Here is a 144,179-nt window from a genome sequence, read left to right as displayed (position 1 = left end):
TATCTACAATCTTATTGGCTAATGTGTGTTATACTTGTGTGTCATTTCTGAATTTTTGTTGAGAGAAATAAAATATTACATTGAAAGCATTCCACTATTGTGAAAATGACAAGATAACATTTAAATAAATATGTACCAACCAACCATCTTACACTATCTTTGAATATCATGTACAAGTTCTTTAATAAAAATTGATATTCAATTAAATATATAGAACTTTCCATTCTTTTTAATTAGCTAAACTTTGTTGGAGAACTTTCTAGTGTCTTCACCAATGCTCAAATTTAATGCAGTTTTCATAACCTTCAAATTGTATAAAATGATAGTGGTTAAATGAAGTTAAAATTAAGACAATCAATATGAGACTTTTTCATAGTTTAACACGCTTTTGATGAAGTATGTGGTAGCAATTAGGTAAGTGTTGCTACCTTTGAATTAAAAGTTGGAAAAATTATTCCATTTTCCTTTATTTTCACACTCTTGTCATCATTTCCAACTTGTATTACTCTAGCGATTGCATTTTCCTGGATAACACTATGGATAATTTTAGAAAAGTGTATCCACGTGGGATTCCTTTCTATCATATGTGGAGTTTCATGAAATTTAAGAGAAAAACATTGGAATGAAAGGGGGGTTTGAATTTATGTGGTCCTATTCAAACTTGGCAGATTTATTTTTTTCCTTTTGGCTCCAGGCATAGTTGAGGTAAGAGTTGATTATGTTTAGCTTCATCTTATCCACACATTTGCTAAATGTTGAAGTTACTAGATCACATTCGTTGAGGGTTGTATTAAGTCTCTATGTCTTGTATACTTCTTCTTCTTACCATTGTTAAACTCATGGACTTTGCAATTAGTTTAAAAAAAAGAAGATATTTAACTATGAACAAACAAGGCTATTTGGTTGACATTGGAGGAATAAAGGTGTTGTTGATACTTCTATTGATGCCATGTATCATGAACATGAATTTAAAATGGATATTGATAGTCTTTTTAACCTCCTTATCTCTTGTAACACTGATAGTGAATACTTCTCTGATTATATAGTGGATGTCCCATATGGGCTATTTTACTAAAGTTCACTCATTGATGTAATTTTTAATCTAAACTTTTAGATATCTTCAACATAAACTATATATTGTAACAATTTCAATGATATAGGCTAGGTATAAGTTTATATCTGCTCTAACATTGTAATGTGCTTATTTTGTTTAATTAATGATAATTAATAGAAAAAAAAATTACCAAAAGACTTATTTTACTTATTATCCATGAGATGCTCAAAGAAATGCCTTATATTTTCAAACTCTCTCCAAAAAATTTCCCCATCCTCTTGATATGAAATTTTGCACCAAGAAGAGATTGTTTTAGTTTATTTGTTGTATTAGTTTATTTTTTGTGCACATTGCCTTAGTTGTCTTCAATACTTAAAAGAGCAAATTGAGCTCCATTTACTTTTCTTTATCCAACCTGCTTTGATTCCTTGTGTGTTTTTTACAGAAGAAGAGGAAGCTTGGTAAACTCTATGGACTTTGTGGGACTTGAACCACATTGGTCCAACTTGAATCTTTTTGTGTCGAAGGGGGGAAATGGGTATGGAGTGGGTCACTAATTTGTATCTTGGGTTGAAGCGGGTACTGCATTTTCTTTGTTGTATAGTTGTTTTTTGAATTGCATTGAAACTTGGTGACAAGCCTTGTTGGGAAGCTCTATTTTTATTCGTGTGGTGAAATAAGGGCATTCTAATATGGGTATTGAAGTGCGTGGGTAGATTGTGTCTTGTACTGAAGTGGGTATTGGCTCTTCTGTAATATAGGCTACATTGGTTTTGTTTTGGGTTTGGATTCGAAGTAGGTTGGACATTTTTAATTGTGTTTAAACCTTATACTAAGATGGGTTTTCATTGCAATGGGGGGAGCGGGTTTGGTGAAGATTCTTTTGTTGCTCTTTTGCCATTATAGTAGTGGTACAAGAGCATTTGGTTTGCATTCTTATTAGTATTGCAATCTTTTAGGTCACTCTATTCACACTTGGAAAAATGGGGAGGGCATGCTCCTCTGCTCTTTTGAGATCTGAAATCTGGATTTTATGTTATCCCACTTAATTCAGAGGCTTTGACAATTAAGCAATTGAATGAACTAGAAATTTTGAAAACCAAAATCTAGTCAAAATGAAGATTTGGAAAAAAATTGGCTTGTATGAAGCTGGGATCCAGACTGATGGTTTCCAAGGACAAGGACATTCCTAGTATAGTAACTTTTTCTTTTTCCATTTCTAAGTTTTCCTTCTTCTTCTTCTTCCATTTTCAAATAAAGAGTTTCAATGCCATTAGAACTAATAGAAATTAGGTATAGGAAAACTCAATGCATTGTTTGAATAATTCTTTTAGAAAAATCTTTTTGCTTGTTGCTGAAGATAAATGATTAACAAGTACTTCATCGTAGTTAAGGTTTATTGAGTGTAATATATGTAACCCTCAAGGACGAGGGCAAAATTTTCCTTGATTCTTAACTTTAACAACATGATTATTTGTACATAAGTTGCAAAAATGAAGGGTTGTCATAGATACTCCAAGGGTTTAATCCTTTGGAATATTGTCACATTGTTTCTCTTGAGCTTACTTCAAAGATTTTAATGGGTGCAACCTGACCCTGAACCTCCCTTTTTTTGTGCGTGCTCCAGACGATAATAAATCCCATTCTCCCAACCTTGTTATACTCTCGATTATTGTGATTCTTTCTCTTTTCTTCAACTTTTTTTTTAGGCTATTACTTAGCTCTCTGTGAATTTCCTTTATACCTTACTTGTCATGACTAATTTTGATAATTCTAATTTCTGAAACTTCTGGCAAGGGCAATGTCAAAGATTCATAGCAAAGATAAAAGGAGAAACGAGGATTACCAAATCATCAAATAATTTTTTTGACTGCCCGGAATAGGAATGTAGTAAAAATAAAATAAAATTAAGAATAAAATGTACATGCATGAATCATATATCTAACATGTATCATATTTTTCATTCTCTGTAGTCTTCTTCATAAAACAATTGAATAATAGTTTGTTATTGAGGCTTGAATGAAGCGTGGACATTAAAAACAATATGCAAAATTGTCAACAGGTTTGAATTAGGTTTCTCACCTGCATTTGGAAAGGAAACAAATTGGTCTTGGACTATAGAAGAAACATAAATTTTCTGGCAAAAAATATTTTAGTTAGCAGGATAGATCAGTTTGGTTACAGGTTGCAAGCTACTAGTATGAAAAGAATACTTTCTTGTTGTGATGAAAAATCATTGCATTCTTAGTAAGCCTGACCCATTTTTGCTTTTAATAATTTGCATTCTGCATATTGATGCCACAACATTATCCCTCTTGCCGAGAACTTAAAACTAAAAAGCTATTTAGTAATACAGTGACCCAGAAGCATCCTATGTTGTTTTAATTGACACTCATTTGTGTATTATTTCATAAATGACTCTAATTATTATGTATAGAATTTTTCCATCATGGCAATTTTAAAAAATTCTAAACCATATATTGTTCCTCTGGGCCTACCTTATTCACCTATGTATGCAAGATAGAGTGGGAAGAAATAAGAGATTTGATTCAAGATCATATGATTTTATGGGATAAAATCTAAAAACCTACACATGTACTATTTCAAGGCTTACATCCCTATCATGTTTCTAATCGACAAAGCAAATGGATAGAAAAAAGACACAATAAAAAAAAATCAAGTTATGGATCTCTTGGTAGCCTCTTTGACTGCATTCACTATTATTTGTCAAGCTTTATCTTTGATATTCCTTGATTCCTACTTGAAAATAATCTTAAAATATATAATGTGAATCTCTCTCCCACCTTCCACTTGTTTGAATAGTGAAATTGTATTTTGGTTCTAATATAAGTTTATAATTGTAGCCTGAGTTACATGATACTCTGCATTTCATTCACGAAGTTTGAATTTTAGTGAATTTTAATTTTATTAGAACTCATTTGAATTTTATGGTATTTACTTTTATTTTTACAATAATATTATTTTATTTTAAAATAATATTCTTATTTATGAAGGAATTTTTGTTTGAAAATTTTTCAAGTTCTTTTGTTAGTTTGCTTAGGAATATTTGTATTGATTCTAAAAAGTTAGTAGTTCTAACTTGGATAATTTATTCTCAATTCAAAACAAGAATCATCTATAATACTTGATCTATTTTTATTTACAATTTAATTATGATCTAATTTTAATAGTTTTATTATATTTTATTAACATACTCTTAAAGTTAATCTAAAATTTTAATTTCAATTAATGAAAGTCAATAGAAATATGAAGAATCATTCTCTCAAAAATAATTCTCACACACTTTCTCTCACTCAAAAATTAGCATATACTTAAACATGTTAATAAAAAATGTCATTTTTTCATATAAATGTATTATTAAAAAGTAGTTTTGTTTTTTTATATATTAGTAAAAAATAGTTTTGTTAACATTTACTATAATTTATTTTAAATATTTTGTTATAATTTTTTTTCCATTTCATAATACCTAGTAAACACTCCCTGTTTTCCTTTGGATAACCTACTCTAATGTCATTCATGATAAATGTACAAATATACCAATTCCAACACTTCATTATGTTTGTGGTCATTTGAATTGGACGCCCATTGAACCCTTCCCTCACTATGTTAACAACCAATGAAATCTTATTTTTTTAATAAAAGATTGGATACAAACATTTTGTCACTCTACCTTTCTGAGCCTACATTATTTATGTCATTTCCCCTTTAAAATGAGAAACTTTATGTACTAGTTTGGTATGTTTGTTAAGGATAATCTAATAATTAACCTAGCCTACAATATTATGTTTCATAATCTTTTACTATCTACTTTTATCATATCTACTTTTACCATATCAAAAGTAATACACATCCATGTATCATCATTATCATTTCATCAATGGTAGTTATGATTCACATAAACATATGACAATTAATTTATTTATAAATATTTTTAATTTATTATATTTAAATATTTAAAACGAATATACAATGACAAAATCCATAATAACCATTTCACTATTGCAATTGTAAATAAAATTTAATCTCTTTTTACACAAAATTTTTAAAAGTCAATTCATAGTCTATGTGTACACCTCATCCAATAATAACAATAGGCGTCCTTGTCTAAATTAGTTTGCCTACAAAGTTTTCTCTTTGGAAAAATTGTGCGAAATTTGAAGGTCACCTCTCTGTGTCATATGATTTTTTTATGACGGCTAAATTTTTTTCATGCCTTTCATTTTACATTTTGATAAATAAATTGACTGTCAATTTTCATTTTAAATTTAAATATTTTATAAATTAAAAAATAATAATATTAATTAGTAATATATGCAAAATTCTCTATGAATAACTTGTAATTATAAATTAGTACTATATACAATATTATGAAAGAAGCAAGTTTCTAAGTTATGTATGTTACATTAAGAGATTTTTTAATTTTATTGATTTTTTTTTATTTTTAAAATTTTGTCGATAAGAGGCTGAAGGCAAGATTAATTATTATGTATTATTAGTAATTACTATTTTATTAAGCACGGGTATATTCTAACCCAAGACCTCTTCGATAAGAGGCTCACAATTTACCGTTGAGTTGTAAGCTCTTGCCTTAAATTTTTTGGTTTTAAAAATAAGTTTTAAAATTTATTATATTGTATTTCAATAAGATTCTAAATTAATATAAATATACATTCACCAAAATATAAACATAACTAGGGAGGAAGAAAAAAATAGAAACATCTATAATATTAAATAGTATATATTTAAGTTGATAGGCTTATATGTTTAAGCCAATAGGCTTGTATGTTGGAGCTTTGCTCCTAGATTTTACAAAATTTAATCGAAAAATTGTCAGCCCCATACCTAAAAATTTATTTCCGATTAACTGTTTTTCAATTATTTTAGAATCTTTTATATTTCCAACCCTTTCTATTCTATTTCCAACTCACAATTCTAAAATTAAGAAAAACTGAAAAGAAAGCTTGAAGAAATAGGCTTAAATTAGATTCAACAATGTTGTTTGGATGTAAATACATATGAAAATTGGAAGACAAAATGATACATTTCAATCATTCTCAAATGTCATTGCTAAATTCAAATGGACATCAGAAAGGTGAGATACATTTGCATGAAACATTCTCAAACTAGCCTAATGAGATACGTCTATTCATTTTGCATGAAGGATTGCATTTGAATGTTTGATTTTTTCTACAATGCTCTGAAATTTTGAAAGATTGGTGAGCTAAGATTGATAGTAGATTCAAGATCTTTGATTTTCTAAGAAACTTTCTTTATATGATTTATTTTGTGGCCTATATTGAATAGTTAGTTCTCTAATTGAATCGGTTATCTGAAATGTGGTTGTCTAAAATGCAGGATGCATGCATAGATTGTGATCAAATATTTTGAGTATTAATAATCTAAGCCGTTAATAATTCCTAGATTGCTACAATTATTGATGGTGATCTATTTTTAATGTCAGAGAATTTTAAAACTTTGTGATGATTCTTTTGGTCTTATTCTTATCTAGCTTAGATTTGGAATATGATGGTATGTGGCCTATTTTTATTATATTTTAGTTATAAACATTTTTCAAGAGACTCAGAAAGCCATTTAAAAATATGTTTATGTTAAAAAAAAAATTCTATGTGCTTTATCCTTCTTTGTTTTGCATGCATGAAAAACATTGTACTTGCTTTGAGCTTCTTTGTTTTGCATGCATGTTGACAACATTTGTAGCTATAATATTTGATGAAAATCCTTAGGTAATGTTATTTTTGAAACAATTCATGTCCCATTAAAAGCTTTCATTTAGACTCAATTAAGAAGAATGAGCCAAAAGAAAATATTTTTAAATTGATGACATGTTCTACATATTTTTTTATATACAAATTTTACAATCATTGCATGCCATTGTAGCCATATTTCAGAGAGATTGGAAAATGGAATGTGCCAAATAAATTGGACATACAAACAAGTTTGACGTGATTATAGTAGCTTGCATAAAATTTAGAAAGAATTAGTTTATTAATAGATTTTTTCATTAGAATAAAATGAAGTCCATCATTAAGAAACATATTTTTATTCTTATTTTTTGTCTTTACATTCTATTATATAATTATTTGACATAAATTTAATCCTTTTATATTTATAAATATTAAGATTTCTTCATTGAAAAACCTATAAAATTTATACAATAACAAGATAATTTGAAAATAAGGGTCGTACTACTAATACAATAAAAATGCAATTAGAAACATATTATTTTTCTTATTAAAAATAGACATGTTTCTATATTCTCTTAATTTTTTTTTGTATAGATGCCATTTTGTACTTTTTAGTTATAAGTATCTTTATTCTAAGCTAGAAAAGAAAAATATTAAAAGAATAGAAAGAAAATATCATAGATTTTAGAAAATTATTTTTACATATTTTTAAATATCATTTAGAAACTTTTTTTTTTTCTATTTGATGTCTTTAATTCTATTTATTAATTATTTGACATAAATTAAATCATTTCATATTTATAAATATTAAGATTTCTTCTTTGAAAATTTACATAATAATAAGAAGATAATTTGAAAACAAAGATGCATACTAATAATACAATAATTAGAAATATTTTATTTTTCTTATTAAAAATTGACATGTTTCTGTTTGTCTATTAGTTTTTTGTAATTAGATGTTTCTATATTCATTTTAGACTTTTCAATTAGAAATATCTTTATTCTCTTTAGAAATGAGAATATATTAAAGAAGTTGAAAGAGAATATCAAAATATCTTACTTTATTTTTCAATGAAATTATTAGAATAGTATATTTTCATATCTATTAATATAAATATAATAACATAATATTTCTCTTATATCTATAAATTATTTTAAGATGTTTCTAATTTTTTTGAAATGTTTTTAAAATGCAACTATATGAATAGTTTTTTTACATTTATATAATAATTAATAAAAATATAATTTTTCAAATATTTATTTTTAAAAAATTATTGAAGAGTTCTTATTTACTATTATTAATAATCTCTTATGATTTAAATTTGAAAAGTGAATCATGCATATACACACAATTAATTTATATTACTATTTGAAACAAGTAATCTTAGGTGAATAGAAAGTAATACAAATTCAATAAAAAGGTTTGATCAAATTAGAATTAATATTAACGATATACATATTTAAATATAAATATAATTAGAAAGAAATAAGTTCAAATGTATGACATTTAGAAAAATAATATAATCTTTTAAAAAGTAATTAGAAAATTAGTCAAATTTTGAAACTAAATAATAATGCTAAAGAATTGTTTCAATTTATACATTATTTCTTTTTTTAAAATAAATTTAATTAGAATGTATTGGACATTATTAAATGCTTATATGATAAGACCAATATTTAGTAAAAATCAAACAATATGAAATAAAAAATAAGATTCACATGATGGATAAAGAAGTGTATAATTTAATTAATTTTTAAAAATTATAATTGAAACATATAAGTAGCTTCCTAACATTTTAACCACAAATAAGACTAAATTTTTGCCAAACTTTAAAATAGTTCTAATAATAATAGACGAAGTAGATGGAGTGTGAATCAAAAAATGGGGTAATTATTATTTTATTTGACATTAAATTTTGAAAATAAAATCTTTGAATATAAAAGTGAACTAATTATTATAAAAACTAACGCATAGCATCATATTTTTTTTGTGGACATTAATATACTAGAGTTGATGTATGAACATTTGTGTAATTTTATTTTAAAAATTCTAATTTTATTACAATATTTTTATATAAATATAAGATGAGGCTCAAAATTCATACTAGTTTATTGTGATTATGAAATAAATTTGTTGTTTTCTGTTAAGAATCATTGTGTCTATTTGTTTCGTCAAAACCTTGTTGTTTTCTATTAAGAATCAATGTGTCCATTTGTTTTGTCAAAACTTTTTTATTAATTATGTCTAATTTCCTTCCTCACAATCTTATATCATTCATATCGGCTTATCATTGCACATACAAAAATGAGCAACTGCTAGTTATCATACATATATATTAACTAAGTTACCTATAACAAATATTGATGTTTTATTAATAAATTTACTTGTCATATTGACAGTTATCTAAACAATTAGTCTATCAAATCATACGGTCTTACAATTTTTTAACCTGTCATATACGGTTGAAAAGTGCAAAAACGACCAATATGACGATCAAATTCAGGCTTCGTGAGAGGACATTTTAAATTGTTAGGGTCTTGTAAGGTACGGTAAGTAAGATGTGCCTTATTTGCTTATATTCCATATTTTCCGTTTTTAAATGATTTTTCCTTGAAATAGTATCATGTGTTATGGGAGATTGTTACGTTAGAAGATATTATGTTTACCTATTCATACGTTCATTTTAAAAGGTTTTTGTTCCAAACAAGATAAAGATCATGTATAAATTATATTAAATTAAATTAAATCTCATATGTTCATTTTTAAAAGATCGACAAAATGATGTGGCATGTGAGATTACAACATTGATATATGATAAAGGAAATATGGTCTATTTAATTTAATTTCAAATGTTCATTTTTAAATTGCTTTATGTCTATATAAGATAAAGCTATTGGTATTTACAATTTCATCCTTAGATTTCATGTATCACATCATCTTTAGCGTGTATGTTTCAATTTAATTATAGTATTTTACACGTAATTATAAATTTATAAATGATAGATCTTTATCTTAATTTGGTATATGCATACACGAATAAAATTGGATAAGATTTGTATATATATTAGATAAATATATTTCTTCATTTGTAAATTTGTTTCTTGAATTTTAAATTTAATATGAAAACCACAATTCGTTGTTCCTTTATTATGATTTTTTTAGTATTTAATGATACTCATTTATTTTAGTGGCTTGAGAGTTATTGGAAAACTTAATAGTGAGTAAACATTTAAAGAATCTTGGGTACTATTGTATGTTTTCTTGTTATCTTTAATGTTTTGTTATGAAGCCTTACATTTATTTGGCTAAGGATTTGACTCATGAGAACACAATCCATATAAATGAATAAATTTTTTGAAATTGTTTGTCAACATCACTAATTTTTATCTAATCCTAAATCAATTGACGATACACGATATTTTCCACCACTGGTCAAAATCATGATATTGTATAGGATTTAATTGTGTATTATTTTAGTCAAACTTATCAAGCCATATTTTATGTGTAGTAGTTTACAAGAACTCATCTCTCATGAGAATCAATGGAACACTTAGCACTCATTACATTTAGGTGATGTTCATAGATGACAAATATTATTTAGATGTTATTATTGATGATAATGCTCTCAATGACCTACCAAGAAATACAGATGAAAATGTATTTAGTAGATTAACTACAGTACAAATGGAATTTGACTCAGATACCAATGAAGCCACATGTGTCGGTCCTTTATTGGAGATTGATGACGGTAATACAATAAAACACACTATAGATCAATGGCTTCAAAACCACCAAATGCCCAAAGAGAAATGGAATTAATTCAAATGTAGGTTAATAACCTTGATGCAAAACCAATAGCATTGATTGATTGGCTTGGTATTGGTGCTTCTCTTATCAATGAGTATGTAACATCAGGTTTACTAGACATGGCATTTCCTACACTATTCCTTGATGGAAGATGTGACTGATTAGAACCACGAATGAGGCATGTGCATCTACATGAATTTGTGAAGCATTTATTACGATATAGGGATCATAGGTTTGGCAAACATCCATGATTTAGATATTTTATGATGAACATGATAATGAGACACCAAGCACAGAACTCATCTCTAGTGTTTGTGAAAAGAAATATCCAAGACATGCGTATTACTATCAATGAGCTACGCGAGCATATGGAACTAATGCCACAGTCTCATTTAGTTGATAAGTTGATGTGGTTTAGAACAATGTTAAGGGGAATACGGTCATACTGGACTAAATTTCATGCATAATTGATAGACACGCTTCACCAAATTGGAACTCCAACAATATTTTTCACCTTAAGTGCAGAAAATATGCAATGGCCTAATCTACATGCTCTCATGCTTGGAACATGCCCAACTGATATGCGAGAAGCTCAAAATTGGAGAAAACAAAATGTTATCAACTATCCTCATATAGTTGCACATTACATGCATTTAAGATATACAACATTTAGAAAAGAAATTATAGAATTTGGAATGGACGTCAAAGATTTTTGGTGTAGGTATGAATGGCAACATAGAGGTTCTCCACATGTGCATGGATTTTTATGGATCAATGGTGCTCCCAATATGAACATTATTGATTGGTCAAATGAGGAGGAACGAAGAATAGTTGAGCAATATTTTCATTGCATTATTCATGTATGGAATCCTAGAGAAGATCCACATCAAAGAAATATACAGGTATCTTCAAATTATTTTTCTGTAAAATATCTTGTTATTATATTACATATTGTTTCAAAACTATATTTATATAATGGACATATGTCAAATATGTTTATTTTCTTGTAGGCATTCCAAAATTTTGGTCAACATTCGTGTCTCAAAAATACAACACAGCTTACTAATATGGATATTGATAATGACTATGAACAAATACTAAACTGTGTTGAGCGTCACATAATTTGTAGAGAGGGTGCATGTCTACGCAAAAAACAAGGAAAGATGGTTTGCAAGTAACTATTATAGTTATTAATATATTTTTTTGTAAAACATATTATTTATTAACAGTAACAGATTTCCACAATCCATTTGTAAAATACTAAGTTTTCTGGATTTGATTGTGTTTGTTGATGAAATAAACAAACACAATCAAATCCAGAAAACTTAGTATTTAACATATTATTTATTTAATGAAATAATTATTCATTCACCTTCTTATAACGTTTTCAGATATAATGCTCCTTGGCCATTGAATCTTATTGGATTTAAATTATACGAAGACATAAGAACAAGTGAAAAAAATTTGAGCCAACAAGAAATGATGATAGAGTTAACTCACATAATCGTCGCATATTGCAATTATGGAGAGAACATATAGATTGGCAACCTATTTTGTCCAAACATGCAATCATTAAATACATAGCAAAGTACGCATCAAAAGCTGAGAAGAGCTCTGAAACATACCACCAGATTTTGATGCATCTTTCAAACATGGAAAACCCTGATGATTTAGCTACACATGCATACAGAAGACATCTAACAGAAACTGTGATAGAAAGGGACATTGGAGCTCAAGAAACATGTCACATGTTGTTAGAGCTTTCGCTCATGGAGAGTAGTAGAAGATTTGTCGATCTAAATGTCTCACATGAAGTGTTCAAATCTATAACGCTAAATAATGAGGAGAACAATGATGGCAATGCAAAATGTTTCATTGATGGATATAAATAAAGACCTCTTTCTATGGAAGGCATCACACTAATTGATGCAACAAGATCATGGATATACAATTCTAAAAGAAAAAGAGAAAATAAATGGGAGCCAAGGGAAAAAGTAGCTATAGTTAGAGTTTTTCCAAGATTTACATCCATTCCTCCACATGCTTCACGAAAATGGGCAGAATTTTGTTTTACAGAGTCATTACTATACAAACCATTTCGTGACATAGAAGGGGATATTGGTGTGGATATTGACTCCTTAATAGAAAAGTGGGACTCATTTAGTTATAATGCTTAGCATGTACAAAGAGAAACAATTACAGAGGAAAATGAAAATAATAATGGTTTAGATATTGGAGAAGAGGAAGCTGTTGCAAGTAATACTATATAGAACAAATGGGAAATCATATCTAGATTTCATATAATGGTCAAAATATGCGGATAAAAGCTCAAACTTGCGTCACCTTGTATAAAGGAGAAGTGATATCAGAATTTAAAGTCTTCAACTTTAACGAAATAAAAGTGGCATTTGTGCTTAGAATTTGAAGATGATGTAAACTAATGAAATGTGTAAAATTGGATGAAGTTTATATCTATAATTTTTTTGTAAAAAATTGAGTAAAAATTTGATTTATTTTTGAATTTTTAAAGTGTATTTTTTAATTTTTTAAAAATACTAAAAATATAGAGTTTTTTTCCTGTCAAACAAATATATGCAAATGTTCATATTTTGGTTTGATTTTGGAATATGTTAGAGTTAACATGTATACCTAGTGCACCAAAAAAGAAAAATTAAAATTCGGCTAATATTTTTGAAGTTATAACTGGTCAAAGTCAAAGTTATCAGAAATTGACAGTTTTTTTCTCCCATCAAACTTTTTCCATCAAATCTACATATTTTTTAAAACAATTTACATATTCTTGAAGAAGACTCTCTCTTCTAGTGCAACATTAAAAAAAAAAAAAAAAATTTAACATGATTTACTATTTTTTTCTTATTTTTGAATAGACATCTTCCTGAATCTTAAGATACCTACTTGTAATATTTTTAAATTATAACCTATTATTCATAATCAAAATTTTAAAAAATTATATGATCATAATCGTGACTTCGAGAACTACAAAAGTATATTTTTAGTTTTTAAAAAAACTTCAATTTAGTAGGTCAAATTAGCCTTCAAAGTGAGATGTTTACAAAAATTTTAATTTTTGCTTGTTTGGCTGCCACATAGGATGCCCCATAGACTGTTTTGGCCGGAACAGTTACGGCCGAAAGTGTTCCGGTTGAAACCCCTGTAGGCAGAATAAACCGCCAGCGGTTAATGTCACTGTTTGATATAAAAAAAAATGTTTTTTCTTTTTAAAAAAATTAAATATACAGGGACAACAAAAATTGGAAGAGGGTTTTCAAAAGACAAATAATTTTGAAGCAATTTTCAACAACTGTTCTGCAGATTTAATCAATATTGCAAAGGATCGAATATTTTGAAGGTGCTTTTTTTATCGTCTAATTATTTTTATTTTTATGTATTATATATTGAGCCATTAGCTGATATTTAGTGAAATCTAAATTTATTTATTTTTGTTTCTATAGATTGAAATATTCAATGGGTAGTAAAAGGAAAAGATCAAGGAAATATGATAGAAAAAGAGATGACAAAATGAAAGGCCATACAAAACATAATCAAAACCAACCTACTGAAATTCTTGAATAGGATGAGATTCATGAAGAAAATGAAAGTAATGAAGAGGAAGAAATTGGCAATTCTATTGATAGAGACAAATTAGAAAGCATAAAAAAATTGATGGATTTGGATGAAGAACTACTTTTTAACCAAATTCCATCTAAAGATATGATAAATGATAACACTATCAGAAAGCATTGTCAGAACATGTGGGATGAATATTTCAAGGATAAAAGTATATTTGGACAGGCACAATTATTTGTCAAGTTATTTAGGAGAAAAGATATGAGACTTGTTTTAGAGTTGTTGGGTGTTGATAACAGGAAAAGCCATGCCCATAATATTAATAAAACAATAGTTGAAAACTTGCAAAATGCTTATAACAAAATTGACAACACAAGTCGAGGAGGTGATTTGAGTAATGCACGTAGAGCATTGATGACTACTATATCTAGTAGAAAATTGACACATAGAAAATAGGTACGTGCAATTTCTGATATACTACATATATCTAGAAGAATTGTCCAGAGATACATCAAGAGGAGAAATATGCTAGATGATAACATTGAGAATAACTGGGTGAATATTTGTAGAGTTCCTCGAAAAGACATGATTTTTGAAGAAGTAAAAACACAAGTTATTGAATTTTGGACCACACATTCTCGTGTTTCTTCCAACAGGTGTGATACTATACAAATTAAAGATCAAGAAACAGGGGCCAAAATTGAACATCTAAAATATTTCATAGATATAACTCAAAGTGAATTATTTGAAGCATTCAAACAAGAATTTTCAAATGTCAAAATATGTCAGAGAATGTTTGAGAGTTTACGTCCTTCCTTTGTACGCATAAATAAGATGCGTGAAACTTGTTGTTGTAGAAATCATGTTGAATTTAGTCTACACTTGTAATTATTTAAAAAAGTTATGGCAATACTTGATCCTAATTTGGTCATCCCTAGCAATACAACACAATTTGTGAGGTCCATATTATGTGATAAGTTAGAAGATTCAGATGAATTCAAAGTGCAATGCATCAAAAATCAGTGTGAAGATTGTACAGATTTACACAAAATTTTTGAAATTATGCAAGTTGAGAATATTAATGAATCCACACCAATTTCATGGATGAGATATGAATATGAGACATACCAAAATAATAGAGAAGATGAATCCAGAAAAACTGTATTGAAGAAGAGTGAATTGCATTATGATGAGTTCATGGCCAAGTTTCGTCCATTGATATATCCACATATCCAACATTTTCATGGTGCACGATGGCAAGCTAAACAGTTTTGTGATTCCAAAAATTATTTTCCACCTAGTTGTATACTTTCAATTGTAGATTTTTCTGAGAATTGTACATTTGCACCTCATACAGAGCTCCAAAGCCAATATTATCATTATGAACAAGTTGCAATATTTGTGCAAGTGACCTATAGACATGCACAATTTGAGGTGGATCAAATAGAAAGATTGAATGAAAATGAACGCATCATCATCAAAGAGGTTCATTTCTATATTAGTGATGATATAGTTCATGACAAGAGTTATGTGGCTCATTATTTTGCAATGTTCTCTGAAGATCTCAGAAATCGTGGAATAAATGTTTCAGAGCACTAGATTTGGTCTGATGGATGTGCAGGTTAGTATAGACGAAATAGTTACACATTTATTTAACTTTATTTTAACTTATATTTATTTGGACATGTTTATTTCTATTTGATATATGTGCATGGATAATTGTAGATACTTATCATGTTCCATGTTCATAGGACAATTCAAATCTGTAAAAGTATTTAATTGGTTAGCAATGCAACATGCTAGAACCAATGTTAGGTTTTTATGGAATTTCTTTGAAAGTGGACACGAAAAAGGGGAGCATGATGGAGCAAGAGCATGTATAAAATGTGCGCTTCAACAACATGAACTTGCAGGTAAATATATGCATTTTAAAAATGTGCATGTTTAATACTCTAGTAGCATATATTTTAAATTTTATATATGCATGCATATTGTATGTACATACAGGGAATATGATAGAGAGCGCAAATCAAATTGTTGAATGGTGCAAAGTTCATTTTGCTACTCGAGATACTGAATACAATAAGTGTTACTTTTGGGAGGTGAAAGGTTAACTAAGTTATATTTATTTTTAATGTATTTTTCAAATCAAGTTGAGTTTTTAATTAAATATTTATTTTGAAATATGACAATTATTTTTTGTATTTGTAACAGATATAGATCGATCTAATCCTTACAATTGTCAAACGATTCCTGGAATTAGAAGTTTACATCAAGTGATGACTACAGGAAACCATAAACCTCCAGTAATTAAAGTAAGAGAGAAAACATGTTTTTGTGATGACTGCATTAAGGACAATCTAGTGAGTGCATGTGAAAATATTGAGAAAGGATATGTTTCACATTGGGATTTGAAGGAGATAGTTAGAAAACATCCTTTTGAACATGTTGACATTGACATTGACATTCATGATCTTGTATATTCAGCTGATTATGAGCGCATTTCTGATTTAGTTATGGCAGGTTTGTGTGCATATATACATATATAAATTAATATACATGTATATTTGTTTTAAAATTAATTTATATTTATCTATATTTTTATATACATGCAGGAGGTATTTTTGCAATTCAAGCCTTACCAGATAATGCGGAAAATGTGGACTATTATCTTTTAAGATGCACAAAAGCAAAACACAAATTGTTAGAAGGAACTATAGATGTTGATCAACAGTCATATCCAATTGGATTAGTTGTTATTGAAGGAACATATTATCAACAAACAAGGGTAATTGATAGTGGTATTGAATTTATTGAATACAAGCCTGGAGAAAAGGTTTTACACTATAGTAACCATGTTATAGCAACCAAATTACAATTTGAAGCAGTACAAAGAAAAGGACGTCATGGAAATCAAAAGTGGAAATTGCCTATTGAAGAACATGAAAATTTTATAGAGATAATAAAAAGTAGAGAGGATCCTAACAATACATTGTTTGTGGAGGTCTGGTTTACCTATGTACTTATTGTGGAGCTCTAGTTGAGTTATGCATGTATAGGTCTTATACTTTCATATTTAATATTGACAGGATGTTTGTTTTATAAATTTTTGTACATTGGATCATTTATCTTGGATATGCAAAATTAGACATGTATTGTCATTTTTATTTAAATTCGACATGGATATCTCATTTAAGACCATGTCTCTTGGGACCTCCCCTTAAGACAACCCCTTTAGTATTTGTATGTATTTATATGTACATTGTTTATGTTTTCTTACATATGATTGTTAATGTTGTTATGTATTTATGTACATATAATCTTTATATGTTCTTATATGATACATTCTTTATGTTTGTATATAATCGTTATGTTCTTGCATGTATTAACTTTTACTAATTAAATGTTGTAACATGCATTCTTTAGGTCATACTCTTTATATGTTCTTACATGTATATGTTATATGAACTATGTTACATATTACATACATTATATTTTATTAATTAAATGTTGTTAATTATAGTTAATTACGAATGTATGTCATTAAATATAATTAATTATAGTTAGATCAAATATAGTTAATTAAGACATGTCATTAAATAGAGTTAATTAAGTCATTAAATAGAGTTAATTATTAAGACATTAAATATAATTAGATTAAATATAGTTAATTATAGTTAATTAAGGCATGTCATTAAATATAGTTAATACATGATCTACATTAAATATAATTAGACTAAATATAGTTAATTATACAGTTAATTAAGACATGTCATTAAATATAGCTAATTATACTTAGATTAAATATATAGAACTTAATTATACTTATATTAAGACATGTCATTAAGTATAGTTAATTAAACTTAAATTAAGACATTAAAAACAGTAACATGTATGTATAAACATGAATATTGAAAACATATACATATGTCTATTAACTTTTATTAATTAAATGTTATAGTTCATGCATTCTTTCTAGGTGATCATAGTCTTTATATGTTCTTATGTACATGTATATGTTATATTCTTATGTACATCGACCATTAAAATTATATAGTTAATTACACTTAGATTAAGGCATTAAGATGAATAACATATAGAAATATGTGCATAACACATACATAAGTTACATACAATATGAAGACATCAAAAGATCAATAAAATAGACGTGTACATTAAAAGATCAATAACATACACGTGCATATATCTGGAGAATATAATGTACCCATATAAACTATATAAAAATAGATCATGTATCAAATATCTGGAAATAACATATAAAACATCATTTAGTGTCCATGATATAAACACGTATCTAGAAATAACATATAAAAGATCAAAGTGTCCATATAAACCATGTATCTGAAAATAACATATAAGACATCAAAGTGTCTGGATATAAAATGTATGCATATGGAAATAACATATAAAACATCAAATTGTCCATATAAATATGTATCTAGACATAACATGTGTATAATAAAATAAAAGGCCACATATGATCTAATCAGCTACATTTCCCCTCCTGATCCTGGGCCTTGTCCCCAAAAGGGTCTATCTGCTGCATCTGAACCTTGTGTCAAATGATAACTTGAACCATTTAATTATGTGTACATACAAATTATATCAAGATCTACATGTATATAAATTTTAAAAAATATATATATATATATACAAATTGTAACATACCTGGGACTCACGACGTGTAGGATCTGTCGGTGTCTGCAGATTAGCAAAATGTAATATACTATCACTCAAACCCTATAACACCTACACAAACACACACATATACATTAATTTAAACATATAGGCATATTATTTACTATAATAAAAATAAATCTAAACATATAGATATATTTACCGTAGCATTATGTAATGCTCTGCCGATCTGACTGATATCTTAATCATGTAATGAAAAAATAATATCAACATCCAAGTTAATAGTGCGGCCTTGATCTGAAAGCATGGAAGTAAATAGACCAGGCTATCTAGCATTAAGATCCTGAGTAGGAGGGGGTACTGTAGGATCCTGAGTAGCTGGGGTTGGTGCTGTAGCCTGGGCCTGTGTAGTAGCAGGAGCAGTAGAAGGTGCAGGAATGTCCTCCTGCCTCTGTGAATCCTCTGGGACTGCTCTACGTGACAAAATATGACTAATCTGAGAGCTCATGTCACGAAGTGGAATCCCTAAGAGTGTAGATAATGCTCGATATGCATCTAAAAGATTAGATGCTAAATATGATGCCAAACGATGCAATGCATCCACCTCTACGACTGCAAAAATGTCTACAAGAGAAGGTATGTCTGCAACTCCATAATCATCATCAACAGGTGTGCTAGATGATGCAGTTGTGGGAGCGGTACCTCGAGACCGTAGCATATATCTACCACATCGATCAGAAGAAATCTCGTGTAACTATGTGGTGACGGTGGTGATGATTGAAAAAATATGTGTCCTAATTTTGTCATCAGGAACACTCTCACCTGCAGCAGCCATCTGTAGACCTCTCGACATAACCAAAAGGTTTGGACTCACCATTGCCCGTTTGTTAACAGGCGTAGGAGTGTCCGTGGGTCTAAATCTGTCAGAAAGTCTCCCCTGACCCTGCCCAACATGCCCTGGATAATCTGTATAGTCAACATCGCAGTGTAAATGAAATTCTGCAAATAATTGTTTGCAAAAATATAAAGGGAACTCATCCTTTTGTGGCCATCTATGATGAGTAGCCAACCAACGAGGATACATCAATGGTGTGACGAGTGGATCAGTACACTTCATCGCAGAGTAGCCTCTGACTCTGCGATGATGTGTATAAGATGGAAACATGGATTTCACCATGCCAGTGGAAACCTCAGTGTCAATCTGTGTGTACTTCACAGTGCCAATGACACTATGAGATAAAGAAGAATAAAATGTCTCAATGCTCATATCATCAAAAGGGTTGTATGATTCAACTGTCTGAATCATACGAAATAACTCCTCTCACATCGTTGTGACCTTCTCCCTATTAGGGAGGGTGGTAGAAGAGGAAAGTGAGGTATCCAAAACCTGCATAGCATGAGATAATCTCACAACTATATCTCTAAATAACTGTTGTCTATGATGAGTGGAGGAGGTCGATCTACGTGCTATCCCAGACTCAGCACTCTGACTCCCACCACGAACATTGGCATCCCCTGAGGATGTAGGAGCACGATCCCCAGAACCAGATGCTATAATGTATATATGAAAATAAATATGAGGATATGAATGTGAAGCTACAAGAGTGATAAATATCTAGAGATCTGCACATGCATATATGTACAAATATAAACATACAAGTGTATTTAAATTAAAATAATTAAAAGTTAAATTTAATTTGAAACACATGTGCATATAAATACACAACATTAAATGTATGGTGCTAAATTCAATCATGTAACATACATATGTATTTTAAAACAAATTATCTTAGAGACCATATCTAATGTACATTGTATGCATAAATAAATATTCATACATGTACGTGTATATGCAATAAAAATAAAATAAAATTTCTTGATTAAATGATAACTAAGTGTACACATGTATACATGCAATAAAAAAATATAATTCTTGACTAAATTCCAGATTTTGATGTAAATGCTTTGATGATTATGGGGAGTGTAGATGAGAGTTAGGACATAGGGATACAAAAATTTGTTACTAGATAAGTAAATGAGTTTAGTTAGTAAATGTTAGTTTACAATTTAGAACTCATGACTTAGTTTAGTAGTTTGAATTAGAGTTAAGAATGTTAATAAAGTAAATAGGATATAGTTTTATTAAGGTTGATAGTAAGGTCAGTCTATTATGTGCTAGTAAACATATGAATACCTATTACAACCTATAACAGACGTAATGACCTAGTAGGAGTCCCTAGGTCCCCTTAACATATATATGGATAAAAATACCTAGAAATGTATCATAAGAGGTCGTTATGTGTCATTTGGTAATGTAAGAATCATCATTACCTAATAAGACCTATTATATCCTAATAATACATATTAAGACTTATTAGAACCTATAAAAAATAGTATGACCTATTACAACTCCTATGTCCCCTTAAGACACACATGTATGGATAACGTACTGAAAAACGCAGTTGACATAAGTGATCTTAATGTGTTGTTTGGTAATGTAAGACTCATTATTACTTGACAATACCTATTATGTGCTAGTAAACATATGAATACCTATTAGAACCTATAACAGACGTAATGACCTAGTAGGAGTCCCTAGGTTCCCTTAACATATATATGGATAAATATACCTAGAAATGTATCATAAGAGGTCGTTATGTGTCATTTGGTAATGTAAGAATCATCATTACCTTATAAGACCTATTATATCCTAATAATACATATTAAGACTTATTAGAACCTATAAAAAATAGTATGACCTATTATGACTCCTATGTCCCCTTAAGGCACACATGTATGGATAACGTACTAAAAAACATAGTTGACATAAGTGATCTTAATGTGTTGTTTAGTAATGTAAGACTCATTATTACTTGAAAATACCTATTATGTGCTAGTAAACATATGAATACCTATTAGAACCTATAACAGATGTAATGACCTAATAGGAGTCCCTAGGTCCCCTTAACATATATATGGATAAAAATACCTAGAAATGTATCATAAGAGGTCGTTACGTGTCATTTGGTAATGTAAGAATCATCATTACCTAATAAGACCTATTATATCCTAATAATACATATTAAGACTTATTAGAACCTATAAAAAATAGTATGACCTATTACGAATCCTATGTCCCCTTAAGACACACATGTATGGATAACGTACTGAAAAATGCAACATAAGTGATCTTAATGTGTTGTTTGGTAATGTAAGACTCATTATTACCTAACAATACCTATTATGTGCTAGTAAACATATGAATACCTATTAGAACCTATAATAGACGTAATGACCTAGTAGGAGTCCCCAGGTCCCCTTAACATATTTATGGATAAAAATACCTAGAAATGTATCATAAGAGGTCGGTATGTGTCATTTGGTAATGTAAGAATCGTCATTACCTAATAAGACCTATTATATCCTAATAATACATATTAAGACTTGTTAGAACCTATAAAAAATAGTATGACCTATTACGACTCCTCTGTCCCCTTAAGACATAGATGCATGGATAACGTACCTAAAAACATATCATTTAACTGATCTTAGTGTGTTGTTTGGTAATGTAAGACTCATTATTACCTAACAATAACTAGTTGTTAAGATGAACATCATCAATATCTAAGTGTGGTTCATTCGGTTAGTAGAGGGCCTATGTTATGGTTAGAATGTGGTATGGGTTATGATTGTAGTTAATATAGGGTTATGTTAGAAGGTGTATTTAATGTCAAAATTAATTTCACCATAAGATATTATTGTTTCACCTCTAGATCCATCAGGTTATGTTAGAAATTGAACAATGTCCCCTAAAGGTTTGCTACATTTTTTACTAATGTTTTTCTACATTTTTACCTCATATTTTTCTATATTTTTTAACTATTTTTTTTGACATTTTAACCTAATGTTTTTCTATATTTTAACCTAATGTTTTTCTACACTTTTAACTAATGTTTTTCTATGTTTTATCTCATGTTTAATTTTTGCTAACAAATTAATTTAAATACCAGTCTAAAACAATCTAAAATAATTTAAATAATTTGCAAAATAGGTAAAAAACTACTTTAAGTACAATTAACATCTATTAATCAAAAAACACGTTAAAAACTATTAAAAAGTGGGGAGGAAAAAGCCACTAACCAGTTACGGCCGAAACACTTGACCCGCTCTCCAAAATTCTAGGAACTGCAACAGTGGAAATGATAGCTGCAAGAGGTTTATGGCAATTTTATTGCGGCTTGGGGTTTCGGCCGTAACCATTTTGGTTGAAAGGGTTTCGATCGAAATGGTACGAGCCACGTAGGCGCACAGAACTGCCACATATGTTCGACTGTAACCGTTTTGGCCGAAATTGTTCCGGCCGAAAGCCTTATGGCCAAAACACCTAAGAATATCACAAAGGGTGACACAGGTTTGTGCTTTTACCCATGCAACTATCGGAAATAGATATGTGGGGAAGAAGAGACATTGATAACAATACAAATTGGTCTACTGAATATCAAGGTGAGGAGTTTACAATGGGAGCAATCAATTTCATAAAAAATATGAAGGAAAATGGATGTATCATATATGATGATATTCCTCAATGCTTCAACCATACAACCCTTAGCAATAAACAACAAAAGGCAATGAACATAGTTATGACACACTACCATACCAATGAAGATAGAGGCCCATTGTTCATGATAATTCAAGTAACAACAGGAACATGAAAGTCATATTTGATTGGTGCCATTCGTGAAGCCCTTCAAAATGCATGTTTGTCAGGTCCGTCTCCCCTTCTTTTACTAGCACCAATAGGACTTGCAACATTTAATATTGAAGCTTTCACTATTCATTCAAAGTTAAGAATACCAGTAAAAGATTTTTCATAGCTAGAAGGATCATGTCTTACAAGTTTCCAAGAGGAAATGAAACATATAAAATACATATTGATTAACGAAATGAGCTTCATTAGTCAAACTATGTTGGAAAACATAGATTCAAGATTAAGGCAAGCATTTTCACAAAGTTCAAACCAAGGATTTGCAGGTATATTTTCACTTCTATTAGTACATGTTATCGTATTATGCCATATTTAGTACAATATATAAATATTAAACACATTATAAAATCTAAACAACTTACTAGTTTTTTTAATTTTAAAATTGTTTAGGTATATTTATGATTTTTGTTGGAGACTTGGGTCAATTGCCTACAGTGAGTGACAAACCTGCATATGATAGCAAAAGACGAGCAAAATTATTGTGGGAGGAATTCAAAACTGTGGTGACTTTAGATAAGATTTTTAGACAAGAGGGGAAAAACATTGAACAAAAAAGATTCCGTCAACTTCTAACAAATCTTAGAGATGCTGACCCACAAATTGAAGACTGAAAATTACTTATGATGAGAACTCCTATCAATTTAAATGCTACCACAAATGAAGAGTTTCAAAATTGTGTCCATCTGTTCTCCACAAATGACAAGGTTTATAATCATAACAAGATAATGTTACATTCATTGAAGCATCCTGTTGCACGAAGTCTTGCAACAAAAGTAGGGAGTTTGAATTCAATACAAGATTATTCAAATGGAGAGCTTGGCTTTGAATTATTAATTAGTAACAATTCAAGTGATGTTGACTACAAATCTTTGGGTAGAGACAGGTTTTGTCAATGGAGCATTCAGGTATATTAGAAAGATTATCTACAAGCCAGAAAGTAAACCGCTAGAGCCACCATCATATGTTTTGGTTGAATTTGATAATTACTCTGGATTACCTTTTCAAGATGATCAACTAAATATAGTCCTAATAATACCAATACAAAGGGGTAGAACTCTTCAACTACCTTTAAGATTGGCATGGCCATTGACCATTCATAAATCACAAGCACTAACTCTCTCAAAAGCTACAATTGATACAAGTCCAAGAGAGAGAGAATAGGTTTGACATATGTGGCAATATCTCGTGTGAAGTATTTACAAAGTCTTAGAATAACACCACCATTCACATATGAGCGTTATGAGAAAATGAAAAATGGCATACAACTTTCCAAAAGAAAAGCTGAAAAAAATAGACTCAAATGTTTAGAAGAATATTGAGGTAATCAATTTATTTTCAAATTTGCTTCAATTACAATATACCGGTACATTATATAATTTCAAAATATAATGACTTTAAAATGGTTGCATCCATATAAACTTGCATGTATATATAAGTACACAAAACTGAAAAAAGTTACAAATTGTTTTATCATATTGATGTTCAAATTTATTATCTTAAATTATATATACTAACATTGATTTGATTTTGTTCGATTCTTAGGTAACACTTTTCTCTATGGATCTGTTAGATAATGAATCTAAACTTGTTGATGCAAGTCCAAACATCTCAATCAACTCTACTCCATTTGATGAAACACCTATTGATAAGTGCACAACATCAATTTTACAGTGTTGCTCTAGAATTCTTCAAGATATTGAAAACATTGCATTATCCATTGATTACGTTGAAGAGCTAGAAATAATGAGGATGAAAGATGTTGCACACAAGGTTAAGGAGAAATATACAAAGGTTTTTGCCTTCACAAGTTTATTGGAAGAAGTATATCGTGATCACTTGCATAATAAAGGTCGTAATACTATTCTAATCACTAAGGAATATGTAATGTATTTGCACCATTACAATGAGGTGCTATTTATGTAATTTCCACTTTGTTAGCAGAAAACTTTTAAATAAGAGTTATTTGAACCATTTATAAACTCTTTAATTGTGATATAAACTACAACGTTTGACCTATGTTTTGTTATTCTCTATAATTTATATGCCACTGGTTGTAGAACTTTAACTATTTTGAATCAAATAATTAGTTTGTCTTGAACTCCAAGCTCTGTGTAATGGTTTAGATTGATGATTGTGACTTGTAATATCACCAAACTTTTAAATAACAACTATTTGAAACATTTATAAAGTCCTAAATTGTATCAATACACTACATGGTTTGACATATTAAATTAGTTATGGTTTGTAATTGATATGATATCAATTATACGACTATTCCAATTTTTTTTGTATCAAACAATGTATGTATATGTCATCTGAATTATTTTTGCTTCAACTCCAATCCTCGTGTAATGGTTTACATTGTTGAATGTGATTTGTGTAAATGCTTTAATAGTATATTCAATAATTATAGATTTAGTTTATATTTCAGATAATAGTATGAAATATTTTTTCAATTTTATTCGAATTCACAATAAATATATACTGTATTATATAATATATAAATAATTTGTAACTAAAATGTAAATGGAAAATTGAATTGTGCTATTGTAAAATGTTATAATTTTACTTACCATATATCTCTTCAAAGTTATACTCAATTATACCTAAATATGCGTTTTGTTAGTACAATTATCATATACTATGTTTCCAATTAATTTAACAAAAAAACTATAATATTGTTCAAATACTTTTATGTGTATTCATATGTATTTCTTTTTACCAATATTAAAAAAATGACGAAAGATAAATATTGTTTAATATACATTTATTTATTTTAATATGTATTTGTATTTAGTAATGACCAAAATATTGTCATAAATCTTATATATAAATTATAATTATCATATATGTATACCATGTGCGTGGTTGCTACTAGCTTATTTATATTTATTCAAATAATATCTATATTAAATATACCGATCGATATCTTTCCAAATGACTTATATTAAAATAAGATATCGATCAGCATATTTAATATATATAGATATTATCTGAATAAATATAATTGAACTAGTAATAATAGGCGTCCTTGTTTAAATTAATTTGAATACAAAGTTTTCTCTTTGGAAAAATTGAGCGTCGTCTTTTAGTCAAAAGAGATAGGCATATTAATTTGTCGAGATAAAGTGGAAGTGTCCTGCTTTATTTACTTATATTCCATACTTTTCCGTTTTTTATGATTTTTCCTTTAAATAGTATCATGTGGTATGGGAGATTGTTACGTTAGAAGTCACCTATTCATACGTTCATTTTAAAAGGTTTTTGTTCCAAACAAGATATCATGGATAAATTATATTAAATTAAATTAAATCTCATATGTTCATTTTTAAAGATCGACAAAGATGACGTGGCATGCGAGATTACAACATTGATATATGATAAAGGAGATATGGTCTATTTAATTTAATTTCAAATGTTCATTTTTAAATTGCTTTATGTCTATATAAGATAAAGCTATTGGTATTCACAATTTCACCCTTAAATTTTATCGTGTATGTTTCAATTTAATTATAGTATTTTACACATAATTATAAATTTATAAATGATACATCTTTGTCTTGATATTATAGTATTTTACACATAATTATAAATTTATAAATGATACATCTTTGTCTTGATTTGGTATATGCACATAAGAATAAAATTGGATAAGATTTGTATGTAGATTCATTTGTAAATTTGTTTTTAATTTTAAATTTAATGCGAAAATTACAAGTCATTGTTTCTTTATTATGATATTTTTAGCATTTAATGATATTTATTCATTTAGATGACTTAAGAATTATTGGAAAATAGTAAGTAAACATTTAAAGAATCTTGGGTACTATTGAATGCTTTTTTGTTATTGTTAAATTTTTGTTTAAAGCTTTAGATTTGTCTGGCTAAAGATTTGACTAATGAGAACACAACCCATATAAACGAATAGATTCTTTGAAATTGTTTGTAAACATTACTAATTTTTATCTAATTCTAAATCAATTGACAACTAAAAAATATTTTCCACCATAGGTCAAAATCATGATATTGCATTAGGATTCAATTGTGTATTATTTTAGTCAAACTTATCAACCCATGTTTTATGTGTAGTAGTTTACAAGAACCCACCTCTCACGAGAATCAATGGAACACTTAGCACTCATTACATCTAGGTGATGTTCATAGATTTGAAACACTAGGCCTTTCCAAGAGGTCACATATCCCAATACTTCTCCACCTTGAGCACATATAACCGTGAAATTTCCTCCAAGATTAGCTTGCAATCCCATTAGCAAAATCTTGAGCAAGTGTTGTGCCTTATGAATCATTCATTATAGCCCCTTTAGCTCATCAATTAGGGGATTTATAGTGAATGACACAGATTGTTAAGCGCTTAAAGGGTAAAATATTGACCATTTCAAAGTGTTTTCTGAAACATGACTACTTTTACGCTATTAACTATTTGCTTAAACAACCAAAAACTTTACACAATTGGTCCAATACCTTGACACAAATGTCACAATAATCATTCAAGTTTTTCAAAAATTTCTAAATAATGGTACACTATTAGTACTACCAATAAATTTGCACAATTGATCTTATTGCTAACTTTTTTCCGATAAATAAACTGTAGTATATCTAAAATAATTTTCCACTACATTTGTAAGTAATGAACTATAATGAAGAACTATTGAAACACCTAGAGTAGATTACTCTTACTCTTCCCCTACCCAAAAATAAAAAAATCTAAATATGACCACACAACCATCAAAATAAATTAAAAACTATAGAGCTTCTAAGATTTTTAATCTAATTGGAAAATAACAGTATTAATTAAAAACAACAAAAATCTAAAAATCAATAAAACCATCAACATCGTCAAAATTTGAATTAATTTTTTTAATGCTCCTGCCGGGACCCCTTTTTTAAGAGTTCCACAGAACCAAAACCTAAGACACTTTTTAGTTGGAGACTCTTTCCCATTCGGCCGCCCGCGAGATGTCTGCATATCTCCCGCTTAAAAAACACATTTTTCATGAATTTGCGCAATTTCCACCAAATGCCATGGCCGCCATTGACCGCTCTTTTCCAACAGCCGTCTGTCGGTTTTCATGACATTTGACAGGAAAGGAAACAGAAACCCCCCCTAAACCTCCGCTTTCAATGTGACCGTGGCCTAAGAAAACTCCAGAGGACCACCCTGCACAGCCAGAGGAATTCAAATCACATTATAAAACGAGACAAAATATCGACAAGTACATCCAAGATTTAGGGTTATTAGAAATCGTGAGGTCGTGGCTTCAAATCGTAACAAGGAGTTCTTCAGAAAATCTGAATTCAAAAGCGGTAAAGTTTTACAAATGGGTGAAGTCAAGGCCTCGTCTGCATGGGTTGCCAGACATTCTTCTCACGTATTTGTTGACTCATTAGGTAAGGTGGTATAACGTGTGGGAATAAATGTTATATATTAAAAAATTTTCCCATCCCATGGCAAAAGCTGGCATTTGTATTTAGTTGTCTCTGTGAAAATTTAAGAACCTTTTGGTTTGAAATGGCTGATATTTGTATTTAGTCTCTTTCTTTTTTGTCTTTGAAGATTTTTTATTGATACTTTTGTCCGCTCACCTAATATAATTTTGAACTGTAATGTCTGCTTTTTAATAAGTAGTTTTACTGTGTGAAGAGAGCTTTGTCTTGTTTTAAGTACAAAGATGTCGATGACACCTGTACGTAGTCTTTGAAATGGCTTATTTTTGCGCTTGCTGATATTTGTGCAAATTTCGAGTTTAAGGTTTTAGAATCCATAAGTAACTTCGCTTCGTTTTTGTTTTCTTCAATAAGACTTTAATCGTATTAGTCGTTTTTTCGGTTTTTGGTCTGCAAGTTTCAAGTATTTGGCTCAGCTGTAAATAAAATTAACGCTATTGGTTCATATTTGTTTTTTGTTTCTGTGTGACGATTTTTCTTCTCTGAAATGATTCTTGAAGCTGTTTTCAATGCACAGTTGGCGCACTAAGTGCACCTTTGGGCACTCGACATTTTCCGAGCTGTCGTTTTTGTTTTGTTAGAATGCCGTGTTACTGTTATCCTTTGCCGTAATCATTAAATGTTACTTTTATTGAAATAGACAGTGTTTCGGGATTTTTACGTCATGAAAAATCTAGTCACTGCGCAGGCGTTTCACTGTTGCTGCTTTTGGTGCGAGAAGTTCAAGCTTTGGTATTTTTTTGTGTTTCTGATTTATATGGGATTGCAGTGGAAAAATTTAGTAACACTTTCGTTCAATTTTGTGCCTGAAGTATCTAGTCGTGGTTTTTGGGTGCTGTAGTGTTTTGTAATCATAGGAACTTCTGCGTTTTGAAAAACATTATAGCTTTGGCAGTCTAACGTTGCCTAAACTTCGTAAATTTTTGGTGGTATTGTGATATGTCTATATATCAGGGTTCATCTTCATCATTATTTTACGAGGCTACCTTTTTTTATCTTCACCTTTCGCTATATCTTTGGCTGCTTAAATCTGGGTATATATCCGCAATTTATGGTGGTTTCAGGCAATGTATATATATGAGGATTTATTTTCTTAGTATGTTAAGCGTTGAGGTTCTGCAACTTCTGAAATCTCTTTTTTGTATTTACCGTCTTTTTTCCTAAGCTTTGACCCTTTAGTACACAACGGAATTGATTAATGCAGTAGGGCTCTTCATTCTCATCAATATATGTAAATTTGAGGTTCTTAAGTTCTAGAAACGTTTTCTGAAAGTATTGGGCTATTAAATCTGGCGTAAAATCTTTACAATAGCTATTGTTATTTTGCATTAGGTGTTCATTTTGTCTTTTTTTGTTTTTGGTTTATTATTATTATTTATTTCAATTTAAGGGCGAGAGTAGAATTTTCACAATTACTTTTGCTTTTGTAGTAGAGTTTTATTATGCTCCTTATTTCATTGATGTCAGAGGTTGAGGGTTTCTCATTCAAAATATTTTACAATGGTTCGTGCCTTCTGAAATTATAAGAATTTCATAATGTGTCTTTAGATAAAAGCCTAAATTTGTGAAGGCAAATTGTTTGGGGGCACTCCTTGGGACAGAGCTAGGAGATCCGTATTCTAATTGGACACTTGTGAAACCGTTACAAGTGGTTTAATGCACATGCATATTTATATAAATATAAGGTAATTTTATAGAAAGACGAACCTTGTAGTTACATGCATAAGGAAATTTACTCTACCAGAACATAGAAATCAGTATTCCTTCTTTTAATGTGGAGCTGCTAAAAATTAAAAATTCATATGGAATAAGACAAAGAATTATGTGAACATGGTCAGTTTCTTTTACAAGCAATTTTTTTTTTGCAGAAACAAACTAAAAAACTGGCACAATTATTTTCATAAAATGTTTTAAGAGGAATAAAGAGGAATTGTGCACGATTTATGATCAGTGAACTTGTGGCTTGAAGGCAGGGGATTTTAAACACATCCTACTCAATGCTTTATACAAAATCTACAGTGGCCCGATGGCACCTAAAGGAAACTGGATACGACAGTTTGCTTGATATTTTTGGTGCTCTCCAAACAATATGTTGATGGGATCACGTGCTGTCACTTTGTTTTACTCATTGCTTTATAAGCTTGGTATCATGGCGATTTAATGCTTACCAAGAGGGTCATTTAGATTGTTTGGTAGTATTGATGAGTTGTTTGGTTCTATAGAGTAACTAACTGGTCATATCATATATTCAGTACTTTTGCAGCTTGCTAAATTTAGGGCTTACTGTAGTCATCAAGCAGGGGTTACTGTAGTCAATATTTATCTTAAGATGATTATCTGGGCATCTTAATGATTGTATTGGGGGTGTTATGAAAATAGTTTTGCTAATTGCCAGGTTTGCACATATGTTCTTTGGTCCTTAGGGTTGGGGGCATGATGATCGATTGTTTTATACACAAAATCTTTAGTGGTCCCAATGACACCTAAAGAAAACTTGATTATTTGGTGCTCTCCAAACAATTAATGTTAAATGTGTTATGTTTTTTAATAATTTTGTTGGTTATAAATCTTGTATGCCCTCGCCTACCAAAATTTGTGACAATTGTGGGCTTCCATATGCCCCTTATAGCTTTATATTTAGTAATGTCGAGAGACAACTAATGTAAGGGTTTGTAATGTGTGTATGTTTGGAGTTTGATTCCAGACTTTGGTCTTGACGATGTTGGGTTTATATGTGTCTTGGCTTCTAGGTGTTCAATTTTGTATTACTTCCTACATGCTTTAATGACCATTGGCTTACTCTTATTACTCTTTGGGGTCAATTGTAGACGCCTTCGTGGTGGTGCCATGAGTTGTCCCTTTTTCAAATTCACATCTAATTTGTAATCTCTTGTAACCTATATTTGTTTTGCCTAGTTTGCTGAAGCCTCCACACACTAGTGTTATATTTGCCTTCTGAATACCCCACACCCTAGGCAGTTAGTTATGCAACTTGTGTATAGCAGTGATGCTGATCTATTGAGACTAACCTGTTAGAATGTAATCCTGATTTAACTGATTTCCGCTATATAGCTGAGAGGCCATGTATAAACCAAATTGCTAGGTGTGCATTCTTGTAATTGTTGGTGAGGATTAGTCTCTTAAGCTCTTGCGTGGAGGTGTCACTGTATTGTCCAGGAGTTCGACAATTGTGAAGCCAGAGTTTTGTGAAAATAGAGCATATTTGTATGAATTGTAGGACATTTATACTATAAAAGGCCTTTGTATTGAAAACTGTCTCCATTGTTGAGTGAAAGCTTAAGGCTTTTCTTGCCATTGGATTCCTCGGATAACATTTGCTGGTCTGTATGTTCTAAGAGTGGTGTACCTGGCGATGTTGTAAAGTGCTGCAATAGCTGTTGTGGCATTCCTCTCATTAGTGTATATAAGTTCTTTTAGTTTGATGGTGGATGTATTGCAATGGCTTGATATTGAAGCTATATTATTTCTATGATATTTACACATTCACAGCAATTTCCATTTTAATTTCATGTGTTCTCTTTCCTTTTGTGAGCTTTGACTTTGTTTTCTCAATGGATAAGGCACCAGTTTGGAAGGCCAAGCAATCAATCTTTCATCAAAGCATAAAATATTTCACTATTTTTTAGCATTGCTATCTGATTGTTTCAAGTAGTAAATATTGATCAAAACCTGCACATTAGTCATCCTTAGAGGGACATGCATTCTGGTTTTACCTTGCGGCCATGATTTGTAATGGTATATGAGATTGTGAACATCCTTGGGGTTAAGAATGATTTGAATGGTATATGAGATTGTGAACATCCTTGGGGCTAAGAAAATGTATGTTCTTTGTCTATTGCATGGTCTTCTATTAGCTCAATGAGAGGTTTTTGTAAGTAGCTAGTATGTCATAGACTTTGCAGTGTGGTCTGTCATGCATTGGGTGTAGTTGTTATTCAGTTTTGTCTTGTTCTTCTCTTTAATTAACCTATAATAGATGACTCTAGAAATGCCTTCCTGGGTTTAGCGAGGTTAAGGTGAAGGAGAGACCATGTACTCTCAAGTTTATGCTTCTAGCTATTTATGTTTTGTCGACCAGTCTCCACCTTTTCCTCTTGATGTTTGGTTTACACTCTAGGAATAGAATTGCAGTTTTGAGATTCAACATCAGAGACTGGTTTTGATAGTTTCTTGTGCCTAACATGTGCAAATTTTGTTGGTGGAAGATGCATATTTGCCCTTGAAGTTTTTTGTTGCTTCAAGTTTTTCTCCTTTGCAGGTATGACGATTTTGGTGACATGATCTTGATAGCTACTACTGTTATCTTCTGTTGGCCACACATTCTCCTTGCACATTCAATAGCAGTTTCAAAGACTTAAGGGTGCCAGTTTTCTATCTATTTCTATAGCTATATTGTGTTTCTGTAGGCACCTTTGATCTTTATAAGTGCTTAGGTATGTATTCCAATGCTGTAGTAGGATGGATGCCTGATTGGAGAAGCATTATTATGGCTATTGTATTCACTATTCTTCCCTTGAGCCTTTTTACTACAATAATTTGATGATTTCCTTTGTGCCCTGTTCAACATCAAAGTCACCATGTCTTGCAATGCATTTACTAAGAGTTAGAAAGAAATAGATTTGGTATGATAGTGATGGAGCAAGATGTTATTCAAAGAGTGACTCACCTTTTTCATGTAAAAGGCATTGTTATTATTCTTTCAATTCATAGGAAGAATTGTGGGTTCGTCTTCAATGGCAGTGACGCACGTGGTTCATATTCATATTCATTTCCAATTCATATTCTCTTGATGCTTATATATGTATTGCCTAGATTGTCGAAGCCTCCTTGTACTCTAGTGTTATATTATGCTTTGAGGAACTCCACACACTTGGTAGTTAGTTGTGCAAGTTTCCAAGTCTTGTGAATATGTGTTTGGCCATGCCCTAGGGATTTGGAACTGGGTATTTTCTTCATTTCTCTATTCGTAATGCAAATTTGATAATGTAGGCACCTTTCCTTTGTACATTGGTATATTTTGAATTTGTGTGTATGTATATTGGCCAATTCTTTTTCTCAATTCCATTTCATTGCCATATGTAGAGATGAGCTCAAATTGATTGTTGTTGCTTCTTGAGGCTGAGTTGAAGTTGATACAGATTGCTATATTGGAAGACTGTTGTTTTGTATGCTATAGACCTACAAATGAGTAATATAGGGTTGAAACTGAATTTAATGTGCTGATTTGTACTCTATTATGGTATGTGAATGACTTGTGTGTCTAATGGAGGATCTCATCCCTTGTTCTTGGCACCTAATTTATAGATCCAAGGTAAATTTCTCCATTAATGCATGTGTAGATCTTTTGCGTGCAAATTGCATTGTGAATATGATGATTGGTTTGTGAACATAAAAAGTTGATTTGATTGATTTTCTACACCGTATTCTTGGAAAGGCTGAGAACAAACTAAATTTCTATGTGGACACTTGTAATAGGTGACAAGGGTTGGTCTCTTGAGCCAAGCTCCTCCATAGAACAAGGATAACTTTACTGGCAAATATTTAGTATCAGCAGTTCCAAAATTGGTAAAGTGGGACAGAGTGCAGTGGATGAATCCATTGACTTTATAAGCTTTTAGTAAAATGCAATTCAATTCGCCATCGTTTTTATTAATTAATTTTATATATTTTAAGGATTTCTCAAATAGAATCTATGTTTTCCAAATTTTGATTTGATATTTTCTCCTATAATTTCTGGAGTGTGTGTTAATTGACAACCATATTTGCCAATATGCGGTCAAGATTTAAGTTTAAGGCACATGTTAAGTCTATAGATTTGACATGTGTCTCTATTCTAGAGACTTTCTATGGAACCTTTTGTCATTTAAAACTTGGTCGAAAGTATATTTGACAATGGACACTTGTCTCTATCTCAGAGACTTTATGCAACACTTTGTGTCCCTTAAAAGTTTTTCCCAAAATAGAATTTATGCAATTGATCAGGGATCATCCAACAATTTCGGGTTAGTATATATCATATGATGTAAAATTAACTTAGGATGCCTTGCTGCCCCTGGACTTTGCAATGCCAGGGGCACTTTCCCCAAACTCCGATTTAATAGTTTGAGGGAAAATTGCTGGGATTAAAATGTAGAAAATTTAACCTTCAAGATTGACAATTGATTAAGATCTATATGATAATTATGTTCGCATGATGGATGCTACGTATGTGTGCCTATGGCCAAATTTTCTTCAACAATGAAACATTCTCTATGATTTTCTTACGATTGATTTTTTTTTTTTTTGTCAAAATACTAACTAATATTTTTTCTTTTCAAATTAATTTTTTAGTGCCAACAATATTAACCCCCCCACCCCAAAATTTTAATAAACACAAAAAAATTAAACTTTAATAACATAGGACTCTCTAGGATTTTACACCTCTTCCTTCGAAGGGGTTTCTTAAAGTTGTCCTTCACATAGAGGTGCTAGTTTATTTTATGAGGAATCATTTATTAGAAAGCTAAAGTTTTGCAAGGACAAGTTATAACCCCCCCACCCCAAAATTTTAATAAACACAAAAAAATTAAACTTTAATAACAGAGGACTCTCTAGGATTTTACACCTCTTCCTTCGAGGGGGTTTCTTAAAGTTGTCCTTCACATAGAGGTGCTAGTTTATTTTATCGGGAATCATTTATTAGAAGGCTAAAGTTTTGCAAGGACAAGTTATAGTTATATGAATCGTAGGAGGTCTATTGATGAAGAATCTTTGTATGGATATTGTCTTTGTTGTTGATTCAAAGCTCTTAAGGCATTTAGTGCCACGAGATTCCTAATATAATGTTTGTTGGTTTGTATGCTCTAGGATAGATTTACTTGATAGGGTTGTAAAATGTTACAAATGTTTTTGTGGTAATCCGTTCTTTAGCGTGTATGGATACTTTTTGTTTTTGGGTTGATGTCAAAGGTATCTTATTTATACGATATGTACACATACATGTGTACGTTAGTATCCATTTTAATTTCATGCATGTTCTCCTTCCCTTTTCAAGCTTTGACTTTATTTCATTGACACTAATTTGAAGACCAAATAATATGTCTTCTTTTAAAACATAAATCTTTAAATATTTTTAGCATTAGTTTTTCTTGAAATATTGTAATTAAGTATAATCTGAGAGACAATATTCTTGGGGATAAGAAAATGGTATATTCTTTGCATCATGCATGGTTTGCTTTTAGTTTGATGATAAATTTTGCAAGTGGTTAGTATGCCATAGACATAGTGACATTTCTTAGGGTCTATCATATGTTGTGTTAGTTCTTAGCTAGTTTAGTTTTGTTCTATTGTTTCTCCTTGATTGTGCAATAAATGATATTCTAAGGAGACCCTCGAGTTTAGTTGAGCCCAAAGTGAAGGAGAGATCACTATTCACTCTCAAGCATTCACACTAAACTATTCATGTCATGTTGACAAGTTTCTACTCTTTCCTCTCGATCACAAGTTCATTGGCCTTGAGAATTGGTTTACACTCTAGGAATTCAGAGTTTTACTTCAAAAGCCATGTTGTCATCTTAGTTAACAATAACAAAACATGAGTATGATGTGGCCTCTAATGATCTTCCTAATGGATTGGGTGTGTATTGAGTAATTTTGGGGCTTCGATGAAAGGACTAGTTTGTCATTAAGTTGACCCCTTATCCATGATTGTATCATATGATGTTTGTGTTAGTTTGAGCCTAACTTGTGAAACTGTGTACTTTCTTAGCATTTTAATTAGAGGAATTGTAGCAAGTAGGTTTGATAGATGAAATTCACGATGCCTATTGGGTGGAAGGTGTAGAGTAGGAGGTTCCAATGTAGTAATAATGGATGTTTGTAGACTTGTTGCGAGTTATGTGAGGTTGGATTTTGTTGAAGAAGATAGTAAATAAGATTTGCACTTAAAAATGATGTGAATGATGTTGAATAATTGATGAAGGAACTTGCACAATAAAAGAATATAACAAGAAATATGCTACAAACACTTGATAATAATATGCCACTCTGAGTGTGCATCCTTCTAATCCACTTACCTATAATAGTCTTCAATATGGCAACATACTCAATATAATCATAAATTAACATCATCTTCTATATACACTATAATTTATGTCTTGGATAACAGCTAGATGACTTAGTTACCTCTAAAAAGACCATTAAGGATTATACAACTTAGTTAAGAGTTGAGCTAGCTACAAGTTTCACTCATAACAGATACACTTGTAGGATTAAGAGCATAGCATGCTTCCCTTTTCTTTAGAGAAACATTACCCCTAATGCTAATTAGCCATGGATGCTTTTGCATAAGATCTTTGTCTTGCTCTTCTTGATCTTTGTCTTGTTCTTTTGCTTCTTTAATCGTCCTCCATCTTTTGCATGCCTTTGGAGTGAATTTGGTGCAAATCCTAATTTTTTGTAATTAATTTTTTTTTTCAAATTCCTCCATATTATGACTATTATTATAAGAATGCTTCTTTGATTTTGATTAAGCCCAACAACATAACAAGGGTGCTGACCCTTACATTGTCAAGAGATCAACATCACATTAATGATGGTGTTGACTGCTGCAAGTCATGGCCACAAAGAGCACACTGTTAGTAGAGTTATTGACCCTCCTCAAAAAGGCCGCTTAGAGAACAAGAGGCCACAATTGGCCACTTACATCATAGAGGTCAAAAAAGGCTATTAACAACACACAACCATCCACCCACAATTGGCCACTTACATCATAGAGGCCAAAAAAGGCTATTAACAACACACAACCATCCACCCACAGAGTGGGGCATACTTACTAAGGCATTTTGAAAGGCTCTCCAAGTCTTCAATCTAAGTAACAAAATGGTGCCCAAAATTGTTCTATCATAGAAAAAGGTACCACCTCGATTGAAATCCACCATCCATTTGCAAAATTCCTTTCCACCTTAACTGAAAAGGAGTCCACCTCTATATGAGCAAAAAAAGAAGAGACCATCAAATTGGAGAGCCTACCACCAAGAAGCAAAAGACCACATAAAGTTACGAACATCCTCTTTCTTGATGCATTTCTCCACTTCCATAAGGAATGCTTCCACCTTCATAGGAACCATCGAGGAAGAAGAAGCAAACATAATGTGCCAAGCTCTCACCACGACCATGAGAATACATCCGACCTTAGCAGGGCTGAGAACAACCCCAAAACTAGTGCCAATACTCAACCAAAAACAATTGTAGACCAGAATGAAGCCAAGGTAGAGTAAACCCCAAAGGACACTTAGAGGAAACAAAATTGGGCCACAAGGAGGCATTGAGAACAATAGTAAACACACATAATGACATCTCAAAATTGACCAAGCTAGGGTGGAAAAGTGCTAGACCCAAACCCCATGACATCTAGCAGTTAAACAACAAGATCTCCAATAGGCTAAGGAGACACAATGGCTTTGTCCGCTAGAGAGAACAAGCCAGAGTAGGAGAGTGATGCTCAGGATGGTGAACTAAACAATGACAAAAGAGACATTGAAGGGGTTGCTACAAGGCTATTACAAGTGATAAAGAAATTTCTCTTTGAACAAGCAACCCTTTGAAATTGGAGCAAACACATGATACACCTACCTTCAACAAAAACAAAGCCTTTAATAGAGAAAACACCCAAGTCCACAATAGTATATGGCATTAATATCCATCTAGAGAACCACCAACAACTAAAGACTGAAGAAGTGGAGAATATTTTTGTGACCATCAATAGGTACAGGGCAAAGAAAACCTAGGTTTGTAAACATGACCAAAGCGAGCCTACCAGGGAGGACCTCCAAGGCTGCCTTTATGGCAAAAGGTGAGATAGACAAATTTTTGGGATAAGAACCCTGTTGCCACCTTAAGGCTTCAACCAAAAATACATGAACTAGAATGTAGTTGCTTGAAGAGCTCAACATTGAAGAAGTCTTGGGGAAGTGTGCAAATAGAGTCCACTAAGCAAGAAAGAAAACTAAAGTGATGGTGAAATCCATCTCATACCGTAGCCCTTTCTATAAGCAAACTCAAATCAATAGAGGCATACCACCAATCTAAAGTGGAAAATGTTTACTAAGAATTACTTGCGGAGGACTACTAGGGTAGAAGGAAACATTGCCTCCACAAGGAGCCACATCTCTAATGGGAACAAATCCAATTTACTCAACAAAGAAATAAGCTGAAAACTTTCATGTGCAGAGGAGAAGCAATTGCAAGAAATCTTCCCTTATCATCCCCCTCTGCAACTCCATTTGAATTCCCCTCCCCCTACTTACTCCATTTCTCAAGCCAAGGATATTTGGTATTTTGATAATGATTTGTGCTTGGACTTGTTTCTTCACACTTTGGATTATCCTCTTGGCATAGAGCCACTTCTAAGGATGGGTAGGATCTTGGATATGTGTGGGGGGTCCTTGGATGAAGTTTGTGATGCTTCTTTGTTAAAACCTCTAATATTTTGGATTAAATTCACTAATTTTATTTCTCATGAGAAAATTTTGTGAAAAATCTAAATTTGCAATTTAGTTTTGTTACAGTGCCTTATATATTTATGTTGTAGTAGATTTAGTATGACTCAAGAAACAACTTGCCTAAACAAAAGAGATATACACCTCCTAAATGATCTCTAAAATTAGAAAAACACCTCATTACTTGCCTTCATAGTGCCACGATGGTGCTTTGATGTCACTTCTAATGAAAAAACTTGAACAAAAGAAGAACATAATAAGAAGTATGCTGCAAATACTTGACAATAATCCACTTTATGGGAACACATTTAATAATCTTCAATAAAACAATACTTACTATTATCATAATAATCAACATTTAGCTCTTTATGATCTTATCCCTTGGATATTGCCTAGGATGTCTTAGCTACCTATACAAGACTATATTACTTATTAAATAACTTATTGAAGAGTTAGGGTAGGCACAAGATGTTTAGTGGTACTTGATATACCTCTAGGATTAAGAGCATAGCACTTTGCATCTTGAAAACTTGACTAGGTTACACATTCATATCGTAGAAAGAAGAATAGTTCTTGTTTAATGAGATCCAAGGAGAGTTAAAGTTGCAGAAGATTAACAGTGAAAGGTCACACATTCATGTGGTTGAAAAAGGTACAAATTAAGAGAAATAGGAGGGATAAAAAAGGCTATTTGTCGTGCTAGTAGGATTGCAAAATTCTACCTCTAAAATATCAAGTGAGAAGAAAACAATGTGAAACACTATAAGAAGCTCTACAAGATAGCCATACAATTTGTTAATCATGATATAGACCAAGAAAATATTGCAAGATTCATAAATAGGGTAAGAATGACCATGTGAGATGAATTATGTATGATTGTATTGCACATCAAAAAGGATGCTTATTGATTTGAAATTAGAATTGAAGAGTTTCTGGTAAGGCAACAAAAAATGAGATGTAAAAGATGATGTTAATCAAATGTTGGAAGAGGTTAATATAACTATGGGGAAGAAGCAAGCGTTTCCCGTGAACATAGTGTTGCATAAGGATGCAAGTCATTCTTTTCAAGAGGAAGGAAATGATTTCCAATGAACATAGTGTTGCATAAGGATGCAAGTCATTCTTTTCAAAAGGAAGGAAATGGTGTGTAAGAGGAAAAGGAAGAGATTGTCTCTCTAACATATTTAGGCTTGGACAACTCAAGTGTAGAGCTTTTCAATGCCATGAAGTGCAAAATGACATTTGTAAGAGAAATGAAGCTAATGCATGTAGTACACTTAGAGGAAGAATTGTGTAAAATTAAACCAATTCAAGAATCAAAGCAAAGGGAGGTTCTTATGATGAAGAGGGTGCTATTGAAACACACATAGAATGATAAAAAAATAATGTAAAGAAAGAATCTTCTTTGAATTGCTTGTAAACTTGGAGGATTTTTTGCAAGGGTAGCACAAATAATCTGATGTTAAATTAAGTGATGGATAAGTGTTAAAGAAATGTGGCACAGATACATTTAAGATGTTATGGTTGCAATTTGCAAAAGGGCATTGAGTTTTTGTAAATGAATAGAATTTTTCCAATGTTCAACTTGGTTGTTCAAAGTTGAAGTTTATTATGACATCATGCCCATAGATGTATGCCATGTGTTACTGGGGTAGACAATGACAATATGACAAAAAGGTCATCAATGACGGAAGGATTGATATGAAATGAGCTACCCAAAATAACTCAGATTCTTGGCGGTGATTTCAATTTGGATGAAAATAAAGAAGACAAGGTTGGGGGAACCTCATGGGTATGAAGGGGAATGGGCTGTTCCACTTGGATAGAGTGACACAAATGTTTAAATTGTTTGATCTGTTAGAAGGAAAAAATAAGGATAGTGAGACTACATGGTAGAAATGATGTAATAATCTAAGGATAAAATAGTTTGGACATGATAAATTTTATGTTCATGAAATCACCTTTTTTGTTTTGATGGTAGAAAAGACTCCTGTGTTTGTGGAGGTTAGAACATTCTTTGATAATTATCAAATTGAGTGAAGGATTTTTCTAAAATGGACACAGTATTGATGTTAGAAAAAAGAGCTTGCACAAGCTTAATTCTAAGGTGTTCAAATACTCTTATTGTTTGAAAGGCATTGCTACCATGAAATATATTAATAATGTGTTATTCGCTTGGGGATTTGCTAGAGTCTTCGATTGAGTTGGTCTCAAACTATAGGACCTTATTAAAAACTATAGGACCTTAATCAAAACTATTGGAGTGTGCCTTGCAAGATGAGCTATTAAGTGCAGAAATAGAAGTTCAAAATGATATAAACAATGAGACCTTGTTCGACACCTTCAAGATATTGTTGTTTTCAGATTAGAAAAGCTTAAGGCATCACAATAAATGGGGATAGAGGCACTAAATTCTTCTTTAATTTGCTGAGAGCCAAACATTTCATGGAGAACCCTAGTTTTTTTGAAACTAGCCAATTTTAAACTGTCAAAGTTGTCTCATTGATAGTGACTCCTGTGAACATATCAAACTTTGCCATTTTACCTCACCCCTCTTGATGGTTTGGAGAAGAGATTTATTTATAACCCTACCATGAAAATGTTTTAAATCTCAAGCTTTATTTGTATAACTAGATAAATTGATTGTTTTAAGAAATTAAGTGAAGGTCTGAAAAATATGTCAACAAATCGAGTGTCTTTAAAAGGGTGCCATTCTGATTCAATAATTATTGAGATAAAAAAGTATGACAAAGGAGAGTTTATCAGATAGCACTATTGGAATGTTCATAATAGATATACATACCAAATGCAAAGCTCAAATTAACACAATTCGTTTGATAGTAATCTTCTAAATGTCGTTGGAGGCGAAATTCATAAAATTTCAAATGGACTCGATGAATATTATTAAAGGATACTTTGGGAAGTATTTGGAGTCCTTGCAAAGCTCGGTAAATTGGCTATTTCTTGCCCTCTTGAACTAACTATAAACATGGTTCAAAAGTTAACTTGTTTGGGCTATTTGTTGATACCATTTAGTTGGGCTTTCTAGAAACTCTTAAACCAAAGTGGAGGGTTTGAAAGCTTTCATTTTATGTGACAATGCTGACTAAGCCGAGCATAAAAATGGTGTTCGACATTACCATGGTATACAAAATCATTAAAGAACTTGACATGGTTCAAGGATCTCCAAAATCAAACTAGTCTATTTCTCAACATGAAGTTGGGCATAAAGCATCATCAATTGCATCAAAGCCACAATCATTGTTCGAGGATTCTGATAACGGTGGTTACTAATCAAACATGGAAACTAATACCTACAATATAGTTTCCAGTTATCTTTCTAAGCATACATCCATTGACGTGAGGTACAAAACAAAATCAAACATCAGTAAAACTAATTGTATTTGTTATGATGAGGCATCCATGCACAATTTCCCAGGCATGTGAGCAATTACAACTGCTTCAATTACAACAGATCGAACAACTATGAAATGGCGACTTCTTATGGAAGTTGAATTGGAAATTAAAATGTGCAGCCTGAGGAGACAACTCTAGTTTTTAATTAAAGAGAAACTTGGGGATTGCAAAGAGCAACAAATATATTTTACCTATGCAATACAATTTGACTACTCCCTTCTCTTCCATTGAAATGCCCCACAAGATGAATATTGTAGAACCTTAGTGTGTGGACTTGTGGCCAACATCATGTTTGTGGGTTTTTGAACAATGTGATCAAACAAGATTTCTTCCTTTAGAGGATTTTCAACTTGGGCACATGTGGAGAATGTAGTCAGACAAGATTTCAGAACTTGGAGCTTCCAAAATGGCATGTTTTATCCATAAACACTTGCATTTCAAATTTCTTCCTCAAACACCAGCAACAACCTCTTTTGGAGCGACATCATCTATTATGAAAGTTCACAAGTTTTCCGAACTCCTTGACAACTCCTTGACAACATGAGTTGTCATGTAGTACATAAAGGTTCTAAAGTCTTTTAAAACCGCTAGCAGCATTTCTAGTTATCACCTGAGCTGCTGAAAACTCAAACTTTAGCAAATATGAGTTAGAGAGGGAATTTGTTGAACCAAGTGTAATGTGTATTTTGAATCACATCTCTCTTCCAACATCCTATTTATGAGAACTACATATAAAAAGTAATCAACCTCGTAATTTTGCAATGATTCTCAAAGCATAAACAAAATGTGTTACTAAAAAGGCTATTAGAGATAAAAGAAGTTCGTAAACCGCCTTAGAATCTTGACACTTGGTGCATGGTTCTTATTTCTGCCATTGGGTTGGATATGGTTCTTGGAACTAGATGAGTTGCTGACATCCATTTGCAAGCAAGGGAAAGGCAATGTCTTCTCGGTGTGGAGATATATTGGTGGAGTTGGATTGCACTTTGCTAGCAGTAGATTATGTACCCCTTATTTTGAAACTTCCCACTTTGCAAATCCCAACATCCCTCAAATTGCCCGATTGTTGTTTTCTCTAAAGCCACAACCTACGCAATTGCATTGTCGCAAATTCCACAAAGCTCGCAAGCCGTGACCACGCTTTTAGTGCTTTCATTTTCCTACGACCTAGTGACGTTGTCGCCTAATCACCCTTTTCTTGAAGTTGATAACTTTTTAAAGCTTCAAAACTTCGGGAAATAAGCATTTGCTAGATGGTGGGTTTTTCAAAGTGCAATCATCATGATGTTACCTTGCATTCAATGAAGCAATCTTGGCGTAATCTTGTAAAGGGACAAATTTTTGGACTAGGTGTAAATCATGTCTTGTCACGAGGTGGTGTTGTACAAGGTTTAAATGTCTCATGCGCCATCGTCTTTAATAAACCAATTGGACCGGTCATAAATGAAGTACAAATCCATTCTTTAGCCACATTGTTCTCTGATGATCATCTTGCAAGTTATGCCAACTGCGGATTCTCTCTTGTCGAGATGGGAATTTTTGTTCCAGAGGGATACAATAATGAAGAACCTGGGCCTGTGCTCCATCCTGGTCTTACAAAAGCAGTAATGGAACAATTCAAGATCATCTACTACATGTTCACATCTGCATGGGATTTGAGAACCAATCACACTTGTTATGAGAGCAATATTTTTGAGTTGGAGTAAGGGATTGCTTTGAATTTGGCTTTATATTGGCCAAAGTGGAAGATGAAAGAGCTTTGGACTTCATGGTAGACCTCTTCAACCTGTTGCATGCAAATGTGGACCCAAATAGAATCTAGGACATAACCTTTTCTTGATAACGGAAAAAAATTGTACCCATTTTTTATTCTCCTCGTCATAGAAAAGGGTAGTTAGCATTATATAAGCATGGTTCTTGTAAATAAGAAAGAAATGTTAGAAGCTAGAGTTGCTGTTGCACCAAATGATCGACCTGTCAATGCTCGATACAACCACTAGACTTATAGAACATAGGAGGCGATTAAGCCATGTCATGAATCCTGAAGGGGAATGTTGGCGGTTAGTCCAATAATCCCCCCTTCAGCATTACCCGAGGAGTTTCGAACCTGTGACAAAGCTCTGATACCACTTGTTAGAAGCTAGAGTTGTCATTGCACCAAAAAATTGACTTGTTAATGCCCGATACAACCACTAGACTTCTAGAACACAGGAGGCGGTTAAGCCATGTCACGAATTCCGAAGGGGAACATTGGCGGTTAGTCCAACAAGAGGTGGGGTGAGAGAAAGAGAAGAAAGGCATAATTTTGGTTTTATCTGCCAATGTAAAGACAGTGATCTTTTTGGGTTTTTCATATGAATCCAATATCAAATTTTTGTGATGTCACTCTCTAGGCCTCTGTTTTGGTGCTTTGTATGAATTATTTTCAGATAATTATCGAAGTTATGTGTTACATTATCTTTGAATAAAATTCATGAGCATTTCAAGGTTTATCTCTCTTGCCCGTATTACGTAAATGAACTTTGTTTCATTTATATTCATTATCTGGTTTAGGGATGGGTTATTTATTTCTCCATGTACATGTTTGCTTCCTTTCTTTGCTTTTTGGTAAAAAGCGTACTAGTTTTTCATTCATTGCATATTGTACATGAGGGAGTTGTAACTCTAAAATTCAGAGATGGATTCAGCGTAATTGTGTCTTCTTCTGTTTATTGATAGTATTTTGTCATGCTTTGGGCTTATAGGGCCATTTGAAACACTAAAATTTAGAGTGGCAAAACATTCACCAGCACACCCAAAATGTAGAGTTGTGTAGAGCACATGAAAAAAGAGAAACTACAGTTAGGGCATGTGAATGATATATGGTGGTAGACATGCATTTGAAATGTGGAGGAAGTGTTAGACTATGTAGGGTGAACGAAAAGGCAACTTCTACTAAGTCTCTTGACAATGGAGCCACAAGCTGAGAAAAGAGTTAATAATTGTGATTGCATAGTTTTGAGCTCCTTTATGATGGCAAATGAATAGTTGCAGGCCAATTAAACACATTGTTTTATATTGTGCTAGGAAAACACATTCATTTAAGTGGAATCAGGAGTGAGCAAGGAGGATTTAAAGCGGTCACGTTTAGTTAATAGTAGGTCCTATTTGAAAGCTACCAAGCAATGATAATTTTTGAAACCAATAATTCCTTTTGATAATTTATATTGATCAAAGAGTCAGCCAAGGAAAATTATTTTATTTCCCACTTCAAAGATCGATTACAAGAAACATTTTTTTTTCCAAGAAGGCTATTCTGTTATGAAAGTTGAACTGAAAAGTAAAACTGGGGAAATCTACAAATATGGACTAGTGTATTGTAAAGGGGAGGGGGGATTCTTCTTCTTAAGCCTATGCACGGGGGAAGAGTCTTTTTTTGGTTTTAATATTGTATAGGGATGATATTAGTGTATTCTTTGAAGGGGAACATGATTTTAGTATAGAAACAGAGGCTTTGAAGTCTGTGATTTTGTCCATGGAAGAAAAAGGGACTTTTAGAATGTTTATTTGTCTTTCTTTGTGACTGTTATTTTCTTATGTCAATTGCAACCATTCCAGGGCAATGTCATTTGTTATGGTGAATTATGGGTGTGATTATTTAGTGATCTTTGTGTCAGTTCTTTCACTGATATTAGTAAGTATTTTCTGCTTTAAGGTCAAAGACTTAATAGCTTATCCCAAAATCCACTGTTACATCATAAGAGGGAGCTGTACTTCTAAAATTCAGAGGAAGGTCATCCAATCAATGGAGATCTCATCAACTGTTGGTTTCTAATTTGATTGGACATCTCTCTAACTCCTGGTTTCTAATTTTCTTTCATCTTGGACATTGTGAGTTATTTCTAAGGTTGTTTCAGAAAGACACATCTGTCAACTAACAATAAGCAAATTCTCATTGCTGAGAACAACACCATTTGTTGTGCTCATGCTCTGGAGATTTGCAAAAAGATTTTTCCAAAGATCTATAAAGATATGATTTGTGATCTTGAGAAAATAATTTCAAAATTGTTGCAGCAATTTTGACCTTTCAAAATTGGAAATTCTTAGAGGTTGATTGCTAGTCGAGTCTTATAAGACTAATCAGAAATGGATAGTTGATGAACTGTTTCTGACAAGAAGCTCTTGCTGAAGGTTATCTAGGATAAAAATATAATTAGGGTAATTATCAAGCTCCTACCTAAGGATGGTGATCAGAGTGATATCAAGAATGGATAGTTGATGACACACAGATTCTTATAGTGACTAACAATGATATCTGAACTGGATTTATCAGAGGCTGGTATGTTTTGGGGAACATGATTTTCAGCTGGGAATCTTTAGATTGGGCTGAAAAATGCAATTAGAATGTTGCTTCTGGATTTTGAGAAGGCTTGTAATAGGTTTGAATGGTCCTTTATTATTTGTATACTAGAAGAATTTGGTTTCTTGAGACATTTTGCAAAATGGTTAAAGTTTTATTTAAGGATGTTAATGGTTCTATCTAGATCTACTTGCTTTCTTTCTACCTAGGGGGTTCCACTGACCTTCAACTCATATTCTTTCCAGAACTGCCCATCTTGGTTACTTACCTCTTGAATTTTCCCCATGAAAGTTATCAGATCCTGCACTAGTCCTTTTACAATGATGGATGATGATGTCATCTATTTCTTTGCTTTTGACTTTGTTGTAAATGTCTTGTACAGCTGGTTTCCAAACTTGATCTCCAAATTTGATTCTTGTGGGCTCCCTGTTTACATGAAGGGTCTCTTCCACAGTTTTTTGAACTTCTGTTTGGATTTCATGGTTTGCATTTGCCCGCTTTCTGTTTACCCTTTAATGTGTACATTCCTGTGTTACTTTTCAGATCTTTTGGCTCTTTTATTTTTTATAATTTTCTTTGGTAATAGCCAATAGGATGTACTTATGTTTCCCATCAATCTGCTCTGGTCATTTGTGGACATTGGTTACTAGTTTATTTACTTCTGATTATAATGTTACAATTAACAATTAACAATAATAAACGGTTTTTGAATTTAATTTCATATTTTACAGTAGCTTGATGTGCATTTTACAAGCCGCATGACTGCACATCTTGGTTCTCTTTGTCAGTGGGGCATTTCAGTTTACTTGTTCAGATCCCATTTATAACTGAATGTTGAATATACTTGAGATATTGTTACCCTGCTATATTAAAATTTTAGAGACAGTTTTTGTGGTTGTTTATAATTAAAAAGTTTTATATGCCAATATATAATTTGTATTTAGTGAGTTTTATGAATGACATGCTTCTGTTGATTCTTGGATGCAGGCATTGAGAAAGTAGTTGATGAACTGCATGATAACATTCCATCAGTTGCTTGGGACTTTGAAGGGATCCATTATTTTGATAATGGGCCACTCACTGTTCAATATCTTTTTGTTCTGGACACACTGAATTTTTGCTTTTGGCCAGGTGAGATATTATAAATGCTGGGTATATTCCAACATATTTGTTGGACCTTTCTGCACCCGCTCTTGTTCCCATTAATTGTTTTAACATATATTATGTGTGATACGTATCTCCCAGCTAAAAATAAGCTGGAAAAGTTCATTAATGTTTTTCTCTTCTCCCAGTTCTCTAGCAATCACTTATGCTTAAGACAGTAAGTTGTATACTGCAATATTTTCAGTTAACTGTCGATATTTTACTTGCCTCAATGACCTTTGCTGAAAGATTCCCAATTCCGGTGACCGTGGAAATTACCTTTTGTTTCAAAATCTGAATCTTTGATTAGCGTTTGTTACCACTGAATGATCTTTAGCTGAATTCTGAATTCTTTTTTCTTTTCCTTGTTTTTTTTTTCAGTTTTTTCAGTTTTTTGGAAATAAATAATTGCATAACAAATAGGAAATAAATAGCACTTAAGAAATGTAAACACGTGCTGCAAATTTTATCATTACTGAATTCTGAAATAGTACATACCCGAACCGACCAGCAACCTGAGATATTAACTTCAAAGAGATCATCACCAGTATACAATATTGTCTTAAACAGGGATCAACACCAGCTATAGGGAGATGCTTTGATAATAATTCAACCCTACAAAATTTGCTGCAATGAATAGTCCAATGCCAAAGGAAAGCTATGGCATCCAGTGGTGAAGAAAAGACTTTCTCCAACCCCCACGTGAGCTGTTCCAATTAAAGCCTGTTACCAAAAGCTGATCGCCCAGCTGAAAGTGCCCTACTCCACTCAAATGATAATGCCAAGTTAAATTGACCACTTCCTTTGTCAATCGGAATGCAATGAAGTACAACTTCAATCACCAAGACTTGCTGAGGTTTGCGTCCCAACAGTCCAGACTTGAGGGTTTTGTCCCAAGCCACAAAATTGCCCTTCCAGAGCAATTTCACAATTCATAAGTTTCAAATGCCAAAAGATAATCAACAATTAGGTCTTCATCTCCTTATAACTCCTCCCAAGTGCAAATTGAATCCTAAATGGAATTCACACCTTGCACTTTTTTATAAAATATAATAAAATAACATTTTCCCAAATAAAGGTGTCTACAAGGAAAAACATTACTTTATTAAAATTTCACAGCTCAAGGCGCTAGAAAGTCTCCGAATAGTGTAAATTGTGTATAATAATTGAAGAGCTTTCCAACGAGCTATAACACATAGGCATACCTGACCAAATGAAGCAAATATCCCCCTATTACTCCAAAATGGCTATATAAATAGCTTTATTTTAATTTATTTAATCGTTAACTTAGGAAATATTTAAATATATTAAAATATTCCCCATATAGTCTATAATACCCCAAAATAACCAACCAATCATGAATCTGACTATATCACCTATCTGTGACTGATGTCGGATAAAATGTTTCAATTGGCAGTCCCTTCCCTAAAATCTAGGGATGCCCCTAAAAAATAGGAAACTCATCTTGTCATTCTAAAAATTGAAACTAGGAACTAGTCCCAAGAAACCTCATATTTGGAAATTGCTACATCCTCCTAAATTTTAGGGAAACCTCCTAAAATCAAGGAACTGCACCGAACTGGCCCAAAATTGTGTTAAATGCCATGTTTGGCCACCGAATCCCCTATGTGAGTCTCTGTCCAACACTGCTAGACTTAGTTGCCGTTTCGTGATAGGAATTCGATTCGAGCAAGTGAATAGGATCCTTGGATTCAGGATTTGAATTATGATTCTTGGAGGATTCGTGCATATATATATATAAATAAGAGAATATACATAATTCTAAAACTAAATCATTTCATAGTATGAATCTATGATTCTAGTATGCATCTATGAATCTAGTATACCTGATAATTAATCTATTTTTACGATTATAAAGAAAATCAACACATTCACATTGAATTACTAAAAGTGAAAGTTTGTAACATTCAAAATATAGATCATTAAAATTAAAGTTTGTACCATGATTTACTCATAAAAGAGTCAAGAGTCAAGATTTAAGTTTTTGATTTAATCATCAAATGGATTTTCAAGAAAATCCGCATTAGAGGGGTATTGATGAGCTGCAAATGCTTCATCTGTATCAGTAGAGGAACCCAAACCACTACTAGTAGAGGGGATTGTGAACTCATAATCCTCCTCATCATCCACATCAATCAAAGTGGATGTTGCAAGATCTCAGATGGTCATATCTAAATTAGGAGTCTCGAATGCTACATCCCAAAGCTTTTCGGGCCCCTTCTTGTACACTGGATCCTTCAGTGATGACAAGTGCAAATTGTTGTGAATAAACACAAGGTCTTTTGCTTTTTTTGGAGCCAATTGGTTGCGTTTGATTGAGTGGATAAACGAGTAAGTTGTCCAATTCTGCTCAGCTGGAGAAGAGTTGGCAACCTAAAGATAAATTAAAAATTGTCAATACAACAATGAAGATAAATAATAAATTCAAGGAATTGAGAATGTTAACCTTAAGCTTAAGAAATCAACTTTAGGTGATAAATTTTACAAACTTACTTGGGATAGGACCTTTATGGCAAGAGGTTGGAGGTACATGAAGGCGTGCCCATGAAGGTACCACCATTTGATGACATCCATCCTGCTTTGGTCTGCAATGGCAATAGGGTGGAAATTCTCACCCAAAATGAAGGCAGCAAATTCACTCCTCACAATTGCCTCAATCTCTGGATCTTGGAATATTTTAGCTAGTGCCCTCTTATATCCATTTGCAACCTTCACATCTCTAAATGGTGGCACTCTACCTGGAAGGCGAAGTACATTTGCACCATAGTACCCGGGGATAACAAAAGACAATTGAACACTATCAAATTACAAATATCAATAGCACAAACATTGGATAAAATAAGAACAAGCATTTGATAAGCACTACAGTACCTTGGGATAGAACATATGCAAGGAGGTGCAAAGGTGTGGTCATCTTGTTCCATCGATGATGAACAATTGTTTCCGCCTTCTTGTAAAGGGTGTCCTCAAGATCATTCCCCCTCCTTTGTATGACCTAGGATATGAGATATGAATAATAATTATAATTAGTGACTATGTTAATTTAAACTTTAGAATCTAGATATCTCTCAAATAAACAATTGTTGTAAAAGAGCGTAGAACTTACTATTTTATTTTTTTCCAGCATAGTGTCCATGGAATAATAAATATCCCTAAGGCATGGCTCATTACTGTTTGCAAAGCGAAGCATGACCATTATTGGATCGGTGACTTCCAACACATAAGTCACAAGACCCCACCAATCCTCATCTAGTATCATTCTTCTCACATTTAAGGCCCTTGCTGAATTGGAATTCTTCCAAACGCCCTATTGGGGGCTAATGACCATATGTTTCAATGCTTCCTTTACCTTCACAAGTTATCTCAAGATGATTGTGTGAGAGGCAAAGTAGGTTTCAACAACCTAAGAACATGTTAAACTCAAGTTAGTAATACATTTAAAAATTAAAACATGTTAATGTAAACAACAACAAAATTTATGGAATCTAATAATATATAATTGAATATTAAATATACAAATTTACCTTCAATAATTCCAAGTCCGAGAAATTCCTAAAAATTGCTTGTGACGTGTGATGATTTGTCACAAACATTTGAATCTTTTCAGCTTCCTCATATATCTTTTTCATCCAATCTATTTTAGTGCCAATTGCTTTCATCACCAAATTGAGAAAGTGGACGGTGCATAGTGTCCAAAAGATATGATCATATCTAGACTCTACAATTATCCTTGCAGCCTTGGAAACTTTTGCATTGTTCGTGACCACGTGGACAACATTATCAGGACCCATTGACTCTATGGTATCAATGAGAATGTGTGAAATAAATTTTGAATTTTTCACTTGCCCTTCACAATCAACTGCCTTCAAGAACATTGCCCCCTTAGGGCATACAACAATAACATTGATCAATGGACAATTTCTACAATCTTTCCACCCATCCGAAATAATAAACACACTTGATTGAACCCAAGATTCTCTTATTGGTTGAAGTTCCATCTCTATAGATTTCCTCTCATCATGTAATATGGTAGTGCACAACTTCTTCTAACTAGACGGTTTGCAACCACGGGTTGCTTCATTTATCACTTCCACCATCTCCCTAAAATAAGGTGATCTCACAAAATTAAAGGAAACACCATTTGCAATTAAACAACGTCCAATTTTGTGATCAGCAATGTCTCTCTTTTCATTTTGGAATGCCCTATCTAGTGGGCCTCTCTTGTGGGTGAGTGGAGATGGGTCTTCATTTTCATCATTTGTAGTTGGCATAGGCAAAAACAAGATGTGTTCTTGTGCTTGTTTGATTGGATGGTGGTGTCGGTGTATTTGTTCTTTTGAAAGCACCATGTTTTGCTTTCGCAACTGCTGTATCAACATCTTCTTGCTCTTTTGCTAATGCTGCTATTTGTGCAGCTGGTAATCCCTTCTTATCACTACCTTGACACATGTTAATTCCTTCATCCGTAGGGCCCAAAAAATGTAGTTTCACTCGGGAATAGGAGCTTCTATGTTGTACATTGCAATAATTACATTTCCATAGGTATACCCCACCCCCAGGACATTGTGTGACTCTTGTTGTGTGTCTCCATAAAGGAGACGCCTTATCAATTTTGAAGCTTGGTGAGCCAGCCCCACCTAGTGAGTCTTGGCTACTGATTGTTCAATTTTTGCAATCTAGGAAAGAAAAGAAAAAAATCCATGCTTCACACTTACACAAAAACTTGAAAATTTGAAAAACTATAAATAAATCAATAATCTATGAAAGAATTCAAGAATGTGGTTCAAATGCATATCTTAAACACTTCTTGCAAGGTATTTGGAGCGCCACAATTGATCTCCTTCGAATCCAAGCACTTTACTTCAAACTAGCAACTATGTGAGAGAAAAATGAGAGAGCAAAATAGAGAGCAAATGTAAGTGTAAATGAACTTGCATAATGACTTAGAGGATCGCTTTTAGGGTTTGGACCAAAAAAAAATTAAATTGTTTTATTGGGCCCACTTTTAAAACTTTTTTATGCCTCCTTTGACGCACATTTGCGCAGATCGCGATGGATCCTTGAGGACTCGGGTAGTGTCCGCGATCTTGCCTGTGGATCCATCTGTTAGGATCCGTGGGCCATGGATCTTGATGGATCCACAGGCAAGATCGCAAACCCCGCTCGAATCCTCATGGATCCATGCGTGGATCCGGACCCAAATCTGGATTTGGCGTCTTATATGTGAATCTGGTAACTAAGCTGTTAGCCTATGAGACTACCATGATAGGCTAACTCCCATGACTTTGATTGTCAAACTAAGGAGGGGACATGACATTTGCCACAAGTTTCTATAGACTTTTTTTGCTTTTTATTACCAAGTCAAAGTTGACTATTGTAGCACTTATTTTTTTTCAGCTTATAACAGGGAGCCCATTATGCATATTGCAGGATACACACAAGTTATTTACTTATTTTTTTATAATGACCGTTTGCTGAATTTACTTTTGAGAATGTAAAAGTCAAAGCTTTATGCATTGCTCCCTAATAAGAAATTGTTGTTCAATTTTCAATTAGGACAAACTAAAAATATTTGTTCAATTTTTTAGATTTTCTTGCATCAATTTCAACAAAAAAGGAGCCCTAGCTAATAAATTACGATGTATTTATTTGTTATAAAAGTAAAGAAGTTATATTGATAGATTATAAGATTGCAGGGAATTACACTTTACTTAGATCAAAATGCTGGGAGAATTACAAACACCCATTTGGACTGTGGAAAATGTTAGAAACATAAAAGAGATACCAGCCAAAGAGAGATCACAGGTGAACTGAATTGGAATTATTAGTCAAAAGTACATATTTAAAAGCTGATTTAATGTTGTAACATACAGTTGGGAGTGTCAAAGCAAAAAGTATCTTCCTTCAGCATTACCAGTCCATCTCATAGTAGTATCTTTTGTGTCACAACCTTGGATTGTCTTTCTGTGACTAGTTGGGACTGTTAACTAAGGTAACTTGAAATTCTTTCAGCTGAATGATTGAAACTCTGCTGTGAGTCATAAGATTTTTGGTTTGTTGTGCCTCTCCAGTAAACTCTCTTCTCACTCTTTCTCTGCTTCTTGTTCAATTGCCTCAGCCCTTTTCAGAACAATTTGATGACAATGTCTTGGGGTGTTTAGACCACCTTCCTGCTTGATTAGACAGTGAATGATATCCATTTGTCTTCTCTTAATCCCTTTCACATTGTTAAGAAGTAAGCTGATTGCCTTTCTGATGGTTGGCATGGTCCATGCTTTAAGATTTCATTTCCTAGTTGACACCTTGTTAATAGTGATGATTATATTGCAATAAAAGCATGGTCTGCTGGAAATGTTGGCAAGTTGGTGTTGATAGTGGGAAGCCATGCCCAGGGTGTGCAAAATTACAATGCTGCCGTATTGATGATTTTAAAGTGAGATATTAGAGTATGTTGGTCCTGGTTTGAGTCCTCTTGGGTCTTCAGTACTGGTGTTTACCTGTTGTGTCTTATAATTGAATAGTTTGCTATGGATGCCACTAACAGAATACGTGTGACTGAGTATAATTTTCCTTTTTTAACGCTTTGAGGGTTAGAGCAGATGCAATCCAGTAATTGTTTGGATGTTGTATGTAGGGGTTGGGTGGAAGTTTGGAACACACTGGAAGATATCTGTGTAAGAATCCTTGAATATATTTGTGGATGATATGATAACTCAGCACTGGAGACTGCTGCTGCTATTTGAGGCTTTGATGATTAGGCCAATTAGAAGAAGTCATTAAACTCATGTATAAATCTGAAAAAGGATGAAACATGTTTATCTGCATGACTTATTGGGTTTTACATTTAAATAGTAGAAACCTTGGGTAACTTTAGGTTGTGCGTTTAAATAAAATCTACAATCTAGCGGAGTCTTAGATAAAAGATGAAATTCATAATTTTGTAGTTCAGCAAAGAATAAAATATGTTGAAATTTAATTTAGTCCTCCACATTGGTTACTTTACAGTTTTCGATGGTTGGTGTTCTCAATCATGTCGGCTTGCCCGTATATTTATTGTCGTAAATGTAGTCAAGGACTGCACTCATGAGTTCCTATGTGGACATCATTTTGAAATATGATTGCTATCAATTGATATTAGTTTGTTTTGTAATTTTGTTAGTTTTGTTTATTTTGTGATTCATTCAAATAGGATATCTGAGAGTGCCAATTTGAACTGTCACCTTGGAATCGGCAGGAAAATAGATTCAACTTAGGTCCAAGGCACTTCCAGCAAGTTAGCAACTCTTTCCATGTTGTAAAAATAGCAGTAGCAGGTTGAAATATTACTAAAGCTACCCTAATATGCCATCTTTCACCTCTAACCAAACTGCAGCATGCTAATACCCAAAGTTACCAGGAGATCGTAATTGGAGACTTGAGAGACTGATACCGGTACCATTACGGCTTATTTCCAAAAATGGGAGATGGGGGTATTTGGAGATGCCATTTTAAATTTAATTTAATCAAATAAAAGAAAATATCATGGCCTAGAACTCTAGAAACAAGAACAATGGGAAACTTTAATACTAAAATACACAAATGTCAAATATTATAAAACTCACACTCCCATATTTCATATTAGATTATCATTACATATTGAAATTCATAAATATTGATACTTTGATGCTAATATACATGGCAAAGGATATGCACTGCCTAGTTACAAGAAATTTTGTATCCATTCTTTTTAGAATGGAGAAGGTTTGCATGGATGTCTCCCTATAAGATATTTGCAAAGGCTAGAGATAATGAGTGGCTTCCACTATTCCCAACAATTGAATTGATGTTGCACAGATCTCTTATTACCATTTGATGACCTCTTTAAAATAGCAGTGACTTGTAAATCTTGACACTCCAAGAAAAATGAATAATCAGACATCATTGAGGAGTGTTCTAGAGAGGCAGTTGAGCAGATTGATCAGAAGACTATGTTGGCTATCATTATCATTGCTAGCATATATGTAATCATAAATTTGCAAGGGTGATGATAGAGGATAAGAATCAAAGTTTTTTATAACACTTTATGCCCTAAGCTTTTTGGCTAGAGACATCAATTTTTGGTCGGGAAACTTTGGAGACCCTGAGAGATGGTGGCCAAAAGAACCTTCTGGGTTGAGACATTTCCATTGATGTCTTCAGTAACAGAGTCACATCTCCATCTCCGTGTGTGAGATGCATCTCTGAGGGTAGGAGACGGGTCTCTTGGTATCCTAATACCGTGCTGATTTCCAAAATGGAGGTTCATACCCCAAATTTCAATGTTTTCTCCTAGAAATTATTATGGCTAGCTCACAACCAACTTGAATGATCTGCACTAGGTTTGGTCTCTTCATAAAATTCTGACCCAGCTCAAAGTCATCTAAAAAGGTATCAAGTGTAGCTGTTGAAAATTCATTGGACTACCTCTAGTATCATTAAGCCATAAGTCAAACCTTTACCAGCAATTTAAGAGTTACAACTTGCTGTTTGCAATAGCACACAGCATGCCAACTCCCAGCACACTGTTTTTGAACTCAAAACAAATCTGGTTCCATTTGTTGGTTTGATAATGAGTGAATAACATTGATAAGGACAATGAAGGATGCCACCCAACAAACTTCCAACTTAGGTAGCAACATACCTCCAAAGGTTGCTCATTGGTTCAACATCAAGGACTCAGATTCCCAATCTTACTAAAGTCATTGGTATTGCCAAGCATCAACTGCTAATGCATTTTGATAAGCATCAACTGCTAATGCATTTTGATCTTGTCTCAAGTCTGAAAGTTTTGCTACAACAGATATGGTGGACTTTCATGGCCTCCAAAATCCAACAAATATGATAGATTGGTTAGGGAGAATTTTACACGACCAGCTGCAATAAATCTGATAAGTTAAGAATCATAACAGCGCATATATGCCTCCAAAATCCACAAATGTGATGGATAGGTTATGGAGAACTTTGCACAAACAGCTGCGATAAATCTGAGAAATTGAGAATCATAACACCATGTAAATCCTTTTTTTGAAACCTCTAAATCCCAAAATGCAAATAAAAATTGCGACTCTTCTACGAAATCACTCTACCAGCTAGGATGGATTTTTCACCACAGAAACTAGTGATCCTTGATTAGGGTTTTCATCCATCAAAACTCTTTGAACTACTCATTCACTTGATAACATCTTGTTATGTGTGCAATTTACAATTCAAATGAGTACCAATCCACCTTTTATAGAGTTGGAGGGAAAAAAAAGAGCAATTTAAAATATCAAAGCAAATTCCTTTTCCCTTAGATGACCTTTTAGAATATAAAATCAACTTGCGTCAAAGTACCCTTTTCCTCTAGGCAGCCACTTGAGGCGATATGTATGCTATCTTTTATGAAAAATAAAAAACTAAAGTAAATGATATAACACCAACCTTGTACTATTATTTTAATAATTAAAATAATCCCAACTGCATCGTGGGAAGCACTGCCAAGGAGCTGAGTATTGATGATCATGCCAAGAAGCAATTGAGGCTGAAGAGATGTTGTATGCCAAAATGGGTTTACTAAAAATACTGTAAGAATTGTGGTGAACAACTCAGTAGGACAAAAACCCTTCAAAGAGCATTTCTGCAAACTTGGATACCGAGTTCCAAAGCGCCATTGGCTTCCAAGAAATAACCAAATTGAGCTCTTCAAGAAATTTGGAGCTCTCTGACTCATCTGAAAGCCCATGGAAAACTGCAATAACTGGTCAAGACACACAAAACATGGTGTAAGAATGTGGACATTACAATGCTGCAATTAACATCGACAAATCAAATCTAAAAGATGTTTATATCACTCTAAAGTTAAAACCACACACATACTATTGATATGAACTACCCAAAACTGATTAAGACTAAAATCAGCTACAATCACAGCATCTTAAGTTACTGGAAACACAATAATTACTGAAGTCAGATATAAATCAGACCTGAAATGTATCATAGAAACATCACGTACAAGCACAAACACCAATTGCCTTCAAGAGTTGACCTTAATTTAAATTTATTTTAAAGATACCAACTGTATTGTCCCTATTTTTGGTCATTCAAACATCTGTACAAGCTCCAACTTCTTGAAGAGCGTCAACCTTTTCAAAACGGAGTTCAGTTGATGGTGTTATGCTTGGGAGATTGGGACATGCTTGATGTGTTTTTAGGCCAGTTTTGTCATTTGAGGTGTACTCTGTGCTTTGTGGAGGAATATTCTATTTTTGGAAAGTATCAATTTTTACTATGTTTGATTTCAGACTATGTTGGCACATCTAGAATTCACCTTTAGACTAATTCTGTATTTTGGAAGCCCTACAACGAAGATCAGTATCGGTAGTGAGAGGTTTGCTGGTGCTCTATCCAATTTGTAGGTGGAGTCATTTAAATTCATGCAAGTATTGAAGGTTTGTTGGTGAAAAAAAGGGGTTTGGAGCAAATTGATTTATTTTCACAAGTTTCACAGATTTGTGGGTGCAAATTTATATTAGTTTTCTGACAGGTGTGTGTGTGTGTGAAAATATATATATATATATATATGATATTTACATTATGAAACAGTTTCATACGTATATTGGAATGAGATGAGTTGTTCCTGGAGCTTCAAAAAGTTTCACTGGAAAGTGAGATGCAATTGGAACTGTAAGCCTCCATAATAGGTGATATTAAGAACTTGAAAGATATGTATCTTATTAAACTTGGTATAAATTGTTATAAAAGTAAAATCACAAGGAAAGCTGAAAAGATAGTAATGTGTACCTATGTATCAAAATGCATATTTATATATCAAGTCTTATATGTCAAATTTCATTGCATTGTCCAAAATAAGTCCGAAGTTCACATCCACAATGCATTGAGAAATACTAAGGGTATCTTTATTTTTCTTTTAATATTGAAATATAGCCTGGTTTTGTGGAAACATCAAGGTCCAAAATAAAATGTGGTTAATCAGACAGTAAAACTCGGAAGCTATGACTGATCGCCAAAAAACTAGCATGACAGAATCTTTGCTGTATACAGTTCCAAGTTTGCAAGAGTAAAATGAGGATTAACATGACATGATAAACGAGCAATACAAAGCCAAATTCATAGTCTCTATATAAAAATGTATTGAACTAAAGATTCTTCTTCTCTTCTTCTGATGCATTTTTCTCTTGATTTTAGCCTCACATCCTCTAGACAATACATTTTTGACGATATTTATCTGAATACAAATTGGAAGAACAAGTGTATATGGTGAACTGACCTCATTATCACTGTCAGAGGAGTCAAAGGAAATGATAATGTGGCGGGAAGAAGCATGTGCAGAATGCTTAGAAACAGCTGTTTCCACCCTGGTATACATCTTAATCAGCCAACCATCAGGATCATATTTCATCATATTCACATCTCCAGCTCAGCCCAGTGCAACATCTTCTATATTGAAGGAAACTATTAGAATTATGAATGTTTCTTTAATGATCATCCTTATCATCTTTTGTAGTTTCTATTTGTCTTTAGTTCACGATTGTTTCTTTTAGAAACATTGTCTTTGTAACCTATATAAAGAGCTTTTGTCTTTATTTAATATAACTTTCATTTACTGTAACGTGGTATCATAGCAGATAAATGGGGTTCTTTAAGATCTGGGGAATTTTATAATGAAAAATTTGTTGCTCTTTCTTGGAATTTATGGGATTCTTTATGATCTGGTGAATTTTTTAATGAAAAATCTGTCATTCTCTTCTTGGAATTTACTCCAGAATTTTTTTGATCATTTTTAATGCAAAATCGACTTTGCAAATTCATTGGTATATTTCACGGCTTGCATGTTGTTTGCATGTGGTTTTTGTGAGTTCCATGTTACTTGCATGTGCTGTTTACTGTGTCAAGTGTTTTCTTGTTTTGATGCTTGATGAAGTTTGGCCATTTTTTGGGGTATTTTACCACGCGAAGTCTAGCGTTTTGCAGTGTGAAGGTTTTCCAATTTGTGTTCTTAAAAAATTATTAGATGACTTTTTATAATTTTTTCCCTAAGTTTTTTTGGACGAGTTTTAATAATTTTCTTCTTATAAATCTGATAGGGTTTTATATTTTTTGTTCATAAAATAATGATTGTGGATTTTGTGTGTTTTTGGTCCCAAAATTTGTTTTGCAAGAGTTTTACTAGTTTTCCTCAATAGTGAAGTTTTGTATTATGATTCTGTAATGTCCCCAATTTTGTCGGCATCAGAGTTTTAGGGATTAGCCTATTATTGTGATCCTCGTAGGCTAATTATAGTGGATAGAGGGTCAGCTGTGGTAGTGGCTTGGCTTGGGAGGGTCTTATCTTTTTCACATCTCAGTAAGCTACAGGGTGGTCTTCGTTTGGCTCAGATCGGACTTCATTTGGGCTTAGTTTTGTGTACTTACTATTTGTGGTAAGTTGGTGTTGATCAAGATGGACCTTTTCTATTTTTGGAAAGTGCATTTGGTCACATGGAGAAATAATAGGTATGACTCCTATTTCAGACAACATATTTAAATGATGAGTATTTTGGGAGTAATTATATTTTTAGTGGCCAAATTATTAATAATTATTAAATGGCTTATTATAAAGTTATAATTTAACTTTATAATTTCACTTAAGTTGGGAGTTGAGTTATCATTGGAAAGTGTCATTTATTAATAAGTTAAGCCAAGTAAATTGAGAGAATTTAGAGGAAGCTTCTAATTAATGTTGTGTGTTGAAGCTTCTTGAGGGAAGTTACTTTTTGGCAACAAAAGGGAATTTGGAGGTTATAAATACAAGTCCATTTGTTGAGAAAAACACGTTTGAATATTTTATTTGCTTTTGTTGCCTTTGTGGCTTTTTGAGTTCCGTTTTTCTGTGCCCTTGCTGAGATATAAGGGTTGAGTCTAAAAAGTTCTTGGCAATTGTGCTGAAGTATTCAATTGGCCAAAATCTCCTACTGTAAATTTTGTGGCTAAGGAGAATAATCTAGAATAATATATTTTATTGATCATTTGGCTTAGTGCTTGTGAAGTTCTAAGAAATGATCTATAAGTGATTATTGCATACTGTTGCTGAGGTATAACAGTTTGCAAATCTCCTACTGTGCTTGATTGGATCTGAAATCATTAGTTGTAGTGTGAAAGAAATCTGGAAAGGATTATATAAAATTGTGCAACTGCTAATTGGTGAATCGACTTGCGCTGAAAGGCTGCTCTTTTGCTTCTATAAGCTGTGTGGGGAATCCAAATCTCATTTGTCATAAAGCACAGGATTGGCAGACACCCCTTGGATACCTCTGATTATTATCTCTGCAATTCGCAAGAGTATTCTGGGCTGCGTTTCTAATTGTGTAGGGCTGCAGTCGTTAGAAGGAACATCTGTGGCCATGGCTGGGAAGAAAATCGAGTTTACAATGATTAGATGTAAATTGGCGGCCTGTACAAACAATTAGGAAGCTATATCCACCTTCAGTGTTAGCATTTCTTTGGGATTCGGAATTCAACTGGAATCAGCAGTCATATGTTTGGAGGAAATTGCTATTGAAATCTGCAATCAGCCCACAATGATCAGGTTCATTGGTTTTTAGTAGTCTGAATTTAGTTGTGAGAACATTGTTAAATTTGGTTATTTCTCTTTGCAAATAAATTCTGGAAAGTTCAGGGAATGTATGTTTTACAATTTGGTTCTTGTCTTCGTATCTTTTGAAGAATTATTTTTTAAAGATAGATATATTGCAAAAGATTAAAAATAGAAAAAAAATTGAAAGAACAAAGAAAACTTCAGTTGTGCAATGGCTATACAGTCCAGGACTGGTTGGGGTTTTTACAGATTTGTGTTTCATATTTTGTGTTGGGTTTTGGTTGATTTTAATTCTCAAAAATTATGTCTGGTTTGATAGATTTTTCACCTCAAGAATCGTCTGGGTTTTTCAATTTTATCCTCAAAAATTGTTTTTGGAGGGTTTATGTTGTTTTTAACCCTAAAAAATGATGCTTTGTAAACCTCGGTTTTAGTGCTAAGCAATTTTTTACACAAAAAATTGTGGTTTTTTGTAGCACTGGCTCTGGGACCGGAAATTTGCACCTGACCCCATTCCCATGTCCATCCATGCACTGTGTACTTTGCACAGAGGTGGACTGGTACACATTTAGTCTGTTGTATTATTATTAATTTAGTCTGTAGTATTGTAGTTAATTTTAATATTCGTTAATTTACAATATGAAATGATGAAAAGAAAGATTTTTTTCTTGCTTTATTTTTATTTGTTCATATCATGTTATTTTTCAATAAGAAGTTAAAAAAAAAAAGCAAAATCAAAATTTTGTTATACTTTTTTATTTGGAGATTATTTGGTATTTTTAATTTTATTTTTATTTGTATATATAATATTATTTTTCTTTGTTTTTTTATAGTTAATGGGCTGAAGCCTAGATTAATTATTATTATTTGTTGATGATTATTATTATGTGTTAAGTTAGAGTAGACTCAAACCCAAGACCTCTCAGAGAAGAGTTACACAAGTTACTGTTGTGTTGTAGGCTCTTGCCTTTTATTTTTCATAAAGAGTTCCAAACAATATTTTTTCAAAATCAAAGTTTTGTAAAGTGTTTTTATTTAAACATTACTTCATAAAATTTCTTATTTTGACTAAAAATAATTTATTGAAGTATAGACATACATAATTTTTTTTTTTTTGGTCTCAAATGGGTTTCAAGTTGATAATTTTTGTCAACTCAATTTTGACATAAGTAATAACTTGTAGAGTGGTCAAATCTGTTTAGTTTGGATGAGGTCTGGTCAACTAAGTTCTTTTGACTCATAAGATCACTTAATTTTTATCTATTTGCTTTAAATTTAATTTGCAATGATTAAATGATTTTTCAAATTTATTTTACTTTAGAAATAATTTTTATCCATATAGTTTTGCACTATTTTATTAAGGATAATATATACATAATTAATCAATAATCAAAACAATTCGAAACATAAAGAAAGAAGGGCAAAAGATAAATATGAAAATATGTTTCATTTTATTCGAAAAACACATTTAGTAATATTAACAATAAAATTTTGAGGCATATATTTGAAATGTTATATTAAAAAAACATATAACCCAAAGTGGTAGGTATATTAAACTAACACAATTCTCTTTACATATATTATTCTATTTAAAAAAAAAAAAATCTTATATAACAACCTTTCACATATATACCTTGCAGTTTTATTGTTAATTTAACTATACATATATTATAACTCTAGAATAAAAGTGATTTTTTTACAATATAAAAAGCATATAACTATCTTGTGGCTATATTCAATTGTATATTAATTGAAATAAAAATGATTTCGATACAATTTAAAACAACATTATAACTATATTTATAAATAATTTTTATTTATTTTAAAAACATGTAAAAATCTTCGAATACAAAAGTATGACAGTTTGTTTTCTTAAATTGTTTGAAACTTTTTATTGAAAATGATATATACAAATAAAAATAAAATAAAAACTTAATTAAAAAATAAGAAAACTTACAAAAATAAAAACAAGAAAAAAATCTCTTTTTATCATTTCGTATTAGAAATTTGCAAATATTAAAATTCATTAAAATATTGTAGATTGAATTAATAATAGTACCAAGACTAAATGTGTACTGGTCCACTTCTGTGCATAGTACATATGGAATGGTTGTTCATGCAAATGGGATCGGGTGCAAATTGTTTGCCCCACAACTAGTATCATTTTTTGTAGCTGTTTTGGATCACACCTGGAGTTGCTAGGGCAATGGTTTGCAGATTCTTTCACAAAATTGTGGTTCAAAGTATCAACAGCTGATTTGAGAGGGATAACTTTGTTACCCAACATTAGGCTAGATAGATTCTTGGTCATCAACATTTTGCAGATCTAGGGAGGATCTCAATTGTAGCAAAACATTTTGATGACAAAGTATCAACAGCTGATTTGAGAGGGATAACTTTGTTACCCAACATTAGGCTAGATAGATTCTTGGTCATCAACATTTTGCAGATCTAGGGAGGATCTCAATTGTAGCAAAACATTTTGATGACAAGGGGGCAACCTTCTTTGTATTTGTTACCAAAGTACATTGTCTTCTGCAGGGTAGTTAGAGTGGTGACCATTAAGGGAGGGTATTGGAATAATGTGGTGTTTCTTTAATGATCATCTTAGTCATCTTAGGTAGTTTTTATTTTTGTTTTTTGTTCACAATTATTTCTTTTGGAACATTGTCTTTGTAAATCTATATAAGGAGCTTTTGTCTCTATTGTTTAGTATAACTTTTATTTACTGCAACAAAAACTTCAGTAAAAAGGAAATGGCTCTCCCTCAATGATTATTTTGTTCAATTTGTACACTGGCAACAACCTACATGTTGAACTGAAGCACAACTTTGGTAATTGTGACTTCTCTAAAGAAGTCAATTAGATCCCTATATGTTCTATTTGAAATAGGTCCTTAGTTATGGCATTCATATAAAGGACAAGATTTGAGAGGATGTTATGAACCACAACTTAGAAACAAATGGACTTTTGCTAAGTTACCGATTTAGATGCAGATTTTGAAGCGGATGCAGGAATTTTTTCTTGGGGGGGATGCGTATGGATGCATGTGTGTGCGCAAAGAAATGAGATAAGTAATTGCAGTCTTGTATTCTTACCTTCAAGATCAAAAGATGATCTACATTGTTTTTTTCAAGTATTTTGTTTAGATGCAAAACCCCTAGAAACATATTTGTACAAGGTACATAATATGCAATTTGTTTATTGTTTCAGATTTTACGAATAGATTAATTAAAAAAAAAAAATCTTGCCCTATAATTTAAAGAGAATTTCCTCTTACTATTTGTCACAAAATGGCAACTTAAAATGCCATCAAATTTGAAAAGCTTTGCAAAATGCATTTCTATATAAGCTCAACTAGCCAACAGCCTAGAAGAAACCTATTGCAATTCAAAAGGAAGAATCCAACTTTAATTGGTTTGCAGGGAGCTAGACATTATTGGAGTTTTGTAGACAACCAAAGGAGTTGTGGAATCAGTTTTGTAAGCCATTTTTAAGTACTAAGCATATAGTCATATTTGGTTGAAGTTCTCACCCACAGAGTTTCTCTGAGGCATCTCTATCTTATTGCTGTTCAAATCTATTGTATCGGCTCTCAACTTTCATTACATTTGTTTAATCTCATTTTACTCATGATTTAAGCCTAACAGAATCACGCCACACATTTAAAAAAAATTAAAAGATGTCTGTCTTTGTTTTTTGGGCAAGGAAGCTTACAGATGCTCCCAGTGACATGTGGGTGCCACCCAAATGCCACTCACAGGCACCCAGTTGCGTTTGGATGCTTAGATTTGACTCATAGGCACATGGATGCATCTAGATGCTTGTATGCCACTCACAGACACCTGGATACTTGTTTCGGGCATTCAGACTCATTCAGGTGCTTGTGAATGGCATCTAGGTGGCATCTATAGGGCACTTGTTCGCCTCCAGCACCCGTTCGTATTAGCTTCTGTCTTCAGCCTCCAGAAGGCTGCATTAGTATCTTAGGACTTTTGACATGTTGGAAAGTGATCGTTATCCAAGGCAATTAAAAGACATTCCAAATTAGCATATAGAAAATCAAAAGAAAATGTTTAACCTGACTAAATATTTCTACATGCACAACTCAATTTGCAAATGATATTAAATCACGTTTGTGTCAATAAGTTTTTGTCTATGTTCTGCATGAATGTGTCCTTGGGTTTTATGACCTTCTTCCATCCTTGGTATAATATGGTGATGGAAGATGTCATTTTCTTGGCCCCCCTCTTGTACTCTTTTTTGCAAAATTTGGAAACAATCCTTGAAACAACTTTGAAAGTGGTTGGGGACATAAGGGATTGTTGAGTAACAAGGATGGTTTTCTGTGAATGTAATAACACTCATAGACACCTGGATATCTGTTTGGGGCATCCGAACTCATCTGGGTGCTTGTGAATGGCATTTAGGTGGCATCCATAGGGCACTCGTCCATATTAGCTTCCGTCTTTAGCCTTCAGAAGGTTGCATCAGTATCTTAGGACTTTTGACATGTTGGAAAGTGATCGTGATCCAAGGCAAATAGAAGACATTCTAAATTTGTTGAGCATATATAAAATCAAAAGAAAATGTTTAACTTGACTAAATATTTCTACACGCACAACTCAATTTGTGAATGATATTAAATCACGTTTGTGTCAATAAGATTTTGTCTATGTTTTGCATGAATGTGTCTCTGGGTTTTATGACTTGCTCCCATCCTTGGTATGATATGGTGATGCAAGATGTCATTTTCTTGTCCCCACTCTTGTACTCGTTTTTGCAAAATTTGGAAATAGTCCCTGAAACAACTTTGTAAGTGGTTGGGGACATAGGGAATTGTTGAGTAACAAGGATCGTTTTTTGCGAATGTAATAACATTGCCATTGTGTTATAGGTGTGTTCCAAATGCAGATTTCAAGACTTATAAATATGAGAGAGACTACGCTTAATCATCATTAGACAATAATAATATATTAGCAATAATATAAATGACCATATATATATACTATATTATATATATAAGAATATTTGTCTAAATGATGGTTTACGATCAACAATGTATCTCATGATCAAATCAATCCTACTGAAGCTACAAACTCAACACTCCCTCTTAGCGTTGAACACATTATACTCTTGCATATGGATAGATATCATCTCAATATGATATTCCTGGAATGGCGTATCAACATATATCCATCAACTTAGATGTTATCTTTTAATATAATCCGAAGTATGATTGAACAAGAATTATCAATCATATGATATTCATTATACTTATATTCTTATGGTATGTGCACCGGCATCAAATCTTTGATGCCTACCAAAAGAATATGTTATATCTAAGAAAGATGTGTGTTATCTAATCTTTGACACTCTGGTACAACTAAATGTAGTCTATTAGATAACTGAACAAAAAATATAGTATCATTAAATGTCATGAATCGATGCTTGATACGTGAGATAAGATAAGATAATAATATTAATGTCCACGAAAAACCAACAAGGTTTATGGGACTGGGCATACAAACAAAAGAGCCGGCCAAAACAGAAGCACCAAACGGTGATTGAGAAGAAACAAAACAGGAAAAAAGACAAGGTAAGGACTAAGAGTCCTACCTTATCACAAAGAAATTAGTAATAGAGGGGTAAACGTGTGAACCCATTTACAATCATAGTATATATATTAATATATACAGCTCGATCAAGGCATGATCATAAAGTATCAAATAGCATGAGATATCAGTATCTGAAGTAAATCAAATATATACATATATGTATGTATATGTATTTACATATGTATGTGTATACATATACATACGTATGTATGCTCCATATACTAATATCAGAGCCAACTGAAGCTATTACTTCAACAGGGATGACTAGACGTCCTCAACATTCCTAGGGGACAACTAGAAGTCATGTACTTGTCTTAGGGGCTTCCAGTTGCCCACTTTGAAGTCATTTTTGGACAGCTAGTGTTAAAAAGTCAGACATTTTTAAATTTGAAAGAAAGGCTGGCTGGCCCACAAGGACACCTAAACCACATGTAACAATACCAAAACCTAATCTAAGCATAAAATCACTAAAAAGAAGAATATAAGTTCATTTCACATTCACAAAGGATTTGAGTAGCAAGACAAGGTCAAATCTAATTGATTTAGACTCTTGGACCTACCATCTATTGATTATGGACAAATATATATTATCATAGACTTCTATGTTTACTGTTTGGTAGATTAGTTATAATATTTACATGTTAATATGTGATGTTTAAGGTGTTGTACCTAGCTATATGCTAGTATGGGACTTATTCACATGGCTTAAGTTTACTTCACACGACTTAAGTTTACCTATGCCTAAGGTGCCCTAGAAGCATTAACTTAGTAGTTTTTTACCTATAAAAGTTTTAGTTGTCTAGATAAGAACTTATCATACCATCTTTTTTATTTTAATTTTATTCTAGTTGCCAAGGTCTTTTATTTTTTGATTAAGGTAGTTATTGATGCAGAGCCACACCTTGGAAAATTCAGGAGGAATCAGTCACTCAACTGAGTTGCTTCAAGGGGTGTCTACAACCTTCAGGATCACACACGATATATTATAACCATCCATTGTGATTTGAACCAACTGTTCTTATCATTATTATTATTATTGTGAAAACACAACCAGAGATACCTTAGACTCAACTCATAAGACTCCTATAACCATCCACTAGATTCAATAAACAAAACTTTGAAAATAAATCCCCCAAAATTTCTTCTTGCTGCCTCTAGATAGACCTGCACTCAGACATGAATAACTTTCGAACCAGACAATATTTTCTCAATCCAACCGTTGATATTTTGCGCAACTAGGTTTCAAACAACATATAAAAATTTGAGAGAAATCCAACGGTTCAAACCCGAGATATTGACCCCGCATTAGAGTACATTTTTCTGCAAAACATTGCTCCTTGCTGTCTCTAGATAGACCTGTGAACAGACATGTATAACTTTTGAACCAGATCAAAACTCTTCAATTGCTCTAGTTAAGATGGGCGCAATTAGGCCTATAATAACATATCCAAAGCTCATGAAAATCCAACAGTGCATTTGGGAGATATTACCCATGCACTGAGACTAATTTTCTGCAAACATACCGAATTCGACCCAAAACTAAAACTTTTTAATCTTCTGCAAACTATCAACTTGTTTCCAGTGAGAAGATAAGAAAAATCCGTTCAAAACTCAGACCATCGAAAACTTGCACAAAGACAAAATGAAAAAAAAAACATTCCATATCTCTCCAAATTCGATTCGTGTCTTACATAGCTGACTGACTCACCCTTAAAATTGACTTTCTTTTTTCTATTAAAGGATGTGAAACGTTTTCTTCTTATTTTAGAAAAGAAGAACATCTTCTATCCAAAAAAAGGATAAGAATTTGAAACGTTTTTTCTACCAATATTAGACAGTTGTTTTCTAAGTTAGGAATATTTCAAAAATTGCCTACTACCTATTATTGGATTCTAAAAATCATTAAACACTCCACCTACAAACTAAAAAAAACTATTCTAATTTAAGATCCACACACCTGGTCCTAGGTGGCTATATCTGGAGAGCTTATCGAACTGCTACTCTAGGTATGCCACCACATGTAGGACGTTATTACAAACTTCAAAAAACTAAAAGCATTTAAAACATAACATTAAATTCCCTATTACATTTTCAACAATGTTGCCTCCTATAGCGTTTCTCTTCTCTGCCACTGCAGCATACTCCCCTGTAGAATGAATCTCAAGTCCTCTTGAGATGATGTGTTGTAGAAATGAATCACATTCTTCTTTCGAACTTTCCAATTTCTTTGAACTAGGATGAGCATATCTACAAGAAAAACAAAAATAATATCCAACTTCTCCACCTTGTAGCTTTGATTCTTTAATGTTGTAAATGTCACAGAAAATTCTCCAGCATGATTCATTATACATGAAATCTGCATCTCTGCATAAACATTATTAGAGGAAAACATATCATCAGCATTAAGATTATTTGAGTTCTCTTTTTGAATATGAGCTTCCTTATACACCATGTAATGTGCATCATATCTATCTTCATCAATAGTAACCATAAACTTATCTGCTTCTTGACTATCAACCAGTTTCACATCTTGAATCTTAAGAATCGTATTTATCTCTTCTTCCTTTATTAAACATTTATCATCATCTTGATCTTCTGTAGTAATCTCACTTTCAAATATCTCTTTCTTATTACAACTTTGCTGAAGAACAATAACAGTATTGCACTCTTTCCTTTCTTCTTCAAGCTGAGTTTCCGTACTACCACTATGCCTTTTCCATTCTCCCACAATGACTGCAAATTTTTCCCATAAATCAGATTCTTCTTTAGAACTTGCTGTTACACATTCCTTAGCTTCATCTTCATGCCATTCCTCTTGACATTTTTCTTCATTATGCATATTTAAGGCTCCATCAGTTGCCTCCAAAATCTTTTCCGTAGGAGTACCTTCCAACATTGTACTCTTCTCTATTTTCAAAGGACACATTATTGTTCCAACCATAACTTTATCACACTCAAATCCCATAGGGCTTTCTTCTTTATTCTTTTCATCAACATTTACTTGCTGCACTCTTTCTTTTTGCATTTTATTTTCTCTCAACTTAGCTTCATTCTCTTCACGTTTCCTTCTCAAAGTTTTTATTTCCTCTTCTATCTTGCTTACCTCTTCTTTTTGTTTTCTCATTTCTTCTTCCTCTCTTTTCTTCTTTTCTATCACTTCCACCTTCAAGTTTGAAGACTCCATCTCTGAATTTTCTTCCTCACTCTGATTTTCAGCATCATTCTATAATTTGTCTTTGAGTACCGGAACCAGTGCAAAGAGTGGGCTCTTCTTTCCTTTCACCTCTTTCAAGAATTCTTTCTTACCCATCACCATAACTTTGGCTTCTGCGGCTTTTGATTCTTCTTGACTTGGCTCAACTAAAGGTATCAGTTCAATGACCTTTCCATTCTTTGTAATGGTATACGTATTCTTCACTCCATCATGATGTGCCTTGAGATCATATTGCTAGGGTCTGCCGAAAAGTAAATGGCATGTATCCATATTAACAATATCAAACAATAATCTATCCTTATAGGCTCCAATCTGAAATTCCACCCAAGCTTGCTCTTCTACTATAGTCTGTTGTCCTTTATTTAACCAAGATACTTTGTAAGGATACGAGTGTTGTATTCTTGGTAGCTTTAACTTTTCCACCATTTCAAGAGACACAAAATTTTCTGTAGAACCAGAGTCTACCAGTACCTTACAAACTTTTCCCCCAGATTTACAGGTAGTTCTGAAAATGGACTTCCTTTGTGGTGGTTCTTCTTTGACAAGCATTTTTAACAGTGTTCTTCTCATCATAAGTGCTTCTCCCTTTTCTGGGTAACCATAACTTTCTGAATCTTCTTGTAAATCCGCTTCTTGTGCCAGGTGTATTCTTCTTTCGCCATGAGTACTAGAGCTTGCTTTTGCTGGACATTTGTGTGCCATATGACCTTCCTGATTACAGTTGTAGCATCTTATTGGTCCATTCATCCTTCTTGGTGATCTTCCTCTGAAATTTGGCCTTCTACCTCTGAAACTTCCTCTGAAATTATGAAACTTATTAACTTCATTATGCATCTCCGTTTGTGGCTGAAAATTTGGACTCCTTCCTGCAAATGTACCTCTTCCTCTGAATGGTTGTCTTCCTCTGCCTCTATTATTATTTTCTTGTCTCCTTTTGATTTTCTCTTCCACCTTCAAAGCCAGCTGATAGCACTTAGCTACGGTGTTAGGGCTCAGCAACTGCAACTCTTCTTGTATGTTCATCCTCAAACCATTTAGGTATCTTGCTACCTTGATACTCTCGGGTTCTGCAAATTTTGACCTTAGACTTATTTTCTGAAATTCTTCTGTATAAGTACAGATATCCATATCCCTTTGTCTGAGATTTTGCCTTTTTTGATGCAACTGTACCTCATAGTCTTCAGGGAGATACGTCTCTCTTATCATTGATACCAAAAATGATGCAGAGCCACATCTTGGAAAACTCAGGAGGAATCAGTCACTCAACTGAGTTGCTTCAAGGGGTGTCTACAACCTTCAGGATCACACACGATATATTATAACCATCCATTGTGATTTGAACCAACTGTTTTTATCATTATTATTATTATTATGAAAACACAACCAGAGATACCTTAGACTCAACTCATAAGACTCCTATAACCATCCACTAGATTCAATAAACAAAACTTTGAAAATAAATCCCCCAAAATTTTTTCTTGCTGCCTCTGGATAGACCTGCACTCAGACATGAATAACTTTCGAACCAGACAATATTTTCTCAATCCAACCGTTGATATTTTGCGCAACTAGGTTTCAAACAATATATAAAAATTTGAGAGAAATCCAACGGTTCAAACCCGAGATATTGACCCCGCATTAGAGTACATTTTTCTGCAAAACATTGCTCCTTGCTGTCTCTAGATAGACCTGTGAACAGACATGTATAACTTTTGAACTAGATCAAAACTCTTCAATCGCTCTGGTGAAGATGGGCATAATTAGGCTTATAATAACATATCCAAAGCTCATGAAAATCCAACAGTGCATTTGGGAGATATTACCCATGCACTGAGACTAATGTTTTGCAAACATACCGAATTCGACCCAAAACTAAAACTTTTTAATCTTTTGCAAACTATCAACTTGTTTCCAGTGAGAAGATAAGAAAAATCCGTTCAAAACTCAGACCATCGAAAACTTGCACAAAGACAAAATGAAAAAAAAAAACATTCCATATCTCTCCAAATTCGATTCGTGTCTTACATAGCCGACTAGCTCATCCTTAAAACTGACTTTCTTTTTCCTATTAAAGGATGTGAAACGTTTTCTTCTTATTTTAGAAAAGAAGAACGTCTTCTATCCAAAAAAAGGATAAGAATCTGAAACGTTTTTTCTACCAATATTAGACAGTTGTTTTCTAAGTCAGGAATATTCCAAAAACTGCCTACTACCTATTATTGGATTCTAAAAATCATTAAACACTCCACCTACGAACTAAAAAAAACTATTCTAATTTAAGATCCACACACTTGGTCCTAGGTGGCTATATTTGGAGAGCTTATCGAACTGCTACTCTAGGTATGCCACCACATGTAGGACGTTATTACAAACTTCAAAAAACTAAAAGCATTTAAAACATAACATTAAATTCCCTATTACATTTTCAACAATGTTGCCTCCTATAGCGTTTCTCTTCTCTGCCACTGCAGCAGTTATCTCATTGTATAGGATCAAGACTGTTGATACATAGTAGCTTCAGGTAGATATAAGGATGATTGCTTGTATTGATTATATATGTGCATGTATATGTATGTTAGTTCATTATACATTGTTCTTGTTGTTAAGTTTCTAGGATCTACTGCAAATGTATTAACACTGTCATGATATTTGGTATGTGATTTTCAAATGCAGCTATCAATATGTTTATATGAATAAAGTATGAATAAACATGTCTCTTTAGGAATATGTCTAGTCATAATATTAACCATTATAATTATATATACAAATTATATATTATCTCTTTTTCTAATATATCAATAATTATAAAATATATATGTACATATATATTTATGTATATCTCATATATATCAAATATATATATACACATCTTCACTGGAGTTTATTAGAACGAAGCTACAAAATATTAACACTCCCTCTTAGCTAGGGGGGATAAACACAAGACATATATTATACCATTTATATATTAAGAATGACACATTTTAAGGATATCTCATTTGATATCTCAAAAGTTTTACGCCACTTGATATTGCATTTGATATCACAAGTATTGGTCTTCTAGAATATCAACACGTGATATTCACCAAGTACTCAAATAAGGTTTGATATCAAGAGTATTGGCCTCCCAGGATATCAATGATAGTCACCAAATACTCAAATAAGGTTTGATATCACATTTGATATCAAAAGTATTGGCCTCCCAGAATATCAGTGATACTCACCAAGTACTCAAAAAAGGGTTTTGATATCACATCTGATATCAAGAATATTGGCCTCCCAAAACATCAAAGATATTCACCAAGTACTCAAATAAGGTTTGATATCACATTTGATATCAAGAGTATTGGCCTCCTAGAATATCAATGATATTCACCAAGTACTCAAAAAAGGGTTTTGATATCACATCTGATATTAGGAGTATTGGCCTCCCAAAATATCAAATGATATTCACCAATTACTCTTTGAGTAATGGCCTCCCAGAATGTTGAGATGCAAGACATTCACCATTTACTCAAATTTAGATCTCATGATACAAGTTATTGTAAGATCATCACCTTACAGTAACTTTTGCAAATACAAGTGACATCATTTGGAAGTCGTCACTTCCTCATGATATTCACAGGAGGTAGGCCCATTAAAATCACATAAGAGGCATATTTATGAATCATTGCCCTCTTGTCTGCTAGAATTCATTGATCACGGAGAATCATCACAACATGATTTAGTCCCTCTTAATCAATATGATTGAGATTACAGAAGGTTGAATGGATCATATCATCTATTTGCTCCCTTTCTTTCAAGGTTGCCTAAAATATCAGTCTCCCTCTCAATCTCCCTCTTTGTGCTGTAAAAACATTCTCGGAGGAAAAGATCAAGGTTCATAAATCTTATAAAATAAAAATAAGAATAATATAGATAAATATTTGATTGAAATATAATATATTCACATAATGAATCTCTATATATTTCGTAAATATTATCAAGTTAAATATAATCTTAAATCAAATAAGAATGTCAATTAGATTGTTAGTAATTTAATTCATGCCTATCACGAACAACAACATTATGATTGTGATAATTCATATTATGTATATATATACACACACACACACACACAAAATAATCTAGAATCATAAAAAATGATTTCACATTTATAAAAAATAGAATTTGTAATGTTCTAATTATATATAATATTTAGAAGAACACATATATAAACAATTAATATCATTCTAAATATATATAACATATTATATTTGCAAAATTTGACATACCTCCTAATTCCCAGGTAAGTTTCATCCTACTTACGTTGATGGACCCATTTCTTCACCTGATGGCTTTTCCAATCATTTAGGGTTTCTCTAGTCATGTTATAATTTCGAGGGCCATGGTTATTTAGTTCAAACCCTTTTCTTATGCGAGTCTTGATTTTTAGGTCTTCCTCTAGCCTCGGGGAGTATTACATGGCTTTGAAAATCATCAACCTATACTCCCAATGAGTTCCACATTCCAGAAGCCTCTAGCCGCATCATGATGGTTTTCCATGGTTTAGAAATGCTACGTACGTGAGAAAATGACGAAATGGGTATTGTGCACCTTCGTATATTATGTCCGCTTTTACCTATCTACCCAGTTCTCTAAAATCTTGTTCTTTCTTGCCTTTGTACTTCACGTCATCTGTGGTGATAGGGTAGGTGCACCTTTGAATATATTTCACATCTTTTATGGGTTCCAATCTCTGAAGGCCTTCCCATTCATTGCATTTTCTTCCGTATTGAGACCCTTCAACCCTTGTGGCAGTTGTACCCACAAGAAGAACAAATCAATACTGGCTAAATTTCTCCTCTTGAACCGAATCAAACCAAAAAATAAAATTATGGCATCAAATAATGATTTAATTACCAAAGACTTCACATCGATAATCTTCCTATTGTGTTTAAACTTGATACGTGTTACTATCACAACAAAGTATTGTTCACATATGTCATGTTTAACCAAAACCTATTATCCTGACTTGACGGTCTCAAAACAATCTGTTGTGATCTTTTGAAGACTTGAGAGAAAGGTTTTAGTGAATAATAAAGTAGAAAAAATATGAACCACGTGATGTTCTGTATGAAGATATTACGTAGTCAATATTGAAAACGCCAAGAAAATATGATTCCACAAACACATATGCATGGTATTGAAGACTCTGAACTATTTTTGTGTGTCACATGATATTTTTCTTTCCATTGGTGCGATGGCAGACTGTCTAAAGCAGTAGCAAAGACCACCTTTGTACCACACGCTTTATCTTTCCGCTTTATTAATAATCGGCAAGTTTGCATTGCATAATATAGCCAACACTTTCAGTGGTGTGCATTCCTTTTACATGCAACAACCATTTTGTTGATGAGATCATTCATTAGATGCTTTTCTTTCAACAAGTTTTTGTTTGTTATGCAGATTGGATATTCTATATCTTACATTTGCAGATGGCTCTGATACCATGTTAAGTTTCTAGGATCTGCTGCAAATGTATTAACACTGCCATGATATTTGGTATTTGTTTTTCAAATACAACTATCAATATATTTATATGAAGAAAGAGTTATGAATACATGTCTCTTTAGGAATATGTCTATTCATAATATTAACCATTATAATTATATATACAAATTATATATTATCTCTTTTTCTAATATATAAATAACTATAAAATATATATGTATATATATATTTATGTATATCTCATATATATATATATATATATATATCTTCATTGGAGTTTATCAGAACGAAGCTACAAAACATTAACACTTGTGCTCAATAAGAATTATCATTTCATATACATTGGAGACAAAGAAATCATTCTTGTATTAAATCAAAACTCTATATATCACAGTAAGTATACTGAAATTTGAATTTGCAGATTATATTATTCTCATGGTACAGATCGAGTAATGATCTGATATACATGCATAGAATTGATCAATTAATGATCAAGCATACTAATATTGGAACATAATTTGGATCGAGCAATTGATCCATTCACTTTCAATGCAGATCGACGATTTGCTATCATAAAATTAGTTAAGTACTATCTAATCCAATCTGGGTTATGACTAAGTTTGTTTGTTTAAATGAAGGGCCATGACATGAACAGACATGGCTCCACATTGTGGAGACATGTCTTTTCATGACATGTCTCTTAGAGACAATACTTATATCAATATCAAATGGCGAAGAGAGATATAGAAATCAATTAATATTCTCTCCTTGGAAGTTCGGCAATTCCAGTTGCATATTTAAAATGTAATCAAATTCAACAATGACAAATATATCTAAACTTTACAAAGACATTTGTCACAATCTCGTCTAATCCTTTGTTTTTGCCTTGGTTTTATAAGTCAGACCATCTCATATTTTATATCTCAATCAGTCAATCTTGCATTGTTGGAGGAAAGCTATTGTTGCCATTTTCTCTGCTGGGCAAGATATTTTGGTCTAGCAGCTGAGCTTGGGGGTATTGAGGAGTCACCATATACACCTACAAAGCAGAGTACACAAAAGTAACCATATGATAAATTTAAAACTTGAAATCATGAAATGCTATGTTGTATGCAATTTTTGGGATTCCTTTTGAATATTCTGAACATGTTTCAATCCTTGCAACTTTCAGATAGTTTGCAAGAGTATATAACTACTCTTTAATGGATTCAATGTCATCTCCTAAGTAGGGCCTTTATGAATTAGTTTTGGGATTATATAGGCTGATTGTTTTTGTTTCATTCTCCGAGTCTTTTTCTTATATATGTTTCTTAAAATGTATTGTTTTGTTTTCTCTCAACAGATGAGGAGCTTAATTATGACCATTTGGCTAATGGTCTGAAGGCAGCTTTAGAAAATGATAGCTCAGTGTTTGATGCAGATCGTTTGAGAAGTTACACAGGTATACTTGTGTATTTTGTATTTACTAAAGTGAGTTCAACTTTCCAATTTTAATATGAGCATGTTTTGTGAAGATGGTACATAGTACATACTAATGGAAATATCTAAATTTACCAAGGGAACGAGGTGAGGATGCTTTTATTAAAATTGAAGATAAAACATTGCAAAAGTGTTTCCACAATCCATAATATTAATTTCTTGCTTCTGGATTCAGATTTTGTATATCCTTTTTGAACCAACATTTTGTTCCCAGAGTGACTCGAAACGTTGGTTCAAAAAGGTTATACACAATCTGAATCCAGAAGCAAAAAAATGATAAACCATTAGCTCCCTTCATTTTACAATGTAAACAACTCTTCTGTGAATATTTATATATTGGAAAATGTCCCCAGGTCCTCAATTGAGGGAATTACTTAAATGGTCACGACCTCTTCCTTTAGAAGATGAGCGTATTAGATTACTCCATGAGGTTTGTTTTATTGCATTACTTTTCACTTGATGCTATTTTCAGTAGTGGTTTATAAATTTATAATCTGCTATAACGACAAAGTTATAAGGTTTTTTTCTTATCTAGGAGACTTAAATCATGCTGTTAACTCTGGTTTTAGCAACATGGGTTTAATCATGTTATTCTATAGTAGTACATACTCACATTTTAGTTTAAATAATGTCTTCAATCCATTTGCATTTTAAAATTAGGTATGGTCTTTTGCCTATGCATTCTCATCTCTTTTTAAAACAATGTTATCGTAGATGTCTTTTACCTGTCATTTAGGTTGGCACAGAGTTGGAGAAGAGCTTTGGTGGAAAGGCAGCTAATCTTGTTACTGCTGCTGGCAATTCTGCAGTGGCTCTGGTAGAGTTGGTTACTCGTCATTTTCCTGGTACAGACCTGATCTGAGAATCCTATGAAACATGTTTGACTATTGAATATAACTATGCTAAGAAAAATGTTATATAGTTACCTGCATACCTGGGGTTGATTATGTTCACAAAATTGACCACTTCTTAATTTCTGTAGCGTTATTAAAATGAGTGGATTAAATTTGTTACTTATCTCTAGGAAGGTAGAATATCTGGTAACTGAATCAAGTGTGTGAGAGGATCCTCTTCAAAAGAAATTTCAATAACTCAGCTGAAGACTGAAGAGCATAGCATCAAAATTGTTTATCTTTGTATTGTAATTGATCTTGCATTTTGAGTTTACCTTATTAAATCGTTAAAGTGAATACAGAGTGCAGTTTTGTTAAGAAAACCTTAATAGATAAATGTTTTTTGTTGTCTGCATATTATGCTTAGTTAATTGTACATTACTTATTAGTTGTAGACTAGTAGTTTATTTATTATCTCTGCCAACTGTTATAGTGTTTGATGCCTTTGATATATGCATATGAAAGACCCTTACATGATTTTTTTACTTTCTGAGTGTACCTTATTAAATCAGTAAGTGATTACAGAATGCAGTTTTGTAACGAAAGACTTTAGCAAGATGGTGTTTTCTGATGTGCATATTATGCCGAGTTGATTGTACAATACTTGTTTGTTATAGTTGATTTATCATCTCCACCAACTGCTCTAGTGTTTGATGTCTTTGATATATGCATATGATAGACCCTTACATTATTTTTTTGAAGTTTGTAGAGTGACTACATGTGCAGGACTCAATGCAATTCTTCTCTACAACATTTGTAGATGATGTTTCTACCAAATGACATCAAAACTATATGCTAATTATTTTTATCAGACTTGAGAATTAAACATTGGATTTGAGTATTTGTTTGGGGATGGGTCGATTGGATGAAAAGAAATATAAGAGAGCAATACATCATTTCACCAGTTAGAATGGTTCTTATTCAAAGCTTTTGTTTATAAAATTTACAGCAATGATTCCTTGATAGCTATGCATTCCAAAGTGCATGTCACTCTACTACATTTAATAATATGAAACTCTCTTTAGGCATTTTATAGCATCAATTTGAGGTTTGGTCAGGATCTTTAGAGGTCCATAGGGGTTCATTGTGGCATAAGAACTGCTTATACTTGTTTTGAAGCTGATACTTCCTTTTATAAGTCTCAGTGGTATGATATTTTTTGGCAGGTTTTCGGGACCACTCAGTGTATAAAGGTCACCAAGTTTTTCTGTATAAAAGGGCTCAAATATTTGTAGCTGACCTATGGGGAGCCTTCAATGGTCAAGGTTATGGATCTTTTCATGACATTGGTTCAATAACTATTTTTGCAGACTATATAGTTCCAGCAGTTCTGAGACAACTAGGCGTGCTCACATATAGTCCAACATTGGCTACCATTGTGGATGGGAACAAAGAATTAGCTTCAGGAACTGAAGAAGAAGTAGAGATAAGGGCATGCACAATCTATGCTGTAGAAAAGATGAGAGAATTGATTAGAGTGAAGGCTGGAAAAGAGGTATGGTTAACCAAGCTTTGATGTGCCCAAAAGCATTAAACATTTTCTTTATCACTATATGTTTGTATGCTTGATAATGTGCTAGTGAGAGCCCATAGTGAAGTTCCAAGTAAGTTTAAAACATTTTCTTTACTGTGTGGCTGTAAGTGTCTGGTGATCTACCTTAAGAAATTAGCCCCTGTTATTCTCGTGTGTGTTGACAAATATCTAATACATCATTAATTTATCTGCCCATGGAAAGCAATAGGATAGTGTTGCACTCATATACAGTATTATTCTTTTTCTTTATGGGATGAGAGAACATGTGATGATGTTCTAAGGATGACAGAAGTTTTCTGAAATTTGGTGAATGCATGGGTATGACTATTAAAATAACTTAAAACAAATTAAAAGAAGCTTAAATTTTAAAATTTAAATCAAATGCACCAAATTTGCCTTAACAATTCCCTTACCTCACCTGTCCTCACTTTTAGCTTTTCAGGGCTTTGAAATGTATTTTGATACTAGGAAGTTGCATTTTTAAAAATTTCATGCATCAAATGGACCAACCCCACCCCCTCGAAATTTCTGAAGTCCTGGAAACATCTGGGAGGTCACTTCGATCCATGAGGTCTTGTTCCAATAGAAAACTGAAGATATAACATGCAACTTCCCTGCTAATGGTTATTTGGATCTTAGGGTATGTAATGTCACCAAGATATACAAGTAGTTTAGAGGATGACAGGATTTCTCTAAATCAGACTTTGCAAACTTGTACCTGGATAAACTTGGCAGTGTGAGTCAGGCTCTAAAAATAACAGAGACTCTTGGCATGAACTGGCCTCTGATGGAAATGTTGTCATTGCTGCCAGAGATGCAAAAGACAAAGTTTACTATCATAAATGTCAGAGAGAATAAGGGAATTGTTGGAAAGTTTATAGGAACAAGATAGTTTCAGTAAATTGTTATCAGTATAATTAATGTTGAATCAGAGATGAAAATGAAAGTTCAGCATTACATTGATCAGAGTTATAATATATCCTATGATATCATCTATATGAAGAAAGATATGAACTGCTATAAAACAATTGTTTGACAGTCAAATACTTGCAGCAACTCGAAGGGCAGACTTTCAAGATAGATATAGCGGATGCCTATCAAAGTATATATATTGTAAAGACCATTGATAGAGAATAATAAGGACATTCATGGAATGATGACTGGAAGCACTGAAGTCTTAAAATGCTCCACATCATGACCAGATAGACAGAGCAAGGAATGTACGACAAGAATATGAAGTCAAACTTGAGAATGTCATCAGATGTCTAAAGATGCAGGGCATAAGCAAGTTATAAATCATTCGACAGTAGTAAAGAAAAGATGGTAGTACGAAGGAAAAATGAAAACAAGTAACCTGAAGTTGCAGTATGACTTGAATCTGAACATAAGTTATATATGATCAGTAATGATTAACCACATGGAGTCAACATATGCATAATTAGTTTTTGGAAGACTAAATATTGTTCAAACAGGGAGATGTTATTCTTGAAGGGCAACTATAAAGATTTTCGATGGCTTGATATAAATAGATTGACAAATGAATTTAGATGCAGTGATATTGAAGACAATACAATAGAGTTTATCGTGCAAATTGTATGCATTGAAGATAGAGTGCAGTGATATATTTTAGTATTCAAACTAAAGAAATAAAATTGGTTTGACGACAATTTGTGCCTATATTTTCTTAAGGAAGCGACAGTATGAAAGAATGTGAAAACCCGAACTGGCTCCCAATTTGAATTAATGATGCACAAACTCTTATTTGCAATATTTAATTATTTTTCCAATTTATATTGAATTTCTCCAGTTGATAAGTGATAACAATTGTTAGAATCTGAAAAGATTAATAACCTAGAAAACTAGTGCAAAGAATAAATATCTAAACTATGAATGCAAATGATACAAAATCAAAATAGCATCATAGAGTTAGTCTCCAAGAGAGTAATGCAAATGCTGGAAGCAAAATAGCATTAAGAGGATGCAAAAACAAGAGATGCAAATACAAGCCAGGTAGCATGCTTATATAGGCTAGGAAGAGGGAGGAGGTGGCAACACCAACCAATGAGGAGCAACCATCTATCGGACTAAAGATAGCAAAGTATTTTCCCAAGATAGCTAATGGATGCTCACATGTAGGAAGGTGACACCTCACAACCATTCACCTAATAAGACATGTTTTATTAACCTAAGCGAGATTATTAAAAGTGTAGCAAAATAGGAAAAATAAAAAACTACACTAACACCCCCCCATAAGCGAAGCTTAGGTGGATGTAGAAATGGGTCCCGACAAGTCAAGCCTGATGAGGTGCCCATGTACATAAAATTCCCCCAAAAGAGAGAGAAAAGAGACTCCCCAAAGAAAATTAGGACTCCAAGTGAGAGGAAGAGGCCCCCCCAAAAGATGAAGCATCCTGCACCCCCAGCAAAGCTTGCAAATTTTGTCCGATAGATCCACTTACATCGAACAAGTTTTCTTCCCTTAGGAAAAGGGACAAGATCCCAAGTGTGGTTCCTCATCAAGGAACTATACTCTTCCTGCATAGCTATATCCCACTCAGAAATACCAGAAGCCTCATGAAAGGACTGTGGATTTGAGGCAGTAGCAATGAAGATATGCAGAGCATCCTGGAATTGTGAACGAGTCTGCTTGGTGTCTGATGGATCCCCAACCCAATCACCTGCAAACTGCAAGGTCTGTCTAGCCCAAAGTGGACCAAAAGATGGAGAATCTAGAGGAGAATCATCAACCTGTGAATGATGACTAGGAGAGGAAGGAGGTGAGTCCTCTGAATCACTCTCTGCATCAGAAGTGGAGGTAGAAGACTGCTCAAGTGAATCCGACCCATTAGAAGATCTATCATGTATTCCAAGTGACTCCAATGTCAAAGTAGAAGGCAACCCTATGACCATGCTCTGTTGGTTAAGCTGATGCAAGTAGTGGAAGTTAAGATGGCCAAATCGCTCATGCCATAATCTGCTCACATCATTAGAGTGAGTGAGTGAAACAGTCAAAGGAGGATCAGGGACAAAGTGAGAAAATATATAGAGTCGTGACTGATGATCTGCTCTCCCAACTGCAACTGTAGAATCATTGTGCAACTCACGTATCTCCACTGAATCAGGAGTGAACTCAACCCGCTTGCCTAAACCTGTGTGAGTGATCTGGTGTACCGATAGGAGATTAGTTGACAATGAGGGTACACAAAGAACATCATGGAATGTGCCATCCCCCACATCAACAGATCCTCTCCCACTCACCTCACCAAGAGTGTTATCACCCATCAAAATAGAAGGCATAGTACACGACTCCAAGGATGCAAGTTCTTCCTTAGATGAAGCCATGTGGTGTGAAGCACCCGAATCAAGAACCCAAGTGGATGGTGAGGAAGCAACTGCAAAAAGGGCCTTGCCCTTTCCTTTCCCCTTGCTGTTTTCTTTTTCCTTGTTAGACCCTTCATTAGAACTTTGTTTGATAGACTCAGGAACACTGATATTATTCTTCTCAAGAATGTATGTCAAGTGATCAAGTTGTTTCTGCAAACATTTATGTTCATCATGACCAGGTCTTTTACAATAGGCACATTTGACCTTTTCTTTTTTAGGCTTATCGCCCTTGGAAGATGGTGTATCAATAGTTGCTTTTGAAGAAATCGGTATCTGATCCTTCTTCTCCTCGCTATTCTTTTGTTTCTTGTACTTACTATTGTTGTTACTACATTGTCCTTGTTCTTTTGTGCCTTGGTTGGCTGCTAAGGCATGTGACTTAGAGGACGTAAGAGTGCCCATCTGGATTAACTTGTCCTATTCTCGAGTGAGATTGACAGCAAAATCATCTAAAGATGGCATGGTGAATTGAGTACCAAGTGCACCCTTAGTAGCATAGAAGGTAGAGACAAACACAAAATATTTCAAACTTAGCTTAGAGAGAATACTGAGAATCAGTTGTTCATCTTTCTTTTCAATTCCACATTGTTTTAACTGCAGCGTTAGTGATTTCAATTTGGTGAAGAAATCTTGGATTGTGTTGAAATTGCCTGGACTCAAACTAAATAATTCATTTTCCAACATATGACCCCTCATTGAATCTTGTGTGCCAAATAGTGTTTCTAGCTTTGTCCATACTTCATTTGGTGTATCCAAAGACTCAATGTGAAATAGCAAGTCAGGAGAAACAGACAAACACAATGTTCCATATGCCTCATCACATTTGTTAAACCACTTAGGCTTGTCTTCATCTTTAGTAGGTTCAGTTTCAAGTCCCATAGTTATCCTATTTAATCCAACTTTCTTTAAGTGAATTGTCATGCGTGATTTCCACTCAAAGTAATTGTATGGAGTTAGGATGGGCATATTGTTTTGATCCATGATGAAGAAATGCTAAAAAGAAGAGAACCCAGCCACGATAGTGCCCCCCCCCCCCCCCCCCTATTTACTCAATCAAAGAACCCCCCCTCAAAGAAATATGATTTGGCACTTTATTTTAGTGCGTTTACAACTACCACTAGAAAGAAATACTTAGTGGTCTTGATTTCAATGCATTACAAACCCTCATGAAGAGCATATGCTAGAAGTGAAACTTGAGCACAATAATCAAGGAAACAAATAACACCACTGCGATCTACTCGAAAAATCATGCACTTTCAAAAAAAAAATTGTCTCGATACGAGGTCGTATGAGAAAGTTATGATCTTCCGAAGTTTTCAAAACGAGAACTGTGCACAGTCCCGGCTGAGAATTTGCAATTTCTGAAGAATTCATGCATGAAAATCAAAAAACAACTCCACTAGTGGATAGAGCACAAAAAAATAGCCAAGTTCATAACAAGAATCATCAAAATCGGAGTCCGTATGAGCAAGAATGAGACATTTGAAAACTGCGTCCAAATCTGCGACTGCCAACGAAGAGGGGTATGGCTGTATCCTTTCATGCTCGATTTTACAAAATATATAGCTTGCATGCAAAATCTAAAAGATACCCAGATGGTTTTTCAGGGCTGCGAACAAAACCCAGAAAGCATTTTTCTTGTTGATGTACAGAAGATTCCGCTGTAGTGTAAATTAGACGCCTTTAACAGTAAAAAACGGCTCCAAAAATCAAAAAACGATCCCAACAACCAAAATATGACATGCAAATGCTGGATCAGTTTCCTAAGTCCATCAATGGCATGCCGGAACCTGCAATACTGATTGAAAACTCCAAATATGCAAGTTGGTTGTCAGATTTGAGATTGAAACTCCAAAGAAAAACTGTTTTTGTCAAAACTTTTCTGATTCTCAGGATCATCCAAAGATGCAAGAGAAGAGCATACTTCGTTTTTCAAAAAACTACAAAAAAGTTTATTAGCCCCCTCCGAATTTCTTAAATAAGGAAACTAAAATCTACTCTTGCACATAGAAAAACTCTGATACCATGTTAGAATCTGATAAGATTAATAACCCAGAAAACTAGTGCAAAGAATAAATATATAAACTATGAATGGAAATGATACAAAATCAAAATAGCATCATAGAGTTAGTTTACAAGAGAGTAATGCAAATGCTGGAAGCAAAATAGCATTAAGAGGATGCAAAAACAAGAGAGGCAAATACAAGCCAGGTAGCATGCTTATATAGGCTAGGAAGAGGGAGGAGGTGGCAACACCAACCAATGAGGAGCAACCATCTATCGGACTAAAGATAGCAAAGTATTTTCCCAAGATAGCTAATGGATGCTCACATGTAAGAAGGTGACACCTCACAACCATTCACCTAATAAGACATGCTTTATTAACCTAAGCGAGATTATTAAAAGTATAGCAAAATAGGAAAAATAAAAAACTACACTAACAACAATTACAAGAAGTTTGAAATGATATAATGAATTCCGACTATAACTGGAAACAAATCCTTTGCATTTAATATGAACCACAAATCAGAAATATATATTTTAATAATGGCACTTGTCTGCAGGTAATTTGCCAAATTTTGCCACCCAAAATGATCTCTCCTTAATGCCCAAACTCAGCCGCAATGATTCATATCTTTGGCCGTCCACTGCAATGCAAAACGCTGGTGCAGATGATGTGCAAAGAGCTGTTGCTCAGACATCACTCCCCGAATACCTCAGTATGCTGTCAGAATGTAACGCAGATCCAGAAAATGCAATGTTGACCTCCCAATCAGGCGTCCCAACACCAAATGCAGGAGTAAAGACACATCTGGTCCAGTATGCTGCTGTTGACCAATGCTTTCCTTAATTTTGACCATGGCTGCCAATACCAATTCGAACACCAAGGTAATCTCCCCGCAAAGACGCACAATCTCCTCAATTCAATATTTGAACACTAATAGAAATCTCCACAATTCAGCCAACGTCTCAATTTCCAAACTCCAATATCAGCTTCTTCGTAGACACAGGGAAAACAATAGGAGTAAAGTAGCAAATTATTATAAATCAATAATAATTTGCACAACACTCAGAATTCTCAGAATTAAGAAACAATCCCTTAGTCACAACAAAACACAGTAGGGAGATCTATCCAATGAAGCCACTATACATCAGCAGTAACTCCAAACCAACTTCAGATACTCAAAGACCCTTATACATCAGCAAGGGCATACAGTTAAGAACCCAAGAAAAAGCCACAAAGGCACAAATCAAATATATAATCAAGCGTGCCTTTCCCAATGAAACGAGTTCTCATTTATAAGCTTTCTTTGGCAAAAGTTTCCATAAAACTCCACTTCAAAAAATGTGGAAGTTTCTCAAAAGAACTCAACACTAGAAACTTTCCAACTTGCCTTTTAGAAATATCTCTAAAAGTCATTATTATAATAATATAAACATTATTATGATAATGCAACTCAATGAATAATAAATAAATAAGAGCTCATGCAATTATTAGCTTGATCAACCTTAGGTGACGACCAATTGCCAAGCCACCCACTACACTGCCAAAAATAGCAACTACTAAAAATAGAATTACTGAAAATAGTAAATCCATAATTGAGACCCTCAAAATGCCTTGCCAGCTCATGAGGGTTGCTATGATGAGCTAACTCTATCAATCGTATAGACTAGCAAAAACTGGGGACATTACAGTCCTACCTCCCTAAGATTGCTTGTCCCCAAGCAATCCTGGAGCAACATGAACACACAATCCACCTAGATCTCAAAGGTAGAACTGTGTACCATCCTTGCTGTGTACAAACAACTCCTGTAGCACTAACACCCAAATAATGGATATCAATATCAGAATCATCTGACAACTAACTCGAGGTGTTGATGAAGGCAACAACCTATCGGAACTCAATGCAATTGAAATACCAACTCTGTCCACACCTGAGTTCCCATCAAATTGATAATCACACCCAACTGCACTATGGAGATGGTAACAACCACACATACCTAAATCACTAACACAAACTCTAACCTCTACGAAAATGTTCGGGGTGTGTAGATACTGAAAGTAGCAGTCAATCCCATCTGCAAAACATGGTGCTAACCCATCCCATAATGGATGGTATGCAACTGGAGCCAACTCACACTGATGTGAAACCAAGTCCTCTACCTGTGGGTCAAAAGGAAAATGATGAGCACTCACAGTATAATGCCGATAAAAACTCCCAATCTTTGCAAGGGCTCATCAATATCAAATTGGGAATTAGAAGATGGCTCCAAACTTTGACTTCGAACTATTAGTCTGGTAGGATCTTGGGCAACCCTTTTAGCAAACCCAACCTCAAAATTCCTGTGGGGAAGCATAGTAGACAGAGTCCCTACAATCTTTTCCACCAACCTTTGAATAGCATGAGAGCCTCGGATGAGGTACCCTCAAACATTGTATGAATCCTCCCTCACATTTGAACTCTACAATAGATAATCTATGAAGGACTTTGTGCATTAGAAATTATATGTGGAAGCATCCACCTGCTCTCTTGCGACCCACAACTAATCCCTCTGAAAATGTGGCATTGCCTATTGTCGAATGCTATCAGCTGTATGAGATGAAGAAATAGATTCACTTCTAGCAGAAGGAAGCAAATCAACATGAGAGCCCAACGCCCCTGATACTCTCATCTCATCCTTACCTCTTGCACCCATATCTTGGATGGATGTGTCGACTACGTCATTACTTTCATCATCCCCAACCGTAGAAGCAAACTCACCACCAACCACAATATGCAATTGAACTGGATTTGGGGTTGGTGTGGTCCGAACATGCTCCAACTCCACGGTCACCTCATCCAATTGTGATCGTGACTCTTGAAGAGCCAATTGAGTACACTGAAGAGAGTCCACAGTGACTTAAAGCTCTTGGGTGAGCTCCACTACCTCCTCCTCTTTCTCTAACAATGTCTCATGATAGGTGCTACCCCACTCTAGAAGGTAATCCCGATCAGTAACTAGCTGCAAGTAAGTAATTATGCTTCAAGTTCTTGATAGCCTCTCGAAGCGCATGAACCTCTGCTAGAGAATGAGTACTATTATTGCGCTCATCAGACATTGGAGCACCCTATCCAGATGTAGCTAGCATCTGATGGACATCATGATGCCTAAGAGCTGAAGAAATGTGACTATCACTCACCTTCAATTGACTGGTCACATGATGTCTCTGTAACCCCTGACTCCTATGCAATCTCTTTTGTCTCACTAATTGCACTGTGATAGGAAACTGAATCAGAACTGCCTGCCACAAGATCACTCATACGTGTGCCATCATCCTCGCACAACTCCTCATCCTAAGAAATGGAAGCCCTCACAATATCAATATCCTCGCATATCTTTGCTTCCACCTCAAACATAAGATCATGCAAACATCGATCGTGGGACTCAAACCTCCTTAAAGTCATCACCCAATATTTGATAAGGAATATCATACCCAGTGCAGCTCATAGTATCATCAGATGTGTCCACACCATCTGCATCCACATCTCCCGACTTTGTTGTAACACCTATGTAACCAATATCATAGTTGGGTGACTCCATACGTGCCTCGGTCCCACCTAAGGAAGTAATTACCTCCTGTACTGGAGCAACACTACAGTAGTTGACATATAAGTTGCCAATAACAATCCCTCCTTTGGTGAGTCTAACAAGTCCGTGACAACTACATCATCAACTGCCTCTAAACTAACCATAGCGATTACTTTGGGAGCCTCAACCTGCTGAAGCTCAGTGCCGCTATCCATCATGGGAACATCCACATGTCCTTGTGAAACTAGTCCATCATGAATATTGCGGATAGGACTAGCAGGTCGTTGAACTAAATGAAGGAACATCGGCATCATGGACATTGTCAAGGAAAACTCAAAGCTTCCTTCTGTGCAACCTCAATGTCTGACTTCTAAAGGCAGAAACCTTATACCTCGCTGCCCTCTCAACTATCACTGGATTTGACAAGCTCTCCGCCAGCCTCTGTTGATGAAGCTTAAGTTTCTCCATACTCTCCTGCAAAGCATTCATTTTTATGCTAACTTCCTCGTTACTCTATCAATCTCTAGAACTGCCAGCCTATGTCTGTCCATAGCTGGAGAAATTAAAGTGCTGGTCACTCTAGTAATCACATCTGAAAATCTTCAAAGTTAGCACCGAACAAAATAAAAACTAAGCCCAATTCCTGCAGGCTGGTAGGAAACTACTCTAATACCACTGTAAAAACCTGAACTAGCTCCCAATTTGAATTAATGATGCACAAACTCTTATTTGCAATATTTAATTGTTTTTTCAATTTATATTTAATTTTCTCTAGTTGATAAGTGATAACAATTGCAAGAATTTTAAAATGATATAATGAATTCTGACTATAACTAGAAATAGATGCTTTGTATTTAATATGAAGAACCACAAAATAGAAATATATATTTTAATAATGACACTTGTTTGCAGACAATTTGCCAAATTGTGCCAGCCAAAATGACCTCTCCTTAATTCCCAAACTCAGCTGCAATGATTGATATCCTTGGCTGTCCATTGGAATGCAAAATGCTGGTGCAGATGACGTGCAAAGGGTTGTTGCTCAGACATCACTCCCCTAATACCTCAATATGCTGCCAGGATGTAACGCAGATCCCAACAAATGCAACGTTGACTTCCCAATCAGGCGTCCCAACTCCAATTGTAGGAGTGAAGACACATTTGGTCCAGTATGCTGCTACCGACCAATGTCTTCCTTAATTTCGACCATGGCTGCCAATATGCAGACTTCCAGTACCAATTCGAACACCAAGGTAATCTCTCAGCAAAGACACACAATCTCCTCAATTCAATATTTGAACGCTAACAAAAATCTCCACAATTCAGCCAATGTCTCAATTTCCAAACTCCAATATCGGCTTCTCCGTAGACACAGGCAAAACAATAGGAGTAAAGTAGCAAATTATTATTAATCAACAATAATTTGCACAACACTTAGAATTCTCGGAATTAAGAAACCAATCCCCTAGTCACAGAGAAACACAATAGGGAGATCTATCCAGTGAAGCCACTATACATCAGCAGTAACTCCAAACCAACTTCAGATACTTAGAGACCCTTATACATCAGCAAGGGCATATAGTTAAGAACCCAGGAAAAGTCATGAAGGCACAAAATCAAATATATAATCAAGCGTGCCTTTCCCAATGAAATGAGCTCTCATTTATAAGCTTTCGTTGGCAAAAGTTTCCATAAAACTCCATTTCAAAAAATGTGGAAGTTTTCCAAAAGGACTCAACAGTAGAAACTTTCCAACTTGCTTTTTAGAAATATCTCTAAAAGTGATTAATATAATAATATAAACATTATTATAACAATGCAATTCAATGAATAATAAATAAATAAGAGCTCATGCAATCATTAGCTTGATCAATTTCAGGTGACGACCAATTGCCAAACCAGCCACTGCATTGCCAAAAATAGTAACTACTAAAAATAGTAAGTCCACAATTGAGATCCCCAAAATGCCTTGTTAGCTCACGAGGGTCGTTGTGATGAGCTAACTCTATTAATTGCACAGATTGGCCAAACATAGGGACATTACAAAGAACAAATATAGTGAATGTTGGGCATTGAAAGTAATCCTACCAAGTTTGGTGGCGGCTAAGGTGTCATCATTTTTCCTATTAAAACAAGTCATAATGAAGAAAATAAACACAATATGTTAGAACATATGTGTTGGCTAAATTTTTTGTATGTCATTGATTACGACTTACAAAATTGTGACTTAAAGCAACATTTCATGAGATTTCTTTGTCCTCTCAGCAATAGGGGAGGCTCCCTTCTTACCATAGATGGCTTCGGTAGGAAGTTAACTGAAATTACAAAAAGGATGGTTCTTTTGATCAATTCCTCTCTTTTAAGGAATAATTTGCATACAACTCTTAACTTTCCAACTTAATAAAAAGTGCCTTGTTGCTACAATAATATCGATGACCCTAGAATTGACGTAAGAACAATACTAGGGGTAGCAATTTACTTTATATATTTTGTGAAATAAAAACAGAAACCCAAAGTCTTTTGCATTCGTCTCAAATAAAGAGTCAAACAAAATAACCAGTAAGACACAAAATCTCTTACTGGATCCTCTCAAATTCAATAAAAACACTTACTATTGAAGCTTGAACCCTTCAAATCTAAGTGATTACAACCATTACTATCAATTACTATTTGTCCTCCTGCAACACAAAGTCTTCAAAAGTTCAAATTGACTCTGAATGTAATAGGCAACTTAAAGTTTGCACGATTAAATTCAAATCCCTTTTGATCAAAGCTCCAAAACTCACAATTAATATCCTAAAAATGTTGTAAACACAAAGTTTGGAAGGAAGTTGCCTCTTTTATTGATAGCAATTTAGATTTACATACTAGCACAAAGTCTTAGAGTGCACAATACAATTTGGCAGAATTTTCTTGCCTTGCCAAAAGATCCTTATATACAATGAGCTCTCTCTTTTATGTAAGAAAATAAGAGAGAGAAAGATGGAGGGAAATGGGGAAATCCTCATTATTGTCTATCAAATTTCTAACTAACGAATTTGAGTTATTCAAAGTTCCATGCCTAATGCAGTTGCAACTTGTCTAAATGAGTTGATTGTACTGGGACATGTTATTCTGTACTTACAACATAATTGCTCTTTACATATAATGTTCCTACTGCTATTCTACTTAAAGCATATGAAAATCTGATTTGAAGTATTCAGATGGTATCAACCAACTCCCCAAACTTCTGCAGGGACTTGCGTACAATTGTAGGATTTGGTTCACCGGTGTGTTGTGAGATCATTGTAACCTTCTCGTATGCTTGCTGCTCCAGAGATCTCTTTGTTACAAATCTCCATTTGATTTTGCAGATTCTTTGATGAATACTTCCAACTTGCCAATGTATCCAACACACTGATGTTAAAGTCATCCACTTCAAGTTGTAAGCGGATGGCCCCTGCAAATTCTGTGAGAACATCTTCTTGATTCTTGCGTTTGTTATCTTCAGTGATGATTTTGCATGATAGCCCTCTGAATGCCTCTTTGATTGTGCTTTGTTGGTTAGTTATCTTGGCCACTGCTGCCTTTGCATGTGTTACAAGTCCTTGTAAAACTTGCTCTTTGTTGGTCATCATATGTGCGTAATCATGGTACATCTTAACAGACGTGATGACTTTGTACTCACACAAGATGTCCAAATCAATCTCCGTCATGCTATTCCAGACACCAAGATCCTTGTCCAACAACTTGAGTTGATGATTTAGTAACTTGACAATGTCATTCAATCCAACAATAGTCTCTTTCCCTTTTGTTGGTGCAACTTCTCGACATTGACGAATGTTGTGCCTGTGCAACTTGTCACATGAAAGTTCCATATTATACGAACATCGTCATATGAAGGATCCATAAAAAACTTGGGTGTCTAAAAACATAGATTCAAGCAAGGTATTTAAAGGGAAAGGGTATGGAATGGTTAGAGACAACGAATAAGCAAACGAGTCAAGCTCAAAATGGCTAAAAAGTGATTAGAAAAACCAAAAATGGGTTTTTTAGGGTCCATTGCACATACGGCCAGCAAGCTTGGAGTTAAGCGAATGAGAAGAAAAAATGAGTAACACATTGGGCATAACATGTTTTAATAAGTGCAAAAAGTGATACTTTATTTGGCAAGCATGTGGGAGAAACTTCAACCATAGGGCAACCATATGGAGGTGCATGGTGTTGGGGTTTTATCATGCATTCACATGTGAGAAAAACGGTTTGCCTTTCTTTTGAGAACAGTATTTCACACTCAACTGTATATGCAAGTAAATGAAACATTGCACATGCAACTTGGAGAAGAAGATGGAAGATAGAAGGAGCAGCTTCATGCACACAAAAAAAGATACAAATCTGAAAATGGAAATGACAAAGATTTGCAAGAACAAACAAAGCAAATATATACAAATGCCTTAAGAAAAATAACAAGGAATCAAACCTTTTTCTCAAGAGGCAAGAGAGGAAGCATTGTGAAAAATCTGAAAATGCAATTAAAGAGATTTCTTGGATTTAGCAAGATTGCAAGATGAAGTGTTAAATAGACTTCTAATCTCGACTCCATCCTTACAAGAGATGAGTCAAAATTTGTAGTTTGCCAAATGTAGGAAGTTAGAGCAAAAGTTGCATCATTTTAGCAATCGTTTTTGGCCAAGCAATGTGCAACATGCAAAGAATTTGGAAAATCGCGTCCAAAGCTAGGAAGGATAGGAAATGCTTTCAAACTTACCTTGATCCAAACAGTTGTAAAGACGTGTATGCAAGCTAGGAAGGATAGGAAATGCTTTCAAACTTACTTTGATCCAAATAGTTGCTATTTAATGGTGCAAATTGCTCAAAACTAGGGCTTTTTTTAGCATAAACACCCTAAATGGGTTGAGAAATGAGGAAAACACTCAACAAACTCCTTTTTTGAGTAGCCCAATGTGTTCTTTGGGTGATTTTAGGCAAAAACAACCCATAGATCATCAAAAATGACCAAGAAATGCTGAAGATATGAGCATTTGAAGGCTGCAAAATCCGTTTTTGGAGAAAAACGCCCAAAAAAGTGAGAGCCAAAAACATGTGTTTTGCAACTTAAAATTGCCACTTTGAGGTGTTTGATAAAAAAATCTCATATTATGAAGTAAAACCACTTTTTGGTTGCATTTACATGTTCTAAAAACATATGTAATGGCTGAAAAAATCACCACCATGAGCTTTTGATTAATAACATGGTGCAAAATACACTTTTGGAGGCATTTACATGTTGGAAATACATGTAATTGAGCCCAAAATTGCCACTTTGGCTTAAGTGAGGATTTAAGTCTTAAAAAACATGCTTTGAAGAGCCATTTATATGTTGGGATGATATGCAAATGGGTTAAAATTTGCCACTTTTAAGACTGAAAAACATATATTAAAACATATGTAATAATGTTCAAAATCGCCACTTTGAAAAAGCTAAGTGAAATGGGTCTTTGAATATTACATACACATGCAATTGGGTTCAAAATCTCCACCTAGTGCATTTACATGTTCTTAAAACATGCATTTTAACTTAGAAAGTTCATTAAGTAGCAATTTTAAAACTTGTATGTGTAACCGCATTTAAATGCAAAATAAACTTATGCATGCAACAACATATGTAAATGAGTTAGATTTTCTCACTTAATTGAATATGCTTAAAATATGCAAATACATATTAAAAACCAACTTAACACATTAAAATGTGTTACTGCATATAAAAGTCCATTTAATTTAATTGTGAGACTTATAATTTATTGGGGGTGGATTTTCAAGAAGTATTTCGCATGTGGATGTATGCATATGTAATAAAAATCCCACTTTTATGTACTTAAGTTGTCTCATGTATTTATATTCATGAAATAAAGTAACATGAAAAATAGTCTTGAAATAGGCTATTTTCATAAAACATAAAAAACTATGGTCCACTTTAAATATTAAATTATTTATATTCTTGAAATAAAGTAACATGAAAAATAGTCTTGAAATAGGTTATTTTCATAAAACATAAAAAACTATGGTCCAATTTAAATATTAAATATAATTTAATATCTTGCATTTACCAATAAAATACCACCTTTAATGAGGTTTTTAATAAAAATATGCAGTTGACCTGAAAAACTCACTTTTTCCCTTATAACTTGAGCTAGACAATTTCGATTTGGACCTAAGTTAGCTCGAATCAAGCGGAATTCCAAGGGCTATTCACCTAAGGCAAAAACAAAAGCAAAAACTATTTACAACACAAAGAAAAACAAAGAAAAGACCTAAAATTTACCAAAAATCGAGTGTTTGCAGTGCGAGAAGAAGAACTATTACCAATAAACAATTGGGGATAATCTTGACAAAAAACCTTCGAAAGAACACATAGACAAGCCTACACAAAGAACAATATAGAGACAACGAATTATTTTCATGACGCCTTATCAATGCATTGAAACAAAGAGGATGCATCTACAAGTCCATGAGAAGATTGTGTAGGGTTGCCTCAATTTTGTGATGTCAAAATTGAGGACAACAATATGAGACACACAAATAACACATAAACAAATGATATATACCTACAGTGGTGACATGTTAGTGGCTTTGAACAAAAGAAGTCGTCTATACGAACAAAATGCACATGAGCGATTTCAATTGAGATGATATATTTAGCAATCAAACATATATCAATGGGAACTGTTGGGAGTATGCATGACCCGGTGCCAAGAGAAAATGCTGGGTAAGCACATACACATCAGACGCAGGATATCCATCAAAGTGATTATATGGAATGCAATCTATTTGATTGTCTGTTTGATTTGGACGTTGAAGTCTTATGGAAAGATATGTAATAGTGACGCCAATATTGATGGGTGTTTTAGAAAAGGTATGCCTACAATATGCATAGTCAAACTTGCCATGTCACATGAGTGCTATCGAAGACTATAAGGATGATCTGTATAAACATTGGAATATACAAAAATATTTCAAGTGTCTATGCAGTAGAAGATCTAAGTTAAAATGAAGTGTAAAGTGCGATTACAAATATTGTTTGATTTTTGTTACAAAGGAGGAGACATAATTTTGGTTTTTGAAAGGACACATTTCTTCATATTTGTTCATATAAATAAGAAGAGTTTCATTTGCATGAGTGTGCGTGTAAGCGGTTGGAGAAGGAGAATTAAAAATAGTGGGGGATATATATATATATATATATATATATTCAGATTTTAGTCTGATATATATAAATATAAGTAGAGTTTAAATGTAATAAAATACTAGATTAAATAATCAGATTTATAATCTGATATGTATACTTACATTACATTAAAGAGATAAGCAAAGGTGTGAAATAGAAAGAAATAATCAGTGAAGTGTAGCCCAGGTGAAGCAAAGAATATATATTCAGATTTATTGAATCTGATATATATAAGAGTTATCAAGTGTTGTGTGAATTGAGAGGTTAAAAAGTATATGTATAAAGGACCATTTATCAGAAAAAAGGATTGTAAGTATTAAAGAAAAAAGAAGAAGAATATATGCAAAGGTCAAGAATTTGTATTTTCCCTTATGATTGATTTGTGACCAAGATAATAACAGATTTATAAATGGAAGTATAGCAGATTTATGAAGAGTGAGTAAAGATATATCATAAAATTGAAAAGATTAATACAGCTAGAAAGAAAGAAAGAAAAAGAAAGATATATATATATATATATATGTGCGGATATAGAATAGGGTGTGTGCTGACATAAAAGAAAACATTCAAAGAGAAGTATAAGAGGCTGACTTCAAGAAGTTAAGATGAAAGAAGGGTGCGTGCTGAAAGATTAATACAGATATAAGAAGAGGAATATTTGTGCTAAAGATATCTATCATCAGTTGAAGAAAGCAACATAGTCAAGGTGAAAAAAAAGTTTTTGTAGCAGTGTGTTGGTGCTCACGAAGACAAGCAGTGGGAGTTGGTGCTTCTAGTAGGTCGAAGCCTGTGAAGAGTGGGAATTGGAGCTTCCAGTGAGTCAGTGCTCATAAACATAGGGGTTGGAGCCTCTAGTAGGTCGTAGCCTACAAAATATTGTAAAAGAACAATTTATATAAGAAAGCATTTATCTGCTGTGGTTTTCTCCCGCATTGGGTTTCCATATAAATATTGTGTCATTGTGTTCGTGTGCATAATTGTTCATTTCAGCATTTGAAGTTACTGTTTGGATTATAAGTTTTAAATTGGCAAAGTTGTTATTATACTGATTCGCTCCCCCCTTCCCCCCCAGCATGATCGTGTGCTCTTCAGCCTCATCGTTTTGGCAACTCAAAATTATATTTAATTTTTTTAAGAAATGTGTTTTATGCGAAACACAGTTTTCCCCTACATTTTCCCTGTGTTGTTCTGCTGCACTGACTGCTATTATGAGTCAGAGTTGCCAAGTACCTGCAAATACTCACTGCATGTTTGGATGAATAGCTGGTTTTACTCAGTGGTGAGTTTGGGCGTGAGTTGCTTGTTTATCAGAATACTTGTAAGTGCTCGATGATTCTGATTTTTCAGCAAGTCTGCAAACGATGCCCTATATAACATTGGGGAAATGTGGAGTGTATCTTTGGGATTTTGTAGACATACACGGGGATGCTCCCCTTTTCATAAATCTCATAGGGATGTCTTGATGTTCCCAAGACTTTTCCCTGTTTATAATGAGCATTTTGTTTTTAAAAAGGGGCTTTTCATTTTTGAAAATATATAGTGAGCAAAACTACTTTTTTGACCTCTTTATCTGTACCAGGTTTGATCTTATTTTTGTCTTTTCTAACATTCTTACATACTGGAAAAATTACAGCAGAAGCTAGCTTAAGAATCCCATAATCCAGATTTCCTGGTCTTGGTACATGATAGCGGTGAAAGTTTGTCTGTTGAAAAGGCAAAGTCTAGTTGCTAGAAATCTTGATAACATTTTGTGCCTTGGCTGTAGGCAACCCCTTCATTTCTGCTCTTGGAAGGAAAAATGGGATTGGGTTTGTTTTTTTATTGTGAAAGGGTTACCTTGAGAAATTCTGTTTATTAGAGATCTATGCATGCTTTCGATTGGGGGAAGAACTCCCTCCTTTATTACTTCGTTTTTTCTGGATGTGTGTTTAATTAAACCATCCTGGTAGACCTATAGTTGATCATATCAATGAACTCCCTCCTTTATTACTTTTTTTTTTCTGGATGGTTGTTTAATCAAGCCATCCTGGTAGACCTATAGTTGATCATATCAATGAATGTTCATTGTTACTTCAGCCCTTTTTATGTCTGAGTTATGATGTGGCAGTGTCAACTCACTGTTAGTTCATGAATCAAATTATTTTTTAAAAATCACGTTTTAAATTTTATTTAAGCTACCAAAAACTTAATCTCCATGCAATCAGTCCACTATGGTGAACTATTTGTTGTTTTGGCAATGTGTTATCCCCTGAATCACCTAGACACTGATTAATTATTGTCAATGTTACAAAGTCTTTTTTAAATCTTCAATGGACCCTTAGATAAAGTTTACTTCTACCATATACCACGCTTTTGTCCACTCGATTAGCTAATTTTGAAGTTTTATAAATGTTTTGATTTGATTGACCCTCAATGAGCTAATTTTAAGTTTAATAAATGTTTTGAGAAATATGATGGACACTCAATGAGCTAATTTTAAGTTTCATAATTGTTTTGAGTAATCTGATGGATTCTTGATGTGCTAATTTTAAGTTTCATAAATGTTTTGAGTAATATGATGGACTAGAAGTTATCAGCTGCACTTATACAATGCTACTGTCCACTTGACCAGCCAATTCTTTAAGTTTCACAAATGATATCAACTAGTAACTTGAAACTATTCTGTCCCTCCTTGTGTGTGCTTATCCTCCTATCCAATCAGATACAGCCAATGTCAAAAATTGTACCCATGTGTTCCCAAGAAACCCCCCCTTTTTTTGCAATAAGCAAAACTCTAATGATGAAGACAAATGAAATGTTTTTCTAATTTAGATAATATTTTTGTATATTGTTAAATTAACTTATAACTATGTAGCATGTAGGTGTCATAGTTAAACCACCCTAGGGGACGAGGGGACAAGTTTTCAGGACAAGGGACAAAGGGGACTTAATTTGGGGACGACAGGGGACAACGGTGGGGTGGTTGTATATATTATACACATGGTACTTAAAATGCTAGTTATGAAAAACTTTATTGTAAAATAAGATATAAAGATGTAAAAGAGTAAATGCTTGAACATTGCATTGAATTGGAACATCAAACATTGAACATAAATAGTCAAATCAGTAAATAGTTTACACTAGGTCGTCCCCACATCTTCGGTGGAGGTGGTGGAATCTGGTGGCACCACTGGCGATGGGGAATAGAGTTCCCAAGTCCCCGGTCCGTGGGGCAAAAAAGGGGGGGACGCGTCCCCATGTTACTATGGCTAAGTGTCTATATTGTTTTTCTAAGTAATGGAAATCTCCTCGAGTGTCTTATAAAATCAAACATTGAACATAAATAGTCAAATCAGTAAATAGTTTACACTAGGTCGTCCCACCATCTTCAGTGGAGGTGGTGGAATCTGGTGGCACCACTGGGGACGGGGAACAGAGTTCCCAAGTCCCTGGTCCATGGGGTAAAAAAGGGGGGGAACGCATCCCCATGTTACTATGGCTAAGTGTCTATATTGTTTTTCTAAGTAATGGAAATCTCCTCTAGTATCTTAGAAAATTGTGTTAAAAATGTGTATGAGTTCTTTATTAATATCTTATCTATATGGGATATTAAAAATGGCTGTATCTGTATCCAATACTGTATTTGTATTTGTGTCTATGCAAGCTTGGTTGAGTAATATGACAGACTATAACTGATAATGTGAAGCTGCTGATTTTAAATATAAACTAACACATTTTATTTTTTTCAGGTGCTAAGTGTACAGTTAGATCTGTGGCTTTGGTCATGTGGTGTAAAAGCTTCATCTCTACAACACCATCGTACATTGTCCATATACTACTAGAGGAACGCAAGAGATGTAAATTCCTAGTCAAAGAAACTACTTGCTTCCCGACACTAGCAGAAAGAGAAGATTTGCATTAGTTTTTCTTTATCAATATGAACTTGAAAAAGTATAGGTGTGCTAACTTGGCACAAAATTTTTGATGGTTTTTTAAATCTTTTGTTTGAAAGTTAGTTACTGAAAGTTTGACCAAATTGTGAGCTTGAATAGTCCTGGAATCTCCTATCAATTTTGTACACAAATTGGTGAAATTGTGAGGTAGTGAGCATTTCATATATTTGTTTTTAATACAATGAAAACTTGTCTAGAGTGGACCCACTTTTTTGAGTGAAACATCAAATTTTGAAGGATGATTTGTAAGTCTTGCAAGAAAGGTTTATATATGCAGACGCCAAAATTTGGGTTTGCTGCAACAATGCAGAAAAGGAAATGAGAAATTGATACCAAGAATTGTTTTGAAAACATAAAAATTGATGGTAAATATTATTTTCATAACCTTATGAATCGATTCATTCTTGTATTTTAAGAAACTCTTTTGAAACTAAAAAGTCTTTGATTTATCTTTTGAAACTAGAAAAGTCTTTGATTTATCTTTCAAAGTTTATACATTTAACTTTTACTTCACATTTTCTTTTTATTATTGCATATCAAAAAGACAAAATAGTACATCAAAACCAGAATCAGCTTTCTATCAACCCAGGAAATATGAGATTGATAGATCCATTTTACAGCCCCCAAAAAAGAGATCCAAAAAACCTATTACATGAGATACATTGATATTGAGAAGTATCAGTTACTACAATTATATCTATATATCAAAACAGTAGTAAAGTAGAATTCAGTCCTCGCTGCTGAAGTCTGTAGTGGCATATCTGACCAGAGAAGGGATGAGAGGTGAGCTAGGTGATGATGAAATCAGATTCTTTGGTTTTCAATTACCTTAATCTTCCAACTTCTTCACTAGTTGCGTCAGGGGGATGTTTACTTCTTCAACCTTTTTCAATGAATTGTAGCCATGAGCCAAATCTTTTAGTTCCACAGTCCCTTTTCCTTCTTGTAGAATATTTAGGAAATCAACTTCTTTCAATTTGAAGATTGCTGTTACCTGTAAAACAATATCAAGTATTATACTCTAAGAAATCTAGCTTTCCTCTGAAATACATCATTATTCCCAAGTTTCCAAATCAGCAAGAGAATATGAGAAGATAAAATAGACCAAAGTAAATTGAACAATTTATTGCTGCAAATCTTCCTAAAAAGGCTATCATGAATGCTGAAGTTTCCATCACATAAGAGAAGCCAAAAAGATCGTAGACACCTTTAGCAAAAGGGGCAAAAGAAAAAAACATGAAGGATCGACTCATACTGCTGGCAGACACAACAAATGTTAGGATCACCTCTCGGTTTCTTGAAAGGCAATTTGTGCAACCACAGTTCCCAAATAAAACAAGAGATTTTAGGTTGAGTCAGGTTAAACCAGAGCTTCTGCAAGTATCTTTTTCCAAGTCAAGGGATCAAGAGTAAGTTTCCAACAGGAGTCAAGATGATCAAAGGTGGAATGGTTGGAAGTAAGGGCAGAATAAATCTGTTTGGATTTAACAAAGAGGAGGGGGGTAGAGTCAATCCATGTTAGCTGATAAGAACATCAAGAAGGGGAACAGGAGTAGGAGGCCAAAGATCTCTCAATTGCTAGTTTAACAGAATAATAGGTCCTCCAATGGGAATTAGGGAGGTTGAACCTAATCTGAAGGTCATTCCATGGGATAAGCTTGCTATCGAAAAGGATACCCTGAAATTTACAAATGCTAGCTTGTGCCCATTTCTTAGCATAACATCCCTGCACAAGAGCCAAAGGACTAACACCTTTTTTTAGATTCCACCATATGGAACCTCTCCCACACCACCTTTTGCCTAATTCCATTCTCTAAATAGGACCCAACAGGGGTCTGATAGTAGTCCAACCCTTCCATAAGGATTTAAAGACATTATAACCTTTGACTGAAAATAAATTTAACCTCAAGAGCTAAGATATCTTGTATATCCAATTCTCTACTGTACTTTGCTTGAGTAGGAAAGCCACTACAAATATTATTTCTGACAAGGGTCTTCCATGGCTTATCACCCTTGGTTTCACAATCCATTTGTCTGCTAAGGCAATACACTGAAGTCCATGATCTTTAAGACCCAATCCACCATTATCCTTACTCATAGTGCACCAGTCCCATCTAACTACATGCTCAGATTTACCTCCTTTACCATCTGATCACAATAAGTTCCTAATAATCCTTTGAAGATAACAAAATTGTCCCACATTGAATAACCAAGTAGATGAAAAATATACAATATATTAAGACATAATCTTTTGGCAGACTTCAATCCTCCCAACCATGGTTAGATATTTGGTGTTCCACTTATTTTCTCAGTCACCTTATCCTTTATTCAGCACCACATGTGATTAATATTAGGATTAACTACAAAAGGAATATCAAGATATCTAACTATGTGATTTGGACCTCCCCAACCAATATTAAATTTCACACACTAGGTTGGAGGAGTCTCATCCCAACCTAATAGGATAAATTTACTGATAGATATCTTGTTGCTTGATGCCTCGCAAAAAAAATCCAACTTAGTCATGAGATGAACCATATTTTCTTCCTCAAGAACAAAAAGGATTGCAGTATCATCAGCGAATTGGATGTTTGTTATTTCCTCTTGATTGGGTAAAGTAGGGCCTCTAATTTTTAGGGAAAGAGCATGATCTCTAAGCAAAAAATGCAAGCAGTCTGCAATAATAACAAAGATGGGAAGGAGCCAATGGACATCCTTGCCTGATTAATTTGGATAGGTGGAATGTTCCAGATCTATCCCCATTAACTTCTATAGTTGTCGAAGCATCTTTCATTAAGGTAGAGACCATATGCCAGAATTGATGAGGGAATCCTAAGGCCTCAAGCATCATCAAGATGAAACCTCATTTGATTATGTCATATGCTTTTTCATAACCAATGAGGAGCATACCAATTTTCTGTCCAGAAAATTTAGCCCACTCCACAGTTTTCATCAAGTTATAAGGTTTTCCAATATATAACATCCTTTAACAAATCTAGTCTATGTAGGATTGATAATCTTAAGAAGAATATTCTTCACCTTTGCTGCAAGAACTTTGGCCAAGACCTTATATGAAACAGAGTAATTTAATTGGCCTCTAGCTTTTTATAAGAGTTTTATCCTTAGTTTTGGGAGTAAGTTTAATAAGACCAGCATTGATCTCTGGTCCTAAAGATCCTCCTCTGTTAAGTGCATATTTGTATAACTGTTTGAGTTTAGTGTTGATCCATTCCATGTTTATTTTGAAGAACTCTACTGGTAAGCCATCTAGCCTCGGGGCTTTCTCTATGGCCATACTCTGTATAGCTCCTCTGATTTTCTCTAAACTAATAGGAGGCATCAAGGATAGGTCTTGGATCTGTAATAATATTCCCCTCCTCACACAAACAATCTATCTTATCCTTTGTTTCTTTAGATTTCAAGAGCTTAAAGAAAAACTTAGAACCCTTATCCCCAAACTTTAACCAATTAAGCCTTGACCTTATTTTGGCTCCTCAAGCTTACCTAGTTTGAAGCTTCCTAAGGTTGTGTTTGGCTTTGGCCACTAACTCCACCATTATATCATTGAAGGGATCGGATTGAGCAAATACTTCAGCCTCATGGAGGAAGGATACCAACTTGAATTCTTGGGCCCTAGCTTCTTTAGCTTTTTTCCTACCCACTATTTTAAACAAATTCTGCCATGAATGAAGGTTTTGAGCCCATTTACTTGCAGGGTCCTTATGTTGCCAAACAGAGGAGTTGTACTAATTTATGATTGAGACTACAATCTGAACATCCTCATCATCAAGAAGAGAAGTATTTAGAGCAAAATAGTTGTGCTTCTTATGTTGATGAATAGGTTGGTTAATCCTAAAGATTTCCACCAAGATGGGATGATGATTAGAAAGTGAAAAGGGGACAACTTGAACCAGATTATCACCTTGAGGTTTGGAACACCTGAAGGTGTCCTTGTTATAATACACTCATTAAGTCTAGAGTAGATTCTTTTATCTCCTTTTTAGAAATTTGACCAAGTAAACCATATGCTTTAGAATGAGTCTTAAGCCTAACCAGGGGATCAATCAAATTAAGTTTATTAATCATTCTAGCCATCGTGATGCCTTAGCCGCCACGATGCTCGTAGTCGAGTTCGGCTCTGGTGTCATTCCCATGCCGTGGTGTGTTTGTTTTCGGCCCTAGCCGTCGTCGTAATCTGTAGAGCTGGTACTTTGAAGAGGCTTCGAGCTGTTAGCCGTGGTTTACAAGAGGAGGGTCGTGTCGTGGTGCAAGAAGTGAGTCGTGTCGTGAGGGTCCGCCTACCATGACCTAACCATCCGCTGTCTACAGTCCATAGAAGAGTTGTAGCCGCTCTGTCAGAAGGTGCTCTTAGTGGCATTTGTATGGTCTCATCTACATGCCTTTTAGATATTGTGAGAAGGTGTTTTTGGAGCCGTTAGTCGTTTGTAGGGTCATGGCTCTAGGTGCACTCTACACGTAGGGAAGGTTTTTTTGAGGTAGCTGTGAGGGTTTTCTTGAACTCTCCAATGACATCATCACTGCTCATGCTCATCTACTTTGCTGTTTTGATGCCCTAGCTATCGGTCCCTGCTCATGCTTGGCTCTGGTGCTGAGAGCCGTGTGTTGTGTTGGTTGTGTGCCTCTAGTGTCGTGACATGTTGTCTTGTGCCTACCGTGACGTGGTGTGCCTGTGCCATGCCCGATCTAGCCTCCTTTGGAGCTATCATTCATGAGTAGGTAAAAGCAGATCTGAACCACATTGAACATCATCCAGCTTGAGCTTGGGTTTGAAATTGCATTTGTGACTACGGGTTGCACACAAACTGTTTGATAAAATGTCAGACCTTTGTTCATCTGCCTTGGATCCCATATCATTCCAACAACTACTTGACCGGATGACAAAAGTTGAGACTGATAATGCAGCCCTGAAAGACATTGCTGTCATGGTATACTCCCTCTCTCTTAAGCTTTGTAATCAGTTGAAAGAGGCTGAATCTGAGAATCAAACTCTTCATGATACCATACAATCCCTATGCAAGATAGTTAATGATCTAAAACATCATGTGGACATCTCTCTCATAGGTATACAGATGGATTTGAAGGACCAACTTGATTGTTGCTTACATCAGAACCCAGTCTCCACCCTCGATAGAACTCGAGAAACACAAGAAACACTTGAACGCACAATGCATATGATGGATATCCATGACTTGAAGTTGAAACAAGAAGAACTTGCTAAAAAACAATGCTCCTTATAGACCAAAACTGAACAACAATTCAAATCATGGGCATCTATTTGCAGCAACCCCATTTCTTCCTCCCCTCCTACAACTCTCTCTAGCGTTGAGAAGCTAGTCTAGAATAAGATAGCAGATGAAAGGATTAGGCGCGCCCGTGAGCTAAACCTGAGGGTCTGCGGTCTCCCTCTTCCTTGCCCCGAGCCTCTTACAGCAAGCTATTCCTTCCTTAAAGACCAACTGAATATTGCTGACATCTAACCTGACTGTGCTTGGGTTGGACATGACAATACCCTCTTTATCTAGTTCCTTTCACTTGTTGACCGCCTATGAGCACTTAGGGCAAAGAGGAAACTCTTTTCTCTACCCATCAAGATTTATCTTGATTAGGATGTCACCAAATTGCAGGTGGTAGAACTTAAGGAGGCTTGGGCACTTGTTGTGGCTGCTAGATAGGAGGGCAAATGGGCAGTAATCATAAATCTCAAGGCTATGATTCGTGACACTTTCCCTACAAATCGGGAGTCAAGATCGAAGTAGGCTCTAAAAGGCTACTGACATTTCCTAGGTGGCAGCTTCTTTGCCTTTCCTCTTTCTTTCTCTTTCGCCCTTGGTCCTGGTGTTTCTTGCTCTCTTCTTCTTCTTCTTCTTTTGCTTTTGTTTTTGTGCTTGTTCTTTTGTGGACATCGTTTGGTGGTCCTGTTGCCTGTTGGCCCTTGCTTGTAGTCCCTTAGGCCCGTTTGTGGCCTCTTGTTGGACATAAATAAATTATCTTATCTATTCCATATCTCCTTCATTAGTTTTCCAATCAAATTTACATCCACCGCTCTTGTCCTGAGCATGTTCTATCATATTGAAATCTCTAGCCATGATCCATAGAAGGTTAGGAAGAGAAGGGAGCCATTGCCAAAGGTTGATCCTATCAACGGATTCATTAGGAGCATAAATAAAACACACACTGAATTCAAAGTCTTTTACTTTGAAAGAAACCCATGTTATTCGATTGCAAGGAGAACACCCCCATTAACATATACATTTCTTCATTTTAGGCCCTACCAAAATAGAGGTGCCTACTTTACCTTTTTGGTGATTAGTGGAATCAACTAAAGCATCCTTCCAAATGCATCTCAAGGCAATTTCCAATGAAAAGCCAACATCTTTCACCCACCTTAGAAATCTTTTAATAATATACTTTTTGTTAGAGGATTCCAATCCTCTAACATTTCAGGATGCCAACTTAAATATATTCATAGAAAATATTCATATATCAGTTTCCATAGGGGATTGGAATCTGTTGTTGTAAATACGTATTTACTATTTACACTTAAGTTTACTTAGGTTAATGCATTATTTTATTATTTTATTTTGTGAGACACTTGGAGTTTGCACACTTTTTTGAGTTGTCATGTTGACAACACAAGAGTACACAACTCTATTTCAACACTTAGTGTCTACAACACTAGAGTTTGCATCATTCACTGAGTTGACATGTAGACAATATAGTTATTCGCACTCGCTTTTTAGCACATGTTGTCTACAACATTGATTTGTGTGTTACGCCCTTGTAGGCTTATCCTTTTATCATCGCACTTTCGTGCTCAATGGAGGATAACCCATATTTGGTGGACATGTGCCTAGTTGTATGACTTGTCATGTCGCTGATTCCAAGGCATTCTAGATGCATTTTAAAGGCCTTTATATACAAGGAGTCCCAGTGTACTCTTAAGACATATTGAATGAATATATCATCATTCTAATCATACTCTCTCTTTCTGGTCTATAGTTGTGCTTGTGTTTGAGTTCTTAGTTCCTGGGTGAATTTTGCCCTAAGGAAAATTCTTACATGGTATTAGAGCTTGGATATTTTCTCATCACATAGCCGTTCGAGACCATTGTTGCTTCAACACCTCAGCCTGAATCCAGAGTACTCCAGAAATTGAGAGTGTCTAGAGTCATATTTGACCTCGCCATTGCATCCAAAATGCTGATTCGGTGAAGATGGACTATAAACTCGACTACCCTAGGTCAAAGTCAACCGTGAGACTAACTTTTTTTTGTAAATCGGCACCCAGAGGCCCCAATTTGCAATACGGGTATGATCTTTCAGATCTACAATTTAATTAATTCAAATCTATTTTTTTAACTCTGCAATTTTATTTTTCAAATTTTATTTTTGAAAAAATTTGTTCAGTAAGGCTAGTAGGAATTTTTTTTTTTGCAGAATTGGGCTGTCAGATCATAGTCGTGCACATAGAATCTTATGCTGTGAATATTCTATTTTATTTTGGCGGGCACCTTTCATTTTCGGTTGGCATTGCATTGCAAATTCAAGCGACTGCCCAACTAAATCGACGTCTATCCACTTATCGATGTCTAAATGTTGTCTTTGTTTAAGCACCCTACGACCATTTCATTTTAAACAACATTGCCTACACTTCTCGCGGCAATGTGGGATATATATTCAAAACTCGACAGCCATTGAAAAACTGTTCCCGGCCACTCATAGGTTTCTCGGCGCGCAGCTTCATCGGCAACAAAGTTGACTTCCGGCTCTCGCCACTTTACCTCCCTTCGGCGCGATTTTAAATTTCTCGGCATCGCACAGAGATTTTCGTGCACGTTGCAGCAAACTTTGACGATTTTTTTTTAAAAAGGGGGTGGCAACTGATCTCTAGTCCTGCGAATATTCTTTGAAGTCTGTTCTCCCAACAGCGAAATCTCTGACAGCTCGTAGAATTTCTCGGCCGAAGACACTGATTCTGATAGCGACTGTTTTAAACCTCCGCACAGTCAATAGATACATAGTCAGGAGATGCGAATGAATACTTTTTTGACACGTGGATAGACACCGCCTCAGCTGGGTACCACCACGTGGGTAGTGTTCACCACATTGCTTGCCCACGTATACTACCACTGCGTGGACTCCGAGGACGGTCGCCTGCTCACCCATCAGCCACGTGTATTGCCTGCATACATCACCATCCCATATGGAGTCCACATAAGCTGACACATCAACACCTGTGGCCTTGACACATCATTTGCCACCACGGCCAGTCGTACAACCATACCTTTGCCACGTTACGTTCGTATTGTATAGACAGTCCTGTCAGCTGCCACGTCACCTTGGGCTGCTGATTTTGTTGACGTCAACATTTCATGAAAAAAAATTGACAGTAGTTTGACCGTCATTCCCATGCAATTTTTTACTGCGGTGACGACCGTTTGACCATCAAATTTAAGATAGCAATTTCTTGCCCAGACCCCTCTCCAGATTGCTTTTTGATTTGGCAGCCTGACTTGGTCATTCAAACTCTAATTCTGGTGCAATTTTTTTTGAAATTGGGTAGAATTTCTTGAACTTTCTAGTGGTGGTTTTTTTTTTCTGGTTTTGGTGCAAAGATTTTTCAAAAATTGCATTTTTTGGTGATTGTACCTGCATAATCTTACATTTTGCAACTTCAAACGCTCTGTACGAGCACATCTGGTCACTTTTTCAGGTTCCATTTTTTTGAAAATGCATTATTTTTTTGTCTACTTTTCAGATCTCCAGTCAGATTCTAGGGTTGTGTGGACAAAAATCTCACTTTCAGAACTAGGGCTTTTTCTACATTGTAAAGCTTTGATTACTTTTCATAATTGTTGTATATCTCAGTTACAATGCTTAGTGACAGATTTGGGCCTCAAAAGACAGTTGTAAAAGAAAAATCAGAAAGTCCACTTTGTTCATTTTGACAAGTGGCTCATTGTATACGCACTACTTATAAAGTGCCAAAAACATCTTTTTTGGGGGGGTCTTTTGATTGAGTGAAAGGGGGGGTGTGTACTGTGTTCTTGTGTGTCTCTTTTGTGCTCTTTTCATTTTCATTTTCTGCATCATGGGTTCATTTAAATGTCCACCTCTAACTTCATGCAATTATTCTACATGAAAGGATATTGCATGAAGTAGATTAATGGAAAAGGTTATAATATTTATGTTGATGGTAAAATTACGAAACCTACTGATGCTAAAGAACTCATTGAGTGGAAAAAACAAGACCAACATGCTTTAGGAATTATCAAGAGTTGTGTACATAGAGATCTCTTCTTTCGCATTGTCAGTTTCACAAAATCCAAACCAGCTTGGGACAAACTTGAATCATTGTATGGTAAGGTGGATGAAGAAAAGGGATTTCAAATTGAGGATGATCTACTTCTCTTGAATCCAAAGAACTTCGACAGAATTCAAGATTACATCAACAAAGCCAAATAGTATAGGGCACTACTTAAAGATTATGGAAATTCCATGAAGGATCAAAAGTTGATTCATCACATCCTGAAGAGGCTACCGTCAAAGTATGCTTCATTTGTTTCGAGTTTCAATACTCATAGGTTGACCATGGGAACTACTTACCAGAAGCCTTCATTTGATGCATTTGTAGAGATGTTGATTGTTGAACAATCTCACTTGATGGATTTAGGACTTCTCACGACATCAAAGACCAAAGCCTTGGTGGCTAGTGATGAGCACCAATCAAGTCAAGGAGGGAAAAGTTCTAGCAACAAGAAGAAGCAGTGGAAGTAGAAATCACAATCTGAGACACAACAATTCTCCTCACAACAAGACAATTCTTCTTGCAATAAGAAGGGAAGTAATGAAAAGAAGGACAAACTTTTTTGTGCATACTGCAAAAAGCCAAATCATGACGAGCATCATTGCAATACTAAAAGAATCGATGAGTTGGAAAACCTACTCAGGATAAACAAGATTCAACTGCTAGGTACTTCCAAGGATTCAACTCCAACCTCTTCAAAGGGTAAAGGGCAAGCACATATGGAAAATTAAGTTCTTCTTCAGAATGGATACTTGACTTAGGTGCCTCTTACCACATGGGTTCTTTAAAGGAAGACTTTTCTTCATTGAAGCAGTCAAAGGTACCACACATCTTCATGAGAGATGATACTAAAATGGAAGTTGAAGGGAAAGGATATGTGGAAATGAAAAATGGGAAATTCAAAGATGTTCTCTACATTCCAAACCTTAGCTCCAATCTCCTATCAGTTTACCAAATCACTCAACTTGGATATGGTCATAAATTTGAGTTCCTTCTAGATTCAGTGATGGTGCGTAGTCTAAAAGATGATTCATTGGTTGTAGTGGGAAAAGTCAATCATGACAAGAGGCTTTATTCCTTCTCCCACTTTGTGCCTAAGTCTCCTTCACAAGCCTTGATAACTCAATCTAATTCACACACCAAACTATGGCATGACTGGTTTGGTCATCTTGCCTTCCGCTCTTTTTGGCAACTTTGCTCCAAACACATGGTCTAAGGTCTACCTAATATCAAATTTTATAAGGGTGACTGTTCCTCATGTTCAGTGGATATGCATCTTAAGGAGAAGTATGATAAAGGGAAGTCTTCACAAGCTCTAGTTGTTCTTCAACTAAATTACATGGTTTTAGCAGGTCCTTTTGCAGTGACATTAGTCAGCCAAGGCCACTACATCCTCACATTTGTTGATGACTTTTCACGATTCACTTGGGTCTACTTCATCATTTGTTGATGACTTTTCACAATTCACTTGGGTCTACTTCATCACAAGAATGAAGTGGTTCATAAGCTTTACGCCTTCAAGACTCATGTTGAACACAAATCAAGGAAAACCATCAAGGTTCTATGGGTGGACAATGAGAACAAATATGTGGACAGAAGACTCAAAGACTTTTACAAGCTTGAGGGAATTGATCTTCAGAATCCATTAGCATTCAGTCCGCATAAGACAAATGTTGCAGCACTGAGGATTATGACTCTCAAATCCATGGCAAGTTACATGATCAAAGCCAAGTCTGTTGATCCAACACTTGAAGTTGAAGCCATTAGTAGTGCTACTCACATACCTAACATGTCTCCTCATAATGCCTTAGATGGTAAAACTCCTTTTTAGGCATGGTGTGGCAGAAAACTAGTTGTGAGTCACTTGAGAGTCTTCAGTTGTCCAACATGGGCAAACCTATCTTCCATGGTTGCAAGGCACAAGCATCTAGGCCTTGTACTTTCATACGATATGAAGACAAAACTAAGGTATATAGACTTATGGATCCAGAGACTCATGAGATTTTTGTGGAGAAAGATGTACACTTTGAGGAAAGTTCACCTAGCTTATCCTCTAATCCTCTTTGCATTTCATACATAGCGGAAACTGATAGTGACACCAGCGATAGTGCTTCAACAGATTCAGACACGTAGGGTTCTATCGACAAATACAGTGAGAGGTCACATCATCAGTATAGTCCACATGCTTATATTGCCACAATGAAAGGCCCAACACAACATGGTACATCTCGTCTTCCAACTCTAGCTTTAGTTGATGACTACATGGTAGACATTGCAGGTTTGTTCGTGGAATCACACACCACAGACTTGGGAGACAGTCTTGATGATTAAATACATCTTCTCATTGATGAAGGTGATCCTTCTACCGTTGTTGCAAGGGCTCACTCTGAGCCTCATGTCCATTCTCTACATGATCAATCTTCACAGGTTGGTGTGATTGTGGATCTTTATGAACAACAGTTGTCAGATGTCTCTTTGTCTGTTGAGGAGAAAAATAGTTCATTGGAATAGGTTCAAAAGACATCCTTGCTAGATCTGCATTCGTTCTTTTCAGCAAAGTTGGAAGGGGTGAACATCAACATCAGCACAGGGATACTTGAGTAGGCTTCAAGACTAGCATACATCTTTAGGATTGCACCTTTTCCTTTGTTTCTTTCAAAGGGGAGGAACGCCATTCTGCACTCTTGGACCCGCTTCTTTCTTGGAGCGGCTTTCACTGACAGGCATTCTTCATTTGGGTGGGGGGGACTACCTTGTCTCTCTTCCTCTTCTTTCTTGGGGGGGGGGCTTATGAGGTCTTGTTCTTCTCATTTCTCATTTGTATATACTGGATGTATGTCGTAATGGAGGGGGTCTTGATTACTCCATCCATCCATGCATCCCTATTTATCTCTCTTTTTGGGAGAGGTTTTTTCCCATGAAGTTTTCCCTCTTTCTCCGCTTTATGAGAGATTGCATTTCATTATGTACATGGGTACCTAACATGGCCTAATAGTCGGGACCCATTATGCATTTCATCCTAGTTTTTGTAAGCTTAAGGGCTTTCCCCTAAGTTTCACTTAAGGGGGGGTGTTGGTGTGAATACATATTTATTATTTACACTTACTTAATTTTACTTAGGCTAATGCATTATTTTATTATTTTACATTATTTTATTATTTTATTTTGTGAGACACTTAGGAGTTTGCGCACCTTTTTGAGTTGTCATATTGACAACAGAGAAGTATGCAACTCTATTTCAGCACATGGTGTCTACAACACTGGAGTTTGCATCATTCACTGAGTTGTCATGTAGACAACACAGTTATTTGCACTCCCTTTTTAGCACATGTCTACAACACTGATTTGCGTGTTACACCCTTGTAGGCTTATCCTCTCATCATCGCACTTTCGTACTTAATAGAGGATAATCCATATTTGGTGGACATATGGTTGGTTGTATGACTTATCATGTAGCTGATTTCGAGGCATTCTAGATGCATCTCAAAGACCTTTATATATAGGCTCTCCTAATGTACTCTTAAGGCATATTGAATGAATATATTGTCATTATGATCATACTCTCTCTCTTTGGTCTACAATTGTTCTTGTGTTTGAGTTATTAGTTCCTGGGTGTATTTTGCCCTAAGGAAAATTCTTACAAAATCCTCTATAACAGTCTGGGAGCTTCTCTCGAGCTATTTTAGAGGATTTGGGATTACCTTGAGATTGCCGAGGTCTCCCTATTTTCCTCCTCACTACTTCCCCTTTACCAAGAATGAAGGGCTTTGACTTAATAGACTTTTTATGTTTGCTTCCCTTATGTTTAGCTTTAAAAGCAAAAGAGTCTGGTTCCAATGAAATCTCCTTTTCTACATTTTTCCTAGCCTTTCCATCTAGGGGAACACTATTTTGTGTCTTCTCTTCAACTTGACAAACCTCTCTAGGGGGACTGATAGGAACATATTTCTGGGAATTAAGAGGAGGGATTGGAGGACAACCGAGAAAATAAAAAGTTTAAAATCATTCAACCTCTCCTCATGGAGAAGATAATCTTCTACCAAGGGAATAATAATCTCTTCTGATTCAATGGCTTCCTCCATCCTCTGATTGTCAAAATTAAACTCTAACGAAGCTCGAACAAGAGGAAGAGAAGGTACATGCAAAGCATTCCTCTAGATGGAAGAAGAGGAAGGGTGAATATCTACACTAGGGGGAGTTGATTTATGAAGTTGAGCCCTTTCATTTATGGTTCTAAGAGCCAATTATTGAGCATTAAGGTGAGAAGTAAGGTGTCAAGGAAAAACAGATCCCAGGCTAAAATTCTTATTGGAGATATTTAAATCTAGATCAATACCATCCCTTGAGGGTGGATCTTTACCACCAAAGGCAACACCATTAGCATTCATAGAAAATTGCTTTTTCAAATTATCAAGAGAGACATGAATGCCATCCACATCTTCCATCCAAGCTCGATTGGCTGGATCTAATTGAGGCAGGTTTAATTGGGGCATGTCAGAAGCAGAGCTCACATTCACACGACAAATGGAGAATTTGAGTCTCAGAAGAGAAGAGTCAATAGAGGGGTTTTTGGCTACCATAAGGGTTTTGGCTACTAGAGTTCAGAGTGGTATCAGGGGGCTTAATTTTTTTAGAATAGGACAATCTTTCGTTCTATGCCCTTCTTTTCTGCACAAATAGCATGTATTCAAACCACCCATGTATGAGATTCAACATTCAATAGGGGAATCACCCAAATCTAGCCAAATGACATCAGGTACATCTCTGCCTAGATAGATAGAGAGTAGAACACACACATCCAAATTCAGGATTAAAGTATTAGAATGATCAACTTTCAAAACCCTACCTATTGCTTCCAAAAATTGAGGAATGAAATTCCATACAAACGGTGGGAGGTTACTGACCGTAACCCATCTTGGACAAGATAATGTGAGAATTTCTTCATTGACGACCTCCATAGACCAAGGTAGAGCTCTAAATTCACACTGACTCACTCTCCAAAATTGTCTTTCAACAATGGCTCTTTGTGACTCAGGGTTAGAGAAAATCAGAAAGAGAAGATTTACATTAGTATTTCTTTATCAATATGAACTTGGAAAATTATAGGCATGCTAACTTGACACAAAATTTTTGATGTTTTTTTAAATCTTTTGTTTGAAAGATCGTGATTGAAAGTTTGACCAATTTGTGAACTTGAATAGTCCTGGAATCTCCAATCAATTTTGTACACAAATTGGTGAAATTGTGAGGTAGTGAGCATTTCATATATTTGTTTTTAATACAACAAAAACATGTCTAGAGTGGACCCACCTTTTTGAGTGAAACATCAAATTTGAAAGGATGATTTGTAAGTCTTGCAAGATAGCTTCATATATGTAGATGCCAAAATTTGGGTTTGCTGCAACAATGTAGAAAAGGAAACGAGAAATTGATACCAAGAATTGTTTTCAAAACATAAAAATTAATGTTAAATATTATTTTTATAATTTTATGAATTAATTCATTCTTGTATTTTAAGAAACTCATTTGAAACTAGAGAAGTGCTTGATTTATCTTTCAAACTTTTTACTTTTAGCTTTTACATCACATTTTCTTTTTGACCATATATTAATATAAAATATTATAAAAGCTGTGATTGGAAGTTACAAACTTATACTAAATTGATTATATATATATATATATATATATATATATATATATATATATGACATATTTCCAATTAATATATTTTTTGGGTTCAAATGCATTTATTTATATTAATATGTATCTATATAGAAATGTGGATAATATCATCAACAAATTATTTATAGCAATTTTAGTTATTATTTATGTGTTCCATGTGTTGCAATTGCTATTTATATTTATACTAATAGCAATTGCAACACATGGAAGTAGACGGTCTCCCTTGCATGTCATATGATTTATTAATGATGATTAATTTTTTTTGTGCCTTTCATTTTACGTTTTAAAAAAACATAGGTTGTGAATTATTTTGCTATAACACTAGCATACCTAAAAATTTAATTAATTTTTTTTTTTGTAAATTAAGTTGAGAGGTATCTAATTCAAAATATGTAAAGTTTAGAAATATAGATAGGTCATCATATAAACATAATAGAATTGATTTATTTAGCCAATTAAAAATATTCATTCTGTTTCTAAATAAAACAAAATAATAAGTAAAACAAATATAGTCTAAAAGTTTACAACAATGATAAAAATGACTTAGGAACACAATAATAGTTGACAACAATGATAAAAATGATTAGTTCTTGTTTTAGTTACAAAATTAATTAAATCAAATTATGTTAATATTTAGTATTATTGTTAGTGTAGTTTTTAATTTCCTAGTAGGTTATTTACTTTTCTCTATATTGCTAGGTTTTTCCTACACTTTTAATAATCTTGCTTAGGTTAATAAAGCATGTCTTATTAGGTGAATGGTTGCGAGGTGTCACCTTCTTACATGTGAGCTTCCATTAGCTATCTTGGAAAGATATTTTGCTATCTTTAGTCTGATAGATGGTTGCTCCTCATTGGTTGGTGTTGCCACCTTCTCTCTCTTCCTATCCTATATAAGCATGCTACCTGGCTTATATTTGCATCTTTTATTTTTGCATCCTCTTAATGCTATTTTGCTTCTAGCATTTGCATTACTTTCTTGGAGACTAACTCTGTGTTGCTATTTTGATTTTGTATCATTTGCATTCATAGTTTAGATATCTATTCTTTGCACTAGTTTTTTGGGTTATTAATCTTTTCAGATTCTAACATGGTATCATAGCTTTTCTATATGCAAGAGTAGATTTTAGTTTCCTTATTTGAGAGATTTAGGGGGGGCTAATAAATCTTATTGTAAGTTTTAAAAAAATCTAGTATGCTCTTCTCTTGCATCTTCAGATGATCTTGAGAATTAAAAAAGTTTGACAAAAACATTTTTAATCTCTAGGGTTTACACGTGTTTTATGAAATCTAGGTGATTGCAACATTTTTGGTTATATTGGCAAAATTTCTGGTTGTTCCAACATGTCTAGGAGGCTTGAAAAAGTCAAATTTGACTTTCATTTCACTGAGATTAGAAATCATCATACAAGTTATAAAACTGAGGTTTCAATCTCAAATCTGACAACCAAATTGCATATTTGGTGTTTTCAATCAATATTGCAGGTTCCAGCATGCCATTTATTGACTTAGGTAGTTGGTTTAGTCTTTTCATGACATCTTTTGGTTGCTGGGGTCATTTTTTGGTTGTTGGGACTATTTTTTGTTGCTAAAGGCGTATGATTTACACTACAACTACATCTTTTGTACATTGGCAAGAAAAAAGCTTTCTAGGTTTTGTTTGCAACACCGAAAAACCATCTAGGTATCTTTTATATTTTGCATGCAATTTTTATATTTTGTGGAATTGAGTATGGAAAGCTACAACCGTACCCCTCTTTGTTGGCAATCGCAGATTTGAACGCAGTTTTCAAATGCCTTGTTCTTGCTCATACATACTCCAATTTTGACAATTCTTGTTATGATCTTGGCCATTTTTTTGTGCTCTATCCACTAGGGGAGAGGACCCAGTACTTGAACACCTTAACTTTGCGCTTATCAAAACCCTATGTAAAAATTTCAAATCGCTCCTAGTTTTTTACAGCAACTTACTTGGCGAGTCACCTAATTATAACTAAGGTTTTATGTCCATGTCACCCATTATGATGCTACATTAGCATGTTTTTTTCCAAGTTGTCCAAAACATGCGAAAAAAAAAAGTAAGACCAATGGTTGTGCATAAAGGGTACCCATAGTTGAACAACTGATGTGGCATCACATCATTGGTTAATTTTTATAACTAAGGGTACATTTTATTCAATTTTGGGTAGTTAGCATTATACTAACAACTTTAAAGTCATAAGTATTAGTACAATGTTGTCCAAAAAATTGGGCATTAAGTCAATAAGTGTAGGTATCAAGTGAACAACTCCTATCACAACTATTGGAACGCATTCAAGTACTAGGTCATCTCCCCTAGTGCAATTTTTTTTGATTTTCATGCATAATTTTTTCAGAAATTGCAGATTCTCAATCGTGACTTTGAACAATTCTCATTTTGGAAACTTTGAAGGATCAGAACATTCTCATACGACATTGTATCAAGGCAATTCTTTTTTTGAAAGTGCATAATTTTTCAAGTAGATCACAGTGGTGCTATTTGTTTCTTTGAGTATTGTGCCCAAGTTTCACTTTCAACATATGCTCTTCGTGAGAATTTTGTAATGCATTGAAATCAAGACCACTTAGTATTTCTTGCTAGTGGTAGTTGTAAATGCACTAAAATAAAGTGCCAAATCATATTTCTTTGGGGGGAGTTCTTTAATTGAGTAAAAAGGGAGGGGGCGGGGGATTTTCGTGGCTGGGTTCTCTTCTTTTTAGCATTTCTTCATCATAGATCAAACAAATATGCCCATCCTAACTCCATACAATTACTTTGAGTGGAAATCACGCATGATAATTCACTTAAGGAAAGCTGGATTAAATACGATAACTATGAGACTTGAAACTGAACCTAAGTGGTTTAATGAATGTGATGAGGCATATGGAACATTGTGTTTGTCTGTTTCTCCTGACTTGCTATTTCACATTGAGTCTTTGGATAAACCAAATGAAATATGGATAGAGCTAGAAATACTATTTGGCATGCAAGATTCAATGAGGGGTCATATGTTGGAAATAAACTAATTAGTTTAAGTCCAGGCAATTTCAACACAATCCAAGATTTCTTCACTAAATTGAAATCACTAAGGCTGCAATCAAAACAATGTGAAATTGAAAAGAAAGATCAAAAATTGATTCTTAGTATTCTCTCTAAGCTAAGTTCAGAATATTCTGTGTTCGTCTCTACCTTCTATGCTATTAAGGATGCACTTGGCACTCAATTCACCATGCCATCTTTAGATGATTTTGCTATCAATCTTACTCGAGAACAAGACAAGCTAATCCAAATGGGCACTCTTAAGTCCTCTAAGTCACATGCGTTGCCTACCAATCAAGGCACGAAAGAACAAAAAGGACAAAGTAGTAACAAAAATAGTAAGGATGAGAAACAAAATAATAGCAATGAAAAGAAGGATCAGATACCAGTTGCTTCAAAAGCAACTATTGATACCCCATCTTCCAAGGGCGATAAGCCTAAGAAAGAAAAGGTCAATGTGCCTATTGTAAAAGACCCGGTCCTGATGGACATAAATGTTTGAAGAAACAAATTGATCACTTAACATACATTCTTGAGAAGAATAATATTAGTGTTCCTGAGTCTATCAAACAGAGTTCTAATGGAGGGTCTAATAAGGCAAAAGAAAACATCAAGGGGAAAGGAAAGGGAAAGGCCCTTGTTGCAGTTGCTTCCTCACCATCCACTTGGGTTCTTGATTCGGGTGCTTCGCACCACATGGCTTCATCTAAGAAAGAACTTGTATCCTTGGAGCTGTGTGCTATGCCTTCTATTTTGATGGGTGATGAAACTCCTGTTGAGGTGTGTGGGAGAGGGTCTGTTGATGTGGGGGATGGCACATTCCATGATATTCTTTGTGTACCCTCATTATCAACTAATCTCCTATCAGTATACCAGATCACTCACATAGGTTCAAGCAAGCGGGTTGAGTTTGCTCCTGATTCAGTGGAGATATGAAAGTTGCACAATGATTCTATAGTTGCAACTGGGAGAGTAGATCATCACTCATGACTGTATCTGTTTTCTCACTTTATTCCTGATCCTCCTTCAACTATTTTCCTCACTCACTCTAATGATGTGAGTAAATTATGGCAAGAGTGGTTTGGCCATCTTAACTTTTGCTATTTGCATTAGCTCAATTGACAGAGCATGGTCATAGGGTTGCCTTTGGTTTAGTTCTCAGGTAGTGTTTGCCAAGGTTGCATTCTTGGTAAGCATCCTAAGTAAAAGTTTGACAAAAGTAAGGCATGGAGAGCTTCACAGATATTAGAGTTAGTTCATAGTGATTTGGTTGGTCCATTTCAACATCCTTCTTTCAGCAGGGTCTAATATGTCCTCACATTCATTTATGACTTTTCTTGATATACTTGGGTGCACTTTCTCAAATAGAAGTTAGAGGTATTTGATCATTTTCAGGACTTCAAATTTTTTGTAGAGAAGCAATCTGGGAAAGCCATCAAAGTTTTGCACATAGAGAATGGTGGTGAGTTTGTCAACCATCGATTTGAAAGATTTTGCACTTCAGAGGGGATTGATTTACAACATTCAGTTCCATACAATCCTTAGTAGAACAAAAGAATAGATCCTTGAAGGAAATGGAAAATTATATGATTCACTCTAGATCTTTTGCACCACAGTATTGGGCAGAGGCCATTAACTATGCTTGTTATATCCATAACCATGTTCCTCACCAAGCCTTGAAGAGAGTTACTCCTTTTGAAGCTTGGAGAGGTCGAAAACCATTAGTTAAGCACTTTCGAGTTTTTGGCTCTCCTGCATGGGCCCACATTCCTGCAAAGAAATGCAAGGCCTTGGATCCGCAGAGCAGACCTTGCATGTTTGTAGGTTATCCTGATGCTGTGAAGGGTTATCAATTGATCTACCCTATTACACACAAGTTGTTCATTGAGAGGAGTGTTCAATTTGAGGAGGGATCTTCAATCACTTTCTATCACTTCTCCAACTCCTACTTTGACATTAGAGTCACTTGGGATATATGAAAAATCTTTTGATGAGTTAGATTCACCTGAATAGTCTTCTACCTCCACTTTTGATGCAGAGAGTGATTTAAAGAACTCACCTCCTTCCTCTCCTAGTCATCATTTAAAGATTAATGATTCCCCTCCAGATTCTCCATCTTTAGGTCCACTTTAAGCTAGACAGACCTTGCAGTCTGCAGGTGATTGGGTTGGGGATCCATCAAACACTAGGAAAACTCATTCACAATTCTAGGATGCTCCACATGTCTTCATTGCAACTGCCTCATATCCATAGTCCTTTCATGAGGCTTGTGGTATTCTTGAGTGGGATACAACTATGAAGGAAGAGTATAGTTCCTTGATGAGGAACCACACTTGGGATCTTGTCCCTCTTTCTAAGGGAAGAAAACTTGTTCGATGTAAGTGGATCTATTGGAAAAAAATTTCAACAGATGGGTCAGTTGACAAACACAAGGCTTGGTTGGTCGCCAAAGGATTCTCCCAGGTTCTTAGGATTGACTACTCTAAGACTTTTGTGCCAATTGTCTGAATGAATTCCATTCGGCTTGTTCTTGCCATTGCTGTAGCTAATAATTGAGAAGTGCATCAGATGGATGTGAAGAGTGCTATTCTTCATGGTGACCTTCATGAGGAGATCTACATGGAGCAGCCACATGGATTTCTTAAAAATTCTTCACTTGTGTGCCATCTTTAGAAGTCTCTCTATGGCCTCAAATAGGCTCCTCGGGCCTAGTATGCCAAGATGGACTCCTTCCTTCTATCAGTCGGGTTCACTTAGTGTCATTCTGATCCTAATGTCTACATTCTGCAACAGGGTGATTCACTTCTATTTTTGGTTTTGTATGTTGATGACTTGCTGATCATAGGAAATTCTTCACCCACCATTAAGGCTATCAAAGTTTCCCTTTAGGACAGTTTTTTCATGACTGACTTGGGCTTGTTGCATTACTTTCTCGGGATTGAGATCTTTCAGTCTCCTTTCGAGATCACCATCACACAGTCCAAATATGATCTCAATTTACTCTTGAGGTTTCATATGGCTGACTATAAGCTTGTTCTGACTCCCTTTCTAGAGTCAAACTTGAGGCTCAATGTTCTTCTCCACTTGTTGATGTCACTTTGTACTGCCAAATTTATAGGAGTCTCATTTATTTGACTCATACGAGACTTGATATCTCATATGCTGTAGGCATGGTCTCTCAATTCATGCAGGAGCCTCATGGGCTACACTGGAAAGCAACCAAGCGGATCCTTCACTACATTCAGGGTTCTCACAGTTGTGGGATTCACTATGCAACATTTATTGAGCTTGATTTGGTGGGTTACATAGATTCAGATTGGATGGGTGATTCTCGGGATCACAAGTCTGCTTCAGGTTACAACTTCTCACTTGGTTTAGGTCCTATTTGTTGGTCAAGCAAAAAGTAGTCTGCTATTGCTCTATGGGGTTGTAAATGCCACTACTGAGGCCATTTAGCTTCAACATCTTCTCATCGAGTTTGGTATCCAAATTAGACAGTTGTCAGTCATATTTTGTGACAACTAGAGTTCCATTCAGATCTCACAGAATCCAGTTCATCATCAATGGACCAAACACATAGAAATCCACATGCACTACATTCGAGAGCTCATCCATGACCATGTCATCAACCTTCACTATTGTCCAACTTTCGAGCAAATTGATAATATCTTCACCAAACCCTTCACTAAGAGCAAGTTCCTTCATTTGCAAGCTTTGTTGGGTGTGCGGGATGCTTCATCTTTTGGGGGTCCCCTTCCTCTCACTTGGAGTCCAAACTTTTTTTTGGGGGGGGGTCTCTTTTTCTCTCTCTTTTGGGAGAATTTTATGTACATGGGTACCTCATTAGGCTTGACTTGCTAGGACCCATTTCTACATCCACCTAAGCTTTGCTTATGGAGGGGTGTTAGTCTAGTTTTTTAATTTCCTAGTAGGTTATTTTATTTCCCTACATTGCCTGGTTTTTCCTACACTTTTAATAATCTCGCTTAGGTTAATAAAGCATGTCTTATTAGGTGAATGGTTAGGAGGTGTCACTTTCCTACATGTGAGAATCCATTTTCTATCTTGGAAAGATACTTTTCTATCTTAGTTTGATAGATGGTTGTTTCTCATTGGTTGGTGTTGCCACCTTCTCCCTCTTCCAAGCCTATATAAGCATGCTACCTGGCTTGTATTTGCATCTCTTAATGCTATTTTACTTCTAGCATTTGCATTACTCTCTTGGAGACTAACTCTGTGTTGCTATTTTTATTTTTTATCATTTGCATTCATAGTTTAGATATCTATTCTTTGCACTAGTTTTTTGGGTTATTAATCTTTTCAGATTCTAACAATTATTAATATGATTTATCTACCATTTTGATATACATGACACTAAAATGACCGTCAATTTTTTTTTTAAATGCTAAAAAGTTTACATTGATAAATGCTTCCATTGTAGAAAGTCTCTTGGTGTAATAATTTAACAGATAATATTAAATTTAAATATCTCATATATTAGAAAATTATAAATAATAATGAGTAATATATGTAAAAGTCTCTAAGAAATATTTATAATTATAAACTAGTAATATATGTGTGTGTGTGTGTGTGTGTGTGTGTGTGTGTGTGTGTGTGTGTGTACATACATATATACATATATATGTATATAACACACACACACACACACACACACACATGTATATTGTTACTAAAATTATATACATGCTAGAATTTTATTATAAATATTGCCGAAACATCCATATAATTCATTTTCTATTCATTTACATTTCATCATTTTGCAATCATACAAAAATCATGAGCAAAAGGAGATACAATGTTCATTGTATAAATCATCAACTGATATGTACAATTTTCAGTTTTACAAAGTATGAAATGAATGGAAAAATGCTGGAAATGAGAAGTCTCACACAAGCCGTGAGCCTAACTACTGTCTTTCATACATATTGAGAACAAGAAAAATACAACACATGAAGATAGAATCAAAGATAACTAGTCATTACCTTTTCAACTTTTGATTGATTATATAATCTTCGATGACGCTCTTGGTCCAACACTCAATCTAGTGGATTTCGATCTTCGTTCTCCTGCATGAGAATATAAAATTGAGTTAGATCTTAAAAGATCTAAGCAATGATTGATTACTGCAACTATGTACTCACACATGCAATATATTTCCTATTTCGAATACATATAAAAAATAATCATACTCAAACAACAAAGAGCAAAAAATGTAATGTTAAAAGGACACATTAATTCTAATATGAAACCTTTCATTATAGTCGATAACAAGTATGTTGATTTTACAAGGAATAGATGTAAATCACAAAAAGGCAATTTATGAGAGTCATGAGCCCGTAACATGAAAAAAAGCACAAGGAGCATTATGATGAAAATAAACAACAATATATGCAGCGGTCCTTGTAAACTCATCAGTGATTACAATAAATGCATCAAAATACCTTTCAGATTCAACAGTGGCGACTTCAAGACTTTTTCGCCTTTCATTTTTGAAAACCAACAAATCCTTTTCATGGCTACTAAAGCACCATAAAGACATCTAATGGAGGCCAAAAGAACTAGAGAAACCCTTTAGATTCTTCATCGAGTAAAAGAAAAATGAAGATTTTTTAGGGTATTCGAACCTTTTTTATTCCCCAAATTCCTTTTTATTGTCTTTGAAGTCTGCATGTTTATTCATGAGTTTTTATTTCCTTTTGGAAGTATTTGTATTTATGTTGTGGGGGGGGGGGGGGGGGGGGGTGAGGGGGGGTGGTTTCTCTTCTTTTACCTAAGTTTGTCTTTTAATGTTTCCAAGTCTTTTTTTTTTGTATTCTTTTTAAACATTGTAAACTAATATTTGCTAAAATAACATTTTATAAGTTATTTATGCTATATTATTATTATAAGAATACACAAATGTGTACAGAAAGTCATAACTCCATGTCTATTTGTGAAAAGCGACATTTGCCATAAGATGGAGTTGTCATTATGAGCATTTAGATTAGTGTGGAAATATGTGGAGAGGATATAAGACTCATTAGTCGAATTTGACTTTGCCATGTCAGTTTGGGGGTCTTTATGACCAGTTAGAGCATTTTATGGACAATTGAAGATGAGTCATATGCATCATTATGAGTTAGTGAAGTTTTTTCAGGGATAGGAGTTCATTTTTAGAAGTTTCTAAGCCCTCATTTCTGGGCTATCTTTTTACATTCGACCCAAGTGCTGGGATTGTATTTAGTGAGTTTTTTCAACTCATTTTGAGAGTTTTGATTGTGGATAGAATCTTTTGTGACTACTTCTGAGTCCTTAACTTTATTTGTAGAGTTTGTAATTCACTGTGGAAGTTTAATACAGGTGACAATAGTTGTGTTTATGCTATTTTGTGTCAATTTTTTAAACCTTATTTCTTTCTGCAATTTTGTGTGTAGTATCAGAATGATTTGATAAAGCAATTAGTGAACTATTATTGTTCCTTATTATTTTGTCTCGTTCCAACAACTAGTTGTAGAGGAGTAAGTCTATTTGCAAGTTGAATCTGTGTTTTAAAAGGTGAAATTGGTTAGAGAGAGGTATCTGTATTCCTCCTTTTGCTAGATCATTCTTCAAACCTTATTAAAAATTACTTATGTAAATCTTTACAGAAAAAAGTGTTTTGTTTCTACTTCAAGTAGTTGAATAGTCCTTCTCTGTCATTTGTAACCTAAACTTTCATATCACTTTTGGTGTATCACCCATTTCTTAGTTTAGGTTGTAGGTTTTAGGTTTATTTTTAGTAATTTCTATCGCTTTTCCCACATGTTTAGATTAGGTTTATGGAAATGTCACTGAATATTCGATAGGAGCCAGCCTAGAAACTAGAGGTTTCACTTCAATCACTTGTCCCACCAAGAAGTGATTCCAATATTATGCCAGAGTTATTGAATTTTTTCAGTTCAGTAATGGGTGCAAATTTTGGTACTTAACAGATTTGGCACACCCAGTGGGACTAAAGAAGTCCAAATTTTAAATTTTTATATTGATTTGATATGCTATCAGTATAGGACAAACCTAGAAGAGGTTATTTTGAAGTATATCTGGCAACTTTGGAGAGAATATTTACTGGTTTTCAACAGATGCAATTTCTGTTATGAGAAAGTTCAGCCTAGTTTCTTGTTAGGTTTTCATGGAAAAATGTATTATTACTCTCCATTTCATAATGGTTCTTTGTTTTCACCATTTCATGAACCTCATCAACAAGTTCCATACATTTACCACCATCCCACCCCTGTTGAATTTGCATGGCAGCATGCTTGTAAACAACACATAAGGGTCATCCTCACAATCCTGAGAATCAATCCAAGGCTTTTTCAAATATAAATCTGGATGATTTATGTACAAGTTTCCAGCAGCAAGTGAGGTCTCTAGACCAAGAATATGAGTACAATATGTAGCAACAAAACTTTCACTATCAGTCTTATTTGCATCAACAGGAGGAGGAGGCTTAGGCTCATCATGATGAAATACTTTTTCAAAAAAATAGAGTGAAGGAGGAGTAAATGAGATTGCTACTTGCACGTGTACAAGAGCTAGGGGCTCGATCAATAGTCCATTTTCCCGTTCATCCGGTGAGTGAAGAAGTTCCTAACCTTGTGATTCCAAGTTTTAAGGTAGAAAATTCTTCTCAATCCCCAACTCAATTTTTGAAGCCAGAGGTTCCATTTTTCAAGGCTCATAGTTTGGCTAATCCAAGACAACATTCTTGGAAGAACCCTTGAATGAGCCTAGACAACCCAGTCATCTTGTTAGTTCCCCTATTCAGTCATGTCAAGAATCTGTTAGTAATCAAAATGTTCAACAAATATGGCCGCATTGATGGACCAGGTATCCCGATTATGAAATGCAAAATCTTGTCAAGGATACCCCATGTGAGCCAATCCAAAGTCAAGAGATTCAAAATGTGGTCACTACAGCTCATTCAGAACTACGGAATGGAGAAATAACTATGGAATCTAGTTGGGACAACAATTTTATGAACAACATGATGAAGTAACTCCATTAGTTGTAGGAAAAGACATAGGTAAAGAAGAAACCATTATGTGTTTCTTTGATGAGTTACCCTTATTTATAGAGCAAGAGGGGGATTATTGATGTTCAAAACATATCCATCCAAGCTTTGCAATAGAAGGACATAAAGGATGAAATTAAACTTGATAAAGTATCCACTTAAGATATGAATAATGACGAGGTTCTAGGAGAGGAGTGTTTTGATAGCATTATCAAAGATTTATGTGAAAATCTTCTTGTTGAAATTTTAGGGTGTGAGCCTATTGAAGAAAGCCCTATATTGGAAAACACTCTTCTTGAAAACTTTCTACCTAAGTTCTAGTTTGAACCTATTATTGAGAACGTTCTACAAGTTCATAGCTTAGATAAGCTATTGAATGTTTTGATAGAAGATGGCAAGCCTCTAACTCAGGGGAAGGAAATGATATGGCAAGAAATTATGCAGGGGAATCATGATGAACCACAACAAGGAACCAACAGGTTAACTGCAAAGTTTATTATCTCTAGAAGCTGCTCCATTAGGCACTTAGCAAGAATGTATGCCAACCACAAAAAAATCGTCATATTTGTGTTCAAACATGAATATTCAAGTGAAGCTAAAGCTGAAGGTGAACTTACAATCCAGCAAAGAAAAGCTCAACTCACTTATCTACCCCTGAACAATGGAAAGAAGAATCTATTGGTGGAGGTGAGTCAATATGTTTATGTTCTTCAAGAGGTAGTGCATCAGTTCTTTACAAAATTGCATGTACTTCATTTCTTATTAGCTGTCCTCGTGCATGTCAAGTATTATATCCTAAAGAGGAAGGATAGCTATTTTAACTATCCAGTGAATAGATTTGTTTGATCATTTTTTGTATTGTTAGTTTAGGGTAGGTTAGGTGTTTCTTTATTTTTTCTGAGTGCTATCCAAGCACATGTTAGTTTTTGTTTTCTATCCTAGGTTAGTTTCTTGTTTTGTAGTTTTAGGTCTGTCAAGTTTTTGGTTTATGTTGTTAAGCTATCATATTCCACTCATTTCATTTATGCATGCATCAATGTATGTGTTTGAACGTCTACTTGTAACTAGTACACACATACATATGCATATATATACCACTGCAATATACATATCTAGTTGCTAACCATACATATATGCATATCCATGTATCTATTGCATACATGCATCCATTCAAGTCATGCATTCATTCATACATAACCAAAATGGTCGACTATGAAGGTTTTGACTCCTAAATACTTGAGTTTTGCCCCTACATATCTGTCAACCTAATAAGAGTCTTATTAAGCTCATGTGCATGCATTCAAAACTAAACCAACAACTTTAGAAGTTACATCGTGTTAGGTCTAGGTGCTAGGAATGCATAATTTTAGACTCCATGCCCAATGAAACTGGTCAAATTCTAGTAAACATACATATAACAAAGGTCAACAAAAATGTTACTAAAATTCTACACATGCTAGAATTTTAGTTTAATAGAAACAAAAACATCCAAATCATTCATTTTCTATTCATTTACATTTCATCATTTTGCAATCATATAAAAATCATGAGCAAAAGGAGATAAAATGTTCATTATATAAACCATCAACTGATATGCACAATTTTTAGTTTTACAAAGTATGAAATGAATGAAAAAATGTTAGAAATGAGAAGTCTCACACAAGCCGTGAGTCTAACTACTGTCTTTCATATATAGTGAGAACAAGAAAAATACAACACAGGAAGATAGAGTTAGAGGTAACTAGTCATTTCCTTTTTAGCTTTTGATTGGCTATATAATCTTCGATGACACTCTTGGTCCAGCCCTCGATTTGGTGGATTTCGGTCTCCGTTCTCCTACATGAGAAAATAAAATGGAGTTAGATCTTAAAAGATCTAAGCAATGATTGATTACTGCAACTATGTACTCACACATGCAATATCTTTCCTATTCTGAATACATATAAAAAATAATAATACTCAAACAACAAAGAGCAGAAAATGTAAAGTTAAAGAGACACATTAATTCTAATATGAAACTTTTCATTATAGTCGATAACAAGTATGTTGATTTTACAAGGAATAGATGTAGATCACAAAAAGGTAATTTATGAGAGTCACGAGCCTATGCTCGAACTTCATAATGTATTCTTTCAAATATCACAGAATGGGATAATTCAACACTCAGTCAGTTACTCCAGAATATGATGAAGATTCTATATAACTTGCTGTAGGAAGGTTCAATGTGGAAAACAAAAACTTTATTTTAGTTGATGTTGTCATATTTTCAGATGGTATCACAACTTTGCAAAAGAATATTTCCAACAATTTTGTAAATAAGGAATGAGTTTTGAATATCTTGAATTTAGGAGCCATTGATGTCCACAGACAAAATGAATTTGCAAAGAAAGAGTTGATCTCAAAAGACTCAGAGTCAAGTAGAATTCATGATAAATTAGAAAGAACATTTTATAAAGATTTGGTTAAAGTTATAGAGGCATCAGATGTCATTGCGGAGGTTCTAGATGCTAGAGATCCTCTTGGATCTTGATGTATAGACATGAAGTAGATGTTATTGAAGGCTGGGGCTGAAAATCATCTCATTTTGTTGCTTAATAAAATAGATCTTGTTCCTAGGGATATTGCAGAAAAATGGCTCAAATATTTTAGAGAAGAGCTACCAACTGTAGCTTTCAAGTGCAACACCCAAGAGTAGAAGTCAAATTTAGGATGGAAATTAGCTTCAAAGATCAAGAATGGTGACTAAAGAAACAACAAATCAATGTGTAGAGAAAAGAGAAGACTTGGAGTGTTATGGATTTAGTGACTTGCTTGCTTGCATAAGGAATCCCAATATTACACTCACAACTATTCATTTTGTGACTTTCCGTAAAAACCTCAACAAAATCTTGGAGACCGCTATAGATTTTACAGCTAAAGAATTGGACCTAGTTAACACTTCAAAGTTTGTAGACCATCAAGGGTGGTAGTTTGACAGTGCTTTCCCAGGGTTTAGAAGATTTTGGATGGTCTCAGTTTGGTTCCCAAATTAGCCAAAAAAGAGCATCTTATGTAGGGAACATCTGTATACTTGGAGGTAGCAAGCCAACTAGTTACATTAGTTGTGGCTGTAGAAATCCTTTCTTTGGATCATTTGACTACCATCTATTTGCCACACCAAAGAGGGGTTTGTGAACAAAGTTCCAAGTTGCTGCAAATTATTTAGATTCAAAGTCTAATTCTCTTAAGCTCAAAGGAGAGCTTGGCTACCATCCCTTGGAAGCACTAAATGATTATGAAAATGTTGAGAAAGGAGAATTAAAGTTGAAAGATGCTGAAATTGTTAGAACTATTCTTGAGGTTAATCATAAAGCAACACTTATGTTTTCAAACGCAACAGATGATGAACTGGAGGATAGAAAATTCTAGCCAGAAGTAGATTATGTGACTAATGAGCATGGAGAGATATACCTTGAGGTAGATGATGATCAAGATATTTTGCAAAGCCTTAGTATCGACAATATTCCTGTGAATGTGTTCATTGGACTGGATGATTTATGACATTTTAATGAACTTGAAACAACAATGCATAGAATTAACAATGAATATGATATTGAAGCAATCAATGACATTGATATTGAAATTGAAGATGACTTTGAGACTTTTATGAGGAGTGGATTTCTTTCCTCGAAGAGGAGTTAGATTTTTTTGAGTCATTAGGAGATTGGGTGAATCTGGAAACCATGTGTTACATTCATCCTATATATTTTTCTAGGAAGATGGAAGAGGTGGTATCTACCAATGATTTATAAAATGATAGCTGAGGAACCTACCATGCACCCTTTGAAACGTATAGCAAGGTTGCTGCCAACAAAAAAGAAATTTGAAAAAAACCATAAGAATGCATGGTAACAAGCATAAAACACAACAACAACATAAAGAAAAGCACGAGGAGCATGATGATGAAAAGAAAAAACAATATATGCAATGGTCCTTGTAAACTCATCAGTGATTACAATAAATGCATCAAAATACCTTTTAGATTCAATAGTGGTGGCTTCAAGACTTTGTCACCTTTCATTTTTGATAATCAACAAATCCTTTTCATGGCTACTAAAGCACCATAAAGACATCTAATGGTAGCCAAAAGAACCAGAGAAACCCTTCAGACTCTTCATCGAGTAAAAGCAAAATGAAGTTTTTTTAGGGTATTCGAACCTTTTTTATGCCCCAAATTCCTTTTTATTGTCTTTGAAGTCTACATGTTTATTCATGATTTTTTATTTCCTTTTGGAAGTATTTGTATTTATGTCGTTGGGAGCGGGGGGGGGGGGGGGTTGGGCTTCTCTTCTTTTACCTAAGTTTGTCTTTTAATGTTTCCAAGTCTTTTGTTTTTTGTATTCTTTTTAAACATTATAAAATAATATTTGCTAAAATAACATTTTATAAGTTATTTTATGCTATATTATTATTATAAGAATACACAAATGTGTATAGAAAGTCATAACTCCATGTCTATTTGTGAAAAGCGACATTTTTCATAAGATGGAGTTGTCATTATGAGCATTTGGATTAGTTTGGAAACATGTGGAGAGGATATAGGACTCATGAGTCAAATTTGAATTTGCCATGTCAGTTTGGGGGTCTTTATGACTAGTTAAAGCAGTTTATAGATAGTTTAAGACGAGTCATAGGCATCATTATGAGTTAGTGAAGTTTTTTCAGGGATAGGACTTCATTTTTAGAAGTTTCTAAGCCCTCATTTCTAGGCTATCTTTCTGCATTTGACCCAAGTGTTGGGTTTGTATTTAGTGAGTTTTTTCAACTTATTTTGAGAGTTCTGATTATGCATAGAAACTTTTGTGACTACTTCTGAGTCCTTAACTTTATTTGCAGAGTTTGTAATTCACTGTGGAAGGTTAATATAGGTGACAACAGTTGTGTTTATGCTATTTTGTGTCAATTCTTTGAACCTTCTTTCTTTTTGCAATTCTGTGTGTAGTATCACAATGATTTGATAAAGCAATTAGTGAACTATTATTGTTCCTTATTATTTTGTCTCATTCTAGCACCTAGTTGTAGAGGAGTAAGTCTATTTGCAGGTTGTAATCTGTGTTTTTAAAGGTGAAATTGGTTAGAGAGAGGTATATGTATTACTCCTTTTGCTAGATCATTCTTCAAACCTTATTACAAATTACTTATGCAATTTTTTACAGAAAAAAGTGTTTTGTTTGTACTTCAAGTAGCTGAATAGTCCTTCTCTGTCATTTGTACCCTAAAATTTCATATCACTTTTGGTGTATCAACCATTTCTTAGTTTAGACTATAGGTTTTAAGTTTATTTTTAGTAATTTCTACCCCTTTTCTCACAAGTTTAGATTAGGTTTATGGAAATGTCACTGAATATTCAATAGGAGCCAGCCTAGAAACTGGAGGTTTCACTTCAATCACTTGTCCTACCAAGAAGTGATTCCCATGTTATGCCAGAGTTATTGATTTTTTTCAGTTCAGTAATGGGTGCAAATTCTGGTACTTAACATATATATGTATATATACATGCATACATATATGTATGTATACATAGATATATATGTACACACACACACATATACATGTATACATATACACACACACACATACACATAAAACTCAAATAAAAGAAACAAGTTTCTAAGTTTATGTATGTTACTTTAAACAATTTTTAAATTAATACAATTATATAAAAAGATTGATAAACCATACTTAGTGTTGTAAATTACTAAAATGAAGTTTTTAAGATTCATTGTATTCTATTTCAACAAGATTCTAAATTAATATAAGTATGGAGTCATAAAAAATAAATAAAATATAAACATGTATAATATAAAATAATATTGTTGAAAACTTACGATTGAAACAATTGTTGTTTTGTCATTGATGTCAAATCTATGGATGAGACATATCACTACCTAATCTAAATGTCATATATATTTGATTGATAAAGAGGATTTGAGAAGTTACTTATAACTATAGCACCTAGAGGAAAGGTTGAAGTTATGAAAAGAAAGCTGCAATGGACATTTGATTAGTTAGACTTTTATAAAGTAGAGTAATTATTTATGTCAAGAAAGCTTAAGCTAAGCCGAGAAAAAGAGTAATATACTAAGGAGTGCTGAGTAATGTTAGTGTCAAATGAGCTATAGTTAATGCCATACAAATCCAGTGTTAATCGAGCATTAGAATCGACTAAGCAAGTTAGTTGATGCTAGGCAAGAAAGCTTTACAATGACTGAGTATTTCAGTGTTGATCGAGTATCATAATTTAGAGATTGCTGAGTGATAGTAAGAGAACAAAATTCAAAGAAATTGTAAGATCAAGCCAACTCAGTTGATTTCTTGGGAGATGTAAAACATCTTGAAGATAAGATTGATGAGTTGGATCATTAAATTCAAGGAGGTAATTAGGTAGAGACCTAACAGATGAATTCTAGAGGATGATCGAGAAGATGAACATATATATTGAATCAAATCGAATCTGATCATAAACTCTAAGATCTATGGTGGATGTAGAAAATGATAAAGCATGAATTGCCTATTTAAAGAGATACAGAACCAAACATTTGATGCTATGTCCAATCAAGCCTAGTTGAGCCCAACTAGTGTGTGTATGAGCGAGTTTTTATGTGAAGAAAGGCATATGGATCAAGGTTGATTAGAAAAAGACAAGAGTGTGAATGCGAAGCTAAAGGAGAAAGCTTGCAAATATGATGTTGTTGTTGATAAGTGAATTAGAGTAGAAGGCTTAAGTGTTGATAAGTAGAGTGGACTGATTGCTTAGAAGGTGTCCAAGTAGATCAAGATCAGAGATGATGATGAAAAGTTTATCAGTGAACCAACATAAGGAATGAACAGAGATCTGAACCAACAAAAGTGAGTTGTAATCACACAGATCAAACCTACTATTTTCTTTCTTATCATTGTAAACTATTTGTATTGAAATCCTTTTAATAGAGGTTGACCTAACAGCCATTTGAAGACTTAACAATCATTTGAAGACTTAACAGTTTGTGGAAATCCTTTAACTGGGTGACATTCTAAATGGAATGATCAAATTCCTCTTACAAGGCTACTCCTAATAGGGTGATTAAATGCTCTGACCAGGTCACATTTAACAATGTGTATTTTAATCTTTAACAGGGTTGGCTCCTAATAGAGTTTACTTCGAAAGAGTGACATGTTGCTAGTGGTTTTTCCCAAATTGGGTTTCCACATAAAATCCTAGTGTCAAATTGTGATGAGTGTTTACATTTGATAATGTTTCCATTATGCAATGCAAGTTATATTTATGATAGTTTTACAGTAGAGGCTGAGCAACAACAGGATAAGCAGAACAATGAAGTGTTCAACGTTTAATTGTTCAAGTGGTGCATATAGCCCTTGAGTAACTGATTACTCCCCTCTTAGTTATTCTAAACATTTCTAGTAAACATATGTTTCTTATACATATATATTTTATATATTATAAAATCACATTTATATATATTATTAAATAAAATAATAAGTTGCCTATAACAAATATTGATGGTTTAGTGATAAATTTACTTATCATATTGACATTTGTCTAAAAATTTAGCCTATCAATTCATACGATCTTACAATTTTTCAGCCTACTATATACAATTCAAAAGTGCAAAAAAATGACCAATATGACCATCGAATTCCATGTTTGCATGGAAGACATGTATGATAACTAAAATTGCTATATATAATTTATTGATAATATTATCCACATTTCTAAGTAGATAAATATTTATATAAATAAATGCTTTTGAACAATATTTTATTTGTTATTAATTGAAAACATATCATATGATAATTGTATTAATAAAATATCTAGTTTAAATGATCATGAAAAACTTGAAAGATGTGATAATTGAAATTGTAATATTTTTAAATATTATTATCCATATTTTCAAATAGAATCACATATCCATATCAACACATGCATTTGGGTAACATATTTAGAGATGAATTGTAAAAATATTATTTAACGATTTGCCTTTACAAAATGCATTTTTTTTATTTCAACGATATTTTGCCACAATAGACTATTTTTAGAACATAATATAAAAATGTGTTGTTGAGATAAACCATATTTATAAAATGTTGATCCTTTTTAAGAATATATTCTTAAACCATTTCCATTATTTCAAGAAAAATTAAATGTAATTTGTAATAATATCATCACAAATTTCATTCTAAACCATTGCGAAAGTATTAGAGTTGAAGCCATATTAATTAAAATCACATTAAATACTTCATCTTAACAATATACATGACTTCAATTTAAAATAGTTGAAAATTTTGTAACCATTACCATATATATCATAAGCCATAACAAATTTTAGTCCAAACCATGCAATCTATATTATAATTTAAAACTTTATCAATGGTTCAAATAATATGCTTTTAAAAGAGATTTGAAATAATAAAATCAAAATACATTTCATTGTAATGATCCCAATACATTACATATTTTGCAATGTTTAGAATGGTATCACGACCTTTATTTTGCAAGTGATCACAATATACTTCTTCCATACAACATTTGTATATGTTTCCTTAACCTTGTGTGCAACATCTTTCATTTTCATTGTGTCCAATTTTTAAAAATAATCAATGGATAAAGTATTGTTTTCAATGTCTTGAATAATTTTAGAGCAACACTTTAAAATTGATCTTGACACTTGTTAATATGTGTTTCATAAAATGCAATAGAGTTGACAGAGATGTTAGGACTCACATCAAATTTTTTTTTCTATTAGATATAGAGAGATCAAAAAATAATTACATAGTTCTCCGAGTATCACAAAGAGGCATAGCCTCAAATTGGAACCATAGTAGCAAAAGAACAACTAAAAATGATCAAATACAACTAAGATTGAACAACACAAGGCTAGTACAAGATATCACATTATAGATCTACCCAAGCGATCCAACCGAGTTGGCCTTCGATCCAAACAATACTCTTTCGCTCCTGAATCTGGGACATTATCAAGATTTCCTCCTTCCTAGAATTATGGTTCTTCTTAATAGCTTGGTTCAACTTCCAATGTGTGTGCTCAAATAACTGCAGATTATCCATAGTCATTCGCCACTGATAGCCATATTTAAGTTCGTGAACAAAGAAAGTAGCCTGCCCATCTTTAAGGAATCTTCTTAATTTGTCCTTTTCAATTATCATGGTGGTTTGCACTTGCAAGAAGATTTTAAAATGTGTGAGTTTTCAAAAAAACTCAGTAAGAACCCTTGGCTTACCTTGGTACTTTTCCTCATTCCTATATTTCCAAATCTGCCAAAGAATGTTAGAGGACAACATATTCTAAAAAGAATTAGCATCCTTACTAAGCCCATTAATGTGACCAATAACAATATCAATGATGCTCACACTAATGGGATAGTAAATACCAAATAAATTCCAAATTTCTTTAGCAAAAAGGCAATAAAAAAAAAATGTCTACCTATTTCAGGTAACCTGCAAATATTACACAAATTAGCATGCTGAATATCTCTTCTAATAGGAAGTCTATCAATTAACAACAACCATTTAAAACATTGAATTTTTGGCTCAAAAGGACCTTTCCAGATAGAGTTCAACAACTTATTCCAAACTTTAATATCAAAAGAACAATACTAGATTTTATTAATATGGGTAATAGTATCCTCATTATGAACAATAACCTTGTAAATATTCTTAGCTTTAAGCTTATCTAAGATAATTCCATCTGGCCATTTGCATTTAATGTATCTGTAAGAGTCCACATGGCAAAGAGATGGAATATCCTTAGTAGCTTGAGAAATTAAATTATAAGTTTTCTTCTGAGAATGAAGTAAATTAAACTTGTTCTTGAGATCTTCCCAAGGAATAAGAAAGTCATGTTCAAAGATATCAGCAAATTGGGTAATACCAGCTTTAGCCCAGGACTTGGCAGAACACCCTTGGTAGAGGGCTAGGGGTTTGTTATTCAGGCTCAAATTCCACTAGATGGATCTCTCTCCATGAAGGTGACTATGATTATAAAATTCCTTATTGGTGATAAATTTCTGAACATGCTCCCTGGCTTGCCCGATGGATGTGAAAATGGGTGACCCTTGGACCACAACCGAGAACTTACCAACAATAAGGTCACATAAAGGGAGATTTCTCCAAAACCTAGCCTGCTTGGGAAAACCTCTCTCAATGTTGTGTCTAACAAGAACTTTCCAAGGACTATCACCCATCATGGATTGAAAAATCCATTTGGTGGAAAGAGCTATACCTTGTAACCTGAGATCAATTAATCCTAGCCCTCCTAGGGTCTTATCAGCATGACACCAGTTCTATTTAACCACATGAAACTTTCTTTTACCCTTGCCATTAGACCATAGAAACATCTGGATAGCTTTTTGAATTTCAAAAATTTGATAATTACTGAACATCCAAGTAGAGGAGTAATAAATACTATAAGAAGAAAAAAGTTTTTGACATTGAACTTGAATTCTCCAGCGAGAGATAAAGATCTATTGTGCCATTTGTTAAGGTTGTTGACAATCTTAGCCTTAACCCATGATGCAGGAGCATCTTACATTGAATTTTTTTTTCAAAAAAAAAAAAATTTGTGGAGGAGAGAGAAAGTGATGAAAATTAGAGGAGAAATAATAAAATAAAAAAAAAGGGAAAAAAAAGAAAAGAAAAGAGGAATTTCTATTTTTTAGGTGCATAGGTGGCATAATAGAAAAATAAAATAAAATAAAAGGTTGTCATTCCATTTATCGAGGTGTGTAGGTGGAATTCTAAAAGGTTTTGGATATTGTGTAGGTGAAATCCTAGGAGGTTGTGGATATTGTGTAGGTGGAATTCTAAAAGGTTGTGGATAAATCATGCATTGGGTGTTAAGTGCCTATTTAAGCAAGGCATATGAGCATTTCTAATCAAGCTTTGGAAGGAAAAACTTCAAGGTGTGAAAGCTGGAAGGTGTGAAAGTTGGAAAGTGTGAAGGCTTCAAGGGTGAAAGCTTCAAGGTGTGATCTCTTCTTAGTAGAATCTTGGAGAGAAGGAGGAAGCTAAAGGGTGAGTTTTCCAGAGTCTATGGACAACATCAAATGCGAGGCAGTTTACAATAGGATTGTGGTGGAGTTGCAAGTTTGTGAGAAGAGCTAGTGGCTACAGTTTAGAAAAAAGGAGCTTGCTTGGTGGCTTGCAAACACAAGTTGAGATCTTGGAGGTTTCTACCAGAGTGTGGATCTGGAATAGCTTGGGTTTGGATTGGATCTTGAGAGATCTTGTAGAAATGTTATTGGATTTTTAAGTATAATAAAATTTCTTGGGAAGCATTTTTTCATCTCGTTGTCTCCATATTGTTGCATTTTTGGTTGTGAGTTGGTAAGGGTGGTGTAATGCTTCATCAAGTGGTATCAGAGCTTGGTTGTTCCTGAGTGTACAAGCAGATTGTCAAAGTGTGAGGCAATTTGTATTAGGATCTTGGTTGGGAAAAGTTTATTAGAGCATAGTTGTTCCTGAGCATGTAGACAGATCGCCGAAGTTGAGGCACTTTGCACCAAGACTTGGGTTGGAGAAGTAGATCTAAGTTGGTCTTGATCTGAGGGCTTGCAGATGGATGCAAAGATGGAAGATTGATCTTGTTGAGGCATGATTGTAAGAGTTTGTAGATTACAAATCCATGGTTCTAGACTTGTGATGTGGTGCCTGATTGTTCATGCGAGATGGCAGGTTGCAATCTGACTTGCAAGCAATTCAAGGTTGTCACAATGAGTGTGGGAAGGATTTGTTGTAGAGGGTTTACAAAGATCTTAGTAAATGGCTCCAAGAGGATTAGACCCTGAGATGATTGAAAAACTCCATGATATAGTTGAGAGGAGGTTTTCTGAGATGATTGCTCGGCTTGAAGCTAGCTTGGCTAATAGAGTTAAGAACGAGGTGAGGAAGGAATTCTGTGAACGTTTGTGGAGCTAGAGTCTACCGATCTGGAAGAAAGTTGTTTGGCTAGTTAAGAGACTTGTTCGAGAGAGAAGACCACATCTCAAGGTTGAGGTGGAAGAAGTTGTTTTTGTTGGTTAGATTGTGGAGTTTGATGCAGAACCTATAGAGAAGCTGAAGGTTGTTGCTGAAGATATTCCTAACCTTGTTGATGTTGGGATGAACATTTGTTTTCATGATCAGTTGGCTAAGTCTAACATGGAAATTGCAAAACACTTGGTCGTGGATGATCTAGTTGTTGTTGGTGATGACTTGTATCTTACAGAGCATCTTGTTGTGAGCAATGAGACCGTTGGTGTTGAGAGTTTGGCATATGTTGTTGAGGAGTTACATATTGTTGTTGATATGGAGTTTGTTGTTGTTGTTTTGGATTCACTAGTTGTTGATATGAATGGGAGTTTGCTAATGAAGCATTATATTCAATTTATTCCTGGGAGTGAGCATGTTGATTGGATGGTTGAGATTCTGGTGTTTAACAGAGTGATGCAGATGTGGAAGATTTGCATGTTGGTTTTCTTGTCCTTGTTAAGGTGGAAACCTTTGGTGAAGATGAAGATGGTTGTAGATCTTTTTTTTTTGGCATCAAAGTGTGGGACACACTTTTCTATCTACCAAGGGAGTTTGATGTAGGAGAATCTTGCATGAAAATTAAAAAAAAAATTGTGGAGGAGAGAGAAAGTGACAAAAATTAGAGGAGAAATAATAAAATAATAAAAAAGGGAAAAAGGAGAAAAGAAAAGAGGAATTTCTATTTTTGAGGTGCATAAGTGGTGTAATAGAAAAAAAAAGGTTGTCATTACATCTATTGAGGTGTGTAGGTGGAATTCTAGAAGGTTGTGGATATTGTGTAGGTGGAATCCTAGAAGGTTGTGGATATTGTGTAGGTGGAATCCTAGACGGTTGTGGATATTGTGTAGGTGGAATTATAGAAGGTTGTGGATAAATCATGCATTGGGTGTTAAGTGCCTATTTAAGAAAGGCATATGAGCATTTCTAATCAAGCTTTGGAAGGAAAAACTTCAAGGTGTGAAGGCTTCAAGGTGTGAAAGCTAGAAAGTGTGAAGGCTTCAAGGGTGAAAGCTTCAAGGTGTGATCTCTTCTTACTAGAAGCTTGGAGAGAAGGAGGAAGCTAAATGGTGAGTTTTCTTGAGTCTGTGGACAGAGTGCTGAATGTGAGGCAGTTTACAATAGGATTGTGGTGGAGTTGCGAGTTTGTTAGAAGAGCTAGTGGCTGCGGTTTAGAAACAGGGAGGTTGCTTGGTGGCTTGTGAGCACAAGTTGAGATCTTGGAGGTTTCTACCAGAGTGTGGATCTGGACTAGCTTGGGTTTGGATTGGATCTTGAGAGATCCTGTAGAAATGTTATTGTAATTGCTATTGGATTTTCAAGTATAATAAAATTGCTTGGGAAGCATTTTTTCATCTCGTTGTCTCCATATTGTTGCATTTTTGGTTGTGAGTTGGTAAGGGTGGTGTGGTGCTTCATCAACCCAGGCCCACATGTCCTTAAGAGAGGGGTCAACAGAGTAGGGAATACCAAGACACTTGACAACTTTATTAGGGCCTCCCCATTGATACTGATATTGAGAGAACCAATTAGGCGGCTGATCATCCCAACCCAGGCAAATAGACTTGGACTGAGAGATACGAGCACTAGATATAGTACAAAACATATTCAACTTGATTTGAAGATGCCTAAAATTGTTGTCAGAGAGCTCAAAAAATAATGCAATATCATCAACAAAATGAAAAATTAATAAACTCATTATTATTAGGAATGTATAAACCTCTAACTTCTGGGGAAAGGGTGTTATCTCTAAGAATGTAGTATAAAGCTTCATCAGCAATGACATCAACAATTTGACATCTATTTTTTAATAGATTCATAAATTGAAACTTTACTCGAGAATTTAAAAAAATCAAATCAATGTTAGTATATATGATTTAAGAGATTAAATTTTAACATAAATAACATCAATTGAAATTTTAGTTTTTCACTTTTTCATATTTATATATATGCAAGTTTCTATGGTTGGAAGTGTTTCAAAGTGATTGTAATCTTAAATCATATAATGGATCAATGTGTGTGTGTGTATGTGTGTATTTATATAGGAGATTAAATTCAAAAATAAATAATAAAAAAGGTATAATTTGAAATGAATATTTTTCTATTCAAGATAAAATATGTATTAAAATAGTAAGAAGAGCTATAAATAGATATTTAACTAATACCACATTACTTTTATGATATAGTCATTGAAACAAATTTGAACAAAATAAAAATGAATACCTCAATACTCTTCTAAACATTTGAGTTTATTTTCTTCAACGGTTTTTTCATTTCTCATGACGGTCATATGTGAATGGTGGTGTTATTCTAAGACTGTGTAGAGACTTCACACATGATACAACCACAAATATCAAGTTGTTCTCTCTCTCTCTTGGACCTATATCAATTGTAGCTTTTGAGACAGTTAGTCTATGAGATTTATGAATGTCAATGTCCATGCCAATCTTAATAAAAATTGAAGTGTTCTACCCCTTTGTAGTGGTATTATTAGAACTATATTTAGGTAATGATCTTAAAACAATATTCTAGAACAACTGTTGAATTCAACCATAACATATATTAGTGGCTAAGGTGGTGCATGTAATACCCCTCCTTTTCTATCATTGTACATTTCAATGTTTAAGTCCTATCAGGCCTTCTATGAATTGTCAACTGTTAGGAATATTTGAAATGCAATATCTGGATATATAGAGTAATTGATTTATATTAGCTAGTGGTGATTGCATACTTAGAATGATGATGCTTTAATAGCTCTTAGTTAGTTAGTAAAATTACTTTCACGATGATGTCATATGACATGTCTTGGAAAGATGTTTATGATGCGCTCATGATGATAAGATGTTCATGTATATGATGCACTCATGATGATGGGATGTTCAAGTAATTTTCCATGGTTTTCTCCCATTGAAGTTTCTATGTAAATATTGTGTAATTGTATCCCTCTCTTGTGCTTAATTGTAGGGAGCTGAGCTAGTCATGTCTCTAAAAGGATGCATCTATGTAGGAAACCATTACCATCTAAGTTTAGGATCTCATAGATAGTTGCTAAACCATGTCACAAATCCTAAGAGGAGACACCAGACATATTCCAATGATCTTCCCCTCAGCAATACCCAAGGGGATTCAAACTTTCGAACCCAATTTTAATAGCACTTGTAGGGAGTTGGGTTGGCTGTTTCTCCCAAAAGATGCATCTATTTAAGAAAGTGTTACCATCTCAATTAAGGATTTCATAGAGATTTGTTAAACCATGTCATAAATCCTGAAGACTGTAAAGAATAGAATTGGCTCCCAATTTGAATATCAGAGTACAATTGATTATTTTTTGCAATTTAAAAAGTTTTCAATTTATTTTTATTTTTCTAGAATATAAATAAGTCAACAATTTCAAGAAATAAAATTTGATTAAAATTGAATATATATTCTTTGCATTATTTTGGAAATCAAGAATACACAATATTAAATTGGCACCTAGATTACAATAATTCATCAAGCCGTACCACCAGTTCAGCCTCCTATTGATCATTTGTATCTCCTTAATGACTAACCCAACCGTAGGTAGTTTATTATCCCTTTCCTTGACCACAAAATTGTCAAACTACAATGTGGGAATCACATGCAATGAAGCTGGTGTGGAGACGCCACTCCAAAATTCTTTGACACAGGTTGGCAGAATGACACACAAACCCAACAAAGCATATGGTGGCTCCTCAGTATCCGTCCAATTCAAATGCAAGCCTGGAAGTAATTTATTGGACTCCAATATATTGTTGTCCAATCTCTCTATGCAATCCACCCTTTTTCCAGCCATAGTTGCTAGTATTATTTGTGAGGGGAACCACATACCTCTCTTTATTAATTCAATCAGCAAGACCAATGTAAAATCTCAGCATGAAACGTAAACCTTCAACCCTAGATATCTCTAAGCCACAGTAGACATATTAAGGAGACTCAGCAAATTGTTTACAACAACACAATTTGTAATGAAATTACCAGAACAATCCCCAAATATAGGAAAATATAGAGAGGAAATTTAGTTAATGAAACCACTATACATCAGCAGTGACTTCAAACATCAGAAACTTCAGAGACCCTTATACTTCAACAAAGGCTCACAATTCAGACTTGAGAAAGCCATAAAGGCACAAAAAACAAATGTATATTCAAGCGTGCCTTTCCCAATGAATGAGCTCTTATTTATAAGCTTTTCGTTGGCCAAAGTTTTTTTAAAACTCCACTTCAAAAATTGTGGAAGTTTCCCAAAAGAACTCAACGCTAGAAACTTTTCAACTCGCTTTTTAGAAACATCTCTGAAAGTCATTATTATAATAATGTAACTCAATGATTAATAAAAATAAGAGCCCATGCAATTATTACCTTATTAACTGCAGGTGACGACCAACTACTGAAGCCATCCACTACACTACCAAAAATAGCACTGCCGAAAATAGACTTACTAAAAATAGTAAGTTCACAATTGAGACCCCCAAAACACCTTGTCAACTCACAAGGGTCACTATGATGAACTAACTCCATCAACTGTGCAAATTGGCAAAAAATGAGAACATTACAATCCTCCCTCCCCAAAATTGCTTGTCCTCAAGCAATTTGACATCATATAAAAACCTCTACCAGATCTCATAAGAAACAAGTGATGTCCCTATCCTTACTAAACCAACAAACTATGAAAACCATCAACAAAACCAATAACATGACCTGTAACACAACACCGAGTACTTGTGTGGGTGATGTAAAAGTTGGAACATCACTAACAGACAAATCCTTAGAAGATCTCAACACACTCTCCATCATTGTGCTTACCTAATCATCCTGCAGACAATCCAACTTAGACTTAGACCAACTCTGTACCCTGTGCAAATCCTAAACACGTGAGTCAAATACCAAACTATAAATACTCATCACAGTATAAATTATATCATCAGTATGACCATCATCATCAACATCCTCATGCTACTGTGATGACTCATCCTCAATCACATCAATGTACACCCACATACCACAATTCAGTGCTCCCTTTGGCCTTAATGCACAAGTATGACTTTTAGAGAAAGGATCCTTGCACCAAAAGAAAATTTGACACCTCCTCAAATACTTTCTAGAAGTGTCATCAAATCTCCCCACTGACTTGCCCTTGTCCTCAACAACTAGTGGGGACTCATCATCAAGCAAAAGAGTAGAAGATTTCGAAGCAACCTTACTTCGAGAAGAGGACTCCAAGTCTTGCACCTTCCTCATTGCTAATTGTAGAGAAGATGGTTCCAATGACTTCACCCATCCACGGAGTGGCTCAGTCAATACCTCCATGAATAACATGATCACTTTTCTACGCTTCGAAATATCATAAACCATGACTGAAAGCCTCTGAAACTCATAGATGTAACGCTCCAATTCAAAAGACTATTTTAGTTGAGCCAACTCACAGAAGTAAACCTCTAGATCCTTCCTATCAAATCTTTCAATCAAACAATCCATGAACTCCTAGTAGGAAGTGATCTAATCATGTCATAAAGAAACCAACCCATGGTAACACCAATCATGGGCAACTCCGTCCAGATGCAACAGTCCAACTCTGATAGTGTCT

At 34.0% G+C, this 144,179-nt stretch overlaps 1 protein-coding gene and 1 pseudogene across 2 annotated transcripts; both read left to right on the top strand.

Annotated features, from left to right (window-relative positions):
* The first annotated feature begins 28,471 nt into the window (after positions 1–28,471).
* Positions 28,472–100,754, top strand: LOC149564509 (uncharacterized). Of its 2 annotated transcripts, none has more exons than XM_089818048.1 (7): positions 28,472–29,009; positions 48,309–48,452; positions 77,741–77,839; positions 78,231–78,307; positions 78,614–78,722; positions 79,937–80,265; positions 100,192–100,754. In XM_089818048.1, the coding sequence occupies exons 1-7, from the start codon at positions 28,940–28,942 to the stop codon at positions 100,282–100,284; spliced, it is 921 nt and encodes a 306-aa protein (XP_089674174.1). In that variant the 5' UTR covers positions 28,472–28,939; the 3' UTR covers positions 100,285–100,754. The 2 variants fall into 2 exon arrangements, with proteins under 2 accessions (XP_089674174.1, XP_089674175.1); XM_089818049.1 differs by having other exon boundaries at positions 28,560–29,009; positions 80,081–80,265.
* A 25,554-nt stretch (positions 100,755–126,308) lies between these two features.
* LOC149564508 (uncharacterized protein At3g49140-like) lies at positions 126,309–130,304 on the top strand (annotated as a pseudogene).
* Positions 130,305–144,179: the final 13,875 nt, after the last annotated feature.

Source organism: Cupressus sempervirens, chromosome 3, assembly GCF_028749045.1.
Source record: "Cupressus sempervirens isolate cs-2001-9-10 chromosome 3, ASM2874904v1, whole genome shotgun sequence".
Taxonomy (NCBI): Eukaryota; Viridiplantae; Streptophyta; class Pinopsida; order Cupressales; family Cupressaceae; genus Cupressus; species Cupressus sempervirens.
Note: the sequence above shows the minus strand (reverse complement) of the source record. Positions and strands in the feature narration are given on the sequence as shown.

Bases quoted from the DNA above. Each gene is read 5' to 3' on its own strand.
- LOC149564509 (XM_089818048.1), top strand. From the start codon at position 28,940: ATGGGTGAAGTCAAGGCCTCGTCTGCATGGGTTGCCAGACATTCTTCT. The intron at 77,840-78,230 runs GTATACTTGTGT...AAATGTCCCCAG, and splicing joins TCGTTTGAGAAGTTACACAG to GTCCTCAATTGAGGGAATTA. The intron at 78,308-78,613 runs GTTTGTTTTATT...CCTGTCATTTAG, and splicing joins GTATTAGATTACTCCATGAG to GTTGGCACAGAGTTGGAGAA.